The 106,593-nt window shown below is 39.9% G+C and overlaps 5 protein-coding genes across 9 annotated transcripts; 2 read left to right on the plus strand and 3 right to left on the minus strand.

Moving 5' to 3' along the window:
* Positions 1–5,356: 5,356 nt before the first annotated feature.
* Positions 5,357–20,900, minus strand: NIF3L1 (NGG1 interacting factor 3 like 1). Of its 2 annotated transcripts, none has more exons than XM_043910430.1 (7): positions 20,808–20,900; positions 17,515–17,975; positions 16,503–16,665; positions 13,945–14,071; positions 11,658–11,796; positions 9,752–9,835; positions 5,357–5,766 (listed from the first exon to the last, which is right to left on the minus strand). In XM_043910430.1, exons 2-7 carry the CDS (start codon positions 17,948–17,950, stop codon positions 5,582–5,584), a joined length of 1,134 nt encoding a protein of 377 aa, XP_043766365.1. In that variant the 5' UTR covers positions 17,951–17,975; positions 20,808–20,900; the 3' UTR covers positions 5,357–5,581. The 2 variants fall into 2 exon arrangements, with proteins under 2 accessions (XP_043766365.1, XP_043766363.1); XM_043910428.1 differs by having other exon boundaries at positions 20,773–20,875.
* Positions 20,864–31,054, plus strand: PPIL3 (peptidylprolyl isomerase like 3). 2 transcript variants are annotated; one of them, XM_043910431.1, is made up of 8 exons: positions 20,916–21,000; positions 21,162–21,229; positions 21,945–22,020; positions 23,103–23,177; positions 24,629–24,722; positions 25,085–25,152; positions 27,726–27,844; positions 30,698–31,054. In XM_043910431.1, exons 3-8 carry the CDS (start codon positions 22,018–22,020, stop codon positions 30,822–30,824), a joined length of 486 nt encoding a protein of 161 aa, XP_043766366.1. In that variant the 5' UTR covers positions 20,916–21,000; positions 21,162–21,229; positions 21,945–22,017; the 3' UTR covers positions 30,825–31,054. The 2 variants fall into 2 exon arrangements, with proteins under 2 accessions (XP_043766367.1, XP_043766366.1); XM_043910432.1 differs by lacking the exon at positions 21,162–21,229 and having other exon boundaries at positions 20,864–21,000.
* An 8,395-nt stretch (positions 31,055–39,449) lies between these two features.
* Positions 39,450–46,770, plus strand: CLK1 (CDC like kinase 1). 2 transcript variants are annotated; one of them, XM_043910426.1, is made up of 13 exons: positions 39,450–39,600; positions 40,540–40,703; positions 40,983–41,211; positions 42,211–42,301; positions 42,699–42,765; positions 43,856–43,972; positions 44,062–44,228; positions 44,682–44,776; positions 44,867–44,996; positions 45,544–45,626; positions 46,022–46,101; positions 46,205–46,295; positions 46,408–46,770. In XM_043910426.1, the coding sequence occupies exons 2-13, from the start codon at positions 40,540–40,542 to the stop codon at positions 46,549–46,551; spliced, it is 1,458 nt and encodes a 485-aa protein (XP_043766361.1). In that variant the 5' UTR covers positions 39,450–39,600; the 3' UTR covers positions 46,552–46,770. The 2 variants fall into 2 exon arrangements, with proteins under 2 accessions (XP_043766361.1, XP_043766362.1); XM_043910427.1 differs by lacking the exons at positions 39,450–39,600; positions 40,540–40,703; positions 42,211–42,301 and having other exon boundaries at positions 41,073–41,211.
* A 6,687-nt stretch (positions 46,771–53,457) lies between these two features.
* LOC122698958 (small vasohibin-binding protein-like) lies at positions 53,458–54,066 on the minus strand. The gene has a single exon (XM_043910632.1). The coding sequence runs from the start codon at positions 53,997–53,999 to the stop codon at positions 53,799–53,801; it is 201 nt and encodes a 66-aa protein (XP_043766567.1). The 5' UTR covers positions 54,000–54,066; the 3' UTR covers positions 53,458–53,798.
* A 14,050-nt stretch (positions 54,067–68,116) lies between these two features.
* BZW1 (basic leucine zipper and W2 domains 1) lies at positions 68,117–81,316 on the minus strand. 2 transcript variants are annotated; one of them, XM_043910433.1, is made up of 12 exons: positions 81,160–81,316; positions 79,908–79,981; positions 77,708–77,884; positions 75,986–76,080; positions 75,132–75,197; positions 74,409–74,544; positions 73,717–73,826; positions 73,400–73,570; positions 72,866–73,012; positions 72,183–72,321; positions 70,381–70,503; positions 68,117–69,770 (listed from the first exon to the last, which is right to left on the minus strand). In XM_043910433.1, exons 2-12 carry the CDS (start codon positions 79,969–79,971, stop codon positions 69,739–69,741), a joined length of 1,260 nt encoding a protein of 419 aa, XP_043766368.1. In that variant the 5' UTR covers positions 79,972–79,981; positions 81,160–81,316; the 3' UTR covers positions 68,117–69,738. The 2 variants fall into 2 exon arrangements, with proteins under 2 accessions (XP_043766368.1, XP_043766369.1); XM_043910434.1 differs by lacking the exons at positions 75,986–76,080; positions 79,908–79,981; positions 81,160–81,316 and having other exon boundaries at positions 77,702–77,785.
* Positions 81,317–106,593: the final 25,277 nt, after the last annotated feature.

Consider the following 106,593-nt stretch of genomic DNA (forward strand, 5'->3'; position numbering starts at 1 on the left):
TAAATCAAATCCCTTAGGACTATACAGTGGAAGTGAGAAATAGATGTAAGGGACTAGATCTGATAGACTTGCCTGATGAACTATGGACGGAGGTTCGTGACATTGTACAGGAGACAGGAATCAAGACCATCCCCAAGAAAAAGAAATGCAAAAAAGCAAAATGGTTGTCTGAGGATGCCTTACAAATAGCTGTGAAAACAAGGGAAGCAAAAAGCAAAGGAGAAAAGGAAAGATACACCCATTTGAATGCATCCAAAGAATAGCCAGGAGAGATAAGAAAGCCTTCCTCAGCGATCAATGCAAAGAAAAAGAGGAAAACAATAGAATGGGAAAGACTAGAGATCTCTTCAAGAAAATTAGAGATACCAAGGGAACATTTTATGCAAAGATGGGCTCAATAAAGGACAGAAATGGCATGGACCTAACAGAAGCAGAAGATATTAAGAAGAGGTGGCAAGAATACACAGAAGACCTATACAAAAAAGATCTTCACAACCCAGATGATCACGATGGTGTGATCACTCGTCTAGAGCCAGACATCCTGGCATGTGAAGTCAAGTGGGCCTTAGAAAGCATCACTACAAACAAAGCTAGTGGAGGTGATGGAATTCCAGTTGAGCTATTTCAAACCCTGTAAGATGATGCTGTGAAACTGCTGCACTCAATATGCCAGCAAATTTGGAAAACTGAGCAGTGGCCACAGGACTGGAAAAGGTCAGTTTTCATTCTAATCCCAAAGAAAGGCAATGCCAAAGAACACTCAAACTACCACACAATTGCACTCATCTCACACGCTAGCAAAGTAATGCTTAAAATTCTCCAAGCCAGGCTTCAGCAATACGTGAACCATGAACATCCAGATGTTCAAGCTGGTTTTAGAAAAGGCAGAGGAACAGAGATCAAATTGCCAACATCTGCTGGATCATCGAAAAAGCAAGAGAGTTCCAGAAAAACATCTATTTCTGCTTTATTGACTATGCCAAAGCCTTTGACTGTGTGGATCACAACAAACTGTTGAAAATTCTGAAAGAGATGGAAATACCAGACCATCTGACCTGCCTCTTGAGAAACCTGTATGCAGGTCAGGATGCAACAGTTAAAACTGGACATGGAACAACAGACTGGTTCCAAATAGGAAAAGGAGTACGTCAAGGCTGTATATTGTCACCCTGCTTACTTAACTTATATGCAGAGTACATCATGAGAAATGCTGGGCTGGAAGAAGCACAAGCTGGAATCAAGATTGCTGGGAGAAATATCAATAACCTCAAATATGCAGATGACACCACCCTTATGGCAGAAAGTGAGGAAGAACTAAAGAGCCTCTTGATGAAAGTGAAAGAGGAGAGTGAAAAAGTTGGCTTAAAGCTCAACATTCAGAAAACTTAGATCATGGCATGTGGCCCCATCACCTCATGGGAAATAGATGGCGAAACAGTGGCTGACTTTATTTTCTGGACTCAAAATCACTGCAGATGGTGATTACAGCCATGAAATTAAAAGACGCTTACTCCTTGGAAGGAAAGTTTTGACCAACCTAGATAGCATATTAAAAAGCAGAGACATTACTTTGCCAACAAAGGTCCATCTAGTCAAGCCATGGTTTTTCCAGTGGTCATGTATGGATGTGAGAGTTGGACTATAAAGAAAGCTGAGGGCAGAAGAATTGCTTTTGAACTGTGGTGTTGAAGAAGACTCTTGAGAGTCCCTTGGGCTGCAAGGAGATCCAACCAGTCCATCCTAAAAGAAATCAGTCCTGGGTGTTCATTGGAAGGACTGATGTTGAAGCTGAAACTCCAATACTTTGGCCACCTGATGTGAAGAGCTGACTCATTTGAAAAGACCCTGATGCTGGGAAAGATTGAGGGCAGGAGGAGAAGGGGATGACAGAGGATGAGATGGTTGGATGGCATCACCGACTCAATGGACATGGGTTTGGGTGGACTCCAGGAGTTGGTGATGGACAGGGAGGCCTGGCATGCTGTGGTTCATGAGGTCGCAAAGAGTCGGACACGGCTGAGCGACTGAACTGAGCTGAGTAGCTCTCAGAGATGACACGAAGTCATGAGAGTCTGCCTCATCACAGATGGGTGTCTTCTGTAAACCAAGGGATAGTCATGTACATAACTTTCTCAGGCTTTTTGTAATTATTTGATTTCTCCCTTGCGAGTTTCTCCCACACTTTAATTTTTCAAATTGTTGTTAAGCCATGTTAATTCATGTGTTTTTTTTTTTGTTTTTTTACTTTTTCTTTTTTTTTTTTAATTTATTTTTTCAGTGGGTTTTGTCATACATTGACATGAATCAGCAATAGATTTACACGTATTCCCCATCCCGATCCCCCCTCCCCCCTCCCTCTCCACCCGATTCCTCTGGGTCTTCCGAGTGCACCAGGCCCGAGCACTTGTCTCATGCATCCCACCTGGGCTGGTGACCTGTTTCACCATAGATAGTATACATGCTATTCTTTCTAAACATCCCACCCTCACCTTCTCCCACAGAGTTCAAAAGTCTGTTCTGTAATTCTGTGTCTCTTTTTCTGTTTTGCATATAGGGTTGTTGTTACCATCTTTCTAAATTCCATATATATGTGTTAGTATGCTGTAATGTTCTTTATCTTTCTGGCTTACTTCACTCTGTATAATGGGCTCCAGTTTCATCCATCTCATTAGAACTGGTTCAAATGAATTCTTTTTAATGGCTGAGTAATATTCCATGGTGTATATGTACCACAGCTTCCTTATCCATTCATCTGCTGATGGGCATCTAGGTTGCTTCCATGTCCTGGCTATTGAGAACTTATCATGCAGAAAGCTCTGTTGTAGGCAGCTGAGAGAAAATCAAGATGTGATATGAAATACCTAGCTGAGGTTTTAATAGCATTAAAAATTACAGTATCCTTAATGTGTTGAATAAAGTCAATTTGAAATAACTAATGCTACAAATAATAGAACTTTAAGCATAACAAAGCTTATTACCAAGTTTTCATTATTTTGGCATGTATCACTTGGGCCTCAAGTCTTCTGAGGTATTCGGTTCACCTAAATACTTCAGCATGTTTACTTGAACAGTTTGGAAAATCTGACAGCTGAAAGTAAGGAATCTTGAGTGATTATTTTTTTCTTAAACTGCATAGGAAGGAAGAAAAAAATAAACTACATAGGAGGTGTCTGGGGGTATTTTTTTTAGTTATTCAGAAGTGCAAGCAGGCTGAAAATGTATTACAGTAATAATATCATTCTTTATTTGGCAATAAGTGTGTCCATCATAAACAAATTCTTTGATTCATTAACCCCTCCTAAAACTCTACCCAAAGGGATTAATCCACAACTGTCAATTCTGAGATCCTGTCTGCCTTCATGAGTCACAGGTCAAATCACACCACACCTTAAGTGCGCTGTGACAAAAAAAGCAGGGTTCGAGAGCTACTGGCCTCAGGCTACTCCTCCATCACCACCTTGGACATACTTTCCTGCCTTCTCTCCAGGCTGACAGTACTGAGTCGATTACTCGGGCTTTGTCCGCGGGGTCTGCTGTTTGTCTACTCAGGACGTGTGTTTCAGCTGTCCCCCAGAAGACCTTCCCTATAAACACCATGCCTGCCTTTTCCACAGTTAAGAGTTTACTGTCATCCTCAACCAAATTCTGTCATATCCTCTCCACACCTCTATGGGTCCAGCACACAGAAAGCAACCAGTGAGTGAATGAATGAAGCAAATACCATTAAGATAGTCTCAAAGCTGCTATCTCATTCTCGCTGCTTCGACAGACTTGACCATCTCATAGACGCTTTCTAGTTCTTGGCTTCTGACACTCAGCTTTCCTCGTGGCTCCTCCAACTATACGTGGGGGCATTTCATAAGGCTCACTCCTGTTGGCTATTTCTGCAGTGAACCAGTATTACAGGTGAACCACTGTATTCTTAAAAATTAAGAATAATTTTTAAGTTAGGATCCCAAATCCTGCAGGAGATAGAAGATGGGTAGGAAAAGGATCCTACAAATATTAAATTCTATGCTTTCTCATTTTTAGACAATAGTATTTTAAAAGATTGCTTTCGTCATTACCACAGTAACATGCTCAGTGTAGAAATTGGAAATAAATATAAAAGCATTAAAAAGAAAAGCCTCTCATCAAACCACCCAGAGAAGATCACAGTTAAGATGGATTTTTTTTTTCCCTTCAGGATTTCTTCCATACCTCTTATATCAGTCCTGCCATCAATGTATTTGATTAAGATCCACTGCAATTAATAAGCACATAGGCTCTGAAGCCAGACTGTCTGAGTTTATGTCCTAACTCCATCACTTCCAAGCTACATGGCCTTGGGCAAGCTACACAACCTCTGTCTCAGATTCCTCATCTGTTAAAATGAGTAACAATGCCTATATACTTGCATATAAGGAATTGAAAGTGTTTATAGAGCACACAGTAGAGTGCCTGGCACAAAATTAATACTGTACAGGTAATCACCAGCATTATTTTTAAAGTTAAAAATCTTTAATGAAATGGTGAGTTACCTAAAAAGCAATCCTTACATGAATAATCCTGAATATTCATTGAAGGACTGATGCTGAAGCTGAAATTCCAATACTTTGGCCACCTGATGCGAAGAACTGACTCATTGGAAAAGACCCTGATGCTGGGAAAGATTGAAGGTGGGAGGAAAAGGGGACGACAGAGGATGAGATGGTTGGATGGCATCACCGACTCAATGCACATGAGTTTGAGTAAATTCCAGGAGTTGGTGATGGACAGAGAAGCCTGGCGTGCAGTCCATGGGGTCGCAAAGAGTTGGATAGGACTAAGCGACTGAACTGAACTGAACACGAATAATGATCATGTATATTTACAACAAAGAGCAGAACTCACCCTGAGGGACATCCCTGGAGGTCCAGTGGTTAAGACTTCACACGTGCACTGCAGGACGCACCAGTGTGACCCCTTGTCGAGGAACTAAGATCCCCCATGCCACGTGGGATGAGGAAACTGAGACAAAGGTTAAGCAGTTTGCTCAAGGCCAAAAAACAAAATCTCATCCTGATTCTGAAATAGAGGTGGGAGATCAGTGATCTAGGAACAGGAACAACGAGACAGACCTTACCACCCTCCAAAGGTTACGACCTAGATATAGGTGAGCTAATATCAAGTTTTTGAAGTATACATATATAGACATACTTTTCTGAAAAAGTATATTTTTAAAATAACTAAGGACAGAGAGATCTAGAATGACACATCCCATCTATAACTGAGTTAAAGAGATGATTACTTGAGCTATTTCCCAAGAATGTTAAATAAACAGGCTTACTCCATATTTCCTAGAGTTTATAATAAGTTTATATTACACAGTATATTCTTTAATTTGTCCTTTATAATATTTATTCTTCAATGGTAATTACATTATAGTTTTTACTGTCTGAGCTACAGAACATCTGGAGAAGCAGATTAAGAAACCAGAAATGCTAATGTACCTTCTAAGATACTCTTTTGGAAGGATACCAACCCCACTGATTCATGTAATGGATTCACACTGGGAGCCACCTGCTTTCTATATTGTGTTATTGGGCTGTTCCTGCAGGCCTTATATCACATGAAGAGGGTCTCTGTCTGTTTCTGACAGGATAATATTAATCTTATTCTCCAAGTGAGCACCCAGCATATCTCGAAGATCAGAAAGAAAGCCTCGTTCAGTGTTGCTGTGTTCACAGAGGATGACACTTATTCCTTGGGAAGCAGCATCCAGAACATCATGGTGGGACATCTCACCTGCCAACAAAGGAAAGAGCAGATATTTAAATATCAGACACAGTCTGTGGACTATAGTTCTGTGCTGAACCATAACAGCAGAAATACCAAGTTTTCATCCTATATGAAGCAAATGTAATACAGCAGAACTTTATACATGAATCTAGAAAGTTATATGCATGTTTCTTATATGTCCTCCAATTTACAAAGAGAGACCATCCCACTGAGAATTCCAGATTCTTTCTCCTTGGCATATGCAAGGCAAGTATCCAAATTCACACATCCTACAGTATCTGATACCGCCAGAACTGACCTATAGGAACACCCATTCAAAAGGTTTCCACAATAAAATAAAATAAATGACCACTGCTTACCTCCCAAAGACTTCTTTATGCTTTGTGAAGTAAAGTGAAGTGTTAGTAGCTCAGTCATGGCTGACCCCTAGTACCCCCATGGACTCTAGCCCGCCGGGCTCCTCTGTCCATGGAATTCTCCAGGCAAGAATACTGGAGTGGGTTGCCATTTCCTTCTCCACGGGGTCTTCCCAACCCAGGAATCGAACCCAGATCTCCCACATTCCAGGCAGATTCTTTACCATCTGAACCACTAGGAAAGCCACTTATACTTTGCAAATACCAAAATTCTCAGCATCAACTGTAGTCTAATTCATAAGAATGAAATGAGCTTAAGGTTATTTCTAAATTAAAAACAAGGTATTTTCCTTTGACTCAGGCAAAATGTGGAGAAGGCACTGGCAACCCACTCCAGTACTCTTGCTTGGAAAACCCCATGGACGGAGGAGCCTGGTGGGCTGCCGTCTATGGGGTCGCACAGAGTCAGACATGACTGAAGCGACTTAGCAGCAGCAGCAGGCAAAACGCCTAGAAATTCTGAAGTTACTGGTAGAAGAGGATCTCATCTTTTGTGGAAAGATTTTGGGAAAACTCAAATGCGTTGAATTTTTAAAAAACACTTTGTGAATCTGATGTAAGAGCAAGAATATTTGGCTTTTTCATAAAAAGCACAATTTTGAAATATACTTAAGACATAAAGGTATTTAAAAAAAAGGTCTTAGAAAAAAAAAACACCTCAATTTCAATTCCCCACACTCTCCCCTAGCCAAATATGTATCATTTCATTATGAAGTGTTAGTCACTCAGTCGTGTCTGACCCTTGCGACCGCACGGACTGTAGCTTGCTAGGCTCCTCTGTCCATGGAATTGTCCAGGCAAGAACACTGAAGTGGGTAGCCATTCCCTTCTCCAGGAGATGTTCCCAACTCAGGGATCGAACCCAGGTCTCCTGCATTGCAGGCAGATACTTTAACATTTGAGCCACCAGGGAAGCCCTCACTGTAAGGACTAGTTTCTACTCAAGCACCTTTTAAAATATCTTAATTTAAGTAATAGTAGAGAAAAAGTGAAAGGAGGAAAAGACACTAAGTGGCCCAGTTAGAAGTCCTGCTTTAGGAAAGACAATCTGGCTGTTTGGACTAGTATACAATTTATATTTCCAAGGAGCAAGCTTGCCATCTGCTGGTCTTCCTAGGATACTACCCTTTATGATCTAATATGTAAAGCTTAAAGGAAGGGTGATGAAAATGGTCTTTTTGGCTGGGGTTTCCCATCCCTAAAGTGATATACAAAGTGACGCCTCACAGATTACAGACATCTAAAGTAAGCTAGATAAGACGTTTTCTGTTTCCCCAACTAACCATGTAAGAAGGACATTTTAACATTTTGGAACTGTGTGAATTTATCTCATGTACACACTGCTTTGTGATACGAAAACTAATTTTAAAAAGTCATTATTTATGAGAAAACAATCATACACTCCAAACTGAGAGACATACAAAAAGGCAAATGGCCTATGCTCTTCAAAAATGCCTGTGCTCTAGAGACAAAGTTGAGAACTAGAACAGATGCAGTGTGTGATCAAGAATTGAGCATCAATCTGAAAAAGAAATACTATAAATCTTGATCAATTAACAATACTAAATTCCTGAATTTGGTCATTATAACATGGTCATATAAGGGAATGTCCTCGCTCATAGGAGATAAAATGCTGAGGTATTTGAGGGTAAAAGGTCATCATATCTGTAATTAATTTATAAGTGGTTTAGGAGAAAACATAAATACATATTAGGTTGGTGCAAAAGTAATTGTGGTTGGTACAAAAGTAATTGAGATTCAAAAGTAATTGTTGGTGCAAAAGTAATAGTAACTCAGGCTGATGAAAAAGTAATTGAGGTTCAAAAGTAACTGCAGTTGGTGCAAAAATAATTGAGGTTGGTGTAAAAGTCAACCACAATTACTTTTGCACCAACCTAATACTTAGGCATACACAAATATACACACACATATATGATGTTATAGAAAGACAGAATGTACAAATGTGGCAAAAAATAGCCATTAGTAATCTAGGTGAAGGGTGTATAAGAGTTGATTATACTATTCTCACTGCAACTATTTTATAGGTCTAAAATTCCTTCAAAGTAAAATGTTAAATTTTAAAATAGAAACATCATGTTAAACTGTCTATACACTGAAAGTTTATTTCAATCTGGTATAAATTTGAGGGCTTATAAAAATCTTACAATTTAGGTGACCTAGACAGGAAGGATATCTAAAGAGTGAATATATGTATACACATAACTGATTCATTTTGCTGTACGTTAGAAACTAATACAACATTATAAAGCAACTATACTCCAATAAAAATTAAATAAATAAATAACCACCCCCCCCCCCAAAATAAAACCCTTGCTTCTTTAGAAGGAAAGAAAAGAAAACAGACAATGGTCACATACACTTTTAATTGGTTCAAAGCAATACATCAGGCTTGCTAAGATGCTGCACCTATTCTCAGAGATATGACATTATTTCAAGTGCAGCAGCCTTCGTAAGGGAGTATGCTGGATAATAAGACATGGGTGTATGGTGGCAGGAGAGGTCTAGTAATGGCAAGTCCCAGAGGTGGCCAAAGGAACCCGGGGCTTACAACCCTTGAGCCTGGTTTTAGAAGTGGGTACAGTAACCTCAAGCCCCTGTCTCCTAGCCCTCAAGCGGCCCAGGGGCAGTAACGCAGCTGGGAGCAGCAGTGTTCAAAGTGCCTCCAGCTCCCTTGGAGGAACAGTGGGCCATGTTACCAATTAGGTATTACCAACACGGCCAGAGCATAGAGCCTGGGAGCCAAGCAATTTCTGTCCAAAAGAAATGCATATTGTAGATTAAGAACAAAGTGACAGGAATTGGGAGAGGAAGGTATGATCAGCAGGGGTAGGAGCTGGACACTGTCAAGAAAATGCTTCTCAGGGGAGGTTACCTTTGAGCTTATCACCAGAAGTATAAGAAAGGAGCAGAGAAAAGACATCCCAGCCAGGGAAAACAGCATGAGCCAAGACTGCACGAAAGAGGGAGGGACGTTCCGGCTTCAGCAGGGCACTTGGAGGAAATCGCTGAAGGGTTTTCAGCCACGATAATGTTATACACCATCACATCTGTACTTCTCCAAGTTAGTTCTGGGGGAGTGTGTGGAAGATTAAGCTTAGAGGCTTAATGAAGTACTTTAGGTAGGGGATGCCTGGACGGAGATAAGGGGAAAAATAGAAAGATTTTGGAGCTGGAACTGAGAGAAAGTGATCATTGCCTTCAGGGCCGAGTAAGAGGAACAAGTTTCTACCTAAGGCAACAGGTAAAAAGTGTCCCAGTAACTTACGTGAAATCTGAGAGAAATCATGTTTAGGAACAAAATAGGTTAAATAAATGCTGAACATCACTTTTTAGATAATCTATTAGATGATTTTTTTTCCTTCCACAAAGTATGTGGTATGTCCCCAATTTTGACATAGTTCTTATTTAGTTCAGGTTCAAAAACATTTATTAGATCCATCTGTATGTTAGATGCTATCCTAAAATCTGCTAATTTTTACCTTGTAAAAAACAAACCAAGGTAGGGAAGGGATACACAAGAAAAGAGTACAAGAAAGGTCCAACGGCTGTCCTACCTGTGAGATAAAGGTCGGCATCTGTCCCCTGCAGGACGCTGCTCCCAGAACCAGCGCACAGAGCCACGACTTTGACTGGGGACTCTTCACAATAAAGAAAGCAAGAGACCAACACTTTACAATTCCCCTTCATATTCATATTACAATCTGTACCAGGCATCTGATATGTAATATCTTATCTTACCCAGTCTTATCACCGGTATGTGAATTTTGTGAAAAAAATTTTAAAAAATAATAGAACATGTCTTCGTATAGGCAGACAGACTATTCCGTGGTATTACAGAGCTAGCCTAAGGCAGGATTATTGCTCCGGTGGACACTGGCTGTGGCACAAGCCCCCACGAGGCGCCTCCGAACAGCATCCACCGCCATGAGCACCAGGTTTGAGGCCTCACCGGAGCGGCCCAGTTAAGCGACCTCACCTGGTCTCCAGGTGACAGTGAGAGGCAGGCACATTTGTCTCTGTTCCCAGGTAAGGAAGCTAAGGAACTAAACAGGCTAGTGAGAGGATGCTATGCAACGGATTTGACACACATCTTTTTAACTTTTGATTTTATATTGGAGGATAGTTGATATATACAAAACGAACTTATAGTTACCAGTGGGGAAGTACGGAGAAGGGATAGTTAGGGAATGACATGTACATACTGCTGTATTTAAAATGGATAACCAACCAGGACCTACTGTTTAGCATAGGCGACTCTGCTCGATATTACGTAACAACCTAAACGGGAAAAGAATAGGTGCGTGTATAACTGAATCACTGTGCTGTAATCCTGAAACTAGCACAACACTGTTAACTGACATTTTTTTTAACATGGTATTTTCCTAAAAGAGCATCCTCTGGAGAGTGAAATACAGAAACTTTCAAGCCAAAATCCAACAAGTGTTGAGCACTGAGGTTTCTAGAACAGACACTGCATTAGTAGTATTTCAAAAAAGGGGCAATGGGGCCGGTCAGAAGTCTTACTCCACCTCTGCCACCCACCTTCTTCGGAAATGAGCACTCGTGAGTTGTTTGATCCAACTGTGGATTTTGGTTAAGGCAGTTACCTCTGCAAACCTCAAATTTTTTCACCTATACAACAGGAAAAATAATACTTTCCAGACATCTAACAATAGCTAGCATTTACTGCACTTAATGTGTGCCAGCCACATGAACTGTATCACCACTCTCACGTCTGTCAAAGTCACGCAGCAGACACGACTGTTACATGAACCCACAGCATCAGACTCCACACTCATGACAACTGCACTCCACCTGTTGCCTTCACAGTGGAAACACACACACTGAGGGCACTCTGAATAGTCCCAGGCTCACTGCAGGGGCCCAGTAAATGTTCTGCTCGTTCCTTTTGTTCCCCAATTACAGGAGAAAGCCAAGAGAGAAGGCAGTGGCTACAAAACTCAGCAACCGCAGTCAATTACATCACCGAGCATAGCAGTACCTCACTATAAGTTATCACCAGTATTGTAAAACTTAAGATCTGCCTTGTACCTGGAGCAATCACTGCTTCTAGCTTTCTTCCTGGAACGTGGCAGGAGTGCACTCCATGCTCTCCCTGGGCTGAGTGACTCTGAACAATGAGTTGAAGAGAATATGTATCATTTCTAGACTACAATGTTTAACTGCAGTTTAAGACCCTCCTTCTTCAAGACCTGTCTACAATAAGCAGACTCCCCTGCTGATCTGAGATGGACCTGGAGTGTGAATGAGAAATACATCTTGTTTAGACCGAGGAGATGTATATCACAGCATAACCTTGTCCACTCTGACCAATAAAGTAAATCAGTTATCTTCAGTGAGCTGCTAACACATTTCTATCATACTGATAGAGCCAAAAGTTTCAATTTTTGCCCAACATTATCAGTAGGTATGCTGGACAAATATAAAAGACATACTTACCTAAGGTCTTCCCTATTCCAAGAGCAAGGCGGACATGAGATAGTTTTAGGTGGCTTTTGATTCGCTCAATCATGGTTGCCAAGGAGACAGACTCATCCAGTGTGCATAACCGTCCCATCCCAGTATGGAGAAGTAGAGGCTGTAGAGAAACAGAAATTAGGAAAACTGGACATCATCAGTCCTAGAAAACAATTGCATAGAGCAAAGAGCAAACACAGAGATCCATAAAACAAGGGTACTACGAGCTTGCTATAAAACTAGCTCCAGGGCTTTTCTGGTGGCTCGGTGATAAAGAATCTGCCTGCTAATGCAGGAGACACAGGTTCGATCCCTGATCTGGAAAGATCCCACATGTTGCAAGGCAGCTAAGCCCATATACCACAACTATTAAGCCTGTGCTCTGGAACCCGGGAGTCGAAACTACTGAAGCCCTTGGACCCTAGAGCCCGTGCTCTGCAAGAGAGAAGCCACCACAAGGAGATGCCCATGAATAGCAACTAGAGAGCAGCCCCCAATCACAGCAACTAGGAAAAAGCCCACGCAGCAATGAAGACCCAGCACAGCCAAAAATTAATGGATAGATAAAAATTTAAATAAGAAAAGTAGCTCCAAGCTAAAATTTAGGAATGCCAACCTGACAAAAATATCTTCTGACTTCTAGGAGCTCAGTCTCCTGAGAAGGTCGTTTTCTCTTTTCCTATTTTTTTTTTGGCTGAGTGGCATGTGGGATCTTAGTTCCCTGTCCAGGGATCAAACCTCTGCCCCTTGCATTGTAAGCATGGAGTCCTACCAGTGGACCACCAGGGAAGTCCAAGATAGGCACTATTTTTTAATGGGATCACAAAAGAGTGACAAAATAGATGAGTTGAGATGGGAGGAAGGTGGGTACTTGAAGTAAGGGGAGTAACATAAGCTTCTACAAGAACTTGGGTCTTGAAGACAAACCAGAGAGGCGTTAGGAAAGGAGTGATGTCAAGTGCAGGATGATAGGGTGAGATGTGGTGAGGCATTCTACTTTTCCCTTTTCCTTTTTATTTAGTTATTTATTGAGGCATTCTAAACAGAGAGAACATGTACAAAGGTACCAAGGTGTGAGGGAGTACACAGGCAGATCTAAAAGCAGAGAGTACAGCCGGTGTGCAGAGCGAGGGACGGGGAGGGAGGAGCTGGGACAGGGGTCCTCGCTGGTCAGGAAAGGCTACACACTCTAAGCCGAGAAGCCTGGACTATCTCCTGGAGGTGCCCGCTCAGGAGTTCACTGTGTCTTCTATCCCAAGGGAGGGAACATGAGAGTTTCCAACTACTGTGGCGGCAAAGCAGAGAGGAGAAACATCTTATAGATTTAGGGACAGAATCAGCAGGGCTTGGATGTATGGGAGCAAGGGAGAATTGTTCAACCTGCAAATAAAACAACTCTTAGGGTCACCGGTAAAACAGAAAAAAAAACTTGTATTTAAAAGCATGGTATGTGGATAAGGTCAGTATTTGTATATACTGGATTTTAAATACTTGTAAGATCTGTAAGTGGAAAATGTTCAGAAAGTGGCTGGATATACAGATTTTTAAAAAATTTTTATCTTTTACCTTAAGAAAGCATCCTGAGACAGGAAGTAAAGACATAGGGATCATTACAAGTCAAGTTAAAGGAATGAATAAAATGGTCCAGGCAGAGGGTACAAAATAAGAGCCTGAATCTGTAACTGAGTCTCTAATCATGAAAAAGTACCATCATGGTCTGAATGTTTCCGTCCCCCTCAAATTCATAGGATGAAATCCTAACCTATAGATTAGGAGGTGCAGCCTTTGGGAGGTACTTTCGGGTCATGAGGTTGGAACCCTCACAAATGGCATTAGTGCTTTAGAAAAGAGGCTCCAGAGAGATCCCAGGTCCCCTTCACTGTGTGAAGACACAGACAGAAGCACCACCATTGAACCATGTAGTGAGCTCCATCAGGCAGCACTCAGAATCCGCCAGTGCCACGATTTTGGACTTCGCTTCCTCCATAACTGTGAGAAATTAAGTGTCTGTCGTTTATAAGCCATCCAGTCTACAGTATTCTGTTAGAGAAGTCCAAACATGTTATGGTGGCCTGAATGGACTAAGATATCTACATTTTTGTATTCCTGAAACGTCTCCCTTTTTCAATAAACTTTCCAGGGCATAACATGCTTTCCTCGCCACTTTGGGCTTCTACTCTAGGCAATAGTTAATAACCTGTTGAACTAACACTTTACATATGAATTTGTCAAACAAAACTGCACTGTAACGTAAGATATCTTTTATTACCTTCTCTAGTGACAGAATTTCAGTCCTCTGATAAAACTGCCTATTCTGGGAAAGAAAAGCCACCACCTGCATCAAAGCTTGCTGAGTACAATTCAGACTGAGCCGTGTTTGTTCTTCATCATCAGTCCTGGAAAAAAAAGTCACTTGGTTTAGGATAAATATAAACAAAATAAATATAAATTTATATATATACACACATTTATGTATTTAAAATAATCCATAGTTTACAACCTCCGGTAATAGGAGATTAGATTTATATGGAATTTAGGATTTAATTCCAAACCATTTTCTAGAATACTGTTTCTCAAACTTCAGCAAGCATCAAAATTATCTCATGGCCTTATTAAAACAGACTGCTGGGCCGTACCCTCAGAGTTTCTGCTTTAGTAGATCTGAGTGGGGGCTGAGAATTTATCTAACAAGTTCCAGGTGACATTGATGTGCTGGTCCAGGGACCTCACTTTGAAACCCCTGTTCTAGAACTGTTCTTAGTCCTGGTCGTGCATCAGAAATCTCCTGCTGGCTTCTTAAAATAACAGCTGCTGGACTCTTCTATAGACTCTGTGAAACAGAACATCTATGAATGGGGCTGGGGCAAACAATGTTTTTGAAGTCCTAGAAAAGTTAATTTTCAAACATCATTGAATACAAGGATCTCCCAGACAGATTCTCAGGCAAATCCCATTCTAATTACACAGATTTAGGATAAAGCAGAAAATCTGCACTTTTCTTTGTTTATTTTTAATTGAAGGATAATTCTGCTATAATATTGCATTGGTTTCTGCCACACAACAACATGATGCATTTTTCAAAAGCACCCATTATGCTTATGATTCAGAGGGTCCCTGAATCACCCTTTAAAAAGCAACACGCTTGGGAATTCCCTGCTGATCCAGTGGTTAGGAGTAGGTGCTTTTATTGCCAGGGCCTAGGTTCACTCCTTGGTCAGCGAACTAAGATCCTAAAAGCCATGAGGCATGGCCAAAAAAAATTTTTAAAAGGAATATCCGAGAGCCTCTCCAAAAAAACTAGCATCAAGAAAGTTTCGTGTTTAACCATAAACTCTAAATATATATCACAGAATTTGAGAACTCAAAGACTCCTTACAAGATAATGTGGAAGCGTAGTTTCAACACTGGAACCATCTGCAGAGATTTGAAAAGAAAAAGCAAAAACAATGCCTGGTCCCAGTCTAATTGTTAAGTCTCAGATACTACCTGTAATGTGGAAAAACTGGAACCAAACTAAATGTGTATCAGTTCTTTAAAAGGTCCACCAGTTAGGAAGAGAAATGCTTCAAGAAATTACAGTACATTCATAATAAGAAATCTACATGGAAAGATTACTATGACAAGTTGAAAAGGCAAATACAGCATACCATTTAAATTAAAAAAAAAAATGACTAAAACAAAACTATACATTCCTTCATGTCCCTATACATGTTTGGAAAGATACCCACTTCTCTGAAAACAAAAGAAAAGACAACTTGAGTTGAAGATCTTGGGACTGAGTAAAAGGGACAAGGAGGACTTTGGTATTGTTTGAAGTTTTCATGCTCTATTTGTATAATTTTAATTTCAGTATTCACACAGTATTTCAGAATGGTAAAAGATATCTATGACTAGAATCTATGCAAAATCTTATAAATAATTTTTCTTAAGGTTCTTGAAATCCCCCAATACTACTATAGGACATTTACTATGGCTTTAGTATAATGTATCTACACATAAAAACCACTCATCAAAGAGTCATTTTTGGTGTAGCCTATGTGGATTTCCATTTTAGCTTTGCACAGTGGCAGTATCACAGCCAGTGAGATTTACCCAAGGCATGATTACTGCTAACAGATTTCCATTTTATTAAAAGGTCACTATATTTATCTGTGGTTTTTTTTTTAATAATTAAGTCCTAACTCTGTATAATGTGTCTTTTACAATGCTTTAGTGGCTTCCCTGGTGGCCCAGATGGTAAAGTATCTACCCGCAGTGCAGGAGACCCGGGTTTGATTCCTGGGTAGGGAAGATCCCCTGGAGAAGGAAATGGCAATTAGTAGGCATTAAGGTAAATTAGTCCCCCCAAAAAATCTCCAATGAGGCAACACTTTTTGGTATCTCAGACCTAATTAAATGATTGGCCTATCTGAGAGGCATTTTAATGTATTTTTTCCTTTCAAGTGTTTGGGAATCATCATGTGCTGGGAACTGATAAAAGTAAACCTATACTATCAGTATATCACTAGGGTTTATCTACATACCCTAAAGTAAAAATAGCTTTCAACACTGTCAGGAGGATTAGAAATACTGTAAGATGTGTGGTATAGTCCTTCCTGAATAGAAAACAGTCAGTAAGTGTTATCATTTTTATTGTATTGAAAAGATCCCATAGTTTTCTTTCTCAGGGACCCATATGCAAATGAGAAGAACGCTCTTTTGTAAACCTACCGGAGGAAAATGATTTCACCCAAGGAAAATAATTTGTTGTAAACTTAAATAGCAGGGTTATAGAATTTGTAAGAAAGATTCCTAACATATACACAAGAAGAGGAAAATATATTGTACCTAGCAGAAAAAGAAGTGACAGATACACCTGCAATTTCTTTCAGTGCAGAAATGACTTTGTCCAGGTCTTGGGTGTGGGTAACACTGAATTCTACTCTGTGAGTTCCCTCCGTGGGGTAGTCAGGAGCTTTGGAAGGATGGATGGGAATGGAGGTGCAAACACCTAGAAAAAAAATTGTCAGGAGTTAAAAGAGATTTTGTGGGTTTTTTAAAAAATTAAAAAGAAAAACTACTACTGTAAGAAATGAGTATTCTTTAAAAGATTCATTCTTAGATGCTTCTATAATAAACACACACAACATGGTCCTTACACATACACCCAATAGTCCCCATAACCTAAGGATTTCGTATTATCATACAGAATCATAATTCTTTTCAGAACTATTTTCCAGAAGACTTAAATATCACAGAAAGTTGGACAAGACTGACTCATGAATTTCTGATGGCATATAGAATTGTGACTGCTTACTAAATTTACTTCTGTAAACTATGATTCAAGACACAAAGCTCATAATCCACTTGACCACACTAATCCAGATTGTATCATCACAGAAGCTTCAGCCCAGCACAAGGAAACTAAAAAGGCTTACCAAAAATAAAGCTAAAAACACGTACACTGAATTCCCTCATTGTGCTGGGCATAAGCACTAACCCATTGAAACTATCTGACTGATATATGAAGTATATTCTGGAGAGGCCTGAGCTTTCAATTCAATTCAACAGGCATTTCTGGAGCGCCTGAGTGCTAGCCACTGTGCCACTTGAGTAAGGAATCACAAAGCTCAGCCAAAAATGAAGATTTCCAATGTGGTCTTTATTCAATAAGAATAAAATTTCATTTTCAAATATAATTTAATTGTCAGGTTTCAGCAAGATTATTTTAGAATATATAAAGACAGAATAATGGTCCGCATCCCTAAAGAGGTTAAAACACGAATGAAAAGACACTCTATAAAATTTCAAAGCACTGACAGGGAAAAAGCTAGACATGAAGGATCAAGAGGCTTCTCACCAAGCCCTTTAGCCAGCCAGCTGTTGACCCCTTGAGGAGCAGCGTCATAGGCGGTGTGAGGAGAGTAGATCCCAACTCTGTTCTCCAGTGCCCGGATTACCAGGCGCTCCTTCCACGTTTTCCAGGTGATGCGCTTCATGGGTCGGAAAACAGGCGGATGGTAGGAGAGGATGAGATCCGCCTTCTTCTGCAGCGCCTCCTTCATCACTTCCTCCGTCAAGTCATTGGTCAGGAAGAGCGTGTTTACAGTGTGCGGTGGGCTCGGTTCCACCAGCAAGCCAACGTTGTCCCAACTCTCAGCAAATGAGAGGGATGCAAAGTCATTCAAGGAGGAAAGGAGAGCCTTCAGATCCATGAAGGAGCGGGAAGAACTGTAGATCAGGGAACGGACCAGGCGGGCTGTCGTGGCGACCAGGCGTACACGAGATGACAACATGCAGAAGCCAGGTAAAACTGAGGATCTGAAGTCAAACACAGACTATGGAGCACATGTACACTTTACAGACTCAAACCCTTTTAGACAGCAAAGTATATGAGCAAAAGAGCTGTAGTCTCACACTAAAAAAGACAGACAGACATGATGGCATGCATACTCCGTTGCTTCAAACCCAGGCCTCCCGCATTGCAGGCAGATTCTTTACCAGCTGAGCCACAAGGGAAGCCCAAGAATACTGCAGTGGGTAGCCTATCCATTCTCCAGCAGATCTTCCCACCCCAGGAATCGAACCAGGGTCTCCTGCATTGCAGGCAGATTCTTTACCAACTGAGCTATCACGGAAGCCCACTCAGTTGCTTCAGTCATGTCCAACTCTTTGCAACCCACTGGACTGTAGCCGGCTAGGCTCCTCTGTCCATGGGATTCTCCAGGCCAGAATACTGGAGTGGGTTACCATGCCCTCCTCCAGGGCTTCTTCCTGACCCAGGGATCAAACCCACGTCTCCTGCATCTCCTGTGATGCAGGCAAATTCTTTACTGCTGAGCCACCAGGGAAGCCATACCTAAGTTCAAATATTGGCTCTATCATTTACCAGCACATGGTATCACAGGTGAGTCACTTAAGCGCTCTGAAATTGTTTTCTCATCTACAAAACGGAGATACTATAACTTACTTCATAGGTCATCTGGAGGAGTAAATGGATTAATATGTTTAAGTCACCTTGCACAAGCCTGGAGTGTGTGTGTGTGTGCACGTGCGTGTATGTGTTGCTCAGTCGTGTCTGACTCTTTGCATCCCTTTGGGCTGTAGCCCACCACACTCTTCTTCCCATGGAATTCTCCAGGTAAGAATACTGGAGTGGCACCATTCCCTTCTCCAGAGCACAAGCCCTGTACATAACACACAATTACATTCACCCCCTCCTCCCTGTCCCCCACACACCCTCTGTTCTTATTCTCCTCACCCTTACTTCAACCTTCCTTATCCACTTCTCTAGATATTACACTTCCTCCCAAGACCACTTCAACTTCCTAAATAAAGCTTTTCTGGACAAACTTTCTCTTTCAGTGTCTCCCCTGTTACTCCAGACATTCTCTTAACTGATGTTACATTCCTGTTTGTCTCCCCTAAAGCTACCAGAGAGCAGGAACTATCTTTTCTGCATCTCAGTATCTCCAATATGGGCCAGCACTAAATGCTTACTATACACAGACATAGTTTCCCTTCCCCTATCATAGCAGAATTTGGAGTTAGGGTGGTATATACTGACATTAAAAAGTGCTTTATCAGAGAGTTCCCCGGTGGCCTGGTGGTTAGGATTCCAGCTTTCACTGCTACGGCTCAGGTTCGACCCCTGGTTGGAGAACTGAAATCTCTCAAGCTGTGGGACATGGCCAAAAAAAAGGTGCTTTATCGAGAAAAAATAATGATACCATATATAAAAAATTAAGTGGTTTATCAGTAGCCAGAACCACGGGATGCAGAGGCGGGTTACTGTGAATCAGCAACGTCAAGGCAGCAAAGGGGCAGGAGATGCTGCCCCCAAACGAACACCTTGGTGCCAAAGGCCAGAATCAGGAGGCGGGAGGGGTGAAGGGGCAGGGTACTCTGTCCGTAGAGTCTGTCAAAGCCTTCTAGACATCTGTATCCTACACAAAAAACAACACGGTCAGCTCAATTCTTAAACTGAGTATCTATAAAAATTTTTTGAAGAAAAGCATTTCATGGTATGCAAATTAACAAGAAAGCAGTCAATTGTAAATTTTAATTGAAATACTTGTAACTCGTTAACTTCGGAAACAATTTTTTAAACTTTTATTTGTACACAAAAAATATTTAATATTTAATGCACTTATTCAAAATATGGTTTGGAGTGATGTAGAACCTCCACAAACCCCTGAAATGGGGTCTTAGAAGATCTTCTTTTTTTTTTTTTTTTTAGAAGATCTTCTAAGTGTCCTTATACCACTTGCGGGCTTCCCAGGTAGCTCAGCTGGTAAAGAATCCGCCTGCAATGCCGGAGAATGCAGGAGGCCTGGGTTCGACCCCTGGTTGCATACATCCCCTGGAGGAGATCATGGCAACCCACTTTAGTATTCTTGCCTGGAGAATCCCAATGGACAGAGGAGACGGGTGGGCTACAGGCCACGGGGTCACAAGAGTCGGACACGACTGAGGCACTAGGCACCACAGCACACACCCCTTCCAATCTCCAGATTCCAGGTCCTGATACTAATCACTCCGCTCTACAGACTCTTCTAAATCTGGCAAGGGCTAAAGTGAAGCTCTAGTGGTCTACCACGCCGGTGTTGATTTATGTACTGTTAAATTCGTAGGACTTAAAGGTAACAAAATACTCCCCATCCACAACGAAGCTGCGTGACTTGAAGCCACAATTAACAAGAATGCGAGGCGGCCCAGCATGGTAGAAGACCACAGACTCTAAAACCACACTGACTCCCAGAGCCACAGCTGTCTGCGGTTTCTACCTCTGAAGGATGGAAATAATAGTCTCCAGCTCACAGTGTTGTTGCAAGATTTAATCGTAAAGCTGGGGAAAAGTGCCTGGCCCAGAGTCAGCGCTGTTTAAGTATCATTAGCAGGGACACTTCACAGCCTGCAAACTGCGCCCCCCCTTTTTCCGTCCCACTTCAGACGTTTTCCAGGACAATGAAGAGAGCATGTAGCAAGGCCGTAAACCTGAGAATCAGGGCCCCGGCCCCTCTAGAGCCCTATCCTATCTCGACGCAACCCGGTTTTCTGCGCCCATCTCTGCCCTGTGGCTATCAGGTGCTGCCACAGCCCTCCACCGAAGACTCACCAGTCTCGGGAGAATCCAATTCTCCCAAGACTCACCAGTCTCGGGACTCCGTGAGCGCTACTTCCGGTCCTGCGCGGAACGTCCTGCTGCTGTGAAAGTGGGCGGGACGCCGGAGCCGGGCGGAAGAGGTCCTTTACATTTTACGTCTGAGCCCAAGGCAATTCTAGAGGTTGTCCAGAATTAACGCTTCTTGTCCTAGTGTAATTATTGAACGAGCCCCCTTTCAAGGTCAGAAGTGTTCCTGGTGGGGAACAAATCATACATTCTCTCCCTAGTTCTTCTCGTTTGGGTTACAGATAGGGATGGGGGAAGGGAGGACGCGAACAGGCAAGGGGCGTTCTCTCTAATGGGTCTCTTGCTCGACTTCCGGTGGCATTTCGAATCTACAGACCCGTGGGGGCACCTACGATTGCATCTTTGCTGTTTTAGCAACAACTGTGCTAATCGAAGTGGTTAAGTAAGTATGGGTAACGTCAGTTTTGTTTCATTAGCTTAACTCAAGAGCTGGCAGAGCGCTGTGTGTTTTAGTTCTTGTACTGCTCCCAGTGAGTATTTGTTCTGCGCGGGGAGGGTGACGACTAGTAAAGAAAGAAAGTGAAGTCGCTTAGTCGTGTCCAACACTTTGCGACCCCATGGATTATAACCTATCAGGGTCCTCTGGCCATGGGATTTTTCCAGGCAAGAATACTGGAGTGGGTTGCCATTTCCTTCTCCAGGGGGATCTTCCCAACCCAGGGATCGAACTCAGGTCTCTTGCGTTGCAGGCAGATGATTTACCATCTGAGCCACCAAGGAAGCCCATGTAGTGTACTAGTGCTAAGTGCTGTGAGAAAAAGAGATCGTTAAGGCAGGTTTACCCAGACATTTGGGCAGATATTTGGAGGTGAGGAAACTAGCCATACAGATGTCTGTGTGTACATGTTCCAGGCGAGGGGAGCACCCAGTGCCTGGACCCCAAGGCGGGAATGTACTCGGCCCTTGAGAAGTGAGCAGGGAAAGAGGAGTTTGAGGGTCTGGAGTTGATTAGTTTAACCTGATCGCTTCCATAACCGAATTTTTATTACTTGGGTAGGATGGGTTCTCGTTGACACTTTTTCAAGTATGCCATAAAGCTGAGCTTGTGTGAGTTAAGAGAGGGAGATGAATTCAATTCTCTTTTCTTTTGTAAATAGAGGCTCGTTTTTGAACTTCTCTCAAAAAACTCTGAGAAAGTAACAGTGCTCCCTGAAACCATCAAGAAAGAAAATGGTAAATTTTATGGATTTCTTATGAATGTCTTTCAGAATAAGTAATTTTTTTTAGAAACGCAATCAAGGGAATTAAAACTGCATGGAAATTTCAGTGACAAAACAGAAATAATAAGCTGAAGAACTATACAGTGTAAAATGATTCTAAACAAAACCAGCAAAGGCAAAATTAAATTATGTTTTTCACTTAACACAGAATTTACCTTTGTATGGAAAAAGATACGAGAGAGAGATGGAAAGGGGTTGTTGCAGAAGAGCATAGTCAGGTGTGGTCCTTTTCATTGGATCCTTTTGCTCTTGATCTAAGATGGACAACTGGAGCTGGAGATAGAAAGAAAGCAGTGTGCCCCACCAACACACACACATTCCTGCCCTCTTTCTTCAACTTAGCGTACTCTGACTGCTAGATACTATTGTAAAAAGAAGAGAAATTTAAAAAGAAGTCTCAGAAGCTTTCTAGCCTCTCTGGGATGGGGTAACAAAAGGAGTATTTTGACTACCAATGAATAGATTAAGCAAAAAGGCAAGAAAGAAAGAGTACTCTGGTTACCTCTGCACATTTAGGATCTGAAAACACAGATGCTTTTTATGTCTGTTGTCTTTAGTGGAGAAAGAAATTGTTTCAGTTCTCACAATTAAACTACATAAGGGAAATGGTAAAAAAAAAAAAACTTGTTTGTAAAAGTTTTTTTCATACTATTTTTCAATAAATATTAATGACTTAGTGAATTGCTTATTTAAGTCAGTCACACTAACATAAAAATCATTTTTATTGATGAAAAGTTCAAATAAGATAATTATTTCCATCATATTATTTGCTCCCAAATTTTTTAGCATAGATACCATTTTACCTAAACATTTACATTTCTCCTCTGGAATTTTTTTTTTTCTACTGCTGAAATAATTTTGAAGAAATGCAACTTATCTCTGAAGAGCTACTGTGTGGATAGATCATCTCTGAAATGGTGTTTTTTTCTGTCTTTATTCAGATAGTCATCTTTAATATCTAGTTAGGGAAATGATACAGTGCACAAAATCACCTGAAGAAATCTCATTTTTCTCACAAATTTCTCTCCTTTTTAGTCGGTGACATTGCATACAGATGTAGGTGATATTAAAATAGAAGTCTTCTGTGAAAGGACACCCAAAACATGTGAAGTGAGTACCATAATATATGCATAAAAGATGAGTTAATGCAATAGGGTAACCATTTTCAAATTGAGTCACCTAACTTAAATGGCATAACCCCCCCTCCCCCAAAAATAGAAAACTTTTCTATAAAGCCATTGTCAAGAAAAACCATCAATCATAATTTCTGATCTAATTTATACTTCACTTTCTTTTAAATGAATTATTTAGTTTTTGGCTGTGCTGGGCCTTCGAGGCTGCATGCAGGGCTTCTCTAGCTGCAGGGAGCAGGGCTGCTCTCTGGCTGCAGTGCACCAGCTTCTGTTTGTGGTGGTTTCTCTTGTTGTGCAGACAGGCTCAGTGGTCGTGGCACACAGGCTTAGTTGCCCCCTGGCATGTAGAATCTTCCCAGACCAAGGATTGAACCTGTGTCCCCAGCATTGACAGGCAGATTCTTAACCACTGGACCACCAGGGAAGTCCTACACTTCTTTTTCTGGTGTTAAAAGTGAGTTGAAGAAAGGATAGACAATTTTTCTCTTACCATAGTGTGGCTGGTATCTTTTTCTCTTGGCTCATTTTTCTCAAGAAATATAGGGGAACTGTTCCGTTCATCATTTCACTTGTTTAAATAACAAGGATAGAAGGAACCAGGGAGTGCCTTGGCGGTCCACTGGTTAGGACTTGGTGCTTTCACTCCTGTGGCCTACGTTCAGTCTCTGGGGAACTAACATCCCATAAGCAGCGTGGCATGGCCAAAAAGAAATACAAGAAAGGGAAAAAAAGAGAGTCAGCTATATATATTCATTCATTCAGCAATTTTGCTTATGAGAAGCTATCTTGCCAGCATCTGGAACTTCAGTGATGAACAAGAGACATTCCTTGCTCATGTGAAGCTAATATTTACCTGATAGGCAGAGGGGAGATTCATTCTAGAAAAAAATGTAATTCTAGAGGGAAATAATGCCTTGAAGGAAATAAAGTGTTGAGATGGAGAATAATGGGAAAGGATTTATTTAAAAGAAGGTGAGGGCAAGGCTAGCCAAGAAAGTGGTACCGCACTTGAAGAACTCAGTGTGAAAGGTAATGAAGGCATCTCCATGGCAGGACTTATAAAAAAGGACGTCCCAGGTATAGAAATAGGTACAGGGCCTCAAGGTGTGAAAACCTGACTTTTTTTAATAAACTTTCAGAAGACTGATGGGGTTAACAGAGTAAGTAGCAGGGAAGGAGTGATTATCATTATGAGATGCAGAAGTAGGCTAGGTCATGCAGGGCTTACTAGGGTCTGCTGAGGATTTTGTATTTTCTTTCAGAAACAGAAGGAAGCTATTGGAGAGTTTTAGTCAGTGACTTTATCCAAAGTAATGCCTAAAGGACATTGTTTAAATAGGTTGCTGCAGTATTTCCAGTAAATACAATTCATTTGTTATCTAAAATATGTTTCTGCTACATTTCTCAATCATTATTTTTACTCTCCAGAATTTCTTGGCTCTTTGTGCCAGTAATTACTACAATGGCTGTATATTTCATAGAAATATCAAGGGTTTCATGGTTCAAACGGGAGATCCAACAGGTAAGTGATTCCAGTTAATACGTAGGGAATTGAATATATAGTGTAAAGAAGAAACTAGCTAAAGAATAGAAAAATAAAAGCATGTGGGGTTTTTTATAACTTACCTTAGCAAGAAATTTTTAAGCAGAAGCTACTAGCACCAAAGCCCTAAAATATGAACAATATTGATAAGGAGGGTTTGGAGGTTTTGTAGAGATACTTTATTTTTATGTTCTTTAAAGTTCATTTTGGGGAAGAAAGAAAGGACATATCAGATTTTATTTGTATTTAAAGGGTTACACTATATAAACTAGCCCTTATATTTAGAAAATGAACTCTTTCACCTTTAATTAGATACTTCATTTGTTTCTCTTGTAATATAGGTACTGGAAGGGGAGGTAACAGTATCTGGGGCAAGAAGTTTGAAGACGAATATAGTGAATATCTTAAGGTATATCCAAAATACTTCAGAATCTATTTTTTCATGCTGTGTTTACACTTGGAAACAGATACATATGTTGTAATAATACAGGTTAAAATAATTAGTAAATATACTTTTTTTTGGTAGTTTTTCACGCTTGATAAGTGATGTCAGAAAAGAAATATAAATGTCAGTTCTAGCCTAATATATAATGGAATCTCACCATCACATGAATCTTGACATTAGGTGAACTCATCTTTCAGTCCAATCTGAAATGTTTAATCAATAATATACCTGTGGGGCTTCATGTCTCACTATAAAATTCATGTTGAATGACATGAATCATTGGTCTTTTTGAGAGTGGGGAGGAGAGACTGTCAGACCTCCTGGTTGCAATATTATCAATCGCCAGCTTTTTATCTTCATCTCTTAGATATTTGAATATTTCTGTATTAACTTCACTTAATGTCTACGGTAGATCTCAGCTAGGTCTCAGAGAAGTGCATATAAATAAATCTTCAGCATAGAAAAATTAGATACTTATATTTCCTTTGTATTTTTTCAAACTTTCTAAAGAATTTTCTTTTTTCTATAAGTTAAAAAACTAGTACATATTAATTAAAAAAAAAAAGTTCCATTCCTCAGAGATGACATCAGTTAACAATTTATTGTATAGTCTTTCAATCTGAATATGTAATTTAGTATATTGTTTTGCAGTTACGGTAAAATGTACTCAGCAAAACTTCTAAAAATACTCACTTCAGTGTTTATCTCTCGACGGTGACTAGGAATAATTTATCTTTTTACTTTTCTATAATAAATAGATATTGTTAAAAAAAATATTGTTACAAAATTGGGGTTAGGAGGTGATAAATTATTTAAAAAGTCATCCTTTTCCTGAATTGGAAATGAAACAGTTTTTTAGGCATTGATTAATGACTGTTTCCATGGTACTGATCTGTCATCCTATACCAGTGATTTTCAAACTTTGCTGGTGACAGATTGACCTGTAGAAGTTTTAAATTAAAAAAAAAGAGTAGGGCCTTACCTCCCTAAATCTAGAGAAAAACAATAGAACTGATTAGGACCGTGAGTACATTTTAAGATTCCCTGGTGATTCCTACACAAACAAGGTTAAGAACTATTTTCTAACATACCAGAAATGCGGATGCATGAATAGTCACATTCTCTAACCCAGAAATTCCATCCCCACATGTTTACCCTAGAGAAATTCATGGACATGTGCACTAGGCAACATGTACAGGTATGTTCCTAGAGTACTACTTGTAATAGCAAAAATCGAAAAACAATGTCCATCAATCTTTGAGTGGACTAACTGTAGTATATTCAGTAGTAAAATACTATACAGTGAAAGGAATACGTATAATACATGTATGAATCTTAGAAACATTATGTTAAGTGCAGAAATAATTTTCTAGAAGACTAAAAATAGTATGAGCTATTTTATGGAACTCAGAAACCAGCAAAAGGAAACAATATATTGTTCAGGCATTTATAAAGATATTAGAATACTAGTTACCACTTCAAGAGGCTGAAGTAATAGCTGAGAGGAGCATATAGGAATATGCAACAATTTGGTAAACTTTAATTCTTAAAACTTGGAAACAGGTTCATGGTTGCTTATTTTATTATACTGTAAGTGGTACATATATTCTTATGATGCATCAAATACATTTGGTTGGTAGTCACCTTTTAGGGAGACAGTAAAGCTTTAATATCCATGTCGTTGCATCTCTGTGGTTTGTCTCACTACTGTCTGCTGATGGATAGAATAATCATTGGACAGAGTAACCATTGGAGTTACTTTTAGTGTATTTTATATTTGGGCATCTCCCTGTAAGCCAGTTCTGTCTTCAATTTTATTGGTAAAGTTCTTTTAACTCTGGTACACATCCCCTGTTATAACAGGGTAATGAATAATAGACAAGGCCTTCCTTAGATCACCCAGTCCTGGGTTTATGAACTGACTGCCCATAGGTGGAAGACCCACAGATTCATTCTCTGTGGCCATTGGTTTAAAAAAATTGTAAATGTCATGAGGCAAGAGATACACTGTTCCTTTTTGCCAGATTCCACCATTCCCTAATGTTTACATTCTTCCCAATTATCAATTATTATCTGCTAATCCTTGTGAGAATTAGAATTATGAAAAAACCCCTGAACTAGTCCAACCTCCCTTGTTTTACAGATAAAGAAACTAGCCAGAGTCCAGTGTATATGTGAAGAGATTATGGGAATTTTGGTTTTGTTGTCTGCCTGATGGTTTCATGCCAGCACACTGTTCCTTAATACAAATGTAAGGATTATTTCTATTATACATTAGTGTTGCTGAAAGTGTTTGCGGCTGTACTTCTCCAAAGAAGAAATTGAGGAATATGATTTGGTATATAAACAATTTACATACAAGTTTTGAGAGATACAGATAATACAGAAACTGAACATTTGGACTAGCCCTATGGAACTGATTACATGTTTTCTTGATCTTTTAAATATTGGGAAGGTGAAGAGTGCATGTCTTGTTTCAGTCCTACATTTGGAATGCTTATGTAAAAACAGTTAATACTTTGGTCTGTCCTTTTCAGCACAATGTTAGAGGTGTTGTATCTATGGCTAATAATGGCCCAAATACTAATGGGTCTCAGTTTTTCATCACCTATGGGAAGCAGCCACATCTGGACATGAAATACACAGTATTTGGCAAGTGAGTATTCTGATTGAGAATTTCACTGCAAAGGATGCATGAGTGGCTGTGATCATGGCGTAACTAGTATCGAAAGAGCAGTATGAGAGCTAAATGTACCTGAAATTTACATCCACCACTTAATAGGCATGTGGCCTTGGGTAATTTACAACCTCTCTCATCCTCAGTTATTTTGTAAAGAAACACCAGCAGTTTTTTCAGGATCTTATGCAAGTTAACAGTATGTATTGTTTTCATTCAGAATAGCATTTTGTATCAACACATCTGAAAAACAGTTGCTTAAACAAGATGAACTGGGATGGTGTCACTGATGTCCCAGGTGCCTTTCTTTTTCTCGGCCACCATTAGCTTTCATTCTGAAATTCACCTCATGGTTATAATTTGGACAGCAATGGTTCAGTCAGAACATTTGTGTTCCAAGCAGAAAGGAGGAAAGGCAAAAGGTGCTTGCCAGCTGAATCAGTCCCTTTTTAAAGAACTTTCCTGGAAGACCCAGGCCTTACTTACAAGTTCAGTTCAGTTCAGTCACTCAGTCGTGTCCGACTCTTTGCGACCCCATGAACCACAGCACGCCAGGCCTCCCTGTCTATCACCAACTCCCGGAGTCCACCCAAACCCATGTCCATCGAGTCGGTGATGCCATCCAACCATCTCATCCTCTGTTGTCCCCTTCTCCTCCCGCCCTCAATCTTTCCCAGCATCAGGGTCTTTTCAGATGAGTCAGCTCTTCTTATCAGGTGCCCAAAGTATTGGAGTTTCAGCTTCAGCATCAGTCCTTCCAATGAACACCCAGGACTGATCTTCAGGATGGACTGGTTGGATCTCCTTGCAGTCCAAGGGACTCTCAAGAGTCTTCTCCAACACCACAGTTCAAAAGCATCAATTCTTTTGCACTCAGCTTTCTTTATAGTCCAACTCTCATATCCATACAGGACTACTGGAAAAACCATATCCTTGACTAGACGGACCTTTGTTGGCAAAGTAATGTCTCTGCTTTTTAATATTCTAAGTTGGTCATAACTTTCCTTCCAAGGAGCAAGAGTCTTTGAATTTCATGGCTGCAATCACCATCTGCAGTGATTTAGAAGCCAAGAAAAATAAAGTCAGCCACTGTTTCCACTGCTTCCCCATCTATTTGCCATGAAGTGATGGGACCAGATGCCATGATCTTAGTTTTCTGAATGTTGAGCTTTAAGCCAACTTTTTCACTCTCTTTCACTTTCATCAAGAGGCTCTTTAGTTCTTCCTCACTTTCTGCCATAAGGGTGGTGTCATCTGCATATCTGAGGTTATTGATATTTCTCCCAGCAATCTTGATTCCAGCTTGTGCTTCCTCCAGCACAAGAGAGGGTAGGAAATGTTTTTCAGCTAGATATATTGCCATCTCAATAAAATCAGCTCTCTATAAATAAGAAGAAAGGGGAATGGAATCCTGAGGAGACTTTTAGCAGTCTCTGCAAGGAAATCCATTAGATGCACTATCCCTGGGAATTGCTTTTATAAATCAACATGAAGTTAATTTGTCAACAAATTATTTACTGTGTCCAGTAAACTAAGGCACAGTTCTAGAGTTTATTTTATTTAACAGTTTGGATGCGAAGCTAGTTTAATTAAAAATACAAGAGTCTACAACTTTTCTTTTTCATTCCATATGCATTTCTAATTTATAGATTAATACTCGATGAAAAGGAATATTATAGCCTTTAGTAGTTTTTGTGTGTATATGGATACACTCCCTTTCTTTTATTTTGTCCCTAACCCACCATTCAGAATTATTGATTAGCAATTAGTAGGACTTATCTTACTGAATTGGTTAAAAAACACTGTAGCATTAACCTTTTTTTTTTTTTTAGCATTAACCTTCTTAATAGCATTCTTCTTGTAGCATTCTTAACCTTCAGTCTAGTAACTCCTTGAAACTCTTTTCTGTATATGCACACACATTTTTCTCAGAAAATGGTTCATAGCTTTTGCTGGTTCTCTAAGGTACCCATTCCCAAAACTTACCTCAACTCTACATGCCCTTTTTTTGCCTGGGGTCTTTTTCCTGCACCCTCTTTTTTCTCTTACTGACCCAGAAGGTGGGAAACCCTTTAAAATTTACAATTTAAAGACCTTAACTGCCTGCCTTTGGGCGTAAAATCAAAAGGCTTTGGCTATAGTAACATTTTAATGGAAATGTAAAATAAAATGGGAATCTGTTATTTTAAAAGTACCTACTCTAAGTCTTAGGAATTGATTCAAAAAAGCCACTTTGTCTTAGTAGACTAAGTTTCTAGAACATATTAGAAAAACAGCTGTATTTTTTTTTTCTCTGATAGAAACATGAAGTAGGCTTGCCGGAAGTGGGCTTAGCTGTCCATCTTCTCTTCAGTATTTCTTCTTGTTGTTTAGAAGCAAAAAATAAAAACACCACGTTTAAACACTAAAGTACAAAGAAGCTACCCATGCCAGAACCTTCAGTGTAGGGCAGTTCTCATAATAACTGTCATCCTTACATACTTTCTCCAGGCTTTTCCTGTAGCAAAGAAAACCTTCTGACTTTGTATTGGCCCCATTTGTAGCTAATCCATGTGAATGAGGCAGAATACATCATTTAGATACTTTGATGGGAATATTCCTGCCCATTGCTACTTTTGTCTAAAGGCATAAACATGAATTTTTGTTTCTGAATTTTGGGCCCTACTTATGGCAGAAAATCAAAGCAATATCTTATTGTATACTCAACAGGGGAACTCAAAAAACTGTACAACTTGGTCATTTTCTCTTAGAGCAACTGTAATTGTTGTAGGTATTTGGATATTATGTTTCAATTGTAGGAAATTTTCAAACATTATATTGTTTCTCTTTCAGGGTGATAGATGGTCTGGAGACTCTAGATGAACTGGAGAAGTTACCCGTAAATGAGAAGACATATCGACCTCTTAATGATGTACACATTAAGGACATAACTATTCATGCCAACCCATTTGCTCAGTAACTATAATAGACCTGGACAGATACTTGGCAAGCTATTCAGGGAACACACCTATTATGGTTCACTCAGTTTTAATTATGTCAAAGATTGCAGCTTTGTTTACAACTAAGATCTTCTGTGAGGTGCTGGTACCAAGAGGGGACAAACAGTGTTTAGTCCTATTTTTAGGGCATATTCTATGACTATTATCTAATGCATTTCTTTAATTAAAAAAAAAAAAAACCTGTGTTTAACTTTGTATTTTCATGTAAACATTCATTTTTAAATGCTGAGTGTCAAATGCAGGCATTTTTACATACTCCTACCTAATTACCTAATTACATACTCCTACCATATCTAGTCCACATCCTGTTCAGTTCAATTCAGTTGCTCAGTCATGTCTGACTCTTTGCAACCCCATGGACTGCAGCATGCCAGGCCTCCCTGTCCATCACCAACTCCTGGAGTTTACTCAAACTCATGTCCATTGAGTTGGTGATGCCATCCAACCATCTCATCCTCTGTTGTCCCCTTCTCCTCCCGCCTTCAATCTTTCCCAGCACCAGGGTCTTTTCAAATAAGTCAGGTCTTCGAATCACGTGGCCAAAGTATTAGAGTTTCAGCTTCAGCATCAGTCCTTCCAAAGAATATTCAGGACTGATTTCCTTTAGGGTAGACTGGTTGGATCTCCTTGCTGTCCAAGGGACTCTTAAGCATCTTCTCCAACACCACAGTTCAAAAGCATCAATTCTTTGGCACTCAGCTTTCTGTATAGTACAACTCTCGCATCCATACATGACCACTGGAAAAACCATAGCTTTGACTAGACAGACCTTTGTTGGCAAAGTAATGTCTCTGCTTTTTAATAAGCTGTCTAGATTGGTCATAACTTTTCTTCCAAGAAGCAAGTGTCTTTTAATTCCATGGCTGTAGTCACCATCTGCAGTGATTTTGGAGCCCCCCAAAATAAAATCTGTCATTGTTTCCCCATCTATTTGCCATGAGGTGATGGGACCAGATGCCATGATCTTAGCTTTCTGAATGTTGAGTTTTAAACCAACTTTTTCACTCCTCTTTCACTTATATCAGGAGGCTCTTTAGTTCTTCCTCACTTTCTGCTATAAGGGTGGTGTCATCTGCATATCTGAGGTTATTGACATTTCTCCCAGCAATCTTGATTCAACCAGCTTGTGTTTCATCCAGTCCAGCATTTCACATGATGTACTCTGCATTTAAGTTAAATAAACAGGGTGATGATATACAGCCTTAACATACTCCACATCCTAGACATATTTCTATTAATTAACTATTTACTTTGTACAGTTAGAGGAAAGATAAAGAGATTGCCTAGAGAGGCCAGTCAATCCATCAGGTATTTCCCCTGGTGTTTAAATTTATAGTAAAGGCCCAGAGAAGTCCTGGAGTACAGTGAACACTCAGAATTCCCTAACTGATTTGCCCATGGAATATCTTTTTAAAGCATATCTTTTTTAAAAATGCAGGAATACATAAATGCAGGATAAGAGTTTTACAGATGACCCATTTGGAAAATACAATTAGTTGTAGAGTCCTGGTCTGAGTCTGAATCACAGCTCTGCCTCCTACTATTAACTAGGCAAGTTAACATCTCCAAGCTTTAATTTTCTCATAAATAATCCTCCATGACTCTTGTTAGGATTAAATGACACAGTGTGTTTTTAGCTGGTGTGGAGAAGTGTTCTGTAGCCAGTAAATGGAGGCTGCCTTCTTAACCATATCAGGCTTCTCACTTAATCAGGTCATTTATCAGACTATACCATTGATTTGATCAAGATCTATGTCCTATTCAGTGTCTAGATCACCTGGATTAGACTTTGGGTATTCCTAAAAATTATACAGACATTTCTTTGTATCATTTCTGCAGATAGCTGATCTAATTAATGTCTTGATTCTAGAGTGCAGTTTGGGAGTTAGCTTGCAGTTACACTCTTGTTACTACTGATGTCTCCCATACCTTCCAATAAACTGAGTGGCCAGTTATATCAGTGCCCTCAGGTTTTGTTTCACCTCTTTAATTTAATCATTAGTTTCTAGAATTAGTATTAAGGCCTTTTTTGGGTCAGAATTTGGTTTGTCACTTCTTGATATCTTTTTTCTCTTTTAACCACAAAAATAACAGCTATGTTGTTTCCCATGGGAATGTTCTGGCAATTTCAAAATATAAAATACACCAAATAGTTAACCTATGACCAATAAGACCTCACATTGTTCATCCAATGAGAAAATGTCTTTGGGCATTTTTCTGCAGCTTTATTTGTTTTTGTTTATATGTAATGATGAAATAGTCTTTGAATTCTTCTGACTCTGTGATAGAATTTCATAAGGTGTTTAGACAGTGATTTGATTTTAGTCAGTCTAGTTATCCTAGAGTATAAGTTATCAATCACAATCTGATTTTAAAATATTATTTTATCAATTTCTTTTTTCTTTACCCTGTTATGTCACATAGAGTTCATCTGTCAGAGTAAACCTAATGTGAACATCTTTGTTTATAAGATACTTGATGGAATACAGAAAAATAAGTTTGGTAGATCAGATAAGACTTTTTTTTTTTTTTGTCCCCCTGCTTAAGGACATAATCCCTCAAACAAGCATGTGACTAGGAAAATCAGGTCTCTGCTTTTACTCACTGTCCCACATATATGTGTTAATATACAATATTTGTTTTCCTCTTTCTGACTTAACTTTATGACAGTCTCTAAATCCATTCACCCTTGATATATTTCTTCTCCAAGCATATTGAATTTTGTCACCACCCTTAAGAGTATTTTACTGATTGTCAGGATGTTTTTGTACTGACTGACATTCCCTCAATTTTTATTCCAAACTGTGCCATTGTTTTTTTTAGTGTTGCCAATATGGAGACTTTTGGGTTCTTTGAACTCATTCTTAGGTCTGCTCAGCTGTACCCATAAGGATCTCATAGATAAGGAAGTATATTGACTGCACCCATGGGCCTCTTGTAGGTAGTGAGGATCAAAACTCAGAACATTGATTTCTGTCCACTCACACTGAATTGACTGGTTCACTGATCACATTAGCAGTTGGGTGACTGATATCTGTTCCATAAATTGAAAGTCAAAGTGTTAGTTGCTCAGTCGTGTCCAATTCTTAGCGACCCCATGGATTATAGCCTACCAGGTTCCTCTGTCCATGGAACTGTCTAGGCAAGAATACTGGAGTGGGTAACCTTTCCCTTCTCCAAGGGATCTTTCCAACCCAGGGATCGAACCTGGGTCTTCTACATTGCAGGTAGGCCCTTTACTGTCTGAGCCACCAGGAAAGCCCATAAACTACTAAGAAGACTAGAATGTTGCTGATCAACCCAAATTCTCTTTAAAAAGAAATTAATATGATTCCCCATCTAGACTAGAGGTTGGGAAACTGCAGCCCTTAGGCTGGGTACCTGTTTTTGTAAGTAACATTTTCTTAGAACTCTGCCATTCCTGTGTTTATGCAGGGAGTCTTCTACAGCAGCAGAGTTGATTGGCTGTGACAGAGACCAAATATCCTGCAAGCCTAGAATATTTACTATCTGGCCCTTTCAGGAACAGTTTGCCAGCCCTTGACCTAGACTATCAGCAGTTGCCAGATAATCATGGTTTCACAGCAGAGGGAGGAGGATGAGTCCAAGGATAGTATAAACAAACTATGCCTGAAACCTTCTCTGCTGTAGAAATGGACCTGAATTCATTAGAATTCCTCAGTCCTGTTAGATTTTGGTTTGGAGTTCTCTTTTGAGTAGAAGTCTTGCAGACCTTTTGTTTTGGTTAATGGCAAATTGAGTAGTTAAAATTTATATCTTGGTTGAACTTGGAAATTTCCAGATCCATTTAGTAACACATTTATACTCTCTATGTTGGGTATTTCTGAAGATATGTTTAATTACTAAAACTAGTAATTTATTAAGCTTCTTCCAGGTTTGGAGACAAAGGTGCATATGACATTGCCTACTCTATGGGAGCTCAGTCTGTGACGCTAACAGGCATGTAAATAGATAAATTTTAATACATAGAACTCAACTTTTAATCAATTTAGTAAAATGGATAGATTAGTTACTATTTCACCAATGGGTTGAAAAGAAAACTGATGCATTTTTTCAATTCAATTTGTACCAACTGTGGTTCAGGTAAGTGATTGGAACTCCATATAATAATTTTAAAGTAAATTTACAAGAAAAATGATAAAAGAAAATTTTAAAAATATAATGAAAAGGAATTAACCCCCAATTTTTATAAAGCAGCAAATATTAAAAGTGTTATGATGTGAGGAATGAGGCTAGAATAATAGTGTAGGACTTCCCTGGTGGTTCAGTGGTTAAGACTCCATGCTTCCAATGCAGGGAGCAAGGTTCAATCCCTGGCTGGGAAACTTAACAGTGTATACATAGTTTATTTAAAGCAGTATCCAGGAGCTTCACTGGTGGCTCGGTGGTAAAGAATCTGCCTGTTAATGTAGGAGACACAGGTTCAATCCCTGAACTGGGAAGATCCCACACACCTCAGAGCACTAAATCCATGCACCCTAGAGCCCATGCTCTGCAACAAGAGAAGCCACTGCAATGAGAAGCCCACATACTGCAACTCAAGAAAGCCCACACACAGAAATGAAGACCCAACACAGCCAAAAATAAATAAACATTAAAAATTTTTTAAAAAGCAAGATCCAAAATCATTTTTTAAAAAGAGAAGGGTTATTCTATAATTTGTGTTAGGGTAACTGGTAAATGACATGGAGAAAAGCAAAAGAATTCACATGATATACCAAAATTCCAGATAGGTAAAAGAGTTGCCTATTTAAAGAATATACATGAGAAACCTAAAACATTTCAAAGAATTCCTCTGAAGAGGAAAGGAATTTCTCAGTTTACAAACTTGATAAAGGCAAAGATGAAATGGGTTTAACTGAATGCAAATAGGACAAAAGAGAGTTGTACATTCAAAACAGGAATAGATATGAATGGGCAAGTCACAAGAGAAAAGAGAAAATGTTCAACCTCACTAATTAGAAACCAAAGTTACAAGTTCAGTATCCACCAAAATAACATTTTTTAATGTTATGCACTAAGAGCAGCCAAAACAAAGTACTGTATCAGAGACTGGGTGGCTTAAACAACAGAAAATTTTCGTACAGTTCTAGAGACTAAAAGTTGGGAGGTCAAGGTGTGGGCAGGGTTGTTTACTCTTGAGGCCATTCTCCTTGGCTTGTAGATGACCATCTCCTGTCTTAACCTCATCATTCCTCTGGGTGTGTTTCCTAGTCTCTTTTTAGAAAGACACCAGCTAAATTGAATTAGGCCTCTCCCTAATGACCTCATTTAATCCTAATTATCTCTGTAAAGACACTATTTACTGCCAACTGAAAAATGCTGCTTTCCATCTGGTTCTACAGTATAAGAATGAAGTCACTAGCCACTGCAGTCGCTGACTTTTGACACACCTTGAAAGGAGTTTGCTTTGGGAGAAGCTGGCAGAACACACCTTCAAATAGGTATTTTCGGGAAAATATTTTTCGAGCTCAATTTCTTGCATCTTCTCATATCTAGAAAAGCACTAAAATCATTAATGGAAACATCTGCCCCTCTGTCATCAGCAGCAACTTTCTGCCAAGATATGTGCTTTCTGGCACTAACTCCTTTCAGTAAAATCATATGTAATACTGACTTCTCTCCCTACCTCTTGGGAGCAGTTCCTAAGAGCTACTGGCAAGGCTGTCTCTGGGTATTTTGCCTCAAAAAAAACACTTAACTCACAACTCTCTTTTTGCCTTTTCATACTGTTCATGAGACTCTCAAGGCAAGAATACTGAAGTGGTTTGCCATTCCATTCTCCAGTGGACCATATTTTGTCCGGTCCTAATTAGCAGACACGCCCTTCTGCCACTCAGTACAGCTGGATGACATGCCTGGTGCCCTGGCTGTCCCACTGTTGGTGTCCGTTGAACTTGTTTAAACCTTAACTGGCTGTTGGGTGTCGGTCAATGTGCAGCCAGGAGTCAAGACAAAGGCCCTACTAGAGTGGCTGGGAAGGGGATCTGGGGAAGGCTGGAGGTATGTTGAATGATGTCCAGCACCTCGGACTCACTGCTGCCTTTGACTGCCCTGGGACTGATCCGCTGCTCAGGAGTCACTGTCAGCTGTGGAGCCAATCACCCACCCAGGAGCCACTGGTCACCTGATGCTGAAGCTCCAATACTTTGGCCACCAGATGTGGAGAGATGACTCATTGGAAAAGACCCTGATGCTGGGAAAGATTGAGGGCAGGAGGAGAAAGGGGTGACGGAGAATGAGATGGTTGTATGGCATCACTGATTCAATGGACATGAGTTCGAGCAAACTCAGGGAGATAGTGATGGACAGAGAAGCCTAGTGTGCTGCAGCTCATGGGGGTCACAAAGAGTCAGACACAAAATAGCACCTGAACAACACAACTCTCACACTGTGCATTTTTTCCAGTTGACACTACAGTCACATTCTGAAATAGTGGGAGCTAGGACTTAAAACTATGAATATGTGTGGAGGTGGAGACACAGCCCTTCAAACAGCCCATAACATGCATTAACACTAAAATAGTTAATAAACGAAACTTTGGATATATCCCAAATCACTAATTGGTTAGATATGGGTTTTGTTAAATTTAAAATCACTTTGGAAAACAAGTACAAGATTTCTTCACCTTTTACCCAGCAATTTTACAATGAGGAATTCTCCTAAAGAAATTAAACATATCAACTTGCACAAGCTGGAATCAAGATTGCTGGGAGAAATATCAATAACCTCAGATATGCAGATGACACCACCCTTATGGCAGAAAGTGAGGAAGAACTAAAGAGCCTCTTGATGAAAGTGAAAGAGGAGAGTGAAAAAGTTGGCTTAAAGCTTAACATTCAGAAAACTAAGATCATGGCATCTGGTCCCATCACTTCATGGGAAATAGATGGAGAAACAGTGACTGACTTTATTTTTCTGGGCTCCAAAATCACTGCAGATGGTGATTACAGCCATGAAATTAAAAGACGCTTACTCCTTGGAAGGAAAGTTATGGCCAACCTAGACAGCTTATTAAAAAGCAGAGACATTACTTTGCCAACAAAGGTCCGTCTAGTCAAGGATATGGTTTTTCCAGTGGTCATGTATGGATGTGAGAGTTGGACTATAAAGAAAGCTGAGGGCTGAAGAATTGATGCTTTTGAACTGTGGTGTTGGAGAAGACTCTTGAGAGTCCCTTGGACTGCAAGGAGATCCAACCAGTCCATGCTAAAGGAAATCAGTCCTGGGTGTTCATTGGAAGGACGGATGTTAAGTTGAAACTCCAATCTTTTGGGCACCTGATAAGAAGAGCTGACTCATTTGAAAAGCCCCTGATGTTGGGAGAGATTGAGGGCAGGAGGAGAAGGGGATGACAGAGGATGAGATGGTTGGATGGCATCACCCACTCAATGGACATGAGTTTGGGTAGATTCCAGGAGTTGGCGATGGACAGGGAGGCCTGGTGTGCTGTGGTTCATGGGGTCACAAAGAGCCTAACACGACTGAGTGACTGAACTGAACTGAACTTGCTCTCTGTACAGTCATTCGCTGCAACTTTGGCCTGTGTTAGCAGAATATGGTTAATACCCATATTTAGATTGCTGTTAGGATTAAGTGAGAACCTATGCTCAGTGTTAACACAATGTGATTAACTATTATTCTCCAAAGACTGGGATTCCCTATGTTTTGGTTAACATTTAAATGTGCTGAGAAACATATACTTAATAGCATATTTCATAAGTTACTGTGAGAAATTTCTCCCTTACAAGTGAAACACTAACCTTAAATTTAGTGATCCTGATCCCATATAAAAATCTAAGTATTAAAGATTTTAAACCATTTTCAGAGACGAGGCTTAAGAAATGCAAACCACCATAGGAATTTGGGGAATTCCTATGTGTATTCCTCCTCATCACTTTACGCTACAGTAGTCCATCTGTAATGGGCAGGTTATCTACGTTGCTCTCTTGTGCAAAAAACACAAGTATGCTCCATCTTCATGCGTGATAATTTTCCCTTTTCAGTTTACTTGATCTTTACACCTTAGAGGCTTCTTAACGCGGAAATGTTGCTTTCCTGTGGAGTCCCACTTCCTGTCTCCAGGCTCTGGCTCTCACATTTCGATTTCTAAAACCTCGGTAAAAATCTTTACAATCTAACCTCAGTGAGTGTGGGTCTCAGTCACGTAAGATTTAACTAGTTTTAAAATGTCTCAGAACAAAAGCCCAAATCCAGACAATTCCTAATTTGGGGCTACTTGATGCAGATGGTGTAATCTTTCAGTTTAAGCGGTTGCAATCAGGACACACGCTACTTTGTACCCGCTTCCCCCACTTTTCTTCATTTCTAGTGTTCACGAACACAATTTTTAGTGACGATGAAAGAGTCTTTTCTACCCAACACAATGTTTTCTGAGAACGGTGAGCGAGGCCAAAATGGCCGCTGACAGAGCCTTGCCTCGGTCCACCTATTGTCTCTGAGCTCCCACCCAGCGCCTGCGCATAAGGCTCACCAGCTCAGCCCTACGCGCGTGCACGCCCCGCCCCGCCCCGCCCCGCCCCGCCCCCTCCGGAGGCGGAGACGCGCTTGCCTAGTCATCTTGTTTTCCAGGAGTCCAGACGCTGCGGTTGTTAGCTCCATACTGCCGTAGGAGCTTGTCGCAGCCAGCTGGGTTTTCTCCGTGGTCGTGTTGCAAGCATTGCCTCCTTAGGCTTGGACTCTCTGGCCAGGACGGTAAGACGCAGGGAGAGGCGGGCTAGATGTCGGGACCCCCTTTTGTGCCTCGAGAACGCCCGTGAAGCTCCCCCACAGGCTTGTTGGCCGCCCGCAGTCTCTGGCGCGGTGATCTTTTCTTCTCCGCCTCCCGCTCCCCTCCCCTAGCTGTAGAAAGATGGTCCGCTCCTATTCCAAGCTTTGTCAAGGCCGTTGCTGCGAATTTGTGTGATCCGCGACGAAGAGTTCGCTAGGCGGACAGAGGTTCTCGAACGTTTGTCTCCCCCGGAGGAACCGGGGAGGGCCGAGCCCGGCGTCCGCGGCCGCCATGTTGTCTGCGACGGCAGGCCTCGGACGGGCTCTTAAGATGGCGGCGGGGTGGGGGTGTGGGGGAGGTTGGCGATGACTTGGGTTCTGGAATGTGCCTAAGTCACGCTCTTCTGAGGAACTATGCTCTTAACAAAGAGAAGAGCACATTGACTCGATGTAAGGCGACTCGAAAGAAAATGGCGAGTGAATTTGCCCTCAGTGGTGAAAGCAAAAGTTAGGTATAGGGACTCAAGGAAACAGGAATAATATTGTGTAGTTGAAGGGGCGTGTGAGAAGTCGGGTGATCGGGCCTTTTAGGCGTGGATGTTTCTGCCTCCCCTTCTCGGAACAATTGGAGCGTCTTGATTTCGACGCTTGTGTTTGTATAGAGTCGAGATGGAGCCCGGTTGTTAGTACTGGTATGAACGGTAGTTGATGAAAAGTCGTTTCTGTATAATGTCTTTTTCAAGTTAGGAATTTGTAGTTTTGGCAGGAAAGGATTTCCCTCATAGTTGGGTAATGATGACTTTTGAGCTTTGATTTAGAAGAACAGTTAAAACGTCACAACTCGAATGAATTTTAGAGGACGAGTTTTATTAAAATGTGACATGTGGGATACAACTTAACCGGGAAAACTTGTCTTTCATGTAGATGAGACACTCAAAAAGAAGTTACTGTCCTGATTGGGATGAAAAAGATTGGGATTATGGAAAATGGAGGAGCAGCAGCGGCAGTCATAAAAGAAAGAAGAGATCGCATAGCAGTGCACGGGAGAACAAGCGCTGCAGATACAATTACTCTAAAACATCTGATAGGTAAGGAGGGTTCTTAGTATCTCAGTAGGAAAATACTTCCATTACAATATTAACATGTCAGTTTGATTTCAGTAAAACTGGTGGGGAATACATTTTCATTATTAAAACTAGAACTGACTTAACTGATGCATTGCTGTTTTCAGCTATGGTTGTAAAATTGGAAGTCTGTTTTTTGGTGGGAAAAAAATTTTTTTAATGAGTACTATTTTAAGAGATTTACTGAAAATTTGAGGATATTTGATACCAACATAAAAGCATTGAAAAAAATTCTTTTTCTAGCTATTACCTGGAAAGCAGATCCTTAAATGAGAAAGATTATCATAGTCGACGCTACATTGATGAATACAGAAATGACTACAGTCAAGGATGTGAACCTGGACATCGACATAGAGATTATGAAAGCAGATATCAGAACCATAGTAGCAAGTCCTCTTGTAGAAGTGGGAGAAGTAGTTATAAAAGCAAACACAGAATTCACGACAGCACTTCATATCATCGTTCACATGGGGTATGAGCTCTTTTAAATTTTTTGGAACTTTTATTTCCCATGTGGAACAGGAAAACTTGAATTTGTGTTTGATCATTTGAGAAAATTCTATTTAAGATGAAGTCATCTCAGTTTTAACTTGCAGGATTCTTTGTGCATTGGATAGGAAGTTCCTGAAATACAGTACATGTTTAATTTTATATGGTAACAGATTTTATTAATCATTGGCAACTGATTGTCATTCCAGTGAAATAGTGGAGATAATGTCTGTTAGTTTATAGCAGGGATTACAAAATATTCTGAAAATATTTTTATGGTACTTTGAGAAATTTGATTTGCTTTGATAAATGAAAGTTTTACCTACAAGTAGGATTTTTATATTTGTATGATTAAGGATTATGCTTTGCCTTTGTTCTGGCTAATCCTTTTATCACTAAAAAACAGCCTTGAACATTAGGGTTAGTTATGTGTTAATTTGGAGCTCAAGCTCAGATGACATTTTAAATACTGTAATGTTACTCTTGTATGCCAATTTTTTTTTCTCCCCAGCATTAGAATTTTTATTTTATTTACTGTTTCAATATTTGTTTTCTTAGATTAGCTAGGAAATTATAATTTGGCCACAGTCTACGTTTGACAAGTAAATAATTACATTCTACAATTTTGCAACATTAAATTAGGACACTAGAAACTTAAAGTTATGATTCAGTGAATGCTACAACTAAGCATTTTTTTTTTTTTAAGAGAAACAATTGTATTATGTTTTGTTACCTTGCCACTTTGAGTATCTTATCTGAAAATCTGTTCCTTGCCATGTTTTTCTCCTGTTAACATAAACTATGTGCCCTGTGAATTTCTGGGGACTGAATTTGAAATTGCTCCTGCCAACCGTTTGTGGCCTGGCGTGTATCTGAATGCCTGAATATCTCCCCGCTGAATGAATTTCGTATTCTGCCCTGAATTCACTCGGGTATATTGATTGGCTGGATGATCTTGGTGCCGCGCACTTGACGTTTCCAGAAGAGTCACCGAAGGAAAAGAACCAGGAGTGTAGAGGATGATGAGGAGGGTCACCTGATCTGTCAGAGTGGAGACGTACTAAGTGCAAGATGTATAGAATATTTTTCAACACTTATTAACTTTTCAGATAACATAATCTATTTATAGATTAAGATTTCAGGGATTTGGAAATCTTTTTTTCTTTCTCTGTTTTTGTTTGTTTTGTTTTTTCCATTTCTTTTGGTGGGGGGGGATTGTGTTTTTGCTTTCTTTAGAAATTTAATGTTATATAGAACTTCCAAAACAGTAAATCAAAGTTAATGAAAGTAGCTTAAGAATGAAATTAGACCTAAAAATAGTTATATATGTTTTTTGGCAGTGTTGACCAATAAACTGTCTAGTGATAAGGAAATTTGTAGCATCAACTAGAATAATCTGCATTTGATAGCCTTTATTGTAAGTAAACTCTTAACTTCTTGGTATAACTGAGTTTTATTTCTCTCTTTTAGATGAAATTGTTGATACTTTAGGTGAAGGAGCTTTTGGAAAAGTTGTGGAGTGCATTGATCATAAAGCGTAAGTTTCTTGGTCTGAAATTGGACTTGGGAAGGTGAACAGTACAGAAAATACATTTGGTTTTAAGGATATGATCTGACTGTGAATCAGTTATTGTCATTATACCCTTTTAGCTTAGGTTTTTATCTTAGATACAGGAAACAGTAAAGTTACTAGCCCTTTGCGTTGAGGCAGTAGCTGTTTATAGTGCATGTAAGCTGCTTCTACAAGCTGAGAACAGATTTTATTGTGTCAGAAGGTATTTTTTGGTTATCCCACTGGGAACAGTTCTGTGGTTTTGTTTTTTTTTTCCCTAGATGAGTTTTTAGTCTTGGTTTCATGTTAGGAGTCTGGAGACTTCCTTACCCCAGACATTGAACCAGTCTTCAGGAACCTATATTTTTAGAAAGTGACATAACTGATACTAGTAACAAAAGCTAGGGCTAAAAACTTTCTAGATTGGTGTCATAAGTTTATCCATGTTCTTCAAACAACTGATTGAAATAAGATAGGATAGGAAATTTCTTTTGTCTCTTGTTTGAATTTCTTTCTCCTTAGGGGTGACAAAGCATTTCTAAATGAATTATTAGAGGAGGCTTCCTACTATTGCTTGGTAAGGTTCTAAGAACTAGCACTCTTTTATTTTACTGCCACAATTTCCCAACTTTTTTGGCAACCTGGTTCAAATGAAGATTAGCCAGTGACTGGTACTATAGGAAGAAAACTACTCCATGTATGTTTGTTTTATGTCTTAATTGGAATGTAAATGGAGGTGATAATGTCACAGTATTGTTAAATTAGAGCTGTTGGTGCATAAAGAACCAAAAAAGTCAAGTGAGTTAAATGGGCTGATGAAAAAAATCTGTCATGCAGCTTGTATCGACCCTACCATATTTCCAGAGGTCATTCTAGTTGCTAACACTGAGTTGAAGTTGGACATATAATTAGACATAACTATATGTGTATAATTACATGTAATGAGACAACTGAATGCCAAACCATAAATTGGAAAAACAAATACAGCTTCAAAATAGAAGGACAGTTTGAAGAGTGATTTAAAAAATGGATATATCTGTTTTTTTTTTTAATGTGGACTTCCTTTTCTTAACAGGGGAGGTAGACATGTAGCAGTAAAAATAGTTAAAAATGTGGATAGATATTGTGAAGCAGCTCGCTCAGAAATACAAGTTCTGGAACACTTAAATACAACAGACCCTAGCAGTACATTGTAAGTATCAAAATAGAACTTAGGAAATGGCCTCAGGTAGATTTGAATTGTGAGAGGCTGTACTCAGTTGTTTTTTTGTATGTTTATAGCCGCTGTGTCCAGATGTTGGAGTGGTTTGAGCATCATGGTCATGTCTGCATTGTGTTTGAACTATTGGGACTTAGTACTTATGACTTTATTAAGGAAAATGGTTTTCTGCCCTTTCGACTGGATCATATCAGGAAGATGGCATACCAGATATGCAAGTCTGTGAACTGTAAGCGCTTACATATTCCAGAGTGAGGCTGATTTTAATGACCAATTTGGATATTTGAAAAAATCTAACATACAGTACTTGGTAGCCTGCCTTAAGAGTAGGTAGGGGAAAGATACAGTTGATAACAAGCTGTTGGTCCGTTTACTGCATATCATTCGGTAAATAAGCATATTGTCCAGCATGTAACAATAGTCTCGAACCACTGCCTTAAAAATAAAGGAATGGCAAATCTCACCATCTTGACAACAATATGCTACTTCACTTTTTAAACAGTTGTTTTTCAGTGAACTAACTTGAGAAAGGTGTAGTGGGTTTTAGTCCCTGATGGTTTTCTAACAGGCTGTTGAATGTTAACCACTTCTTTGGACATATGAAAATCAGGCTTTTTGTTGTAGAGCTTTGTAGAGTTGCACAGTTTTTATAATATGGGAACTTTTTCTGTTTTGTTTTCAGTTTTGCACAGTAATAAGTTGACTCACACAGACTTAAAGCCTGAAAACATCTTATTTGTACAGTCTGACTACACAGAGGCATATAATCCCAAAATGGTAAGTCTTTGATGTTTTATCTTCACACTTTCAAATTAATATTTTATGCCTCTTTAATACGCCTTCTTAACCATCATTTATGATTTTCAGAAACGTGATGAACGTACTTTAATAAATCCAGATATTAAAGTTGTAGACTTTGGGAGTGCAACATATGATGATGAACATCATAGTACATTGGTATCTACAAGACATTATAGGGCACCTGAAGTTATATTAGGTAAGAATTTCTTAACTATGCTTTGAGACCTGTTTTGAAGCCAACTTTAAAATTTACTGTTCTAAGTGTTTGTGGGACTATCTTTTTCTATTTTAGGGGTTAGTATAATAAAACACATTAAGGATTTTAAACTTACTCCAAATGGTCAACTCTTTTAAGACTTTTGAGAGATTGCTTAATCTTGATAGATTTCAGTTTTCACATTTATAATACATGATGGTATTTTAAAACATAATAATTTAGTGCCTGTTACTTTTCATATACTTTATGTTGGTGTTTGCATGGTGTAGCTTGCTCCCATTTTACAAGCTAATAAATGACGACTTGGACTAAAATTTTTTTCCGTAAGTCTGTTGTCCCAAAAAAGTAAGCCTGATGTGGGGCTTGAAACCAGATGTCTCCAGAGCCAGGATTCTTAACATACTATGCTATTGTGTTATGTTTAAGCTTGGATTAAGTGATCCTTTTAGGATCTTTCCAGCTCAAATATCAAAGACAATAAGAAATACTGAGAATCTTCTCATTAACAGTTTGCTTTGCTTTGCAGCTTTAGGATGGTCCCAGCCATGTGATGTCTGGAGTATAGGATGTATTCTTATTGAATATTACCTTGGGTTTACAGTATTTCCAGTAAGTGACAATGATCTGTTTCAATAGCTTTGCCAAAAGTAAATTGTTTGTTTATATGAATGGACACTTTTAACACAAAGTATACATGTGTTTTAGGTAACGCTTTTACCTTTTCAGGTGTAATTCTGACACTATTTCTTTCATAATTTATTTTATTTAAAACTTCTAAGTATATTACAAGTAATTATCTTTAAGAAATTTGTGGTGAATTTACTCTGTAGGCCCTTTTTTTTTTTTTTGTAAGTTATAACTTGCTATAAGTGTACCTGATTTAGAGATCACATTCTTTGGTGACTGTAACTATCCATTGACTAAAAACTGAGCAGCTCTGTTAAATAAGAGCAAAACACAATGTGCAAGTAGAGGTAGTTAATAAGTTTTCTTTATTATTTTAGACGCATGACAGTAAGGAACATTTGGCAATGATGGAAAGGATTCTTGGGCCTTTACCAAAACATATGATACAGAAAACCAGGTATGTTTAAGAAAAATGTCATCAGTCGGTCACCTTTACTAGATGTTTTTTAAGTTTTCATTGTCAACATTATAAACGTGAATGGATATCAATTTATTCTTAGGAAACGTAAATATTTCCATCATGATCGATTAGACTGGGATGAACATAGTTCTGCTGGCAGATACGTTTCAAGGCGTTGTAAACCTCTGAAGGTAAGCCTGGGTCTTCGCTTAAATGATCAAAACCTTGAGTTTCTTTCATGGTAGGTAAATAAACTTAAATGGTAGTAGAAAAGACTGTTGACTGTATTTCTTCTCCTTTCAGGAATTTATGCTTTCTCAAGATGCTGAACATGAGCTTCTCTTTGACCTTATTCAGAAAATGTTGGAGTATGAACCAGCTAAAAGGATCACTCTTAAAGAAGCCTTAAAGCATCCTTTCTTTTACCCCCTTAAAAAAGCTACGTAAATCTATAATTGTATAGTTCCATTATAAGAGACCATATGGACTGTATCAGTCCCATTTTTAAATATTGTTATTTTGTACAGCTTTTGTAAATTTCTTGCAATTTTGTATTGCCATGTTTATTTTGTTTGGATGATTTAAGTAAATAGTAATGAATGTCCTTTTCAGTAATTACTGTATAAAATGATTATTCAGAATAAATTTTCTTATTTATGAAATTTATATGAAGCTGTAGAGTTCATTTTTATCATCATATTCTGTTACTGTAAGAATGGATGTATATCTCTTAGTGGAGTTTTCATTAAGTCTAGAAATTTTGGGCTTTGTTTGCATTTTAGGAATTGCCTAAATTGGAACTTTGCATTGGAACTTACACCTTCCTTCTCTGAACCAAATGTAATGAAACCAAGTTATAGAATACCAAGAACTAGAGATTAGCCAAACAAATTCTGTTTTCCCTTCACTCCCAAATTTAATACTGCTGCTTTCTCATCTCTCCCAGTGGGATTCTGCAAATGGCTTAAGGTGCTGAACCCCTTTAAGATTCATAACAGAAACTTCCAGAAATCCTTTGTGGCCAAATCTGAATCATCAAATAGACTGTAAACTCATGTTTTTGTCCATGGCTTTAAACTCCTTGGTCCATTTAGGATTGAACATGGTTGGCTTTATAGTTGCAGATTCATAGCAAAATAGAGAAGAAAGTGCAGAGTATACCACTTACTTGCTTCACCCATAGGTAGCCTCTCCCCTGTCCCCCCATTATCCACATCCCTCATGTGTTAAGCATTATAGGATACAAAGTGTTTTCATTGCTGTAAAAAATCTGCTCTATTCCTCCTTAACCTCCCCCAACCACTATTTTTACTGGTTTATCTCCCAACCACTGCTATTTTTACTGTTTTGTCTAGAATTTGGAATAGTTGGGCTCACATACATAGTCTTTTCAAATGGGTTTTTATAAAAGATATCTATGGTAAAGACAACTATGAACTGGACAAAGACATAGACTAAACACAAATGTTTCAGAAGGAACTGGGGTAAAAATTATGTAGTAATACTGCAGAGTCTTTGCGAGAGTTTTCAAGTTCCCATCTTTTGAGTTTGTAGCAGTGTAGCTACACTGGGTGGTACCGTGTAAATAGTAAAAGCTGCCATTCTATGTGGTGGTTTGGGGGTACTTAACTCTTTCACTTTTCAGAAATCCTCAGGTCCTTAAGTAGGCTAAAGTCTACTCTGCTAGTACTCTGTAAATGGAAGGAACAACATAGCCTGGATGACAGCGTATCTATTGACAACGTTTATTGAAAATATTAAGCCCACTGTTAAGACCTGACTGCTCAGAAAAGATTTCTTTCAAAATACTACTGTTTATTGACAGTGCTTCCCAGGTGGCGCTAGTTAGTGGTAAAGAATCCGCCTGCCAATGCAGTAGAAGTTTGATCCCTGGGCTGGGAAGATCCCCTGGAGGAGGGCATGGCAACCCACCCCAGTATTCTTGCCTAGAGAATTCCATGGACAGAGGAGCCTGGTAGTCTGTAGGGTCACGAAGGTCCAAGACAACTGAAGCGACTTAGGACAATAGCAGAAATGACAACATTCCTAAGAGCTCAGGGGAGATGGACAAGGAAATTTAATGTTTTCATGCCTGCTAACAGCATCCATTTTGCAGCCCATGGATCAAGGAGTAATTTCAACTTGACAATTCTTTTTATTATTTAATAAGCTACAGCTGTCATAGATAGTGATTCCTCTAATGGATCCTCTAATGGACAGTCAATTGAAAGGAAAAAAAATGAAAAAAAAGGATTCACAATTCTGGATACTGTTAAGAACATTTGTGATTCATAGGAAGAGGTCAAAATCAATATTAACAAGAGTTAGACATGTATTCTAATTCTCCTGGAAGACTTCGAGGGACTCAAGACTTCAGTGGAGGAAATAACTGCAGATGTGGTGAAAATAGGGAATTAGAAGTGGAGCCTGAAGATGTGGTTGAGTCTCTGCAACCTCATATACAACTTGAATGAATGAGGAGGTATTACTTTTCAGTGAGCAAAGAGACAGGTTTCTTGAGATGGAACCTACTCTTGGTGGAGATACTATTAATATAATTAATAAATTATAGCATATGAATATTACATAAATTTAGTTGGAGTAGTAGAGTTTAAGAGGATCAATTCCAATTTTGAAAGAAGTTCTGGTATTACTGTGGGTAAGATACTATCAAACTGCACTGCATGATACAGAGAAATCCTTCATGAAGGGTGAATTGATGTGGTAAACTTTTCTTGATTTAAGAAATTGGCACAGCCACCTCAACCTTCAGCAAACAACACCCTGATCAGTTAGCATTGAGGGAAGATCAGGAATCCTGGTTCCTCAGCATTGAGGGAAGACCAGCAAAAAGATTAGGACTCACTGACTGGTTAGCATTTTTTAACTATCAGTTAAGTTGCCGTTCAGTTCTGTCCGACTCTTTGTGACCCCATGAACCACAGCACACCAGGCCTTCCTGTCCATCACCAACTCCTGGAGTTTACTCAAACTCATGTCCATTGAGTTGGTGATGCCATCCAACCATCTCTGTCGTCCCCTTCTGCCTTCAGTCTTAGCGTCAGAGTCTTTTCAAATGAGTCAGTTCTTTGCATCAGGTGGCCAAAGTATTGCAGTTCAGCTTCAACATCAGTCTGGAATTCCAATGAACACTCAGGACTGATCTCCTTTAGGATGGACTGGTTGGATCTCCTTGCAGTCCAAGGGACTCTCAAGAGTCTTCTCCAACACCACACTTCAAAAGCATCAATTCTTCGGCACTCAGCCTTCTTCATACTCCAACTCTCACATCCATACATGACCATTGGAAAAACCATGGCCTTGACTAGATGGACCTTTGTTGGCAAAGTAATGTCTCTGCTTTTTAATATGCTATCTAGGTTGGTCATAACTTTCCTTCCAAGGAGTAAGCATCTTTTAATTTCATGGCTACAGTCACCATCTGCAGTGATTTTGGAGCCCCTCAAAATAAATTCAGCCAGTTTCCCCATCTATTTGCCATGAAGTGATGGGACCAGGTGCCATAATCTTAGTTTTCTGTAATGTTGAGCTTTAAGCCAACTTTTTCACTCTCCTCTTTCACTTTCATCAAGAGGCTCTTTAGTTCTTCACTTTCTGCCATAAGGGTGGTGTCATCTGCATATCTGAGGTTATTGATATTTCTCCCGGAAATCTTGATTCCAGCTTGTGCTTCATCCAGCCCAGAGTTTCTCATGATGTACTCTGCATATAAGTTAAATAAGCAGGGTGACAATATACAGCCTTATTTTTAGCAATAAAGTTATAAAATTAAGAAATGTATGTTGCTTTATAGACATAATAATGAACACTTTAATAGACTATGAAAAAAAATAGACTACAGTATGGTGTAATTTATCGTTTGTATATGCACTGTTGGGAAACCAAAAGATTAGTGTGTGTTGCTTTATTATGATACTCTCTTTATTGCAGTTGTTTAGACTCAAACCAGCAATATCTCCTAGGTATCCCCATAGAGGAAAGACAGATCGTCTTGATCCAATCCGGTACTGAGCTGATTTGAAACTAGGCTTCAGTCTTTCTCAGGGCAAATCTATGTCCAGTCTACTGTCTTCTTTTTTCAATATCTTTTTAAAAAGTTGTTATTTTTTAAACTATTACTTATTTTTGGCTGTTTGGGGACTTTGTTGCCGCACATGGGCTTTCTCTAGTTTCGGCGAGTGGAGGTTACTCTCTTTGTGGTGCTTGGGCTTCTCATTGCGGTGGCTTTTCCTGTGGAGCACAGACTCTAGGGTGTGTGCTTCAGTAGTTGGCAGCTCCTGGGCTCTAGAGCAGAGGCTCCATAGTTGTGGCATAAGGACTTAGTTGCTTCACAGCCTGTGGGAACTTCCCAGATTAGGGATCGGACCCCTATCTAATTCGTTGCCAAGCAGATTTTTAAAAATTATTTTTTATTGAAGGATAGTTGCTTTACAGAATTTTGTTTTCTGTCAAACCTCAACATGAATCAGCCATAGGTATACATAGATCCCCACCCTTTTGAACATCCCTCCCATCTCCCTGCCCATCCCACCTCTCTAGGTTGGTACAGAGTCCCTGTTTGAGTTTCCTGAGACATAAAGCAAATTCCCGTTGGCTATCTATTTTACGTATGGTAATGTAAGTTTCTGTGTTACTCTTTCCATACATCTCACCCTCTCCTCCCCTCTCCCCATGTCCACAAGTCTATTCTCTATGTCTGTTTCTCCATTGCTGCCCTGTAAGTAAATTCTTCAGTACCATTTTTCTAGATTCTGTGTATATGCGTTAGAATACAATACTTATCTTTCTCTTTCTGACTGACTTCACTCTGTATAAGGTTCTAGGTTCATCCCCCCCATTAAAACTGACTCAAATACATTCCTTTTTATGGCTGAGTAACCTTCTATTGTGTGTATGTACCACAACTTCTTTATCCATTCATCTGTCGATGGACATGTAGGTTGCATCCATGTTCTAGCTATTGTAAATACTGCAGCAGTGAACATTGGGATACACGTTTGTGTCTTTTTCAGTTTGGGTTTCCTCAGGGTATATGCCTACAAGTGGAATTGCCAAGTCATATGGTGGTTTTTATTCCTAGTTTTTTAAGGAATCTCCATACCGTCTTCCATAGTGGCTGTATCAATTTACATTCCCACCAGCAGTGCAAGAGTGTTGCCTTTTCTCCACATCCTCTCCAGCTCTTATTGTTTGTAGACTTTTTGATGATGGCCATTCTGACCGGTGTGAGGTGTACTTCATTGTAGTTTCGGTTTGCATTTCTCTAATAATGAGTGATGTTGAGCATCTTTTTATGTGTTTATTAGCCATCTGTATGTCTTCTTTGGAGAAATGTCTGTTTAGGTCTTTTCCCCACTTTCTGATTGGGTTGTTTGTTTCTCTGGTATTGAGTTGTATGAGCTGCTTGTATGTTTTGAAAATTAATCCTTTGTCAGTCTCATTTGCTATTATTTTCTCCCATTCTGAGGGTTGTCTTTTCACCTTGATTTGCTGTGCAAAAGCTTTTAAATTTAATCAGGTCCCACTTGTTTACTTTTGTTTTTATTTCCATTACTCTGGGAGGTGGGTCATAGAGGATCTCACTTTGATTTATGTCATCGAGTGTTCTGCCTGTGTTTTCCTCTATAAGAGTTTTACAGTTTCTGGTCTTACATTTAGGTCTTTAATCCATTTTGAGTTTATCTTTGTGTATAGTATTAGGAATTATTCTAATTTCTTTCTTTTACATGCAGCTGTCTAGTTTCCCCAGCACCATTTATTGAAGAGGCTGTCTTTGTCCCATTGTATATTCTTGCCTCCTTTGTCAAAAATAAGGTCCCATAGGTGCATGGTATTATTTCTGGGCTTTCTATCTTGTTCCATTGGTCTGTATTTTCTGTTTTTGTGCCAGTACCATACTGTCTTGATGACTGTGGCTTTGTAGCATAATCTGAAGTCAGGCAGGTTGATTCCTCCAGCTCCATTCTTCTTTCTCAAGACTGCTTTGGCTATTCGGGGTCTTTCGTGTTTCCATATGAATTGTGAAATTTTTTGTTCTAGCTCTGTGAAGAATGTCATTGGTAATTTGATTGGGATTGCATTGAATCTGTAGATTGTGTTTGATAGTATAGTCATTTTTATAATACTGACTCTTCCTACCCAGGAACATGGAGTATCTCTCCATCTATTTGTCATCTTCGATTTCTTTCATTAATGCCTTATAATTTTCTGTGTACAGTTCTTTTGTCTCCTTAGGTAGGTTTATTCCTAGATATTTAATTCTTTTTGCTGCAATGGTGAATGGGATTGATTCCTTAATTTCTCTTTCTGATTTTTCATTGTTAATACATAGAAATGCGGGTGATTTCTGTGTATTTTGTATCTTGCAACTTTGCTAAATTCACTGATTAACTCTAGTAATTTTCTGATACTGTCTTTGGGGTTTTCTTATGTATAGTATCATGTCATCTGCAGTAAGAGCTTTTCTTCTTTTCCAGTCTGGATTCCTTTTATTTCTTCTTCTTCTCTGATTGCTGTAGCTAGGATTTCCAGAACTATGTTGAATAATAGTGGTGAAAGTGGACACCCTTGTCTTGTACCTGATCTTAGGGGGAATGCTTTCAATTTTTCACCATTGAGAATAATGTTTGCTGTAGGCTTATTGTATATGGCCTTTACTGTGTTGAGGTAGGCTCCTTCTGTGCCCATTTTTTGAAGAGTTTTAATCATAAATGGGTGCTGAATTTTGTCAAAGGCTTTTTCTGCATCTATTGAGATTATCATATGGTTTTTATCTTTCAATTTGTTAATATGGTGTATCACATTGATTGATTTGTGTATATTGAAAAATCCTCTCATCCCTGGAATGAACCCAATTTGATCGTGGTGTTTGAGTTTTTGGATGTGTTGCTGAATTCTGTTTGTTAAGATTTTGTTGAGGATTTTTGCATCTGTGTTCATCAGTGATATTGGCCTGTAGTTTTCTTTTTTTGTGTTGTTTTTTTCTGATTTTGGTATTAGGGTGATGGTGGCCTTGTAAAATGAGTTTGGGCGTGTTCCTTCCTCTGCAAATTTTTGAAAGTTTTAGAAGGATAGGCATTAGCTCTTCTCTAAATGTTTGATAGAATTCTCCTGTGAAGCCATCTGGTCCTGGGCTTTTGTTTTTTGCGAGATTTTTGATCACAGCCTCAATTTCAGTGCTTGTAATTGGGTTGTTCATAATTTCTGTTTCTTCCTGGTTCAGTCTTGGAAGATTAACTTTTCTAAGAAGCTGTCCATTTCTTCCAGGTTATCTATTTTATTGCCATATAGTTGTTCATAATAGTCTCTTATAATCCTTTGTATTTCTTTTTTTTTTATTAGTATTTTATTTGTATTTTTGGAGAAGGTTTACAGTTTCAGAAGAAACACTGATTTTTTTTTTCAAACAATAGAAAAAGTTAAAAAAAAAAAGAATGTATTGTCTTGGAAGAATAGAAGAAGTCTCTTCAGCAAGCAATGGGCCAATTCTGATTGGAGGAACTAGTGAAGCAAGTTACATACAGGAAGTTCCGATTTATCCAGTTTCAGGAATAACGCAAATCTCTTCTTGTCTAGTTGTGTAAGGCTCCAAATGGGCCATCTCAGCTTTAAACTGGTAACACGCTCATAAACAAAGCTTCCAGGGTCCCATCTAGTGTGAATGCAGGGGTGGTTCACTCTCCAGGAGGCTGCATCTGTTTACAGAATTCATCAAACTGCTGCTGCTCCAGTTCTGTCATGACTCTGTTGAGGGCATAGATCTCTGCTCTCTGTCTCTGCTTCAGCTCCTGCTGGGCTGATTTCTGCTTGGCCTTCTCGATTCTGCTGAAAGGCTCCTTAACTTTGGGCTTTTCTTTACGTGAAGATGGATCCATGACTTGATTTCCGTATACGTCTTAGTCACCTCTAACCTCAGGGCCTAGCTTCTGAGCCTGCCGCGCCTCGGATTCAATCCTTTGTATTTCTGCATTGTCTGTAGTAACCTCTCCTTTTTCATTTCTAATTTTGTTGATTTGATTCTTCTGTTTTATTTTTCTTGATGAGTCTGGCTAAAAGCGTGTCAGTTTTGTTTATCTTCTCAGAGAACCAGCTTTTAGTTTTACTTTACTATTGTTTCTTTCATTTCTTTTTCATTTATTTATGCTCAAATCTTTATGATTTCTTTCCTTCTACTAATTTTGGGGTTTTTTGTTCTTCTTTTTCCAAAGTTGTTTTAGATGTAAAGTTAGGTTGTCTATTTGATGTTTTCCTTGTTTCTTTGAGGTAGGATTGTAGTGCTATAAACTTCCCTCTTAGAACTGCTTTTGCTGCATCCCATAGGTTTTGAATTGTGTTTTCATTGTCATTTGTTTCTAGAAATTTTTTTTATTTCCCTTTCCCTTTTGATTTCTTCAGTAACCTGTTGGTTACTTAATGTGTTGCTTAATCTCCAGGTGTTTTGTGTTTCTTACAGTTTTTTCCTTGAAAACAATATCTAGTCTCATAGCATTGTGGTTGGTGAAGATGCTTGATGCAGTTTAAATTTACTGAGGTTTGATTTGTGACCCAAAATGTGATCTGTCCTGGAGAATGTTCCTTGTGCACTTGAGAAGAAGGTGTATTCTTCTGCATTTGGATGGAATGTCCTGAAGATATCAATGAGATCCATCTCATCTAATGTATCATTTAAGACTTGTGTTTCCTTACTAATTTTGTTTTGATGATCTATCCATTGGTGTGAGTGGGGTGTTAAAAGTCTGCTCTTATTGTGTTACGTCAGTTTCTCCCTTTATGTCTGTAAGTGATTGTTTTATGTGTTGAGGTGCTTCTATGTTGGGTGCATAGATACAATTGTTATGTCTTCCTCTCGGGTTGATCCCTTGATCATTATGTAGAGTTCTTCATGAGGATTGCTTCTCCAGCTTTCTTTTGCTTTCCATTTGCATGGAATATATTTTTCCATCCTCTCACTTTCAGTCTGTGTGTGTCTTTAGGTCTGAAGTGGGTTTCTTGTAGACAGCATATATATGGGTCTTGTTTTTGTATCCATTCAGCCAGTCTGTGTCTTTTGGTTGGAGCATTTGATCCATTTACATTTAAAGTAATTATTGATATATATGTTCCTATTGCCATTTTATTAATTGTTTGGGGTTGATTTTGTAGTCTCTTGTATTTCTTGACTGTATAAGTGCCTTTAACGTTTGTTGTAAAACTGGTTTTGTGGTACTGAATTCTGTTAACTTTTGTTTGTCTGAAAAGCTTTTTATTTCTCCATCAATTTTGAATGAGATCCTTGCTGGGTACAGTAATCTTGGTTGTAGATTTTTCCCTTTCAGCACTTTAAATATATCCTGCCATTCCCTTCTGGCCTGCAGAGTTTCTGCTGAAAGATAAGCTGTTAAGCATATGGGGTTTCCCTGGTATGTTACTTGTTGCTTCTCCCTTGCTGCTTTTAATATTCTTTCTTTGTGTTTAGTCTTTGTTAGTTTGATTAGAATGTGTCTTGGCGTGTTTCTCCTTGGGTTTATCCTGTATGGGACTTTTTGTGCCTCTTGGACTTGATTGATTATTTCCTTTTCCATACTGGGGAAATTTTCAACTATAATCTCTTCAAAAATTTTCTCATACACTTTCTTTTTCTCTTCTTCTTCTGGGACCCCTATGATTAGAATGTTGGTACATTTGATATTGTCCCAGAGGTCTTTGAGACTATCCTCAGTTCTTTTAATTCTTTTTATTTTATTCTCCTCTTCAGAAGTTATTTTTACCATTTTATCTTCCAGCTCATTGATTCATTCTTCTGCTTCAGATATTCTATGGATTCCTTCTAGAGTATTTTTAATTTCAGTAATTGTTTGTCTCTGTATGTTTATTCTTTATTTCTTCTAGGTCTTTGTTAATTGATTCTTGCTTTTTCTCCATTTTGTTTTCAAGGTTTTTGATCATCTTTACTCTCATTATTCTGAATTGTTTTTCTGGTAGTTTGCCTGTTTCCTCTTCATTTATTTGGACTTCTGTGTTTTGTTCCTTCATGTGTGTAGTATTTCTCTGCCTTTTCATCATTTTTTTTAACTTATTGTATTTAAAGTCTCCTTCTCCCAGGCTTCAAGGAAAGTTGAATTCTTTCCTTGAAGAAGATTGAATTCTGTCTTCCTTTTGGTTTCTGCCCTCCTAAGGTCTGTCCAGTAGTTTGTGTAAGCTTCCTGTAGGGTGAGCTTAGTGCTGAGTTTCTGTTTGTTTGTTTTCCCTTTGACGGCCAAGGCTGACTGAGGTGGTGATCCTGTCTGCTGATGATTGGGTTTGTATTTCTGTTCCGTTTGTTGTTTAGATGAGGTGTCCTGCACAGAGTGGTTGCGTGATGCCAGGGTCTTGTATTCCAGTGGTTTCCTTTGTGTGAGTTCTCACTATTTGATACTCCCTAGGGTTAGTTCTCTGGTAGTCTAGGGTCTTGGAGTCGGTGCTCCCTCTTCAAAGGCTCAGGGCTTGATCTCGAGTTTTGCGTGGTTCTATATATTCTTTTCCACTGGTCAGGTACTCCTATCCTCTCTCAGCTGGGGTTCTACATGCACTTCTGTGTCTGAAGGTGTATTCCTGATGTATCCCTGGAGAGAGATGTACTCCACATCCACCTACTCCTCTGCCATCTTGTTCTCTGGCAAGCAGATTCTTTACCACTGAGCCACCAGAGAAACCTAAAATTAATTATTACTTTTTTTTTTAATTGTTGGCTGAGTTGGGTCTTTGTTGCTATGCAAGGGCTTTCTCTAGTTGTAGTTAGCAGGGGCTACTCTAGTTGTGATGCATGGGCTTCTCATTGCAGTGACTTCTTGTTGCAGAGAATGGGCTCTAGAGTGGGCTTCAGTAATAGTGGTGAATGGGCTTAGTTGCCCCTCAGCATGTGGGATCTTCCTGGAACAGGGCCCGAACCTGTGTTCCCTGCATTGATAGAAAGATTCTTAACCACTGGACCACCAGGGAAGTCCCCAGTCTCCTCTTACTTCTAAGGATTTGTACTCAGGGAATCTCTGTTAGTTTGGGTTCCCCCTGACAAAATTTTTGCCTAAGACAAAAATTTGACCACAGAAATAACAGAAAGTTTATTTGAGAGATGATGCCGTCAATTATCAATTGTGGAATGGGGAAGTGGAGACAGGGAACAAAAAACAGCTAATATAATGTATACTCTCAAGCTATTTTCTTGATAGTAGTTGTCAAGAAAACTACTTGTCACTGGATAGTTGAAGTTTGATACCACTGAGGAACTTTGGGAACCAGTGTAGATAGAACATGTCTTAAAGTTATTCTACCTAAGTTACCAGAGATAGAAATACGTATACACCAACTGTGATTTAGGCTGCTCTGACTAAACATGGAGGTCAGTGGGTGGGCTTAATTCTTGGTACTTCTGGACTCTGCATTTAGACAGAGTGGGTGCTGGCTCAGGCAAAGCCCTCAGGCAAAGAAATGGAGGTGTTGATAGGAGAAGGGGGACCTGATATGGCCTGGTAGGATGGGTGGGGGGGGGGGGGGACAACAGTGATGTCTGTTTTTACTCTGTCCTGACATTGATTCCTCCAGGTGGTGGCTGGTCACAAGTCAGAACAAAACAAACAAAAACCCTGACTGTAACAGGAGGTTGAGTAGAATAAGCTATAAAGCCTAGCAATTGGTGCTGAGGCCAGTATTAATATTTATCACCCTCTGCTTTACCACACATTCTAGATTCACACTATGCTAGTTGAGGCTTGCTTCTGATGGGAGGCCCATTCCTTCATCCCTTCTGAGGCAAATGAGTCCCTACTTACCTTGCCTTTGTAAGGCCATGTTTGCTGCAGTTATGGACTTGTAATCATCAAGTCATACACCTACCAAGAGTGAGTCCTTAAAGTTCCAGACATATTCTGCCTTGTTCTGTAGTGGCAAGCCTATCTTTTATCATAATCTGGCCCGTTTCCCTGTGATATACTAACACCTTTATTTGGCTGATGGTCAACCAACATAAAAAGTTCCAAATAATCAGGCAGCATTCAGCCCCTGACTTACCCACTGATTTATTTGCCCTGGTGCTCAAGAGTTCATATGTATCCTTACAAAAGTTCATATATCCTACATCAGGCCACTTTTGTCCCTAAAATATTTAATGACCAGGTATTACATATTTTAGGCTGTGCAAAGAGCTCTGTCCACTGGAGGAATTTTTTCCCTCACTACTATCTTTCAGAGCCACCTCTGAGTGGGATTATAATACAAAAGAGTCCATTTTCAGCTATACCAACTAGTGAGCTAACCCATCCATGACCAGCCTGCAATACCTACTTACCCCCTCCCTCTAACACACCAAAACCAAGGGAGAAGGGCTGCCGCAACGTAGGTATATGATGGGACGTACCTGTGCCCTCTGAACCTGCTTGTAATGGATCCCGTCCATAGATTATTTTGGAAGACAGTGCTCCATGGGAACGTGCAAGCTTCTGCACAGTCTGGGCTTCCCGACTGTCTCTCTGGGTTAAAGAATGGCTGAATGAGGGCTTCCCTGGTGGCTTGTTGGTATAGAATCTGCCCACCAACGTAGGAGACATGGGTTCCATCTCTGGTCCAGGAAGATCCCACATGCCATATAGCAACTAAGCCTGTGCACCGCAACTATTGAGCTTGAGCTCTAGAACCCGCAAGGTGCAACTGCTGCAAACTGCGTACCCTAGAGCCTTGCCACACCACAAGAGAAGCCACCACAATGAGAAGCCTCCTCACCGCGACTAGAGAAGCCCTTGCTCGCTGCAACTAGAGAATGCTCGTGGCAAAGTAATGAAGACCCAGCACAGCAAAAAATAAATGAATAAATTATTTTTAAAAAGACTGAATGACAAATATATCTTGGAAATTAGAGACAATGAATTGCTCTATGGGGTTTTAGAGACTCACCTTCCCTGGAGCCATTTGCTTCTGTTCTAAGAGCAATAAAAAAAAAAACAACTTCCCTGCTGGCTCAAATGATAAAAAGCCTGCCTGCAATGTAGGAGACCTGGGTTCAATCCCTGTGTCAGGAAGATCCCCTGGAGAAGGAAATGGCAACCCACTCCAATATTCTTGCCTGGAGAATTCCATGGACAGAGGAGCCTGGTGGGCTATCGTCTATAGAGTCTCAAAGAATTGGAAATGACTGAGTGACTTTCACTCAGTCACTTAAGGGCAATAAAACCTCAGAACCTTCTTTCTTTTACCCAATCAAAGGGAGAGCGGGCACAGCTGTGCTTTCATCGTGTATCCGCTCTGAGTTTCATGGTTCCAGGGTTCACACTGGCAGATACATCTGGCTCTCTTCCCATCAACCTGCAGGGAGCTGCAGTGTGGGGAGACAGCACAGATGCTCTGTGAGTAAATGTTCTGTTCTCCAGTCCAGAGATCTCACCGTGTGTGTGTGTGTGTGTAGAACTGTGTGTGTGTGTGTGTGTCCAGAGGTCTCACCGTGTGTGTGTGTCTGTAGAACTGTGGTGGTGTGGCAGGCTCACTGGATTATCCAGGAAGGATAATATCTCTGACTCTTCACCATTGCAGCCTTCCTTGTTACCATCTGGCTCATGAATGATCCAACCAGGAATCCTGTCTTGAGTGTCTCATCTTGTAGGATCATCTCTTGTCCCAGCTGCTTTAGTTTGGGATTTCCCCAGAAGCAGAAACCCTGAAACATGATTTCAAATGCAAGTAGGTTCTTTGGGAGGTGATGCCAAAAACCAGTAAGAGAGTGAAGTGCGACAAGGAAGGGAAGGCAGTTGAAACAGGATGCATCATCAAGAAGTTCCCATTGTGGATATACCTAGAACGTAACTCCTCTGTGGACGTCTGGGAGCCAATGTAGAAAATGGGCCTCAGAGTATTCTCCCCAAGGGGCAATGTTGAGGACTCCTGGGGTGGGGAGACTCAGCATTTCAGGCTGCCAAACACAGAGCAGCTCACAGACAAAGCAATGCAAATGAGATGCCCACAGCTGGAAGGTCACCTCCATTCAGTATGATGGCGGGAGGTCCGAGGGAAGTGGGCAGGCCACTGGTGGTATATGCTGCAGGGTCCTAAGTGAAGCATCTGGGGTCCTCCTGCCACGGAGGAGGCATGCTTCTGTGGTCCTCTGTGGCAGGCCTTCAATACCCTCTGCCCGCCCTGCCTCCCTCCCCCACCCCCCGCATGCAACCACCTAGAACTCTGCTCAGCCTCTCAGCCACCATTGGTAAATGCCTTAATATTTTGAGGTGTTCCCTCTTTGGACCTCCCTTTTCCCTTCTCAGGAATGTTAGTCCCCAAGACATCACTGATGGTAACTCCTCAGTGTTTCCAACTTACGCATTTTACATTTTATTCAGGTTTTCTAGTTGCTCTTAGTAAGAGAGTTTGTTTGGAATATGTTATCCTGCCATTGCCGGAAGCAGAAACCAAGCAGCAAACAAAGTACTTCATCCAAGACAGCAAAAGTTGGGATTTTCACTTCTCAGGTATCAATAGATTAGCAACTGAAGCATTGGTAAATCTATTGATATATTGCCCACCATAAATGCTTCGTTTTTCTGCATCCTGTGAGATTTACTCTCTTGCTGGTAAGCCAGACATGGAATAACTCTTACTGGTCTGCTTTCACAGAGAACTTTGAACTGTAGGTTCTAGAAAATCTCCCCTCACAGGGCTCAGATTCCTCTGAAACCCCTGTGTTCTAACATCTGATTCTTAATTGGTAGTAGTATGTCATTATCAGTATATCAGTGTATGACTGATAAGTCATATATATATACATGTTGCCTTTGTCTTTTCTTTGGTAAACTGAAGGCATCCATAGATTGTATTATTTGTTAGAAACTGCTATTTTCAACTTTTATAATTTAGTACTGAAATAATACATGAACACTTCTCATTAATAGAAGATTCAAACAATATAAAATATAAAATAATATAGATTAAAATAGATTAAAGTCCCATTTCACTCATCTTCCTCATCCTCATCCCCATCCCAGAGATGCATTTGCATCTGTACCTATGTACACATTGAAACAAAAATTTTATTTATTATCTATTTGGCTATACCGAGTCTTCGTTGTGGGAACTCCAATCTTCACTGTGGCATGCTGACTCTTAGTTGTGGCGTGTGGGATCTACGTCCCTGACCAGGGATTGCACCTGGGCTTCCTGCAGTCTGAGGCATGGGACCTCCAGGGAATTTCTTATGTACTCATTTTTAAACTTTAGAAATGAGGTTGGACCTCTTGCTTTTTTTCTTATAGCGAAAGTCTCACTGTAAGTTAGGTGTGGCAGAATTTTTCCAAAAATATCTACAACAATCTCTCCCACTTCACACATTCTTTGGAACTGGTAACTGCTTCAAATAACAGACATAGCAGCAGTCACGCCAGGTCATGAAAGCCCATGAGGCTTCTTCTTGCTTTCGTTGAACACCTGCTCTCAGCAGCTCCCTCTCGGGGGACTACGTTTTGGAATCCAGCTCAATGGTGTGGTAAATCTCCCATATACCTGTGCTGTCTCTACTCCTACTTGTGCTGTGATCATCACAGACTACATCATTCGACATCGTAAGTTCAACAGTTTTATTATAATCAGATGGAGAAAAAAGAATTACAAAAAATACATTTATACTTTTACATTTACCTATGTAGGGACACTTACCGATACTCTTTATTTATGTGGGTTTGAGTTACTGTGTAGTGTCCCTTTTGTTTCAGCCTGAAGGACTCTTCAGTACTTCTTGTAGGGCAGGTCTTCTATAACAGATTTGCTGTGTTTTTGTTTTTCTGTGAATTTCTCAATTTTCCCTTCATTTTTGAAGGATAGATTTGATGCCTACAGAATTCTTGAATGACTTTTTTTTTTTTAAGCACCTTGAATATGTCATCTCATTGCTTTCTGGCCTCTGCGGTGACTCATGCATTCAGATGCCAGCATTCCAAGCCACGTCCTTGTAGTAATCATTATGCAATAATGGCCAATAATGGTCAGTGCAGCAGGCACTGGGTCTCTCAAACACTTCACTTTTGAAGTGCTTCATCAATAATTTCATTAACTGTGATGCTATTTCATGCCATAGATTCCTAGAATTCTGTTTCTGCCAAAAAAGCTCCAGAGCGTATTCAAGTACAAACCAGATCCCAAATACCCTCTTTCACAGTTTGTTTTCAAGGACCACTCCTGGTGCCAATTCTTTCCAGCCAGGAGACCAGAAAAAAAATCTAATTGTTTTAACAGAGATTTAATATAAAGTATTTTAAAGTAAGAACTAGGGAATTGACAAGGCAGAGGTAGTAACTGCAAGAAGCAGCAATCCTGTCTATGGCTGAAGGGAAAAAGGCTTTAAAGGTTTAGAAGAGAACCCAAAGAGCAAGGATTCAGTTTGGGGAGGGGCACATGCTTGGCTACAGCCTTCAACTCAGAGAATGAACCCCGTGGAGCTGAGACAGATTTTTGAGAGAAAAACGCCAGTTGGCTGGTCCTGGTATTTCTGAGAGTGACTGTAGTCAGTGTGGAAAACTGCAGAATGGAGCTCAGTGCCTTTGCCGGGGTGAAGGGCCATTGCTGAGCTGACACTGACAGGAACAGGCAGCAGCAAGTCAGCCTCCTGCTTTATCACTCCAGTTTCCCTCAAAGACCCTCTATCAGCAGAGCCTAACTAGTAGCTCAAGGCAGTAAAGCATCCGCCTGCAATGCAGAGACCCAGGTTCGATCCCTGCGCTGGTAAGATACCCTGGAGAAGGAAATGGCAATCCACTCCATTGTCCTTGCCTGGAGAATCCCATGGACAAAGGAGCCTGGCAGGCTACAGTCCATGGGGTCGCAAAGAATCGGACACAACTGAGAACCAGATGGCATACAAGAAATGCAGTGTGGAGTTCCAGCCCTAAAATCATGTAGGATGAAAGGGTATGTTGAAGCTAAGAGACAACAGCTTCATAATTGGCATATTACCTCCTGATTTTTTTCCCCCATGATGATGGATTTATTTGGATTTTCTCCTTGAGTCTATTACGGCTATTTTGTTTGCGCTTTCACTTTATATTTCTAAAGAACCATTCAGGATTACATTCATCTGCATGGAATAGGATACCTGAAATAAAAATGATCTAGATAAGATTATCTGAAAGTAGTCCAGATGTAGGTTGTTCAGGGATATAATGCTGTTATGAACTCAGGATTTTCCTATTTTGTTGCTCTACAATTCTCCACAAATAGTTCATCTTTATGGTCCAAGAATCCTGTTTGAACTCCAGTCATCATGCCCATTTCCCAGGTAGCAGGAAGAAAAAAAGGGAAGGGAAAAGACATGGCCACTTCCTCTAAAGACATCGTCTGTAGCTGAATCATATGGTCACTCTTACTTACAAGGGAGGCTGACAGATGTTCTGTGAGCAGACAAGTGTCCCGCTAAAGGTTGAGGAGTCTTAAGAACAAATCGGAAGAATCACTATTTGGGGACTACTGTGGCTCTGCTACACAAGGGTATTGTGCTAGGGATCTGCCCACGCTTTTGGAGGGGGGAGTTTAACATGACGCTCTTATCCTGTATGCCGTCAACTAGTCCATAGCCCCCATCATTTCTCCCCATTTATACAGATGGTATACCCATTTTCTGCTGACTTCTGTAAGGGCAGTCAGTGGTGGCATAAATTGAGAAAGGATAGAGGTGCTCTTACAGAGCCCAATAAATTCATCTATTTTCAGCTTTATTCCTTACCCGCATCCTTAAAACGAGCAGTCCAAACTTCTGAGACTTTCCTGGGCACTGCAGTGTTGATCTGTTTCTCCTTGTTGGCTCTCTACTGTGCCACACGGGGTTAGAACAGAGAGTGCTGAAACCAAGTCAGTCGGTCATCTGCTTCCCTTCTTCCAACAATTGAGTATTTTTCATCTGCCATTAACTCTTTGTGACTTTTTAAAAATATTTTAAAAAAATATTTATTTCTGGCTGTTCTGAGTCTTTATTGCTGCACGCAGGCTTTCCCCACTTGCGGCAAGTGGGGGCTATGCTCTAGTTGCGGCGCACAGGTTTCTCGTTGCAGCGGCTTCTTCTGTTGTGGAGCATGGGCACACACAATAGTGTTGCTAAAGCAGGCAGCGTGATGATGGTTGTTGAAACTTCCATTACCTTCTACCAATGCAAATCTATCAAGAGACCTGAATTCAGCTCTCAGTTTCCCATGAACATATCCTTCCTTGCCAAACAAAATAGCTGCTGAATCAAGTGATTATGTGACAAGTACTGCATCAAGCATCTCTATTTAAACAGATCATTTCATTGTAAACTTCTCAACCACTCCATGAAATCGGCATCATTATCACAGTTCCTTCTTTTACAGATGCAGAAAAGGCGGAGACGTGGGTTCAATCCCTTGGTCGGGAAGATTCCTTGGAGTGGCAGCCCACTCCAGTACTCTTGCTCAGAAAATCCCACGGACGGAGGAGCCTGGTGCAGACTATTGTCCATGGGGTCGCACAGAGTCGGACATGACTGAGCAGCTTCTTTCACTTTCACTAGGTGTTAAGAGATGCTGCTGCTAAGTCACTTCAGTCATGTCCGATTCTGTGTGACCCCATAGACCAGGCTCTGCCATCCCTGGGATTCTCCAGGCAAGAACACTGGAGTGGGTTGCCGTTTCCTTCTCCAGTGCATGAAAGTGAAAAGTGAAAGTGAAAGTGAAGTTGCTCAGTCTGTCCGACTCTTCGCAACCCCATAGACTGCAGCCCACCAGGCTCCTCCGTCCATGGAATGTTCCAGGCAAAAGTACTAGAGTGGGGTGCCATTGCCTTCTCCATAAGAGATGCTGATGGCTTCAATTCAGGTGATGGCATTGGAAAGAAGTGATTCTGTAATTGGAATGGGTAGGATTTGATCTGTTAGATATGAGAAGAGAAGGGACCTGACGCTTTCTGGAGAGGGTAGATGGCAATTTTTGAACGTGCACAGGTTTGGATGGGAGTTTGAAGTACATGTGAGTCAAACGAAAGCAAACATTATCTGGAGACAATTGTCTTCTGAGGGCACAGGTCTTTTGATGGTATTTTAAACACGAAGGCAAAACAGAAAGCACCAGGAAAAGGACCGAGTTTTAACCAACTCCAGCACTCAAAGGTTACTGACAACAACCAGTGCAAGTCATTGCTCTTCTTTTTACATTAGTAAGGAGTTCATGAAAGTTTATTCAATTTCAGGGGTACAGGCAAGCAAATTTCACAGTTAAACACAGAAATAATGCAGCAATGTAATTACTGGCTTTAACGGCTGTACTTGAGGTTGTTCAGAGTGTCAAGAACTATCTGGATTATCAGCTATCCCGTTTTCTCCATTCTTCAGCTATTTGCCATGCCAGGATCCATTAGTCCTAACTAGAATGGAAATAAAGTGTACTTACAGAGATAATATTTTATTCTTAAGATGCAGAGAATGTAGAACACCTTTCTGAAAAGAGTATTCTTCAGTCTGTATTTCCCCAATGTTTACCTCTAAGTCAACTTGAAGCACAGCCTTCAGGAGTTTGGCTTTAAAAAAAAATGGTTTAAACTATTTTCATCCTAAGATATTTTAAAATGGTTATTACACTGACTGGAAATTCCCTGAAATGAAACAACTCAATTATATTTGATAACTTTGTAGCACCCCAAATTCATTATACATATTGAATGCATAGTTCGCAGACCTACACCAATACAACTATAAACATTCTAATTGTATCACAGTTTAATGAGATATTGGTCCCTCTCGATAAAGTCTACAAAGCAAAGGACTGAACAGGTTTGTTGCCATTGTCTCCTCTAGGGTACTAGAGTAGGCACAAGCAGTTGAAGCCTTTACTTTAAGGTTAACTGAGTAAATAACTTGACAGCAATTGAGTGAATTTGTAAAATATTCTCACCCTTTTTTCAATTCATTAAGAGGTGAAATTATAATCTTGGAATAAAGATAAAAGGATTATAAGTGCATTGGAAAATTAAAACGATTGGATTTGGTATGGTGGCTAATAGCCATAGTTAAATAGAAGGAAAAAAAAGTAGAGAGGGAAAGGAGTTTGGAAATCTTTCTGATCCAAACCAAATTTCATACAATTATGCAAGATTGTGTTTAAGTACAAATCCACTACAAGTTTTTTAGACAGAGGCCAATTATAAACTCATTATTTTGAAGTCAAAAGTACTTATTTTCTAGATCCCGCTTATATAAAGCCATCTTAAAAACATATTTCTTAATAATTATATGTGAAACCATTAGGCCTCAGTAGGCTGGTGAATAGACATACTCTTTATCAATACTAGAGCACTAATATTTTACATGAAAGATCACAGCAAGGCAGTTTACTAGAATTGTCACAGAAATGCAATAGCCTGTTTTACGTGGCACCTGTAAATAGCATCGGAGGAAATTTTTACAAAGGTAATTCAGTAGTCTAGGTATTAATTAATAAAGTACACTAAAACTTTGGCATCTATGTTACATTTTCAACCAGCCAATAATAGTGCTATCAGTTCCTGCAAGCAGCTTACTTGGGTATGACTGTAGACTCACTGGTAAAATTTCAATGCCATTTATCAAAGTGTTATAACCTACTTTAATTAAATCATTCACCTAGGATTTTAACTGATTTTTATAGATAAGAAGGAACCTGAATGATTCTAATTATGAATACATTTCTAAATCAAGCAAGAATCTATCAAGCTGTCCAAAGCCACGGGGAAATGATTTGTCTCATGCCTGTGGCAGGAAGGGTGTAAAGCACAGCTGTTAAATGGTGGTGACTGGCAGACAACAAAGGTCTGCTATTTTCTATGACTCTGGCAGAAAATAATATTGTCCAGGATTTGGACACACAAAGATACGTCTGCCAATGCAAATGTCTACCACTCGGTGGCCCTCCCCTTAAAAAATATATTAGGGTATGATTTCTCAAATGGGGGTGGGTGTCACCCCCAAATAGGACCCCCAAACCCCCTTACTCTTTTCATGTAAAAACCAGATACAATATATATACAGCATATCTGTGATACTAAAACTCATTGGGGCAATTCCCTGGTGGCCCAGTGGTTAGGACTCCATGTTTTCCATGCTGAGGGCACAGGTTCAAATCCTGGTTGGGGAACTAAGATCCTGGAAGCCATGTAGTGTGGCCAAAAAAAAAAAATTCACTGGTGCACTGTTAAAAAAGTTTAAAAGGCTTTATAGGGATAGGGTTGATGAGAAAAAAGCCTTAAAAACACTGAATTGGAAATAAATCTCAGTCACAAGCATTTCTTCTCCCCACCATCACTATGCTGTGTTAAAATATCCTGTGGCATTTGGAATTTTCCTAAGAATATAATAAATGTCTCTAGGACAATACTCCCAGAATAATTAAGATTAAGAAATTTAATCAGCTCTAAGCACACATTTAATTATGGTATCTAAGAGGAGACTTATCTTTAGAAACTGACACCAAGTTAGGAAAAATCAATGAACATTTATCGGATCATGATTACAAGTACAATCTTAACATCTATATTTACATATCTGAGGTTGGCACTGGCAGCTGAGACTCAAAATTGCCACTTAAAATTCAGAATGAAAATCTGCTAAGTCTTTTTAGAAAGCATTCCCTTTCTTTACACTATACTGTCATAGGTGACATCCACTTACTGTTAATATTGTAGTAAGTAAACACTACTTTGTCATTATGAAGGAAAGAACTGATCAGACAAGGATCATAATGTAGTTTTCTGGAAAACTACACACACTTTCACTATACACAGTATATAATAAACAAGATACACTCTGTACTGCAGTAACATGCAATGGTTTGGTTGTAGAAATGTTAATGTAATTTCTGCTACATCAGAATTCTGTGAAGTTGGGAGTCATAAGGATGAAAAGAGCGATTATTTAATGCTTACACAGTAGATATATCTGACGCATAACATAGTTACCACTAGGCATCAGCATGGAATTTACAAAAAAAAATTAAAAAAAAAAAAAAAAAAAGAAGACTGACCTATATAAACCTAAGTGTAAGGATAGACTTTATTTTTTAAAAAAAGTCTTTTGAGGACTACAAATTACAAAGTAAAAGCAGATCACTATGTAGAAACCTAGTGAATACATTTTGCCTGTGCATGAAAGCTTTATCAAAAGTCATTCATTTAACAATTTCACCCCCTTCACAATGGTATCAATTATAATGCTTTTCTTCATAAGGTTATACCTTTATTTCAAACTATATTACATGTTATTCCCTCAAGATAAACTTCTAAACACAAATTCTTGGCTCATAAGAATGGCACCTTTGAAAAAGGCAATTCCCACTCAAGTCTCTCGTGGCATTATTCCAAGCTCGTTTCTTTCATCAGTCAAAAAACTTTCGAAGTGTTCACTTTCAACATGAAATCTTTGCAGCAAAAAGCGTGACCATACTTTGTTTTCTAATGACTACATATAAAGACAGGTAGCAGCAAGAAAAGATGGAAATTAAAAAGGCAGCCACTAAAATAAATGGATCAACTGTATAGAAGAGATATTTGGCTCATGGCAATTTAAAAAACTGGCAACTAGGTTAAGTTAATAGCCAGATAATTGAGTCATAAATGAACCTGTGAAGAGAATGAAGCTGGTCCACTATGACCAAGTAGGAATACATCATTATCACTGCACTTTACTCTTTACAACAAATATGCAAAGCCAACAGGCAATATTGAGTTATATTTGCAGTCCCAATCAGAACATGCTGATCATTTTTCTTTCAACAATTTTCTGGGTTTAGTACAGTCATTTGCTTTACTCGCACTATTTTTAGTCCTTTCTCACGAATCTAAGTGCAGGATAAGTGTAAAACACTTTAAGTGACAAGGCTTTTTCCAAGGTATATTTGAAAATGGTTTTGTGGAAAGAATATTCATTTGTTTTGTGTGGAAAGAAACAAACTGAATGCAGAAGTTTCTCAATGGGAAAAAGCTCCATTTTTTTCTTCCCACTACCGTTGTCACATATAATTTCCCAAATACCCCACTTTCAAGTTTGTTCCCCATGGCTTCATTTTAGGGAATAAAAATCAGAGAGCAGACAATTGAGCTCAAGTACATCTGGGGCTAAAAATGCCAAGAAAATGTTAACATGGAAGCAATGGTCCAAATACTCAAGATTCTTGAGTTTTCATTGATGAGCAGGGCTTTGGGCATATCAAATTATCACACAAATCATTGCCTTCTGAGACACTGGATACTTTTACAGTTTAATTTGCAAACAGAATTTTTATAACAAATTATTTTTAACCAAATCATATCTTGAAAACTGTTTATATAGAAAACCCAGGGAATAAAGTGAACTGTTCATTGTGGAAGGCCTTAAATTACATTATTACAGTAGAAAATACAGGAGGTAGAAGATAACTGAAAAGACTAATGCAACATCAGATTCAAATCTATAGCTCCTGTAGCTACTTAAAACATGGTTTTAGAAACTAAATCCAACATTTCCAGTAACCATAGAAACAGTTAAAATAAAATTTGCCATGAAAGCCCTTATATCATGCTTGATATAGGGAGGTAGGAAGATGTAAGAACCAGGACACATGAGACATGACATTTTATCTACAACTCCTGTTTGCTTTACTGAGGGTGTAGTTTCAAAATTCAGTCACCTTCTTCAGCTTCAGACTCAGATTCTAGAAAAGGGGAAAAGTGCAATCAAGCATTACATGATATCAAAAAGTAAAAGTTCCATTTATAACTTTACTTAAAAATTTTTATTAATAATGATCTACTCATATGACGAGGATATCAAAAAGTATGCATCTGTAAATCTTAAAATTCTTAAGTATTTGAACTTCCCTGGTGGCTCAGATGGTAAAGAAATCTGCACTGCAGGAGACCTGGTTTCAGTCCCGGGGTTGGGGAGACTCCCCTGGAGGGCACGGCAACCCACTCCAGTATCCTTGTCTGGAGAACTCCATGGACAGGAGTCTGGGAGGCCACAGCCCATGAGGTTCCAGAGTCGGACACGAGTGACTGACTAATACACATATTCTCAGAATTTTCAATTTTCCTAAGAATGTTAGTATTATGGCCAAGGCATCAAAATACCTGAAGTCTAGTTTTTCTCCGCTGCCTTAAAGTAAATGAGTTTTTGGAGGTGTGTCATGAATGAACAAAAATCTGTACCTTAGGTACAAAATGGTATCTGCATGAAAGACGACATGTATGGACATATTCTTGTCCACATTAAAGTAAGTTCTCAGGCTTTACCAAACAGACTGCACAAATGAAAAGACTTACCTTCCTCAGCATTTTTGAGCCACTCTACAAACTTTTTCATTTGCTCAAGGAAGACACTCTTCCCCTTGGCAACGTGTGCATCTTTATACCACTTTAGAATGGGTTCTTCACTCAGAACTTCAGCTGTAAAGAAGAGAGCAACCTTTACATCTGTGGAGTTCTCATATAGTACTCCCGTAACTAAGGCAGAGTTAGACACTCCCTGAGGTGCATATGCCTTCATAGCGTTTTTATTTTTACTGAAATGTGGAGTAAAACCAATTATTTTTGTTGCTTACAAAATAAATCTGTATTCAACACTCAACTAGTTTCTTCAACAAATTAATATTTTAAAGAAAAGTAGAAAAGATGAAATGAGAATAGATGAAATGAGAACCATATACTAAGAAACTTTTTATCAACTTGTAGAGTGATTCTCTCAACGGAAGACAACCTGATCCCCTGGGGACATCAGACAATGTTTACACACACTGCTGGTTGTCACACTGGGGAGATGTGCTGCTGGTACCTGTTGGCTGATGCCAGGGATGCTGTTAAACACTATAATGCACGGGACAGTCATCTACAAAACAGTTTTCTGGCCCAAAACAGTAGGGTCAAGGTTGAGAAATCTTGTGATAAATGATTAGGGATATTTGATAGATAATTAAAAAATTATTTTACATGTGGTACTGTGATGTTCCTTAAAAGTCCAGTGTTTTCTGAGGAAACCAGATCTGAAAGAGACACGTGCACCCCAATGTTCATCGCAGCACTGTTTATAATAGCCAGGACATGGAAGCAACCTAGATGCCCATCAGCAGATGAATGGATAAGGAAGCTGTGGTACATATACACCATGGAATATTACTCAGCCATTAAAAAGAATTCATTTGAATCAGTTCTAATGAGATGGATGAAACTGGAGCCCATTATACAGAGTGAAGTAAGCCAGAAAGATAACATTACAGCATACTAACACATATATATGCAATTTAGAAAGATGGTAATGATAACCCTATATGCAACACAGAAAAAGAGACACAGATGTACAGAACAGACTTTTGGACTCTGTGGGAGAAGGCGAGGGTGGGATGTTTCGAGAGAATAGCATGTATATTATCTATAGTGAAACAGATCACCAGCCCAGGTGGGATGCATGAGACAAGTGCTCGGGCCTGGTGCACTGGGAAGACCCAGAGGAATCGGGTGGAGAGGGAGGTGGGCGGGGGTTTCGGGATGGGGAATACATGTAACTTCATGGCTGATTCATGTCAATGTATGACAAAACCCACTGCAATGCTGTGAGGTAATTAGCCTCCAACTAATAAAAATAAATGAAAAAAAAAAAAAAAGTCCAGTGTTTTACTGATAAAATTAAAAGTTATTTATCAACTTTTCCAGAATTAAATGAGGACTTTAAAGACTTACTTCTAAATAATCTGGAGGAAGTAAGTGGGAGTATAGATACTTTAAAGAAATCTAACCACAAGTTGATAATCACCAAAGCACAGGGTGCTTAAAAAAAATCTGGGGATGCAGGTAGGCCTCTAGGTTTAAAATACAGGAACCAAGAAAATCATCTGTCTGGGGAAGAGGACTGGTAGAATACAGCAGGTGAAGTCTGAGGCTCATCAAGAAGGCTTCAGAGATGTTTCAATGATAACGCACTAAAACCGTACCCAATTATATCAGAGACAACTTGGCCCTGTGATTAGAGTGAAATACTTTAGGGTGCTGATGTTCAGAGAACTACTCAGAATTATTTTGAGTTTTCTGGGTTTTGCAATAAATATATTAACAAAATTCAAAATTTAAATTACCTTTATAAAAAAGCACCACTATTTTCTGGAAGGCTTTCATGAAATGAATGTTGTCATAGCAGTACTCCTGAATCTTCAGTAACAGAGTCAGCTCAGACTGACCTTGAGTTGTAAAGGCAGCAAGTAGAGGGCTGTATTGCTTTTAAAGGGAAAGGAGAAAAGATTTAGTCATTCAGTACAATGAATTTATACTGAATGTAGTGAATTTGTACATTCAGTACAAACTTCTAAGACAGAATACAACTCATCTTTTACAATCACTATATATTCTATTTAGTGGAAGTTTTTTTTTAAAACAAACAAACAAAAAAGGCAGAACAATCTCTTACGCATTTAAATCAAAGAGGCAATATTAAACCAAGGATTCCAGATAACTGTGACTACAATCTTAATATTTTAAAGGGAAAAAAGAATCCTATTTTTCAATATTCTTTCAAAAGCAAACACCAAATTACAGGTTTAAGCTACTTTTAACATGAGTTTGTTTTTATCCTGTAGGTAATAGAAAGCCCAAGTTAAGACTTTTGAAAAGGTTATCACCAATATTTAATGTTATTTGTCTACTTACTGGTGGCTTACCCCAGAAACCATAGGATATGAGAAATCCTTTTGGAAAAGTACACGGACAGTGCACTTATCCCCACTTAACAAAAGCAAGGTTTTATCAGGCACAATTCTAATACCTTCAAGTGCTTGATGGCTTGCTCTGCTACAAGCTCCTCTTTTTTGTTCCATTCCACAGTGCTCATTACGCTGGACCACACTATTCCAATGACAACGGGTTCTGGGATGTTGTTTTTTTTCATTTCTTCCTTGACATACAAAATTATCTGCAAAAGAATCCAATTATCATACAGAAGTAAGTTTGATATTTAGTACAGAACTAAGTTTGATACTATACATATCAAACTTACAAAAAGCATAAAGACTTTTCCATGCAACTAGCAATGACCAGGAGACCACATACAACCACACAACTTTTAAAACTAGAAGGTAGAGACTTCTACTTCTAAACCTTATGTTACACACAGGCAAACTACCTAAGAAAAGCCCACGATGAAAATAGAAAGGTCTGTCTATTGGCCTGCACCTTACAAAATCCCCAACTATTAGGATTTCAGGGCACATGTAAGGCACCAAATATGAAAAAGACTGAGGCAAAGCCCCAGCATAACATTCTCAGCTATTATTAAAACTCACTCTGGTGAAATACTTACATCCTTAAATGGATCACCACGGGACATCTGTTCTTGAAGTTCTTTCTGGAGTTCCTTACGAGCTCCTATGGTTTGCTGATTCCGAACATATTCTGAAAGCTCTTTCAAGCCTGCCTCAGTAAAATACTTTGTGAAGTGTTCAACGCTTTGTTTATTGGCAGGAAAAAGTTCCTGAAATGAAAATTTAATCTTGTTAAATGGTCTTCAAATCATTCAAGAAAAACACTTTCCCTCTTCTCACAGATTAAAAATGGGAAAGCTGTCTGTCACATTTTCCTTAAGTGTTGTCAAGAAAGGAAGAATGAAAAGTCACAAACCATCAGTCTGTTATCCATGCTCACTTTCCGAAGACTTGCAGCTACTGCATTGATATCTTTTTCATTTATCCATGATTTAAAGAGCTTTACAGCAAAAGCTGCTGAAACCCCTGTAGAAAAACAGAGCTTATTTAACAGAAGTACCTTCTTGGATTTCAATGACTTTATCTCCCCATTTCCTCCCTCTGAAGGTCCAGCACACAGGATTATTCACTTTATCCCCAAACCTACCCCCAAACTTCCCTCTTCCACTGTTTACCAACCCATTCCAATTTCTCTCTTCTACCACGTGTTAGTTGTGTACTGTTAGTCAAGTTAGATTTTTCTGATGTGTAAAATGAAAGTGACAATTCTTACACTTGACAGGGTTGTTCTGAGAATTACATTAAGGCATGTTAAATACTCAGTAATCAAAGCAGTTAAAATGTTCCCAAGTTTCTCAATTGGAATTAACCTCTCTGGGTTTCCACAGCATTTCTATTTTTACTTTACAATCAATCACATTTTGTCTAGACCCTGGATATTTGGTGTGTGTCTAAATGCTAAAGTTATACATTAAATGACTGAATTGAAATGAACCAATTATATTCAAGGACACTAGTTCTATCAGTATCACACAGGTGAAATCTACACAAACTATATCCTAACTTTTGTATCAGTTCATCTTTACCCATTTATGAAAGGTTGATTACCTTCTTTAACCAAATTCTCATTGTAAAGGCTATTAAGAATGGATGCATTAAGTGTTCCATTAGCCAGAAGAACACCAGTCAACATAGCCAGCTTGTTCCTTTCCGACTCTGAAAAACCCTTTAAGAACAGCAGCAGCTATAAAAGCAAATAGTCAAGGGTTAAAAGAGCAACTGTATTATATAAAGAGAAGCAGTAAAGCATATTATATTGGTTAAAACTATGGGCTCTGAGGTCTAACCACTCAAGTTTGTATCTCAGTTATAATACTCACTAGCTAAATAATCTTAGGCAAGACACTTAACCTCTGGCACAGTCTCCTCTTGTCCACATGTAAATGTGTAAAATAAAACTTGCTTCACAGGGCTTTTGAGTATTGAATGAGTTAATATTAACTTTACCAACTTTTCTGTGCACTGATATGTACACTATCTGACTCTAAGAGCAAGCATGGTAAATTTCTCTTTGTCAAGGTATTTAGCTCTGATCTGTTACTCTGACTTTTGAACAAACTCCACTTGGATTTTTACTCCTTTGCCACTTGAACATAGAACTAAGAAACAGTGTACAGCAAATTAAACTACATGATATGCTCCGAACTTCAGTTCAAAGACAGCCCACTTAAATATCTAAAATTATCTCAAATCCATGGCAGAATTAGGATTTAACATTCCCTTCTTTGGCCCCAACCTTTTGTTTTCCACAAAGGATATTGCTGCTCATACCTTTTTAACTTCATCTTCAAAACCTTTCTCCAGGTATTTGTAGCGCCTGATTAACTTGTTAAAAACCTGTAAGAATTAATAAAGGAACTGAATAACTTCATGTGTAAAAATGTCAGATACCCAAAAGATCTAAATCAGGGAAACTAAGACCTCTCTACAGTATCTCTAGAACAGCAAAGGAATGAACCTTTCATTAGATATTTAATCAGCTTAAGAAATCCTGTCCGTTCCGAAATCCTACAATATACCAATAATGTTAACACTTTAATCACCAGCCCCGATAGACTTTTATTGCCAAAGTATCAAAGTACAAATTAATTACTGCTCAAATACAAGTCATTTACCTACCTGTAGGATATTAACAAAAGATCATAAAATATAGTTCTACTTTCTGAATGACAAAGACAACAACCCCTAGGTTAGATGCACTTGTATGAACTTTTTTTTTTTTTCACTTGTATGAACTTTCAAACTGATAAAGAAGCTAATCTGCCTATAACTCATTCACCTTTAAAAAGCTATATGTAGAATAATTTAATGATGAAAATCATGACAGGGAACTGATTTTCCTTTTTCAGCTTGACTTTTTTCCTTAAAAAATGGATTAATTCTAGAAAAACAAGTAAAGGAAAAGTAATTCAATTTTTTTTCTATTTTTGTTTTCTTCAATGCATTTTTAAGTTTCCACATCATTCTGTACACCAAGAACACCTCTAAACTTTCAGCTCAAATACCTTCAACCTTCTACCACCAACCTCTTAAAAGCAGACTATTCAAAAAAACAAAGGCAGACTATTCCTTAAACATCAGCCAGATGGACAACAGCTAACTGAATTGCGTAAAGTTTAATTTACCTGAGCAAATGCTTGCATGGTCTCTAGGTCTTCTTGTGCTGCAAACACACAGACATCTGTACGCATCATGTCATCTGCCAGTGTACCACCTGGGGCTAAAGTATATTTTACAAAAAAATTGCAATGACATTCATTTAAAATTAGTAATTCTTTCAATCTTTCTTTCTGATTTCACAGTTCCACCACTGAGCAACTGTTTGACTACATGCAAGCTATGGAAGCCTCTCTAAGCCTCCATTCTGCATGTACACAAATAAGAGTTCTCAATCCAGCAGCCTGGTGTGAGGTTCAATACAATGTTACTGTGGAAACATTGTGGAATACTTTAGGGAGCCATGGAAATGAAATTACCAGCATCAATTGAGGATATGTAACTAAGTAGCACATTCTGTTAAGATATCTAAGCTGCTGAGAGTGAAGGCAGGAGTAAATTAGCAGGGCTATGAGTAGAAATATAATGTGAGCCACATAATTAATTCTAAATCTCCTAGCAGCCACATTAAAAATAAGAAGTGAAATTAATTTTGATATACTTTAATTCAACACATCAAAAATATTAACATTTTAGTATTCAAAGTATTATTGAGATGTCTTATTCTATTTAACACTGTCTTCAAAATCCAAAGTGTTTTTTAACCTCTCAATTTGTACTAGGCACATTCTAAGTGATTGATAATTAGCTAGTGGCTAATACATAGAAGAATGCAGAATTAGTCTTCAGTTACTTGTTCAATTGCTAAGTTGTGTCCAACTCTGCCACCCCATGGACTCAGGTATAGCACTGTCCTGAACTGGCTCCAGGGCTCTGGTGGAAAATCTGTCAATACTCAAGTCCCTTATATAAAAGAGAACGTGTGTGCTTAGTCACTCAGTTGTGTCCGACTCTGTGAACCAACTGACTGTAACCTGCCAGGCTCGTCTGTCCTTGGGGACTCTCCAGGCCAGAATACTGAAGTGGGTTGCCATGCCCTCCTCCAGGGGACCTTCCCAACTCAGGGATCAAACCCAGGTCTCCCGCATTGCAGGCAGATTCTTTACTACCCGAGCCACCAGGGAAGCCCATGAATACTGGAGTGGGTAGCTATCCCTTCTCCAGGGATCTCCCCAACCCAGGAATTGAACCGGGGTTACCAGGGGCATAGTATCTGTATACAATCTGCATTTATCCTTCTGTATATTTTAATGGTCTCTAGACTGTACATAATATCAAATACAACATAAATGCTAAAAAATAGTTTCTGTATACGGAAAATCCAAGTTTTGCTTTTTGGAACTTTCTACTCCTCCCCTCCCTGGAAAATTTTTGATCCACAGTTGGGTTGACTCCATGGATGTGGAACCTTGGATATGGAGGGTTGTCTATATAAAGTATTTGGTAAGACAGAAAAAGAGATATGGATTTCTTCATTAACTGAGAGTGTGCAAACACAAGTTGGAAAAATCACCGATGAGAGATGTTTTGGGACTTATGTATCAGACTGAAAAGTCTTCCCCAAATGTTATGGTTCTGTCATGGATTTCAAATATAAAGTTATACAGAGCAAGGTGAGCTGCAAGTTTACTATAATTTGAGAAGGAAAAAGTGAAAATCCTAAGGGGGTAAAAAAAAGAAAACAAACAGAAACAAAGCCATCCTGATTTGATAGGTCTGTCAAACAGTTCAGATGCTGGGTTTTACATAATCCCCATACAACACACTTCCCACAAGACTCAGACACTTACCCAGCATTCCGCCAGCCACCAGAATGTCAAAGAGTGTTTCTGCATATCGTCGGTAATCAAGTTTTGCTCCAGAAGCATCAAGAAACTTTGCTACTGCTTCCAAATCAGTACCAGTTTCAGTTAAGCCTTGAATAATGCAGTCTTGAAACTGAGTAGGGTCAAACCTCTCTTTTTCATCTGGAGGGAAAACCCCAAAACATTACATTTTAAAAGGGCATGAAACCACTGCCTTATGAAGCTGTAACTACTGAGTAAGTTAACCACCTTCATTACAATTTCACTTATTTCAATACCTGGGAAAAACAAATGCTACTTAATTGCCTAAGACCTGTAACACAAGCAAACAGACAGGAGACTAAACACATCCTTTCCAAGTTGCACCTCTGTGAGTGCAAGGCAGGACTGCCTATCACAAGAAGTGTATGGCTTCTCTCTTATTTTTTCATGCAGGTCTCCTAAGTGACCTAAATGAGCTGGGGTGTTCCTACTGCTAGGAGACAATTTCCACCTGGAAAAGTGTGAAATTCAGGATATCTTCTATACCTCAGGTAAACTTTATTCCTGAGTGAAATTTTGTCCAAGTACGGGACACCTCTTGATTTCCTTTAAATGACCGTAACACTTTCTACTTAAAAAGGAAAAAAAAAAAAAGAAAAATCACTCTAATACTTATTAAGGTAATTTTTAGAAAGTACATTTTTTGAGTATCCAATACAGGACATGGAGCAGTTATGAGTAGGGGCTCTGGATTTAAACTGCCTGATTTAAACCGAGATCTGCACTTAGCTATCTGAAGTTGAGCAACTCAGTGCTTTCTTCATGTCTGAATGTTCCTGAGGTAAATGATGATTAAGAGTAGGATCCATCTCATGAAGTTGTTCTGAATATTAAATGACATAACTAAAATAAAAAGCACTCTAAACAGTGCCTGGGTATATACCTAGCCTTTACTGTGCGGCTGTCATACACTCCAGGGCAGGGTTTGATTTCCCTATCTAGGTTAGATGATGTCTTAATTTCTACACAGCACTAGGATGACCAACCCTTTTGTTTGCCTAGGACTCTTCTTGTTTGCAGCACTGAAAGGTCTATGTCCTGGGAACTCTATTCAGTCCCAGGCAAATCAGGATCCAATTAACAAGAACGAAGACACCATGAGTAATCTCAATCTGGGGAAGTGACATATCTTCCTGATACTAACAACAATGTTAAAACTACTTGATAATGTATTATACCAGATAATATATATAGATTTTTCCATTATAGAATTGTTCTGGTTCCCAACTATTCCTCTTGAGAAAATTTACTGGCTTAAATTGTAATGAATCTTCAAAGACTAGAATCAAAACACTCCTTGTTCCCTGCTGTAAGGGGGCAGGCTACAATGAGAGATTATAAAAAGATTCTCTAATATACATCTCAAAGAGTCTGCCACTCAGGGTTGAAAAACATAATTTATAACCAGTAGCCAATCCAGTTCTTTATTTCCTAAAAGTTTCCTGTAAGATAACGTCAATATGTACTTTTGAGCAATAACATTGAAAAGTTTAGGGGTAAAACACTAAAGCTAATACAAAATACATCTGAGACCACATCTCATTTAACTTTGTATCATGAGTGCAGTGTCTTGCTACAGTATTTAACACTCACCAAAGTATCTAATAAAACACAAGCAGTTAATGCAATTCTTGTGTTGTTTTTTTTTAAACTAAGTCTGTGAGGAAATAGTTTCAAAACACAGTGCAATGTGAACTCTGTTCCATAATTAACTTCCATGGGTTAAAGTCTGATTTTTCTCTCACAAATGTTCACATAGCTTGGATGAAACTAGTAATCACATTAGGAGTTCTCCTTTTATAAATTAACCTTTTCTCGCAAGCAAAATCTTGCTTAAATGAAATTTGGCAAGTGAAAATCAAGCCCTGAAGTCCATACTTTTTTTTCTGTTTAGAGTCACTGTATGTTCACAATAAAGACCATTCACTAGCCTGCTTAGATGTACCTATGTTGATATCACAAATCTTAAAGGCAGTAGAAACAGTAAGGGTATATCTGAAATGGCAGTCAACTACAAATTCAAGCTCCTTTCTGGTACTTTCCCTTTAAGTTTTAATAATAAGCAATAGCCTGCCAGAGGAACCAAAATACAAGTTATTCTGGAGGTCTGAAAAGAAGATATTATTAGAATATAAATATTTACCTCTTTTTCTGGTTTTAAAACGCTGGCCTGATAGCGTTGGCTTTTGCTGCTTTTGATTATTCATAAAAGACACCCTAAAGGGGGAAAATAATGCCTTAAAAATATCAGTGCCATAAACATCCATTTAAAAACAAAGCATCAAACCTTGGCCTAGTCACGGATAAACTACGTAGAACATACACTTTCAGCCTAGCAATAGACCTGGGACGGGCACAAAGAATTACCTTTGCTTGATTAAATGTAAGTTCAAAACCTGCATTTCTCCCTACAAAATACTCTTTAAAGATGAAATGTGATGGCCACTTTTAAATGACTTCACAGCGCCACTGCGCCTAGTGGCAAATCACCCATCATAAGCACGGTCTCCTCCTCGTTCCTGTTTAAATTCGCCTGCATCTTCCACTACTCTGAGCACCACAGAGGGCTAACAGAAACGACCACCGTAATCAGGAGGTATCCAAAACATGTATGTCAATTTAAAGACGCTATCAGAAGGCTAATCCCTTCATCCGAGGGCAGAAGCACCCTACCCTCAAGTCGTGACCGGACCGTAGCGGTCGCTTGCACCACTCCAGCCGGCAAAAAGGGGCTGAGAGAGGGCCTAGCCTCCTCCTTGCCTTACAAGGCAAGCCTCCTGCCCGGGCACGTGTCTCCCCATTCAACCCTTCCCCGGCCTCCGGCCCAGCGACGGATAACCCACCCCCGCCCAAGGGCTGCTCCTCGCCCGCAGCCCCTTCTCCACTGACCCCGTGGTCGGCGGTGGCGGCCGCCGCAACGAGCGGACCAAAGGCGCCGAGGCGCTTCGCGCCGGGGGCCCCGCCGCCCCGTACATCCGCCCGCCCTCCAGCGAAAGCAGCGGCGGTGGAGGCGGCCGCAGTGGTGGTGGCGGCCCCTCCGCCCCGCCCGCCGGAACCCCCCACGCGTACATCACCCAACAGAGGCCGCGGCGGCTTTGTTACCCAGGCCGGGCAGGGCTGGACGAGGGCCTGCCTCGCCCACTGCCTCCGTCCGTGGAGCCGCGGGGCACATTTGTGCCCCGCGTTCTGGCCCGGGCAGCCGCCTCTCGATCTCCCCGCTGAAGCAGCCGCTCAGACCCCCGAATCCGAGCCCGAGATCTGGGCCGGCTTCATGCGGCGGCCTCCGCCCGGGCCCATCCAGATCGGGCCGCACAGGACCCACCGCCTCCCTCACCCTCTACCCAGCGACTAGGGGCCGCAGTCTCAGCCCAAGATGAGCAAGCCCCGGGACTCACCGAATTTAAGGCGATGAGAAAAGAGCCAGAAACCCCGGAGGTGGCAGCAACTGCGGCGGTGTCTCCTCTGCTACCGGAACTAACGCGAGGGGGAGGAGGAGGGAAGAGGTGCCACCCCCGCCCCGGCCGGTCTCATATCGCGAGATTTCTTCCTCCGGTGTCCTACCCACCCTTCTCCACCCCTCCTGGATCGCGGCTCAGCGGCCTGGGGTGGGAAAGGAAGCGAGCGTGATTTTCAAAGATTATTCTTTTATTGGGTTGCCGATTTCCCGGACACTTAGACTACACTAGGCCATCTTTCTTCCACCGCCGTCTCCTCCGGCCTCTTAGTTAGCACCTGGAGAGGGTTGGGAGAATGAATATCCCCCACCACCCCCGCCGGTGCCGAGGAAGTTGGATACGTCCGTTCCGAGTCCCTTCCGCACCGACCCGTGCACCCACTCCCCCTCCCACACCCTCCCCCCTGCGCCGGAAGTTGAAGCCGGAAGGCTGGGGACGCCCAGGACATTCGTGGGTGGAAGCGGAGTTTAGTGAGTAGTCCTTTTCTGGCCTGTACTCCGGCTGAAGTTGGAAAGACCCTGCACGGGCTAAGTCCGAAGCGGGGCAACGGTGCTCCGCGGTGGTGGCTGGGTGGGGTCGTGTACTACCCCTGCTAGGAGCGAGGGCAATCCAGGTAGGGGTCAGAAGGAAGTTTGGTCCTCCGACGGCGGCCGCCATCCTTGCAGTGGTCTCCGTAGTTCCCTCCTGAGTATGACGATTGTGGGAACTTGGAGTTCATCAGATGCGCTGGAGGATTTGTTAAAACACGCTGCTGAAACTCATCTGAAATCCCATCGGTGTGGAATCCAAGAATGTGCATTTCTAACAAGTTCCTTTTGATGCCTGATGATGCCAGTCAAGGGACCATAAAGAAAGCTCAGTGCCGAAGAGTTGATGCTTTTGAACTGTGTCCAGGTTTCTAACATCCACAGTGCTTTCCGCACGCACTATCGAACTAGAGGATGTGTCATCAGAGAGCTGGGGAACAGTAAGATAATGTGTGCGAAAAGCACCATGGCTGTTACAAACCTGGACAAATAGAGACGCACAATGTCTTCAGGATGTAGGTTTTATTTTCACTCCGTTTGTACATTAGTTGTTTGCCTCTTCGTCTGCTTCCTTAGTCTCCTACCAGTTAGTTCAGTTGCTCAGTCCTGTCCGGCTCTGCGACCCCATGGACTGCAGCATTGCCAGGCCTCCCAGCTCCAGTCCATCACCAGCTCCAGGAGCTTGCTCAAACTACTGTCCATCCAGTCGGTGATGCCATCCAACCATCTCATCCTCTGTCATCCCCTTCTCCTGTGTTCAGTCTTTCCCAGTATCAGAGCCTTTTCCACTGAGTCAGTTCTTTGCATCAGTTGGCCAAAGTTGGAGCTTCAGCTTCAGTATCAGTCCATGAATATGCAGGACTGATTTTCTTTAGTATGCAGTGGTTGGATCTCCTTGCAGTCCAAGGGACTCTCAAGAGTCTTCTGCAACACCGCAGTTCAAAAGCATCAGTTCCTCACCGCTGAGCTTTGTTTATTTTTTTGTTTGTTTGTTTTTTGTTTTTTTCCCCCATTTATTTTTATTAGTTGGAGGCTAGTTACTTTACAATATTGTAGTGGTTTTTGCCATACATTGACATGAATCAGCCATGGATTTACATGTGTTCCCCATCCCAATCCCCTCTCCCACCTCCCTCCCCACCCCATCCCTCTGGGTCTTCACAGTGCAACAGCCCCAAGCACTTGTCTCATGCATCCAACCTGGGCTGGTGATCTGTTTCACCCTTGATAATATACATGTTTCGATGCTGTTCTCTCAAAACATCCCACTCTCGCCTTCTCCCATAGAGTCCAAAAGTCTGTTCTGTACATCTGTGTCTCTTTTTCTGTGTTGCATATGGGGTTATCGTCACTATCTTTCTAAATTCCATATATATGCGTTAGTATACTGTATTGGTTTTTGTCTTTCTGGCTTCCTTCACTCTGTATAATAGGCTCCAGTTTCATCCACCTCATTAGAACTGATTCAAATGAATTCTTTTTAATGGCTGAGTAATATTCCATAGTGTATATGTACCATAGCTTTCTTATCCATTTGTCTGCTGATGGGCATCTAGGTTGCTTCCATGTCCTGGCTATTATAAACAGTGCTGTGATGAACATTGGGGTGCACGTGTCTCTTTCAGATCTGGTTTCCTCAGTGTGTATGCCCAGGAGTGGGATTGCTGGGTCATATGGCAGTTCTATTTTCAGTTTTTTAAGAAAACTCCACACTGTTTTCCATAGCGGCTGTACTAGTTTGCATTCCCACCAACAGTGTAAGAGGGTTCTCTTTTCTCCACACCCTCTCCAGCATTTATTGCTTGTAGACTTTTGGATAGCAGCCATCCTGACTGGGTGAGCTTTGTTTATGGTCCAACTCTCACATCTGAACATGACTACTGGGAAAACCATAGTTTTGACCAGCCAGACCTTCGTTGACAAAGTAATGTCTCTGCTTTTTAATCTGCTCTCTAGATTGGTCATAGCTTTTCTTTCAAGGACCAAGTGTCTTTTAATTTCATGGCTGCAGTCTCCATCTGCAGTGATTTTGGAGCCCAAGAAAATAGTCTATCACTGTTTCCATTGTTTCCCATCTATTTGCCGTGAAGTGATGATCTTAGTTTTTTGAATGTTCAGTTTTAAGCCAGGTTTTTCACTGTCCTTTCACTTTAATCAAGAGGCTCTTTAGTTCCTCTTTGAGTTCTGCCATAAGGGTTGTGTCATCTTCATATCTGAGGTTATTGAAATTTCTCCGGGCAGTCTTGATTCCAGCTTGTGCTTCATCCAGTTTGGCATTTCACATGATGTACTCTACATATAAGTTAAATAAGCAGGGTGACAATATACAGCCTTGATGTACTCCTTTCCCAATTTGGAACCAGTCTGTTGTTCCATGTCCGGTTCTAACTGTTGCTTCTTGGCCTGCATACAGATTTCTCAGGAGGCAGATCATGTGGTCTGGTATTCCCATCTTGTGAAGAATATTCAGGTTTGTTGTGATCCACACTGACAAAGGCTTTGGTGTAGTCAGTGAAGCAGAAATAGACATTTTTCTGGAACTCTCTTGCTTTTTTGATGATCCAATGAATGTTGACAGTTTGATCTCTGGTTCCTCTGCCTTTTCTAAATCCAGCTTGAACATCTGGAAGTTCTTGGTTCATGTACTGTTGAAGCCTACCTTGAAGAATTTTGAGCATTACTTTACTAGCGTGTGAGATGAGTGCAATTGTGTAGTAGTTTGAACATTCTTTGGCATTGCCTTTCTCTGGTTGGAATGAAAACTGACCTTTTCCAGTCCTGTGGCCACTGCTGAGTTTTCCAGATTTGCTGATATGTTGAGTGCAGCACTTTCACAGCATCATCTTTTAGGATTTGAAATAGCTCAACTGGAATTCCATCCACTAATTTTGTAGTGATGCTTCCTGAGGCCCACTTGACTTTGCACTCCAGGATGTCTGGCTGTAGATGGGTGATCTCACCATTGTGGTTATCCGGGTCATGAAGATCTTTTTTGTGTAGTTCTTCTGTGTATTCTTGCCACCTCTGTTAGGGCCACACCATTTCTGTCCTTTATTGAGCCCATCTTTGCATGAACTGTTCCCTTGGTGTCTCTGATTTTCTTGAAGAGATCTCTAGTCTTTCCCATTCTGTTGTTTGCCTCTGTATCTTTGCACTGATCACTTAGGAAGGTTTTCTTATCTCTCCTTGCTATTCTTTGGAACTCCACATTCTGATGGGTATATCTTTCTTTTTCTCCTTTGCCTTTATCTTCTCTTCTTTTCTCAGCTATTTGTAAGGCCTCCTCAGACAACCATTTTGCCTTTTTGCATTTCTTTTTCTTGGAGTTGTTCTTGATCACTCAAGAAAACAGTTTGTCCCTAAAATCACCTTTCTTGGATCCTACTTATTTTCCTTATCAAGCAGAGTAAATTTTGGTAAATTAATCTGTTTTAGCTGACTTATTTTTCTGTAACAATCTGACCTTTGGCCCATGCTCCTTCCAACTTCATGGAAAATTACTTTTTCAGGGTTCTTTCTCTAAATTATTGCCAAATACAGTGATTCTTTCAATCTTGAGAATTTAAGATGTTACCTATCTCCTTAAAACTTCACTGCAATTATGACTGACTTGTATTGTTGTATGGCAGAAACCAATAGAATATTGTTAAAAATTAAAAAGCAAAAATAAGAATTTCACTCCAGCTCTCCTGGTTACCTCTGCATACTCCTTTGTATTTGCTCATTCATCTTTTTTTGTGGTCACACCTTTTATCATCTTTCCTCAGATTTTCTTATGTGGCAGCATCATACATTATCGGGGATTTAACTTTTATCTTCATTTAAAAGAGTTCCAAATTTAGCTATTGAACAAATATTTGTTGAGTCCAGGCTCTGTGCCCTTTGAGGTTGAGGGAACAGCAGTGGAAAGATCCTGAGGTAGGAAAAAAATTTGACTCACTGGAGGAACTGACAGAGGCTATTGTGATGAGCTGGTTGGAGATGAGAGAATGTGGGGAGCAGAGGGAAGTGGCAAGAGTCAGTCTTTTAAGGCTAGCCCCATCCTTTTTCTCAAGCCACCAATCCACCGTATCTGGTATCTTTACAAGAATACCAAAATAAACCCTTGGTACTACTGATTACTTTTCTCCCAAAATCACATTTCTCATTCTGAAGTTGTGTTAAAGGTACAGCATTTCACTAATAAAAATAATAGCTCCTTTGATACAGCGAGTATGTGTTGGTCATTCTTCTAAGCATGTTCTTTGTGTGTGTGTGGCCTTTTGTTTATTTGTAAAACACAAAACAAACAAAAAACACTGGAATTATGTTTTAAAGAAAGCTCTGTGAGTACCAAAGCCTTACATAATAGTTGTGGGTGTGCTCTTTTGCATCTGAGTGTGACCCCACAGACTGTAGCCCACCAGGCTTCTCTACCCATGGGATTTTCCTGGCAAGAATACTGGAGTGGGTTGCCATTTCCTCCTGCAGGGGATCTTCCTGACCGAGGGATTGAACTCACATCGGACTCACATCTTCTGCATTGGCAAGCAGATTCTTTACTACTTTGTCATCTGGAATCCCTCTTACAAGACTCTTTTAACCCTGATAATTGGGATTCCAGATCTGTTTGTATTGTTGTTATTGGTATCCTTGAACTGATTGAAATTCCTAGCAATATATTCTGCTCCTACTTGATAAATGCTGTGCTAATGTAACTGATGACCTTAAGTAGAGGAGGGATAAGTCAGATCTTTGAGGAAATGTCAATAAGACAAGGCTCAGGGCTACTTCAAGTTGGCTTTTGTTTTGTTAGAGCTATATAAAACTGTTTAAGTTTTAAGACTTTAAGTGCTCAGTTAAGAATTCTAAACTGGCTAAATTTGCAAACTCCTGTTAATAATAAATGTTTTGGTAAAATATTAGTAACATTCAAGACAGAATCTTATGATAAAAGTATTTTGGAACTTTTATTATTGATAGGCCAGAATGTCTTCCCTACTTTGAATGTCTTTTCAAAATATTTGATAGAATTCATCGGTGAAGCTACAAAAACAGGCTAGGGCTTTCATTTATGGGAATATTTTAGATTAATATTTCAATTCCTTTACTTATTATAGGTCTGCTCAGATTTTCTTCATGAGGAAGCCCATGACTTTACTGGCTGAGTTGTCAGGAAAAAGAGTTCTTATTCTTGGGCCCTGCTATTGTCCCAGTCCATGAATGCTCCTCCTGCTGATTTCCCAACTCTGTTTAATTGGGGTTTCTGTCACTAATTTTTTACACTTCCCCCTTTTGATCAAGATCTTTCTCTGAAAGCATGGTGGATTGAGTCAGGTTTTCCCTGAAAGTCCGTTAGATGTTCTTTAAGACCACAGACAGACTCTGATCCCTTTTCACTTTAACTATTTTTAAGAATAGGACCTGTTGTTTTGAATTAGTATCTAAGAATTTCATGGATTTACTACTGCATGCAGGAGATAAGAAAATGTTTAATTCATAACTTTTATATTAACCATTATAGTAAAATAATAAAGCTCACCCCGAAACCAAGTTGCCTTTCCTTGAATGAATCCTGCTTTAGTAGAACAATGAAAGAAAAAGAAAATTAATGGTATGTAGTCTAATTTGTAAATGAATGAATATTGAAATAATACACACTATGGATGTATTTTGGAGGAGGGCATGTCAATCCATTCCAGTATTCTTGCTTGGAGAAACTCATGGACAGAGGAGCCTGGCGGGCTACAGTCCACAGGGTCACAAAGAGCCAGACATGACTGAAGTGACTTAGCACGCCCGCATGCACATGGATATATTTTAAGGCCTTATGTAGTTTTTTTTTAATTAATTAATTTATTTGGCTGCACCGGGTCTTAGTTGCAGCCTATGGAATCTTTAGTTGTGGCATATGAGATCTAGTTCCCTGGGCAGGGATCGAACCCAGGCCCTCTGCTTTGGGATGTGGAGTCTTAGCCACTGGACCACCCGAGGCCTTCTGTAGTTTTAATTGTTCTGTTTGTTCTGTCGTTTTGTCTAAGACAATACGGTACATGATTCTCTTCAGTTTATCAAGTATTGTGAATGCTTTGGTTCAGATGTGTCAAATTAATAGTGAAATGAAAATATGCCACTCAAAAAAAAAAGTCAAGTTTTCCAGTTTCAATGGTTTTTTTGACTGTCAGTACCAAGAAGGGTCTTTCCTGGGTGTAGTATCTCATACTGGGGGAAAGTACACAGATTGGAGACCTATTGAGGTCATATTTGAGGGAGAATGCTCAAGCACATGTTAACCTAGTGTCCATATGTTATCAAGATATAGATATTGGAGATTATTTGAAGTGTTATGTCATCATCCAAGGTTTGGTAACAACATTCCAACAAGCCTGGTCTGTATATCTTGGGAAAACTCTCTCATTAGGTGTTATCTGCTTCAGTTCTGAAAAATCTTTGCTTTCAGATCACCAGATGATAAGCAGTTTCAGTCAAGAGTTTAGTTGTTTCTTTACTGTGTTAGATTTGAATCTAAGAGTCTGTTCCCTAGAATTTCGTAGCACAGAGGTTGGTCAATAGTACTTGAAAAGGCCTTCTCCGGTAAGATCTTCTGGAGGTGTCTTTTTCAAAAGAAAAATCTCCAGGTTTTAAGGTGTGATGCTTAAGGTCTTTGTCTCCAGAGAGTGCCTGTGAAAAGATTGTTCTACCAAAGCATGGTTATTTTTGGTAGAAGCAGTTAGGCCTTTGTGATGTTGGAGTATCTCTCCTTTTGTAAGTGGTGGATCAAAAGAGGCAAGAGCCAAAGGCACTGGGCGTCTGGTGACTCTAAGATTATTAGTTCCAGAAGGCATGGATGTGAGATTTAGAAGGATCAACTGCAGTGCGTTGGTCAAGGGATTTGTAAGGTCTCTACAAATTTTGTCAATTGAGTCTTAATAGGGCTGTTAGTGTATATGACTAAACAAGGGGACGGAGGGTGATTAATACAGTAAAAGTGTTGTGAAATAGTGCAGACTTGTCAAAGTACCTGACCAGTGGGACTTCCCTGGTGGTCTAGTGGTTAAGACTGTGCTTCTACTACATGGGGCACAGGTTCCACCCCTGCTTGGGGAACTAAGAGCCCACATGCCACACAGAACAGCAAAGGGGAAAAAGAAAAAAGAAGTACTTGACCAGCAAAATGGGTTTCTCAATCATTGTGAAGTTTAACACAAGTTCTCCATGTTGGAGTACTTTTTTCAGAACTACTTTAGCCATAGAAGAGGCGATAGCCCATCTCAAGAGAAGGCTCCAGTTCAGCTTGAAAACATATGGACCATGACAAAAACATATTTATACCCATGAGATGAAGGAAATTATATGAAATCCATTAGCCAGAACTTAAGTGGCCCATTAAGCAATTTAAAATGGCTAGGGACAATATGGACAAGAATCCCTGTGTTCTTTTTCAGACAAGTGGAAGAAGTGAGATAGGCATTTTTTGTGGCCTTGCTGGTGTTTCCCCACCAGTACTGACTGATAAACGCCAGCATTTTGTCAGCAGACTAATGGTTTAGTGCATGTACGATTGTTAGCCATGGAAATTTTTAGAGTCTTCGGTAGGATTACTTTGTTACTTGGTCAAAACTAGAGGTTTTTCTCCTTATTAAACCAATGCTTGTTGAATTTTAAATCTTGTTTTTCCTTTTTTTTTGAGACCAGTCATTGGGCTTCTCTAGTCACTTTTTCTGTTATCATTTGGGGAAATAGCCCTTTGAACCAAGTTAGAGGTTTGGTTGCTGTTGGTTCCTTTAAGAACACCATTCCTTGTAGAAATGTCAGCAAGAAGATTTCCCTTAACTTCCAGAAAGTCAAGTTTAGAATGCTTCAGAAGCTGAATAGTAGGTAAAGTGGCAGGTAAAAATATTGTATTCGATAATTCCTGAAACTAGGGGTCATTTTAAATTTCATTTTTGCTGGAAATACAGAAGTTGCTTCCCAACTTTCCTAAATCATAAAAGTGCTTTAAAAATATATATTCTATCAGTGTAAGTATTGGCATTTTTGCTGTTGGCTAAAGTGCAAGTCCGTGTAAGAGTGTTTAATTCAACCTGTTGGGCTAAAGTGGTCATGGATAAAGATGCTGCCTCAACAACATCAAAAGGAGCTACAGTTGCATACCCAGCACATTTGCTGCTGTCACCTTTCTTTCTTCACTGTACACTGTTTAATAAACCAAATATAGAAAATTAAGAAAAATAGAGAAGATATGAAAAGCACTATTAACAATCTAAATTTAATGGACATATGTATTCTCATAGTCAATGAACCAGAAATCCAGAATCTTCTCAAAAATACATAAAACATTTACAGAAAACTGGCCATTGTTGCCCTTTAAGTAAGAACTGTCATTGAACCATGAGATGTCAGTGCTACCTAAAGGTATTTCCTGCAGATCATCATGGGGAGTGTGGAGATGACCTGTCAGAAATAAGTTATGGTGAGGGTGAAGGACTTTGCCAGTGGTGGAGGGGAGAAGAATAACAGGGTTAAAGTTAGCACAAAGTAAAAGAAGTGTGAGGAGCAATTAACAAATGGACTATCTAGGGTGAAACAGATCACCAGCCCAGGTTGGATGCATGAGACAAGTGCTCGGGCCTGGTGCACTGGGAAGACCCAGAGGGATCGGGTAGAGAGGGAGGTGGGAGGGGGGATCGGGATGGGGAATACATGTAAATCCATGGCTGATTCGTGTCAACGTATGACAAAAACCACTACAATATTGTAAAGTAATTAGCCTCCAACTAATAAAAATAAATGGAAAAAAAAAAAAAACAAATGGATTTCAAAGGAGGTTAATCAGTTGACTGAAAAATGTTGAATGTTTGAGAACTGAGGAGCACTTCTACTGTATGGGGTATGAAAGTGGATAAAAAGGATCCCACAATTATTTTCTCAGTGCCTTAGCCAAAAGGCTATAATGGCTCTAAGGCAAGGGGGGATATTCCCATAGCACAGGGTTCAATTTCTGGTTAGAATACCTTGTGAGTTAACCCTGTGTTTTGGGGTGAGTACCCCAAGGACATTCCCTTCCTTTTTATACACAAAAGGGAAAAGGCAAATCTGATTATTGGGATGCCAAAAGGGCAGGTGGGTTAATTGAACTCTTCTTTAAAGACTTAAAAGCTATGTTGGATTCTTGCCATAAAATTGGATCAGGATTGATGTGCTTTAGTGAAACATACAGAAGTTTGGCCGTAAGAGAGAAATTTAGAATCCAGTTTCAGCAATAACCAGCTAACCTGAGGAAAAACCTCACAATTGGTGCTTGTTTGGGAGTCTGGGAAACTTAGGACTTCATGAAGTCTACCTGTATAGGTGTAGTCCTTATTCTGTTATCTGATGCCTTAAATATCAAACCTGGGTTTGGGCAAACTGCAGTTTTTCCTTGGTGACCTTATGTCCCTTTGAACCTGAAAGCTTTAGCAAGTGGATTCTGCCTTCCTGTGAGGAGGCTTGAGAAGGAGGGCACACAAGCAAATCATTAACATATCACAACAAAGTGGAAGCTCTAGGGAAATTATATCATCCAGAATGGCCTTCAGGATTTCTGAGAAATAAGGACTCTCAGTTAAAGCTCTGAGGCATTAGTGTCAGGCTACTTGGTTTTCTTCCCAGGTGAAGACAAAGTGGTATTGACTAGCTTAGTCAATCAGCATTGATAAAGAATTTGCAAGAATTCACTATAGAAATCAGTTATAGTTGGTGGGAATGGGTATTAGTAATGTGTAAGGGTTAACCCATCTGAATGCAGAGTTCCAAAGAATAGCAAGGAGATAAAGCCTTCCTCAGTGACCAAGGCAAAGAAATAGAGGAAAACAATAGAATGGGAAAGTCTAGAGATCTCTTCAAGAAAATTAGATAACAAGGGAACATTTCATACAAAGATGGGCACAGTAAAGGACAGAAATGGTATGGATCAAACAGAAGCAGAAGATATTAAGGAGAGGTGGCAAGAATACACAGAACTTTACAGAAAAGATCTTAATGACTTGGATAATCACGATGATGTGATCATTCACCTAGAACCAGACATCCTGGTGGGTGAAGTTAAGTGGGCCTTAGGAAGCATCATGACAAACAAAGCTAGTGGAGGTTATGGAATTCCAGTTGAGCTATTTCAAATCCTGAAAGATGATGCTGTGAAAGTGCTGCACTCAATATGCCAGCAAGTTTGGCATATTGAGTGCAGTGGCCACAGGACTGGAAAAGGTCAGTTTTCATTCCGATCTCAAATAAAGGCAATACCAAAGAATGTTCAAACTACTGCACAATTGCACTCATTTCACACGCTGGCAAGATAATGCTCAAAATCCTTCAAGGTAGGGTTCAACAGTATGTGAACTGAGAACTTCCAAATGTTCAAGCTGAATTTAGAAAAGGCAGAGGAACCAGAGATCAAATTGTCAACATCCGTTGGCTCATCAAAAAAGCAAGAGAGTTCCAGAAAAACATCTATTTCTGCTTCATTGACTACGCTAAAGTCTTTGTGTGGATCACAGCAAACTGTGGAAAATTATTCATGAGATGGGAATACCAGATCACCTGACCTTCCTCCTGAGAAACCTGTATACAGATCAAGAAGCAACGGTTAGAACCGGACATGGAACTGGTTCCAAAGTGGAAAAGGAGTACATCAAGGCTGTGTATTGTCACTCGCCTTATTTAATTTATATACAGACTACATCATGCGAAATGCCAGGCTGGATGAAGCACAAACTGGGATCAAGATTGCCAGGAGAAATATCAATAACCTCAGATATGCAGATAACACCACCCTTATGGCAGGAAGCCAAGAGGAACTAAAGAGCCTCTTGATGAAAGTGAAAGAGGAGAGTGAAAAAGCTGGCTTAAAACTGAGCTTTCAAAAAACTAAGATCATGGCAACTGGTCCCATCGCTTCATGGCAAGTAGATTGGGAAATAGTGGAAACAGTGACAGAGTTTATTTTCTTGGGCTCCAAAATCACTGCAGATGGTGACTACAGTTATGAAATTAAAAGACACTTGCTCCTTGAAAGAAAAGCTATGACCAACCTAGACAGCATATTAAGAACAGACACATTATTTTGCCAACAAAGGTCCATCTAGTCAAACGTATGGTTTTTCCAGTAGTCATATTTGGATGTAAGAGTTGAACTATGAAGAAGGCTGAGCGCCAAAGAATTGATGCTTGTGAACTGTGGTGTTGGAGAAGGCTTTTGAGAGTCTCTTGGACTGCAAGATCAAACTGGTAAATCCTAAAGGAAAGCAATCCTTGAAAATTCATTGGAAGGACTGATGCTGAACCTGAAGTTCCAGTACTTTGGCCACCTGATGGAAGAGCTGACTCGTTCAAAAAGACCCTGATGCTGGGAAAGACTGAAGGTAGGAGGAGAAGGGGATGATGGGATGAGATGGTTGGTTGGCTTCACTGACTTAATGGACATGAGTTTGAGCAAGCTCTGGGAGATGGTGAAGGACAGGGAAGCCCGGTGTGCTGCAGGCCATTGGATTGCAAAGAGTCAGACAACAACAAAAGGTTAAGAGCAACAGGTGTAACGGGATAATAGTGTCGCTTGTTGCTTGCACGTCCTGGACAGACTTCTACCCTCAGCCCTTAGGTTTTCTCACCAGTAAATGGGAGTGTTAGGTAGCTCAGTGGTAAGGAACCAACCTGCCGATGCAGGAGACACGGGATCTATCCTGGGTCAGGAAGATCTCCTGGAGAGGGAAATGGCAACCCACTCCAGTATTCTTGCCTGGGAAATCCCATGGACAGAGGAGCCTGGTGAGCTACAGTCCATGGAATTGCAAAGAATCTGACACAGCTTAGTGACTAGACAATAAACAAATGGGAGTGTTACAGAGACTTGCACAAAGGAAGGCCTTGAGTCTTGTAATTTTCTCTTATGGGTTCTGCGCATTGAAGGGCTTCTTTACTTATAGAGTATTAATTAATTCTGTGAGGAGGTTTTAATGAATCTATTTGAATCTTGATGGGAGGTGTGCAGTGAATTTTGCCAATTTCAGCTGGAGATATTGTCCATAAGGAGGATGGTAGCTCCTAATTCAATAGGGACAAATGATCAGTGTTTCCAGAATCACTTCTAGTGCCATGAGAGATGGAGATGTCATAGAATCATTTAATTCACCTGGTTGGCTGCTTTGATGACTCAAATTCTAGAATTATTTCCCCCTTTTGGGAGCAAGAAATTCTGCCCATGATACTTCTCTAAGTTTCAGCCTAAAAAATGGACACAGGAGGAGGAACTATGGAGAAAAGGATGTGTATGTTTCAAAGGGCCTAAATGAAAGGAAATCAGTTCAGAAATAAGACTCTCTTGTGACTCAAGAGATCTCACTGTTAGAACTCAAAGCAGGGGCTGCTTTATTGTAGTGTGGTTGAGCACTGAGAGTGTGACTCCAATGTCGGTTAGGACTGGAAGAGATTCACTCCCAACCTGGAGAAATGTTTCTCCAAGCCAATTCTGAGGGAGAATTGAGAAGAGCCCCTGTAGTTCCTTGGAGGCCCAACACTGAGAATTGGGAGAATGTTGGAAAGGCCAGTTAGAGGGCTGAAGGCACCAGAAGTGCTTGACTGTAATTATCTTCTCCAGTGGCCTAGCTCTTTGCAATAGTAGTAGAAACTAGGAGGGTTTTGGTTTTGTTTAGGGACCTTCAGTTGCTAGAGTTGAAGATTAAGACTTTTGGCAGTCTTCCCTTGAGGTGACTCATCTAGAGATCAAGAGAGTTAGTTTGCTAGATTGATTACATCTAGTTAATGTGGACATAATTTTGTGTTTCATGCTGGCCTCTTGAAAGGTGCTGGTTCAGCCCATTAATAGAATTAAAAGCCACCTGGGTGGAATCAACATCTGAAGAAAAAACAGAATTTTCTTTAAAAGTAATCTGAAGTCAATTACAACAGTCATGAACAGTTTCTTCAGATTTTTATAAGCAAGCCTGAATTCTGTTCCAATCAACAGGCTTTGGAAATGTCCTAGCAATTGCTCAGTGAAGTACCTTAGCAATTGCCCATGCCTGATAATGTAACAAGGTAGTGGGCTGGTTTCCTGTTTGTAATCCTAGAAACCTTTCAGTTTTCATCTACTAGTGGCCTGGCCTTCATTGACAAGCATGTGAACTAGCTGATACAAGTCAGAGAAATCAGGTTGGTAAGTTTGAATAACTAAAGTAAAATCCTCAGCAAATCTGTGAGAGTATTTGGTTACTTTGGGAAAGTCTTTGACTATGGCTCACGGTTCACCAGGGCCATGTAAGTCTGGGGTATGTAAGTAATTAAGAGTGTAGCCTCTGAATTCTCATCTGGCTTAATTTTAAAAGAAAAGATTCTGATAAGTTCAGAGGAAAAGAGAGTGGAGAGAATTTCAGAGAAAAAGAGAAGTTCAGAGAAAGCATTGGTTTGGAGGAACTAAGGGCAGCAGGAAGGGGGAGATGGCCCTGGAGGTGGAGCCTGAGACCAGGAAGACGATGAAGAAGAGCCTGAGGATTTTAGAGCCATTTTTCTTCATTATTTGTTTATTCCTCTCAGTTAACATTGAAATCTTATTTTGTAGAGAGGCAATTTTAGGTTCAGAAACTGCAAAATAACAATACAAATAAGTACTCCACTCAGTTCTGGAAATTTTAGAGCTATTGTAATGTTATTTGGTTTTAAGACTTCCCTGGTGGCCCAGTGGGTAAGACTTTATGGTCTCAATGCGGGGACCAGGGTTCAATCCCTTGTCAAGGAACTAGAACCCACAGGCTGCAACTAAAGATCCTTCACGCCTAGAACCCACAGGCTGCAACTAAAGATCCTTCATGCCTAGAACCCACAGGCTGCAACTAAAGATCCTTCACGCCTAGAACCCACAGGCTGCAACTAAAGATCCTTCAAGCCTAGAACCCACAGGCTGCAACTAAAGATCCTTCACGCCTAGAACCCACAGGCTGCAACTAAAGATCCTTCATGCCTAGAACCCACAGGCTGCAACTAAAGATCCTTCACGCCTAGAACCCACAGGCTGCAACTAAAGATCCTTCATGCCTAGAACCCACAGGCTGCAACTAAAGATCCTTCATGCCACAACTAAAGGATACAGAGTGCAGCAACTAAGACCTGGGTCAGTCAAATAAATGAATATTAAAAATGAAACAAAACAAAAAAGAAAATTAAGTTTGGATTTCAAAACTTTCCCATAATGGCCATTGATATTCTAGTTTTTATTTTTTGGCTTCATTGCTCACCTTGCAGGATCTCAGTTTCCTGACCAGAGATCTAATCTAGTCATGCAATAAGAGTCCTAACCACTGGACTGCAAAGGAATCCCCATTATTTTGAATTGCCTTTGGTCAGGTCAGTCAGAAATGTGCATGAGGAAGGACAATGGTTTTTAAACATGAAATCAGCCAGAGTTCCTCTCTAGGGTGGGGTGTCCTCAAAATACTTATAACTGGGGTACCGTTTCTCAGAAGTTTTTCTCCATAGTAAAAGAATAATTAAAATTTTTATTATATATGTATTTATTAAAATATAATTGATTACAATATGTTAATTTCCACTGTACAGCAAAGTGATTCAGTTATGCACACACACGCTTTCTTTTTCATATTCTTTTCCACTATAATTTATCACAGGGTATTGTATATAGTTCCCTGTGCTATACAGTAACTGTGCAAAAGTTTGTAAGTTGGGTTAGGTCCTATTTGTTTTTTGTTTCCTTTTTTTTTTTTTGCCTCACTGAGTGATTTGTGGGATCTCAATTCCTTGATACCAGGGATTGAACTTGGGCCATGGATGTGAATCCAGAATCCTACCATTAGGCCACCAGAAAACTCCTCATTTGTTTATTTTCATTTTTATTTCTATTGCCTTGGGAGACTGACCTCAGAAAACATTGGTACAAATTATATCATAGAATGTTTTGTCTACATCCTCTTCTAGGAGTTTTATGGTGTTATGTCTTTAAGACACTTTATTTTTTGTGTGAGGATGTGTTCTAACTTCATTGATTTACATGTGGCTGTCCAACTTTCCCAATATTACTTGCTAAAGAGACTGTCTTTTCTCCATTGTATATTCTTGCCTGCTTTGTTGAAGATTAATTGATTGTAGGTATGTGGGTTTATTTCTGGCCTCACTATTCTGGTCCATTGACCCTTATGTCTATTGTTACGCCGGTACCATGCTATTTTGATTACTGTAGCTTTGTAGTGTTCTCTGAAGTCTGGGAGGGTTATGCCTCCTGCTTTGTTCTTTTTCCTCAGGATTGCTTTTGTCTATTCTGGGTCTTTCATGGTTCCATAGAAATTTTAGGATTATTTCTTCTAGTTCTGTGAGAAATGTCATGGGTAGTTTGATAGGGATCACATTAAATCTGTGGATTGCTTTGGGTAGTATGGCCATTTAAACTATATTAATTCTTTTAATCCAAGAGCATATGATATCTTTCCATTTCTAAAAGAGTAATTTGCAACAGCTTATAGCTCAAACAACTAATTTCAAACAGCTTAAATAGTTCAAATATCTCAAACAACTTATGGCTCAAACACCCTTCGGGCCTAATATTAGCCAGTTCTCAGGAAACAGGTTGGTTCCTGAGGGGCCAGACTGAAGACTTCTTAACCAGTTCCCATGGAAGAGCCCCTATTCCAATGGAATAGTTGTTCAGTCACTAAGTCTTGTACAACTCTCTGCAAACCCCTGGACTGCAGCACACCAGACTCCTCTGTCCTCCAGTATCTCCAAGAGTTCACTCAAATTCACGTCCATTGATTCAGTGATGCTATCTAATCATCTCATCCTCTGCCATTCCTTCTCCTTTTGCCTTCAATCTTTCCCAGCATCAGGGTCTTTTCCAATGAGTCGGCTCTTCACATCAGGTGGCCAAGTATTGGAGCTTCAGCTTCAGCATCAATCCTTCCAATGAGTATTCAGGGTTGATTTCCTTTAGGACTGACTGGTTTGATCTCCTTGCTATCTAAGGGACTCTAAAGAGTCTTCTCCAACACCACAGTTCAAAAGCATTAATTCTTTGATGCCGATGGCTTAATTGACAGTTTCAGTGAAACAGCTCCTGTTGCAGAAGTAATGGGCTGAAGACTTCACATCCAGTTTCAGTTGAAAGAGTTTGACTTCAGAATCAGAATAACGTGCCAAATGAGTACTCACATACAGAACAAGACCTTAACCAAGAAGGACAAAACCTTAAAACTAATTCTGAGTTAAGTCCTGGAGAGTTTCTATTGCAAAGAGGCTGGAAGCCTGAGTCCAAGAGAAAGTCATACCTTCAAACTAAAGGGTCAGCAAGAAAAGCAGTGAGCTCACTGGGCATAATTGTGGGTAATGCACCTGTTGGCTCACCAGCCCCAGAACTGTTGAGGATCTTCTCTGGCCCCCATATGGGCTACAGAAACATTGACCTAAAATAGATAGACTGGCAGTTATTTCTCCAACAAAAATGGATTTGTTCAGTATCAACAAACACACTCTATTATTTAGATTTTTAAGGCTTGGGGATCCAAGAAACCTGGCATTCAATCTCTCCACATAGGAATGATGCTGGTGAAAGGGAAAGCTCTTTGTTCTTGTAACGTTTATTCAGAAAGTAGTTTGAGGTAACTTGCTAGGTAAGTAATAATTTGGATGACCACAATATCTGCATTCTAAGTTATGCAACTTTCAAAGCATTCATTAAAAAACAAAACTGAAGAAGGTTAACTGTGACAGCATATAATTGTTAGCTATAGAATTATTTAAGGACGACTCTTTATTGCTCATTAAGTCATATCCTTTGGTATATTAAAATGCAAAGGAACTCTTTCTTGTTCAAAAGAAGAAATCTTACTGATGATGCAGATTTAAATATTTCTGTGTTAGAAAATTATCTCAAATGTATGTTAAACTGTTGCTTGGCATATTTACATGGCCCTCTTTCTTTGATGTCTTTTTATAAACCAAATTTCACTTTTTAGAGTTCTCTGCATGTTGTAAAGTTATTTACCAAAAATAAAAAAGCAACTAAACTAAAAGAACTGCTTTGCTATTATTATTATTAAAGTAGTAGGAGCAGCAGCAGCAGTATACTCCTCCTCCTACTAGTAGTAGTCACTGCTACTCCTGCTACTGGCTTGTTCTGTGACTGTTAATAGTAATACACTGGGCATAGTAGACCTTACATTTACAGAGGGTGTTAATGTTTACAGAATATCTTCACATGCATTATATACTTTCCACAGAAACTCTGTAAGAAGGACCGCTTTATTTTCAAAATAAGCTACCAATGATTATTAATTCCTCCAAAAGAAGGCCATGGACTACCATTAAATAAATTTAGTATCATTTTATCTGGTGAGAAAAAGTAGAAACTTTTTCTTAAGATGCATTTCGGTTTCTACCTTAAAATGCAGTATAAAACTGTCTTAGAGGATTTCCCAGGTCTTTCTGGGGCAAAAATATTTTTTTATTTTAAAATGTATCCTTTTCAAAACCTGACCAGTGCAGAAGGCTGTAGCCTCAGAGAACAGTACTCAATAAGGCTTACCCACAGCAGAGATTCTTAGCACTTGGTAACTTGTTATAGGAAGTGTGAAAGTGAAATTCTCCATCAGTTCTCTACACGTATTTCTTTGAATTCATCTCACATTTTATTTATTTTTTCATCTCACATTTTAAAGTACATAAATGTCATGAAGAAGTTTTAGAAGCCAAGTAAAAAGGTTAAATAACAGTAAGAACTCTGATGTTTTCTAATTGAAAAGACACACGTGTCTCAATGTTCACAGCAGCAGTATTTACAATCACCAAGATACAGAAGGAACTTAAGCATCCATCAGTAGATGGATGGATAAAGAAGATATGAGAGGGCTTCCCTGGTTGGCTCAGTGGTAAAGAATCCATCTGCCAAGGCAGGAGACATCGGTTTGACCCCTGATTTGGGAAGATTCCGCATGCCTCAGAGTAACTAAGCCTGTGCACTCAGACTACTGAGCCGGTGCTCTCGAGCCGGAGCCCGGGAGCCGCAGCTGCTGAGCCCACGAGTCGCAGCCACTGAAGCCCGTGCGCCCGAGAGAGAGCTCATGCTCTGCGACAAGGGAAGCCACAGCAACGAGAAGCCCGGGCACCGCAGCTAGAGAGTAGCCAAGCAGTGACAATGACCCAGCATGGCCTAAAGTAAATAAATAATTATTGTTTAAAAGAAATGAGAAATAAATATGTGTCTATGTGTCTACACATACACACAATGGAATGTTAGCATATAAAAAAGAGATCTGCCATTTGTTACAACATGGATGAATCTAGAGCGTATTATGCTTGTGAAATAAGGGAGACGAAAACAGAGGGTATTATGTTTAGTGAAATAAGGCTGAGTATGTTATCACTCATGTGGAATCTAAAAAATAAAATGAATTAACATAATAAAAACAGACTCATGGGTACAGAGAACAAACTAGAGGTTATCAGTTGGGAGAGTGAAGGCAGGGGAGGGGCAAAACAGGTCAGGGATTAGAAGATACAAATTAAATATGTATAAAATAAACAAGCAATAAGGATGCATTGTATAATGCAGGGAAATATGGCCATTATTTTATGATAACTTTAAATAGAGTATAGCCTATAAAATTATGGAATCACTGTTGTATATCTGAAACTAATGTAATATTGTAAATCAAGTATACTTCAATTTCCAAAAAATCATGTAAAAGTGAAGAAAAAAGGAACTTTGGTATTTAATGACATTTTGAGAATCAGTTGTTCTAGAAAGAAAGCAAAAACAACAAGTAACAGATTTGTCTTTGAGAAATGTATTTGCTGAGCACACATTAGGAAGGTCTCTGCTTTTTCAAGGCAGGTAAGAGGTAACAACAAAATGCTCTAGGACCTCCGTTTTTATTTCCCATATTCAATAAATATCCAATAAATACCAGCCATATGTGTGGAGATCTGTAATGGAGATTTCAGGACAGTAAATCATGGCAGTTAGGGTGTGTGTTGTCCAATGAGGGACATAGGGAGGACAAGCACAATACCATTGTGAATGTGCAGGTGTGGAGGTGTTTGCACTGGATGCCGTCAGAATACGGAGGAGGGAGAGACCAAATCCACTGTTGGGAAGGAAGGGATTCACAAAGGATCCTGAATTGGAGGTATTTGAAGGAAGAGAAGTTGGATAGATGGAGAAATAGAGCCAAGAACACATGGAAAATCCTGAAAAGTGACCATAGCTGCCAGATTCTAAGAGTAGGAAGCAGCATGGTGTGTCTGGTATAGAGTGTGTGTGTGTATGTGTGTGTGTGTGTGTGTGGGTGTGGGTGTGGGTGTGGGTGTTGGGGGAGGGGTGGCAGAGATGAGGTGGGGATTGAGAAGGAGGCTGTGCTAAGGAGTTTGGTCTTAATCTGTGTTCCATTTTCTGTATAGTAATTTGCTTTAATATGCTTTAGAAATTTAGTATAAACCATGTGATATATTTAAATATAATTAACTTTTATCTATAATTTTTTTTGGTATATATACAAAATTTTATATAGTCAACTTGTGTAGTAAATTTGCCTTTGAAGAATCCAAATCACAAATTTGCACTTCAAGATGAGTTCCCTCGGCGTTCTCTGGGGTCCAGTGGCTAAGACTCTGAGTTCCCAATGCAGGGAGCCTGGGTTCGGTCCCTGGTCAGATAACTAGATCCCACATGCTGCAACTAAAGATGCTACATGTCCCAATGAAGATCGAAGATCTCATGTGCCACAACTAAGACCTGGTGCAATCAGGAAAAAAAAGAAAAGATTAGTTCCCTAAGTGTTTCAAATAATTTTTTAAAACTCTATCTTAAGGTTTTGTTAATTGGCATAGGGGATGTTAGAAATAAGACAACGTGATTGCCTAGAAAGCTAACATTGGCCATATGACCCTTATCTGAAGAAGGTGGAGGGATTCAGCAGGCAGTGCTGGGAGCACTATTGGTTCCGGGAGCCTTCTTAGAGGATGCTGTCACTTGTCCGACTGGAAGGTAGATGATCCTGCCATCAGAGTGTTGTCCCCACTCAAAGTGAACCTGCCATGCTCAACCTATCTCAACTTTGGAGGCTACCAATATTTATTAAAAGAGTCTGTCGAGTGCTATATTTGTCATTTCCCTAATTACTATAGGTAAGTTTGTGATAATCTGGTTAGCAGTGGAGATCACTGGAGATTATTAAAGAAAGTAAGCCACCAGCATTTTAGAAAGACCTCTCTGGAAGAAAGAGGCGTGGTAGGCTGGAAGGTGAGACCCCTGCATTGGGTTCTATTTTAATTAAGTTGATATATCCTTTTTACAATGTGTTTTGTATACTTGCTCCTCTTCTTCGTCCTGTAAATTTTTAAAGTACCTAGATTCTGACAATACCCCTTTGGGGTGTTGTTTCAGGATAGGGTAGCTGTGGGCAGCCAGATATGGGAATTTTGAAAAAACTCTTTACAGGACTTCCCTGGTGGTCCAGTGGCTAAGACTTCCCTCTCCCAATGCAGAGGGCCTGGGTTCAATTCCTGGTCAGGGATCTAGAACCAAGATGCCACAACTAAACTCACGTGTGCAGCTAAGACCCAAATAAATAAATAAAGCTCCTTACATGGTTCTGATATGTCTACTCCTGCTTTCTCCAGGCGCTTAATGGAGTGGAGAAAAGAGCCAGCCTCAGGACAGGGGAGAGGATAGGGTTTTGATGTTGTTGTTTTGCTTGTATACACATCTTATCTCATCAATGTTTATGCATTGTGAGCACCTTGAGGATAGGATATTGAAATAATAAGCTCTTGGAAAAGACCCTGATGCTGGGAAAGATTGAAGGCAGGAGGAGAAGGGGGCGACAGAGGATGAGATGGTTGGATGGCATCATCGAATCAATGGACATGAATTTTGGCAAACTCGGATACAGTGAAGGACAGGGAAGCCTGGTGTGCTGTAGTCCATGGGGTCAAAAAGAGTTGGACACAACTGAGCGACTAAACAACAACAAACTTTGATCATCTTGTCTTTGGGTAAAAATATAAATAAATAAATAATTGTCACAATGGTGTTTGAAAGGCCTGGGGAAGAAAAAAGCAAGTACATTGCATTTTCTATATACTAATTTGGATAAGCCTTGGAGAACATTTATACTCCAAGCACTTTCTTGAGCCAGGCTTCCCTGGTGACTCAGTGGTAAAGAATCTGCTTGCAATGCAGGAAATGCAGGAGATGAGGGTTTGATCCCTGGGTCAGGAAGATTCCAGAGGAGGGCATGGCAACCCACTCCAGTATTCTTACCAGGGAAATCTCATGGCCAAAGGAGCCTGGCGGGCTATGGTCCGTGGAACAGTGAAGAGTCAGAGACAATTCAAGAGACTGATCACAGCACAGTACTTTCTTGAGCACAAGGAACCAAGAGACTGAACAGGTGGAAAAAGACCTTACTTACATTACAGTCTCTGCTCTTGTAATATTTGTTTAAAATGGAAGAAGCTCTTCCTTTGTTATACATTTAATGTTAATCACATTGGGCTTGTTCAAAGTTAACACAAAGTTCCTTGTATCTTCTCCCTGGAATGTAGTCATCTACTGGTTACAGTTAGTCAATAAATTATATTTGTTGTAGGATATGAAATTTATTCATTTAAATTGTAAGCGAGCTGTGTTCATCAGATCCGTTACTATATAAATTGCGTAGGCTCTCCTGACATATAGAACAATTTCAGAGTCCTGTGTCTGTCTGTTTCTCCTTGCTAGCTATATGTCAGCGTCTAACTTTAAAAATGTTAAACCATGACTCAGGTCACACAATGTGTTGTGAGCAAGGTCAAAGATATAGTCAATGAGGGAGCCAAGAAGATAATACATCTGGGAAGGAAGACAAGAGGAACTGATATGGGAAAAAAGGAATGCCAGAATAAAAGGTATACAGTTGGATTGAAAAACAAACAACTCCCAAAACGAAACTGCTGCATGTCCTACAGGGCAGAAAGCCTCCTGAAACCACTGACATTATCTTTTCAGCGGTACAGAAATCAGTTTTGAAAACACTTTGTCAGTGTCCTACTAGTTAACACCTATATCAGTTTCCTCTTGCTGCTGTAACAAATCACCACAAACATGGTGGCTTAAAATAACACAGATTAATTATCTTACAGTTGGGGGGTCATGGGTCACAGCGGGCTTAACATCTAAGTGTTAGCAGGGCTGTGTTCCTTCTGGAAGCTCTGGGGGTGAATCCATTTCATTACCTCTTCCAGTTTCTAGGGACAGCCTACCTCAAGACCTAACTTTGGTCAGAGTGTAAACCCTAATACATAGTAGATACATAAAGTTCCATTTCCTTAGAGTAGTTCTGTCCAGTGTAACTTTCTGGGATGATGAATATGGTCTCTTCTGTGCTGTTTAGTATTATACCCACCAGCCACACATGGCTACTGAGTACTTGATAGGTGGCCAAGGCAGCTAGAGAACTGATTTTTAAATTTAATCAATTAAAATTAAATGCTAAATGCTTCCCGGGTGGCACTAGTGGTAAAGAGCCCGCCTGTCAACGCTGGAGACGTAAGAGACGTGGGTTCCATTCCTGGGTGGGGAAGACCCCCTGGAGTAGAAAATGGCTACCCACTCCAGTATTCTTGCCTAGAAAATCCCATGGACAGAGGAACCTGGTGGGCTACAGTCCATGGAGTCGCAAAGAGTTGGATACAACTGAAGTGACTTAGCACGCACGTGGGCAAGCTCTAAATAGCCACATGTGGCTTATAGCAACCATAAAGGCAGAGCATCCCTGGAGCATCAGGTTACTCATTAATGGGTTTGTTAGTGCTGGAGTATGACTTCAAAACGTCCCATGGTATTTTTTTTCCCCTTATTTCCAAGTTTTGGGAAATTTTTCTTAACATGTACAAGTAATATAAATAATTCATTCAAGAGATTAAAATTCAATAACAATGTAACCTGACTTCTTTGTCAAAGAACTATAGTTTTTTTCTTGTTACCTTCCTTAGATGAGTATCTGAGTTACACAGTATAGGTTTCACAAATACTTTCTGTTTGAATAGGGCACATTTGTTTGCTCTTCCTTAGTCAAACATGTAAACCATCAGTTTAAGGTAGACCCTGTGGTGAAGGATGAGTAAAACACAGTCCCTGCCACCTAAGTGTGTCTGTTGTCCAGAAGGGGAGGATATATATGTAGACAAACAGATAGGGGGAGAGAAAGAAGAACCAGGTACAATAGGGAGTGAAGGAGGGAAGTGCAGTTCTATCCCAGACTGTATCTGTTAGCCTCAGATCATGGCAGAGTGAGCTGAATAGCGTCACCTCAAATTCATGTCTACCTGGAACCTCAGAATGTGACTTTGTTTGGAAATAGTGTCTTTGCAAATGTAATTAGTTAAGATGAGGTCATATTGGGTTAGGGTGGTCCCACATCCAGTGATTGCTATTTTAATAAGAGAACAGAGAGAGGTGGACACAGACACAGAGGGAAGCAGCTGCTGCTGCTGCTGCCAAGTCGCTTCAGTCGTGTCCGACCCTGTGCGACCCCATAGACGGCAGCCCACCAGACTCTGCCATCCCTGGGATTCTCCAGGCCAGAACACTGGAGTGGGTTGCCATTTCCTTCCCCAATGCATGAAAGTGAAAAGTGAAAGTGAAGTCGCTCAGTCGTGTCTGACTCTTTGCGACCCCATGGACTGCAGCCTACCAGGCTCCTCCATCCATGGGACTTTCCAGGCAAGAGTACTGAAGTGGGTTCCCATTGCCTTCTCCGACAGGGAAGAAGACTGTGATGATGGAGGCAGAGATCAGAGTGATGCAGCTACAAGCCAAGGAATGCCAGGAGCCTCCAGAAGAGGCAAGGAGGGGTTCATCCCTAGAACCTATGGCTTTGCCAACACCTTGATTTCAAAATTCTAGCTTCCAGAACTGTGAGGAAATAAGTATTTAAGACATTCAGTTTATGGTTATTTGTTACAACAGCCCTAGGAAAGAATACATTTTTTTTTTTTTTTTTTTGGCCCTGCCATGTGCTTTACGGGATCTTAGTTCCCTGACCAGGGATTGAACCCTGGCTATAGTAGTGAAAGCACTGAATCCTAACCACTGGACGGCCAGGGAACTCCACCCCTGCCCCCTGCCATTTTTTTCTTTTTTCTTTTTTTAAAGGAAGTAACGCAATTGGAAAGGGTACTCTCTAGCTCACAGAGTTGAATGCTGGGCTGAAGAAGCCAGCCTTCAGATATGCAGGAATAGGGGCACATCTGAGGATCTCAGCGGCGGAGCTCGTGTGCTCTACATGGCCCAGGGCCATGAGATCCTTTTACCCTTCTGTACCTCACTCCAGATTCTGACTTTCATCAGAGAGACTCTCGACCCAGCTTATCCTGTGCCTTTCCCAGCAGCCCTCATGGTGGAGGACAGGTGACTTTCCAAAGGAAAAGACCCCCAGCAGATAAAAACGACAGATGACTACTCTGCCAATGTTTGGATAGTCCTTTTTGGAAGAAGAAGTCTTCCAGTTGCATGCTACTCATTTAGCAAGGGAGGGTGGATGGTTACAGATCTTGAGAAAGATTGTCCTGGCAGCTCTGTGCCAAATGGTTTGGAGCAAGATCAGCAGTGACGTCAGCCAGTGTGGAGTTAAGAGAGGGTGGAGGCATCTGTCCTGCTGCAGTGACTCTGCCAGGGAAAGAGCACTCTCATTTTGCAATCCATGGTTTCTTAATATTGACTCATTCAACGTGAGTAGGGAGACAGAAGACGCCTTTTTTTTCTGTCTCCAACTATTGCTGCCTTTTTTTTTTTTTTTAAACTTTTCGGTATCTTGAAAATCAGAAGGCATACTTTTTGCTACTTGTCTAC

Source organism: Cervus elaphus, chromosome 8, assembly GCF_910594005.1.
Source record: "Cervus elaphus chromosome 8, mCerEla1.1, whole genome shotgun sequence".
Lineage (NCBI taxonomy): Eukaryota > Metazoa > Chordata > Mammalia > Artiodactyla > Cervidae > Cervus > Cervus elaphus.

What these genes read in the sequence shown, in the direction of transcription:
- NIF3L1 (XM_043910430.1), bottom strand. Translation starts at nt 17,950, where the DNA reads ATGTTGTCATCTCGTGTACGCCTGGTCGCCACGACAGCCCGCCTGGTC. An exon ending in TGGAATAGGGAAGACCTTAG is followed by an intron (nt 9,836 to 11,657) that starts GTAAGTATGTCT and finishes TTTATTGTGAAG; the next exon opens with AGTCCCCAGTCAAAGTCGTG. An exon ending in TGCCGACCTTTATCTCACAG is followed by an intron (nt 5,767 to 9,751) that starts GTAGGACAGCCG and finishes CTTTGTTGGCAG; the next exon opens with GTGAGATGTCCCACCATGAT.
- PPIL3 (XM_043910432.1), top strand. An exon ending in TCAAACGGGAGATCCAACAG is followed by an intron (nt 24,723 to 25,084) that starts GTAAGTGATTCC and finishes CTTGTAATATAG; the next exon opens with GTACTGGAAGGGGAGGTAAC. An exon ending in AATATAGTGAATATCTTAAG is followed by an intron (nt 25,153 to 27,725) that starts GTATATCCAAAA and finishes TGTCCTTTTCAG; the next exon opens with CACAATGTTAGAGGTGTTGT.
- CLK1 (XM_043910426.1), top strand. Translation starts at nt 40,540, where the DNA reads ATGAGACACTCAAAAAGAAGTTACTGTCCTGATTGGGATGAAAAAGAT. An exon ending in GATATGCAAGTCTGTGAACT is followed by an intron (nt 44,229 to 44,681) that starts GTAAGCGCTTAC and finishes TTTTGTTTTCAG; the next exon opens with TTTTGCACAGTAATAAGTTG. An exon ending in CATATGATACAGAAAACCAG is followed by an intron (nt 46,102 to 46,204) that starts GTATGTTTAAGA and finishes ATTTATTCTTAG; the next exon opens with GAAACGTAAATATTTCCATC.
- LOC122698958 (XM_043910632.1), bottom strand. Translation starts at nt 53,999, where the DNA reads ATGGATCCATCTTCACGTAAAGAAAAGCCCAAAGTTAAGGAGCCTTTC.
- BZW1 (XM_043910433.1), bottom strand. Translation starts at nt 79,971, where the DNA reads ATGAATAATCAAAAGCAGCAAAAGCCAACGCTATCAGGCCAGCGTTTT. An exon ending in CCATGCAAGCATTTGCTCAG is followed by an intron (nt 75,198 to 75,985) that starts GTAAATTAAACT and finishes TAATTCTTACAG; the next exon opens with GTTTTTAACAAGTTAATCAG. An exon ending in GCATGGATAACAGACTGATG is followed by an intron (nt 73,571 to 73,716) that starts GTTTGTGACTTT and finishes TTTTCATTTCAG; the next exon opens with GAACTTTTTCCTGCCAATAA.